The sequence below is a fragment of the Rhinolophus sinicus genome, chromosome 15, assembly GCF_057876585.1.
Source record: "Rhinolophus sinicus isolate RSI-liver-muscle chromosome 15, RSI-T2T, whole genome shotgun sequence".
Taxonomy (NCBI): Eukaryota; Metazoa; Chordata; class Mammalia; order Chiroptera; family Rhinolophidae; genus Rhinolophus; species Rhinolophus sinicus.
In genome coordinates, this window is record NC_142515.1 from 9,423,164 (window position 1) to 9,567,342 (window position 144,179).

At 38.9% G+C, this 144,179-nt stretch overlaps 3 protein-coding genes and 1 pseudogene across 10 annotated transcripts in view; 2 read left to right on the forward strand and 2 right to left on the reverse strand.

Moving 5' to 3' along the window:
* Positions 1 to 4,229: 4,229 nt before the first annotated feature.
* On the reverse strand, positions 4,230 to 44,818 carry SEC23IP (SEC23 interacting protein). Of its 2 annotated transcripts, none has more exons than XM_019725302.3 (19): positions 44,564 to 44,818; positions 39,506 to 40,029; positions 38,471 to 38,693; positions 37,453 to 37,646; positions 35,016 to 35,105; positions 33,578 to 33,698; positions 32,308 to 32,397; positions 31,330 to 31,471; positions 28,862 to 29,070; positions 28,375 to 28,493; positions 27,889 to 28,041; positions 26,182 to 26,277; positions 21,134 to 21,331; positions 16,988 to 17,143; positions 16,506 to 16,608; positions 14,203 to 14,388; positions 13,374 to 13,536; positions 12,771 to 12,872; positions 4,230 to 5,699 (listed from the first exon to the last, which is right to left on the reverse strand). In XM_019725302.3, exons 1-18 carry the CDS (start codon positions 44,724 to 44,726, stop codon positions 12,791 to 12,793), a joined length of 3,012 nt encoding a protein of 1,003 aa, XP_019580861.3. In that variant the 5' UTR covers positions 44,727 to 44,818; the 3' UTR covers positions 4,230 to 5,699; positions 12,771 to 12,790. The 2 variants fall into 2 exon arrangements, with proteins under 2 accessions (XP_019580861.3, XP_019580862.3); XM_019725303.3 differs by having other exon boundaries at positions 5,559 to 5,699; positions 13,374 to 13,533.
* A 2,883-nt stretch (positions 44,819 to 47,701) lies between these two features.
* LOC141572885 (metallothionein-1 pseudogene) lies at positions 47,702 to 48,030 on the forward strand (annotated as a pseudogene).
* Positions 48,031 to 52,175: 4,145 nt separating this feature from the next.
* MCMBP (minichromosome maintenance complex binding protein) lies at positions 52,176 to 90,490 on the forward strand. Of its 2 annotated transcripts, none has more exons than XM_074338973.2 (16): positions 52,176 to 52,540; positions 66,350 to 66,435; positions 67,046 to 67,186; positions 67,317 to 67,358; positions 69,519 to 69,620; positions 72,661 to 72,805; positions 75,043 to 75,194; positions 76,986 to 77,086; positions 79,922 to 80,094; positions 80,415 to 80,538; positions 81,843 to 81,960; positions 82,899 to 83,064; positions 83,995 to 84,128; positions 85,024 to 85,188; positions 88,105 to 88,193; positions 88,676 to 90,490. In XM_074338973.2, the coding sequence occupies exons 1-16, from the start codon at positions 52,483 to 52,485 to the stop codon at positions 88,800 to 88,802; spliced, it is 1,923 nt and encodes a 640-aa protein (XP_074195074.1). In that variant the 5' UTR covers positions 52,176 to 52,482; the 3' UTR covers positions 88,803 to 90,490. The 2 variants fall into 2 exon arrangements, with proteins under 2 accessions (XP_074195074.1, XP_074195075.1); XM_074338974.1 differs by having other exon boundaries at positions 52,182 to 52,540; positions 79,922 to 80,100; positions 88,676 to 89,586.
* Positions 90,491 to 91,424: 934 nt separating this feature from the next.
* INPP5F (inositol polyphosphate-5-phosphatase F) overlaps positions 91,425 to 144,179 on the reverse strand; it is a 75,745-nt gene continuing 22,990 nt past the window's right edge. The window contains exons 1-19 of one of the 6 annotated variants that reach the window (XM_088791830.1): positions 132,066 to 132,197; positions 123,556 to 123,671; positions 123,094 to 123,222; positions 122,703 to 122,870; positions 122,547 to 122,603; positions 120,143 to 120,341; positions 119,418 to 119,597; positions 118,495 to 118,562; positions 113,908 to 114,032; positions 113,033 to 113,110; positions 111,983 to 112,103; positions 110,644 to 110,772; positions 107,525 to 107,642; positions 105,932 to 106,130; positions 97,824 to 97,895; positions 96,515 to 96,588; positions 95,970 to 96,098; positions 95,278 to 95,365; positions 92,407 to 93,694 (exon numbers count right to left, since the gene is read on the reverse strand). In XM_088791830.1, coding sequence (XP_088647956.1) covers positions 92,548 to 93,694; positions 95,278 to 95,365; positions 95,970 to 96,098; positions 96,515 to 96,588; positions 97,824 to 97,895; positions 105,932 to 106,130; positions 107,525 to 107,642; positions 110,644 to 110,772; positions 111,983 to 112,103; positions 113,033 to 113,110; positions 113,908 to 114,032; positions 118,495 to 118,562; positions 119,418 to 119,597; positions 120,143 to 120,341; positions 122,547 to 122,603; positions 122,703 to 122,870; positions 123,094 to 123,222; positions 123,556 to 123,570 — 3,096 coding nt within the window. In that variant the 5' untranslated portion in view covers positions 123,571 to 123,671; positions 132,066 to 132,197 and the 3' untranslated portion in view covers positions 92,407 to 92,547. Of the gene's footprint in view, positions 93,695 to 95,277; positions 95,366 to 95,969; positions 96,099 to 96,514; positions 96,589 to 97,823; positions 97,896 to 99,191; positions 100,030 to 105,931; positions 106,131 to 107,524; positions 107,643 to 110,643; positions 110,773 to 111,982; positions 112,104 to 113,032; positions 113,111 to 113,907; positions 114,033 to 118,494; positions 118,563 to 119,417; positions 119,598 to 120,142; positions 120,342 to 122,546; positions 122,604 to 122,702; positions 122,871 to 123,093; positions 123,223 to 123,555; positions 123,672 to 132,065; positions 132,203 to 144,179 lie in introns of those variants that run through there. The other 5 variants (XM_019725297.3, XM_088791829.1, XM_019725298.3 and 2 more) reach the window with 5 other exon arrangements.

The following is a 144,179-nucleotide window of genomic DNA, read 5'->3' on the forward strand; positions in this document are numbered from 1 at the left end:
CTCTGGCTTTGCCTCCCTTTAAACAAGGAAATCTCATTAGTCAATTTCCCCTGTTGAACTGTGCTTTTTGAATAAGACACCGAAGACCAAACCGGGGGAAATTAATGTCAATTAAATAGCAACTGAGCAGCACTGGTTCAGGGTTTCCGCATGTAGAAGCTTCCAGAAAAGAGCTGGAGGCTCTGCTTTCATAGAGCAGGGAGGGGAAGGCCAAGAAGCTCAGGGGAAGCACAACAAACAAAGAAAAGCAAATTGGGAGAATGATTAACTAGTTTGATTCATACGAAGGGAGTAGAGGCAAGGCTGGAGAGGGGCTGGGGTGGAAGACAGGGGAGGGCGAGACATTCTGAACAAAGGAAAGACCCTCGGAGGGAGGTCGGTGAGCCTGGGCAGGCTGCTGAGGCCTAGCTGGGAGGAAGAGGCTCCAGCACGGACTGCAGAGTCAGCACGGCATCTCAGCTACCCTTCCGGGCTTAAGGAAAACCAGGGTGATGGAAGCGAGAATGGAGAGCAACACCGAGGGGAACAACTACTCTGCCCATGATCACTGAGAAATTCAGCGTGGGCACACAGACTAGCACACTTCCTACACTCAAAAAGGACCAAAGACCATCTTGCGTTTACTTCTCCCTTTTCAGTTCAAAGGGTAGTTATGCAAACATCTAGGTCCTGTTCAGACAAATATTTGGGAATAGCCATTCGCACTAGGTTTTCACCTCCCACCTCAATAAAAAAGAAAGCACTGCAGGAAAAAACACAAAGTAAATTATAATGCACATCTCCTAAAACGTATTCTTTTCTTTTAAAGGTAGCCTTTAAAAACGTTTGAGAGAGAGAGAGAGAGAGAGAGAGAGAGAGATATAACAAAGAAAAAGAAAAGGGGTTTGTGACTGCCTAAAGGGGTTTGTTTCCAAAAGAAGGCAGGCAGTCAATTTGCAAGTATTTGAAAAGACATCTTGCTATAGTAGAGGCTTCCTTTTATTTTCAAAGTTCAAAAGCACTTTTTCTGCCCTGCCATCAACTGTGTGGCCCTGGCAAGACGGTTAACTTCCACAAACCTCAGTTCTCTCATCTGCAAAATGGGGAGAATAGCTACCTCCATTGGGCTTCTGTAAAGATTACATCAAAGAGCTAGAGCTTGCTCTGTTGACACTCAAAACCACGAGCTTCCCTCCCCAGCTTTATTCTAGGGAGTCACATTCAGAGAACTACAACGGCCTCATTCGCCTTGTTTCTCCAGGAGTCAGAAGTGCCCTTGGAAACAGCCATGCAACTCCCCACTAAGAAATATACACTTGAAAGAGAAGCAAATGGGTCTCAGAGAAAAACAGCTGGGCACAGGTTGACAGGCACAGGAAAGGAATGCATCTCAGTTGGTAGCAAGGACTTTCCAATATTCCAAACTGTGCTCCTTTCAACATGAGTGAATGCTATTAGGTGGCTACAAAAAGAAAAGGCACCACTAGAAATGTCTTTAAAACTAGATTTTAATGAAAATCAGAATCACAGTTTTTTGCATTTCATGCATACCACCTTAGTTTCTTGCAGTTGCCCAGATGTGTAATGCTCCTTCCCATCTCACGTCTTTCCACGTGCCGTGAAAGCACGTCCCCACTTCTTACCTGGTTACCACTACTTACCTGTCTTTGAGGTTACGTTCTCAGAGGCTGTTCCTGATCCCACCACGAGGGGAAGGGTACATGGGGATCCGTTACTCCACTCGCCATACTTCTGATTATGTGAAAGTTTCCATAAGAAAGTCTTTTAAAAGTCACTTTTTAATGTAAGAAATGAAAGTGAAATACGGTGGGTATCCCAATTCCACCCGTCCATGAACTTGAACTGCAGCTCGCCCCTTAACAAACATGCCGCACTGGCCTACTTCCTCATGGGTGGATCCTTGATAACCCCTGGTCTGTGTTATATGTGGTCATACGATTTCATATCCTGAACACATACTGTGGCAATGTACACTATCAAATACATCAAGCGCCCACAGTCATTTCACTTGATCTGAGGCTGAGAGGAGGCTGCTGTATTTATGAAGAGGCTGCACTATCTCACCAGCTCGCACTGGTGAGAACATTAAGTCATTTTCAAAGTGTTCTGTGGCGCCAACCCATTTGGGGAAATCTGCAACAGAGCTAACATTTTAAAGCAGGAAAATAAAAATCAAGGAGAAAAGAGGGCAGAATTTAGGAAGGAAAAACATGTTTTCTTGAACCTTATCCCCAAATGAGCTTAGAATAGAGAATCAGGCCAGGTAGAAGTTACTCAAAGGTGCTTTCTAAGAGTCCCACGGACTCATGAAGACAAGCACATAAGCTTTGCCCCTCCCCGGCCCCGGCCCCGGCCCCCCCTCCGCCCACCCCACTGTTTCCGTAGCTCCTCCCTCAGCTTCCACACCCACACCGGCAAACAGCCGGCCTGACGCACAGCCTCTCTGGCTGTTCTCAGCTACAGGAAACCTGGCCTGAGTAGAAGACAGGGAGGACAGGAAGTGGCAGTGACCTGGCAGTGAAGGCCTGGGTCTTCAGAACTTGAGTGCTCTGGGGAAAGGAACAGTAACAGTGATGATATTAGCTAACATTCTGAGTGAGTACTACAAGCCCAGAACCGTTAGGTAGATGCACTTCACTCATATTTTCGTTTAAGTCTCACAATTCTGTGAGGTTGAGGAATTCATGACAGAGGAAACTGACCAGAAACAAAAACCATTTTGCTGATAGGTTAGGGGGAACAAGTCTTGCATAAGGACCCCCAGCTAAGAGGTAGAGCGTGGACACACATGAAGGAGGCCGCACGAGAGCTGGTTATTATGCAATCAAGGTTTTGATAAGCTCAATGGAGAGGTCAAATACCAGGACGAGACTGATTACCTGTTGGGAGTACAGAGCTGACAATCCATCCAGTGCTTCGCAGGGAGATGGACAACAGCAGGAACGCCAGGTCAGCACCTCAGCTCATGGGGACTGAATTCTCTCAACTCCCCTTAGAGGACCCCGCCCTGGGGAACCGAATCAAACTCAGCCAGAATGCCAGCTTCCTAAGTTACAACGAGAACTGCAACTTGAAAGAAAACCAAAACACTCAGTGTCTGCAGAGGGCAAAATCTACATGGAAATAAAGTCACCAGCAGAAGGTTGCTTGGTAAGCACTAAGGTCCAGCGGGCACTGAGGTAGTTAGATGCCCAAGTCATAAAACCTGAGACAATGGTAACATACAGACCAGTCATCCTGGGTTTTCTGGGACAGCGCTGACCACACGCCGGGAGTTAGCACTGGGAACATGAGCATGCCGGCCAGAAAAGGCGTATCTACTCTAACTTCACTTTCAAGGCTCTATGTAGCGCACACCTTTCCAAGAACATACTTACCTCAAAAATCAGTATCATCTGTGTAGTTCCCTTTTATGACAATCACACCCTGGTTTTGAGATTCAAGAAACACACCGGCCTGTCAGACTTGAAAGCAGTTTCTTCTTGTTCCATACCTCGTTAACAAACCAGACTTAGCTTTATAATGACTCCCTGACCTTCCATTTCAGACATGACACTTTACTTTTTGTCCCAAACTCTGAGTATGAAAGAAACCCTTTCAGAATAACTAGAGATTTGATTTGTCTCATCTGGGGAAAATGAGGGCATTAATCCAGGCTAGGGATTGGAGTGGATGGTTTCTAGGAGGGGCTGAGCTGTTCCTGGGGAAAGGGGGTCACTCTTTACTCAGCAGCTCTACCCTCATCTAGTTTATATATTGAAATTTAGGAAATTTTTCATTCAAAAACTTTTACTGCTGCTTTTCTAAAGCTTGCAAACCACTGATCTAAATGGCCTTCCAAAGTCTCTTCAAAGTGTTAAATTACATTTTTAAGTTTTAAAATTCTTTCATTACAAATATTTGGAACGTGCCTTTACTATGTGACACGATTCTGCTAGGCGTGGTTACAAGAGTGAACAGTACGCGAAGAAAGAGACTGCCTTCAGGGGACCTACTAACTGCTTGGGGTTTTTTTTGTTTTTTTAAAGAAACTGAAGAGGGATATAAATATATGTCCACGGACAGTCACCAAAAAAAATTCTAATTTATGTTTCCTCAAGTGTTAAAATCAAATCACAAGATTCCTGGAACTCAGCTGGTGCACGTTTCTTCTACAGACATGGGTTCAAGCATTCGTTCTCCTCTGCCCAACACTCAGAAGACACAGGCTGAATAACAGACAAAACCAGTTGTAAATTGAAAAATCAAAGTGGATTTTATTAAAATATACATAAATAACCCTCGTTTTTCTGAAATTCATCAGTTTGGGAATTTAAGTGAAAATTAAATGAAAAGTAGTAGCACTAGCGTAGAGAAATGAAGGCAAGAAGGGAGTCAGGGAAACTGTGTTCCGGCCCCCACCCGCCACTGAGCAGTCTGAGAAAGGCATTTAGCGTCCTCTCCTCAGCTTTAAAGGTTGTCTGCAGTCAACTGCAGCTCTAAAACTCAACTGTCCTAATTCTATTATTAGGAGTAAATGCTATATGTAGTATCTATATACAGCAGGTATTCACAATGAAAACTTACAGGAATACTTTTAAGGAAGACAAGAGAAATACAGAAATTTGCTGATTAAAAAGAATGCATTGATGTTACTGTTTCATTCACATTAAAATATATACACACAAAAAGGTGTATCATGTTGCTTTCGAAAAACTCGATGTTCTATGAGAACTATTTAAACAGTGTAAAATGTTTCTACTGCATAACAAAAGAAAAATCAGCATTCCCGTGTAGTATTAGGAAAATATTTAAGATAATTTGAAGTTATAGTAAAATGAAGTGAAATATTATAGAAGTCTTTTCATGAAGTAGATTCATAGTCGAGAAAGCAATAAATTTCATACTTTCAAACACTTTGGTATAAGTGAAATTATTACAAAGCAAAAAGACTCTCGTCCGGTTCTCACATTAGCTGAATTTGAACGATGAGGGGCCCACACAGCTAGCTACCTTAGTAACAAAATGGAGACCCTCTCATTTGCTCCCCTCCCAGTGGCGATGGGCGTGTAGGGAGAGAGCATCACAGGACTTCTGTACAGTTGGGAGCATTTCACTTCTTTCCAAAACTACGCTCCCAGTAACAGCTTGAAAGGCTTCAGAGAACCTCAGATTCAAGTTGGAATATAAGGGATCTTGGTTATTTCATCTTAACAAATACAAATGACCCCACATTAAAGCAGCTCAGAACCACAATTCACATTTGAAGTAGAACATAAATTTTTTTTAAAATCATATTACTATAGCTTCTCAAGAAGTCCATACTTGAATAAAAGAACATACTATATTTTTAAAACTGCAAGTTTAATAGCCCACTGACAACAGGCTTTTAAGAAACAGAAACCGTCTATATGCTACAAATACCTTCTCTGACATTATGTTACTCTGACAACTATAAAATTACACTAATCTGAGGAATTTTTAACTGCATCATTTTGATAATTACATTTTCTCATTTATACTGTCCAAATGTGGTGCTGATTGTTTTCACTGTCTCTTTTGTTCTGTACGTTCTCTTTTAAATGAATCCCTACATCTGAAAATCATAACTGAGCAACTGTCGATGCATACTTTTCTGTCATCCGTCGCAGGAGCAAACTGGGAATGTCCTCTGAGGCTTTCCTTGGCAATGTAATTTATTCTGCGCCTTTCTGGAAAGTCTTTGAAAGAAAAACAGAATCTTTGGTGAACTTCACAACTCCCAGTAATAATATAATAATGCATTGCTGTTCTTTTCCGAAGCAAAAGAACACAGTCAAATGCTAAACGTTAGTAACACACACTGTAAAGTGCCTGCAAAGAACAAACACTGGGATCACAAGTCATTAGGCAGGCCGATGGCAGAGAAGGACAAAGTGCAACAGGGAGCATTCTATGAGATTAACTAGCAAGATAATCTTCAAAACAAAACAAGTATAGAAAGTAAAAGAAAATTTTGGTCATGTTATTCTGAGGCTGTTTTAAGAACAATTCTAAAAAGGACTAAATGAGACAAACATAAAAGAATTACCCAGCAAAACTGATCTATGCGCAAATTCTTCTATGTGTAGAAGAATTCTTAATATTATAAATTATTTTATAGTATTAGTACAGTATTAGGAACTTAAGTTCTTGCCTAAATTTTACAACCAAGTATAAAAAAGAAACAAAACAATGAACAGTGAACAAATTAAGTGTGAAATAAAAGGTTCTTAGTTTTTCATACTAGACGATATTAAAATCCTAGGAATATATTATTTGTGTTTTGTTTGTTTTGTGGAGAGAGACTATCACAGAACTTAAATCATTTTGAAATTCGTTTGGAATCATCACCAAGACTATGGTATAATAAGAACTTGCACTGCCGGACAGTAAAATCTATGAACATAGTTACAATGAATAAAACACCATATTTCACGCAACCTAATACACAAACAATTGTAAGGCACACCGTTATTTTCTGTACCATGCAAAGAAAAGATGCCCAGGACAGGGAGCCTACAAGGCGACAGAAAGCCTCACATTTAGTGGGGACAACGAATGGCTAGAACCCTTTCCTCAGAAGGGCCAGCAAAGAAGTTCTGCTTTGACAATGGGAAGGGAAGAGGGAAAAAATTCCTTGGTATTTGAACTGGAACACCCACCCCGTCCTGCCTGCAAGTTTTGTGATCTGAATTCACAATCCCAGCATCGTACAACAAAATCTGAGACATGAGCTTAAGCAGATTTGGGGGGGCAGTGCCCCCCAGTGACTGGAGGAAAGAAATGCCAACTACCTCAGAAAGACACTACCTTGGGAAGACCGCAACTTTCATCTACGCAACAGCTGACTTTAAGATACATTCCAAATTTAAAGATGCTAAAGTATGGAAGATATATAATTTGAAATCAGTGAGACATGGTAGCAGATAAATAAGTCAGTATGTCAGAAAGCCTTGAGAACAAATATTGGGCATACAATAAAAAAAGTCAAACAACAGCGTATTATAAAAACATCAAACCAATGACAAAAGGGTACATTATTCAATATACAGCACAGGCAAAAAAGTTTATTTAAGAAAAAAGTTAAATCTCTCTCTAAACCATATTCTTCTAACTATAAAGTCAAATGAAAAAGAAAACCATTTGAGAACTTAAAAAATAAATGTAATTATCTAAATAATAATTAATCTTAAAAGACTAGCATATGTATTTTTAAAACATGTTCTCAACCCACCCCGCCCCTCAAAAAAAATATCCAAAGCATAAGCAAAAATACAAGTCTAAAGAGACAAACAGGGGTAGGGGTATTGCTATGACAAAAGGTTACTATCCTTAAACATCACACCTCCAGAAAAATGAGCAAAGTCAAGAATAGGCAACTGACAGAAGAAATACAAACAGCCAGTTCAATATACCAAAAAGCTCAATTTCACTAGTAACGGAAATGTACAATAAAACAATGATATAACAATTTCTGGCTGTCAGAGTAGTAAAAGAAAAAAAAAACACACAGTAATACTCAGTGTTGGCAAGGGTACAGGAAAACCAGCACTTATACTGGTGGTAGGTATGAAAGTTGAGCCAACCTTTCTGAAATGTAACTTAGCAATAAGTACAGAAGAAAAGCCGTTTAAAATGTGCAATATTCTTAGATCTAACAATGCTGCTTCTAGGAATTTATCCCAAGCAGTCAGAAACGTAATACAGAAAGTACGCACAACTACATGTCAGAATTACTTATAATCGTGAAAAGTTGGAAATTCACCTAAACACACAATGGTAGATAAATTAAGTACTTTAATAAATAGGACTATAAAATGGAATACAATGCAACTATTAAATATCATGCACCACTGAGCACTGTTTATACTAGTAAAAGATTACAACAACCTAAACAGTTATCAGCAAGGAACTGGTTAAACAAATTAAGGTGTAACAGTCAATGGAAGACTAAACGATCATTAAAAAGAAATGAAGCCGCTCCTCTAAGATAGTCTTCTCTCTGCCTGCAATGATCTTCTTGCCCCAGATTCACCTGGCACTTGTTCAAATGACACTATATCAGTGAGGGCATCCCTGCCATCGTATACACAACAGCAACTTGTTCCCTTCCCTAGCACGCTCCCGGCCCCTTCCCTACTGCTCTACTTTTAACCACCTGACACAGATACACTTCAAGTGTCCCTTCGCTGTCTGTCCTTCCCCAGAGGAAAGAAGCTCTTGGAGGCAGAAACTACGTGTGGCCCCTGCTGTGAAGCCTGGTGCCTAGAACAGTAAGTAACTGGTACTTAGTACTGTGTTCAACAAATACTGAACGTATGGATGACGGACAGGTGGATGGATATGGAAAGATCTCAAAGATACAAAAGTAGTAACAGTTCGTCTCTTTTGCTATCATTTGTCTTTTTAAGAAGAAAAAAGAAATCACATGTGTGTATGTTAGCAGATGTTTGGAAGGATACACCAAACTTGAAACACCGGCTGCTTCTGGGCAGGGCAACTCGGGAAGAGGTGCAGGAGGGAGAGCTACTTCTGTCACTTCTAAAAGCTGAACCAACTCCATGTAACCCATTCAGAAAAAACAATAAAAATTATAAGTTCACATACACACACACATTCCAGGCTGATGTGGGGAAATTAAGCAATATATTCTTAAGTGGAAAAAAACAGGCTACAAAATAACAAATAACATGAAATATGAGACTTACAAAAGCTTAGAAGGATTAACGTCTAACATTTTTAATTGACAAGATTATATGTGATTTCTTCAGGTTCTTTTCTGCATTTCCTAATGTTTCCGTATGAGGCACTATTACTTTACAACTCTCTAAATTGCGTTTTAAGCACACAGAACACTTGACTGGCAGAGTGTAACAGCACCCACACTGGATCCTCTGACACAGCGAGCCCTCAGCGAGCCCCACTTAGGACCCCCCCCCATCCAACCTTCGGGTCACTCGCGAGGGTATCCTCTCCTGAGAGTCTCCGGCCTCCTGCTATCACTGATTTCTCGCTTGTTTCACTCTCCATCACCCCGCCCCCCAACTCCCAGGCTTTCTCCTCCTGTCCTACTTACCTGGCCAAACCCTGACCCTAGTAAACCAAGTGCCTGCGTACTTTGAACCTCCCCCAAGTAGCAGCACGCGGCCAGAGGGCAGTCAGGCAAGTGTGCTCACTGGGCTCACTCCCCATTTCTGCCGCCAAGTACCAAAGCGCACTGCAGCCTGCACCACAAGCCCACCGCGCTGCGGGGCAGTTCCCTCCCCACTGAGATGAGTGCCCTGCTCCTCTCCCCTCGTGTCTCCCACAAGCCCCGGACTCACACACACTCCCGAGGAAGCTGAGGTAACCAGAACACCCCCCTCCTCTTCCCAGCACCAATTTCACTGGTCCATCCCACCCGTACCTGTGCCCACACCTCACCTTCCTCCGGTACCAAGAGAGATGCAGCCCTGCTCCTTTTCTAAGGCTAAACCCTTCACTTTGCCCGGGCCCCATCCCCCACTGCCTTTTCAAGTATTTCCTTCAACAATTATCCCCTTTTGCTCCTGCATGATCAATTTCTCCCTCAATACTGGACCACTGCAACAGCCAACAAACACATCGTAGTATCACAAAATCTCTGTCTTATTCTGTTACCCTTCATGGCAAAGCTCTTTCCTCCCTGATCCTGTCCAGCTCCTCAATCCATTTTCCCTCTGGCCTGACATTAAAACAGCTTTACTCAGTCAAGGTTACCAGTGATGTCCCACGTCCTCCTCAAGCCAAAGGCCAATTCCTGGTGCTCCCCTTACCTGACCTCTCAGCAGCAATTAACAGTGGCGTTCACAAACAGCGTTTAACATGCCTGCTCTCTTCTTGAAGCAATCGTCTCTCAGCTTCCCTGAGATCAGAAGACCATGGATTTTCTTTTACTTCATTGGCTCCTCCTTCTTCACAGACCTTTCCACCTACACATTCCTGGGTGATCTCATCCAGTTGGTGGCTTCAAATGGCCAAGAATATGCTGATGATTCTAACGTAATCTTTAGCTCTGAGCTTTCTTCTGAACTTCAGACCAACATCATCAACGACTGACTCCATAAAGCAGAACTGCAGAATCCCCACCCCCTGCACCCCCCCAAAGTCCTGCTCCCTCCACAAGTCTTCCCCGGAAAAGGTGCCATCTACCCAGTTGCTGACACCAAAATCCCAGCAGTCATCCTTCACCCTTTTTTCGCTTGTATCCCTCAGTGAATCAGTAAGTCCTAAACAACTCTACCCCCGAAACCAAGCTGAATTCAATCATCTTTGACCATCTCTACCACAATACCCCTAATCAGAGTCATAACCAGCCAATAACTATTCTCTCTTCCTCCCCTTGCCCAACAATCTACCCTCCACCCCACACCCAGAACAATCTTTCCAAAGTATAAACCAAATCATGTCACTCCTCTCCTTAAACCACCTCCTGCTCGGTGTTTCCATTTTACTTGGAGTAAAATGCAAATGCCTTACCAGATCCCTCATGCCTCATCAGGCCCTCTCTGACTCACCCCTCCATCTGCCCTTCATTCATTACCCTTCGGCTATATGGGTCTGCTTTCTGTCCCTCAAACATGGCATATCCTTCCCATCTCATGACCTTTGCGGCTGCTCTTATTTCTGCTTGACTTGTTCTTCCCCTTATTTTCAGATGTCCACCTCCTTCTCATCATTCAACTTTCAACTCCAGTGTCATCAACTGAGCAAGGCCTTCCCAGAAGCAACCCTGGTCACTTTCCACGTCTTTGCATCTTACCTTCTCCACAGAACCTATCAGTATCTGAAATTTACCTACGGGTTACAGTACAAGTTTACTGTCAACTTCCTCCCAATGGGATATACAGGTAAGTCCTCACTTCACATTCTTGGATAGGTTCTAGGAACTGCAGCAAAATGACACATCATGAAACCAATTTTACCATAGGCTGATTGACATAAACAAGAGTTAGGTTCCTACATCTCATCAACATTGTAACAAAACGATGTTGAACAAAGCTACATTATTTGAGGCCCTGCTATAATTTTCTTAAAGGTAAAAATGCAATCTTGTTTACCACTTATCACAGCATGAAAATTGGTGCCTGGCACATAGTAGGTACCAAATAAATATTTGTCGATTAATTGAACGACTATTTTATAACTGAAAATCTGGACTGTGGTAGCTTTTGACATTACCTGTAGTTTACTTTAACACTGTAATTATCAGAAATAAGAACTGATAAAACTATATCAAGATCTGATTATAAAATGGCTTTTTACACCTCTTACCTACTCTATTGACAACTAAGATTCCTTTAATATACGTGAGGAAATGATCTAAATGTCCTAACAGGAAACTCACTAAATAAGATGGGATATAGCCATACAACCGATTACTATGTAACCATGAAAGAGAATGATGGACGGCCGGTTTGCTCAATGGTCAGAGCGCAGGGGTCATAACACCAAGGTCACTGGTTCGATTCCCACATGGGCCAGTGAGCTGCGCCCTCCACAACTAGATTGAAAAACTACTACTTGACTTGGAGCTGATGGGTCCTGGAAAAACACACTGTTCCTCAATATTCCCCAATAAAAATTAAAACATAAAAATAAAAAAAGAAAGAGAATGAAAAGGATTTACACCAGCTAATATGGAAAGCTGTGCAAGCAATATGGCTGATAGAAAACATCAAGTTACAGAACAATATATTCCATGAGGTTCCTTTGTTGTAAAGTGTACACATATTTGATGGATATGCACAGGAGTATTTCTCTAAGAAAATCTTACTAAAAGTTGTTACGTCTCCAAAGTAAGAAAATGGAGCCTGAACTTATCATTTATTATTAGGAAACTAAAAAGTACCAAGAACTACTTTTGATTTCAGCTATTTAGAGCTCAACATCTTTGTGTTTTATTCTTTCAAAGGCTTTAAAATTTCTAACTTAAAAGAAAAAACACATGATCTATTTTTTAAAGTGATACACAAGCTAGTAAGGAAAAACTGGTAGGTGTCAGGTGTCTCGGGAGAACAGTCAGGAATACAGAGTGTGGCTGACTTGTAGGTTGGCTCATCCATCACCTTTTTAATCCCCTTCTCTATTCCTCCCCTTTATAAAGACTGGAAATGCTTAAAACATCACTTTTACAATCTTTCATGCAGTTGGGAGTTGAGGGCAGACATGAGACGTGACACAGACTTAGCAATAGGCGTAGGTAAATTTTTGGACACTATTTTGCTTTCCTCATTGAAAGGGACAGATATAAGCAATATGCCCTTTCACCCTTATCCATGCAGTGAATGTAGCTGTGTCTGGAACCATGGGAGCCATCTTATAATTATGAGACAGCCAGAGCCCACACGCAGGTAAAAAGATGCACACAATCTGGGTATCTGCTGAGATCATTCCACAAAAGAGCCCTTCCTGTTACGTAAGAAAAATAAACCTCTCTATTTGTTTAAGGTATCGTGACTGGGTTCTGTTACCTACAACCAAAGAAATTCCTAGCTGATGTTCCTGGGAATCTATTTTTAAAAGAAACTAAAAGAATTCAAATTCTATGCCGAATTAGAAGACTGTAGCAAGTTAGAAATGTGGATTGCACACTAATTCCCTTCCTTTACTGAGTCTATTCTGAACTTTTAAATAAAGGGGAAAAAAACATTCAAAGGAAACAAGAGAAAATTATTGTCAACATCAACTCTATAAACAATACTCCAGAATGAAATATTCAGAATTTATACACACAATAAAGATAAACTCACACAGTGAAACTCAAGTCCAATCAATGCTGGGGTTGTTCTGGACTAACGTTCATTGTTCGATAAATTTCTTTAAGTAATAACAAGGCAGTATCTTCAGATTCCCTATCAAAAAGAAAAGCACGTTTACTTAAGAGACAATGAGCAGAAATTAACCTCTATGCATAAAGGTGGAAAAAGCAGCTTTTGTTGTATTCAACTCTACCTAAGAGCAAATGAAAATAAAGTAGTGTAATCTCAAAACCATCCTTAAAAATTGGATGGATTTCACTCAGCCCCAAAATAGCCACGTTGCAATTCTCCTTAGTGAGAGGGGACATGTGAAAGGGTGCCTTTTCTAAGTCCCTGCCACTCCTATTCTGGGAAAGGCATCTCTACAGAAACAGTTTGCAAATACCAAAGACCTTTGGTCAAAGGCAGATGACATACTGCCATCTTGTGGGTAACGAAACTAAAGGGGGAAAATATTGATTTTAAATATACAGGCATTCAAAACATTCCCTAACAAATGATAAATCAGCAAAAGAAGTCTCACTAAAACTAAAACTGCTCCCAGTGCTAGTACCTAGAGGTCACATGAATGTTACCAGAGATGAGAATACTTACCAGTAGCATAAATGACTCTGAAGAGCGAAAAGGTATTCATTAAAACTCTCTATTGGCTTTTCTTGAAGAACGTAGTCAATTCTGCGGCCTCCGTTTAGCATTCCAACCTTTCCTAAGTAGTCCTCATCCTTGGAAAAATCTGGACTTTCAACAATCTTTTCTGCTAGAATTTAAACCATTTCAATATCAAAGTCAATCACTTAATCATTATCCTTTGACTTTAGCTGACTTTCTGGGCCCAATGAGAACACTGCTTGACACACATAGCAACTTGGGGAGCTACCAGGCTCACTTCCCATTCCTCCAAAGAGCCAGGGGAAGAGGGGCTGGTTACCCCAGAGAGAGGAGAAAGAGCCAACGAGCTGACAGAAGTTTTGAAGAAAGGGGGTGAGAGCATTGTAGAAAGAAAGGAAATAGAATTAAAATCTGAAAAAGTCTAGAACATCACGCACAGCGACCTGACATTGCATGTAAAGACTGTAACAACACAGTTCAACAGCAGCAGCAGGAAGGTAATTCCCAGCGTGCGTCTTTCACATGCCTGAATACAAACTCAGTTCTCAAATCTGATATTCCACTCGGACCTTAGGGAGTGCAATAAAATTTTAACATTGCAGAGTAAAAAGTTCAGCAACTACTGGGCGGAAACCTAGTAAAAAAAAGATGACATGCATTTTGAAGTATAGTGATCATAAAAGATTTTTCTTTATAGGAAGAGCCTCCACATTTTAACAAAAAAGACTAGAATGGAAACGCATCATTAAATAATTCGTAAGTGCTATGTTCACATAATATTTGTCCTGGAAAATCCCTCAAATGTCAAATTTACCTTCAACTACTTGCTTTTCTTCTTCTTCTTTGATTTGATTGGCTACCTTCTCCAATTCTTCTTGCAGCTGAGTTGAAGACGTATGAGCACGGGCAAACTCATTTAATGTCTGCCAAGCATTTTTCAGAGAGCTAATAAAACCCTGCTTCAAATCAGATCCCATGCGAGAGAGACTTTCTTTCAACTCTAAAGAGATTAAAACATGTTATTGTCACTGGGTAAGATTCTGCACCACAAAAATCAAAACAAAAGTTAACACTAGTCTCAGACAGGGTAAGAGCTCTTAGTTCTCTTTTAAATATCATATATATTGAGTATCTCAACCAAAAACCTCGACATGTTAAAATGTTCTGAGGAGTCTTATCCCTGCCACTTTTTTTTTTTTTTTTTTGGAAAAAACCCATTCCCCTACCTCCTTTTAGAGTGTTTCTTTGGAAACAATGAACCAGTCAGTGTCTTTTCTCTAAACTCCTGAATGTAAATAAAACTCTCCAAGGACTAAATAAAACCATTGCAGCTTTACAATCCAGAGATATCTCCAAGCGTCTGGTCTTCATCCCTTTTGTAATATATGGAAACACCCAGAAAAGTAGATCTCCAGGCTTCCTGACACCTTGGATAGCAATGATCCAAGGAAACATGTTAGATACTGGCTATAAACAGTGCAAAAGAATTTTACCTACTTGGATATATAAATAGTGTGAAATTTCATCCTGACTTTCTAATCACTTTTAGTCACCTGTATGCATGTACTTGGCTCTGCTTACTCGATAACACAAGTTTTCCTTCTTTTCTACATTGTTACGGAGAGGACGTTCTTTGTTGGTAAAACTTTTTTTTTAATTTTTACATATTCTTTTTATTATTCTTATTACAAACAGTTATTTAAAAGTTATCATGCACTGATCAGTAGAGATGAGGACTAAGTGCAATTAGAATACATTTTTTTTTTCTTGTTAAGAATTTTTATTTTTTTATTAGTTTCAGGTGCATAAGACAAAGTAATACTTAGACGTTTATCATTTATATCCCTCACACTGTGTGAACCCTTCCCCCATCCACTACCCCTCTGACATCGCACACAGCCATTACATTTCCACTGTCTCTATTCCTGATGCTGTACTCCGCTTCTTGTAAGTATATACATACATATATATACATATATACATATATACATATATACATATATACATACATACATATATACATATAAATAAAATTATAGTTGGCATTCATTATTGTTCAGCTTCAGCCTCAGGTATACAGTGCAGTGATCAGGCATCTACATCATCCAGGAGGTGGTCTCCCAAATGGGACAAGTGTCCATCGGATACCCCCTGCCACTTTTATAGTGACTAAACTCCATCTAGCCAAAACCTGTCAGTTTCCCATCTCCCCCCAAAAAGTTTAAATACCATAACAATGTAAGCAGATTCATGTGCTTTTTCTTACTGTAAGTGAAAAAGTGGGCCCCCAAAATTAAAAAGATGACTTTTTCTAATCTGTGACTGTGAAGTGATTTTAAAAATATGAGACTTTGATATAATCACAATCTAAACTTCTAATTTAAAAATGAAGAAATGCCTGCCCCTCCACCTTTTCTACTTTTGTCTAATAAATCCTATTTGAAATCAAGGTCTTTGAGTATCAAATTTCTCATTTTAACTTCAAAAGAGTTAAATACTTTTAAAAAGCATGATATAAGCAAAAAAAGAAAAGACAGGAAAAACTTTTAAACAAAAGGGCATGATCACTTTTCCTTCTTTTAAACCTGTGAATAAGTAATATACACCATTAACATACATAAGAGAAACTTAAACCCCACTTGGAATTATCATTGATCCATATGTTTAATGATTTTTCTTTTTTTAATAGGAAAAGTTTGTCCATTTAGCAAGGAAATAACAGCTCACATGACTGGGATGGCATCAAACTTATTTCGTAATGGTTTGGGCATTATTAGTTCAGATGTTACGCTGCTGTCCAATTCCAGAAATCGTAACCATCAAAACCCGTGCGCCATGGCGCTGTATCACCATCGTCGCCCCGTTCCCCATCATCTCAACAATTAGAACGTGATCAAGGAGCAGGAACTCAGAATTTCCTTTCTAGCTCCTCCAAATACTTAGTAAACAAGCTCTGAACATAGCAGGCACTTCAATTAACATTAATTCTGTAGAAAAAGGATTTAGTGTTAAAATTTTTGCAATTCATTACAAATGACAGGAAGGACAATTCATTATAAATAACAGATTACAAAAAAGGAGGAAGGAAATAACTTTTTTATGATATTTGCTTTTTACCTAAATGAAGTCTTTTTCTGCCCTTGTGATGTGGAATGAGAACTGCTTTTAGGTCCAAATCTGGAACAATCATAGGTTCTAACCTATATGCCACTGGATCGAGCTGAAAATAGAATTGGAAATTTATAAAAAGCTGTTTTATTTTGAGTTATATACCTTAGTTGGGTGAGAAAGCAACTGACAAACCAGGTATTTTAATTTTTTTTCACACCTATTCACATACTGGTAACTGTAAGAAGACTTTCAAGTTTGTGGATAAAATTCCTTTGTAAGCAAAGCAACAAAATTACTTCCTTGAACAAAGGCTTTTTGGTAGAACATTTTGTTGAAATGTATCAGACTGTATCTAACAGGACAGAGAGCTAAATTGTGCAAAACCCAGATTAGTATTAATTCCTAAGAAATAAGAATCTGAGAACCTACTAGGATAAAGAGCACAGGTTTTTCATTTTCAAAATAGGAAGTCAATTCAATTCACTCACTGGATGGTAAATATTGAAGAATCCTTTACAGGTGGGAAGCCTATAATTCTCATCTATCCGATCCACTCCTCGAATAGTGAGAAACACTCCAATTGGAGATCCCAAGGCAAAGAAAATCTCTGGTTCAAAGTCTAGTGAGTTATAAACAACAGAAACCTAGAAAGACAAAAAACAATAAAAAACGATCATTCCAATGTCACATAATACAAAATGTAAAAGCTTCGAAGTTCCTGGACCTGCACAAATTAAAAAGTGCAGCTTACGGTGCTTAAAATCACTGTCGTGGACAGCTGTTACGAGCTTAAAAGGATTAAAAAACTACTCTTTAAAATCTTTATAAACTATTACATCCTCTGTTATACTTTCACTTATCGTATAGCATAGTATATACTGCATATATATAGTATTATGTTTATTAGTTATAAAGGCAGTTAAAACCACCAACTCTAGAATCAAACTGTCTGGGTTTGGATCCTGGCTCCACTCACTACTGTGTGACCTTGGGTAAGTTTCTTAACCTCACTTGCCTCAGCCTCAGTTTCCTCATCCATAAAATGGGAATCGTAACAATGCCCAACTCACACTGCGGTTGACTAAATAACCTAATCCACATAAAGTGCTTAGCGTAGAGCCTGGCATATTTTAAGCATTCAACGACCCTACTTCTATCATAACTATTTGTTAAAGCAAGTTTCTTTCCATTAGAAAACGATCTGTCCGCAAACAGCCCTTTTGGAGTAGTGTGCACGCAGCCTCTCAGCTCACTGAGAACTGCCTGGAGTAAGAGAAAGCGCCCTCACTCGTGTGGTATGGTGCTCCACCGTTCACAAAGCAACTGCCTTTGTTGCTCAGGGGCGGGATATGTGTCCTCATTGTATCCTGAGAGTGAAGAACAATGAGTGGCATAGTCCCAGTGCTCACCAGACAGAGGTCCACCGAAAGAGGCAGGTCTGGCCAGAATCATCATGCCCATTTCTCTGATGGAGACAGGGAAGCTCAGCGAGGTGACGTCACTTACCCAAGAGCACAGAGCCAGTGAGCGGCAGAATGAGGACTTCTAATTTGAAATCCAATGTTCTTTCTACTACACTAGGCTGCCTGCCCCTTCTAACAAAGTCTAAACTTCACACCCCTTGGCTTGCCCTTATATTTGCACAAAGTTTCTGCATCTAATGAGGGCCACACAGGAGGTGCTCTCAAGATTATGCATTTTCGCCCCGCTTCAGAAAAGGAGAAAAAACAAAGTTAAAAGAAAAATTACAAACTGGAAAAAATATTTACAACATATATGGCAAAGAGCTAATATCCTTAATATACAAAGAATTCTTAAATATCAGTAAACAAAGAGAAACACAATAGAGAAATGCATAAAATCAGCACATCACAAAAGGAAAATGTCTAAACAATAGATGAGAAATTACCTAACCTGTCTAGGGCTCAAGCAAATAACAGTGAGATACCCTTTTCCTTACAAGCTTATCAGAAATATAAATGAAATACTAAAAAGAAAGTAAAAATCTATTCTCACATATCACATAAAAAATTATTTCATTAAAAGTTTAAAAAGTAGGTATACTACATGTTTTCAAAGGAGAATGATACCAGTAACAGATGCCCCTTCACTTATTATCATAAGTGGGGTTCTGTCCCAATACACTCAATCGTAAATTGAAAATGTATTTAATACCAAACATCAAAGCTTAGCCTAGCCCCACCTTAAACGCTCAGAACATTTACATTAACCTACAGTGGGGCAAGCATCTAACACAATGCCTATTTTATAATAAAGTGTTGAAGAGCTCATGTAATTTATACAAAAACACAAAACACGATATACAAACCGCTGGCCACGCAGTACAGTGCAGAGTATCGGCTGTTCACCCTCGTGATCGCCGGGCTTACTGGGAGCGTCACAAGAGTTATCATACCACATATCACTAACGCGGGAAAAGATCAAAATTCTAAATTCGAAATATGGTTTCTACTGAATGCACACGACTTTCGTACCACCATAGTCAAAAAATTCTAAATCGAACCTTCGAAGGTTGAGGACTGTCTGTACCAGTGAGGGAGAGGGGAGAGAGGCAATCTTATCAACTGCCGGTGGGAGTGCAAACTGACACAAGCTTTCAAGCAGCCGCTAGCAACAACTATCAGCATTGTCATGCGCACATCCTTTGGCCCAGCTAACCTACTTCTACTTATTTAACTGAAAGAAAGAATATGCACAGAACATTGGCTTAAAACTGTTCATCACTGGACCACTTAAAAGACTGAAAAACTGGAAAAATCCTACATGTCCAATGTTATGGGTCAAACTGTGTCCCCCCAAAAAAGATATGTTTCAGTACCTGAGACTTTATGTCTTTACAGCAGTAATCAAGTTAAAATAAGACCTTGGGGTGAGCCCTAATCCAAGAAGACTGGTGTTATTATGAAAAGGGAAACTTGGGCAGAGACAGACACGCACCGAGAGCTAGGAAGGGAGGACACCACGTGAAAATGGAGGGCTGCAGTGATGCACCGCTAAGCCCAGGGACAGGTGGGAAACACCGGAAGCTAGAAAGAGGTAAGGAAGGATTCCTCTGCAGGTTCCGGGGGAGCATGGCCCTGAGGACACCTTAGTCTTGGACTTCCAGCTTCCAGAACTATGCGACAATACATTTCTGTTGTTTTAAGCCACTCAGTGTGTGGTACTTTGCCATGGCAGTCCCAGGAAACTAATATATCCAATACTAAGTAAATGACAGAAAAAAATCATTCTCTTTTGAAACAGTAAAATACAGCAGTCATTAAAAATGAAGTTACAGAGAAATATTTATTGACATGGGAATATATTCATAATGTACTATTTGAAAACAGCAATATAATGTTTTAGTAAAACATTTTCTGTAGTATTCCCCATGTTTGTTAAAATACGTATGTAAATATATGCTCAAATAAAAGTCTAATCCAGTTCAAACAGCTAATGGTGGTTAATTCTGGTTAAGGAAATGACGAGATTATTTTTTAATCTTCTTTGGCTTAATCAGTATTTCCTGGCTTCCTGGCAATGAATGCGGCATACTGTTGCTATTGTTTGGATGGCCCAAGAACCCTTTGGGTAATGGATCCAACCTACCCACCTGGGCCACCCCCCAGGGAGGTGGCCTGAGATCTGGGCTGGGTCAGTCAGGCTGAGCCCCATTCCCCAGGCAACAGAATTGGTCCCAAACGAATGTATAACTCAAAAGTAAAATCTCTCCTTGAAATTTTCCTTACTGGACCCACTAGCAAGGTAGATTCCTTATCCTCTGTTGTCATATGGCTGTAAGATGAGCCAGAGCCACCAACACCCCGATTCCAATTTCACAGAGAAGGCCAACTCACAGACCGAGGCACACAGGGAGAGAGTGTATCCTGACGGCATGGAGCCCCTGGGTCCACAAATCTCCTTCTACACTCTTATCATTCACAGTTAGGTGAGGAAATAGCTGCCCTTTATTTGCCAGAGTCTATTCAAATTTGCTCATGTCTTAAAAAAAAAAAATTTTAAATATAATCTTTATGAACAAATTGGGCTTAAAAGCCTGAATAAGCTAGAGCAAACATCTAGTGCCAATGTCTGCCTCATTTGAATCAGTCATGAACTCACTTTGTAATCCTAGAACCTTATATACACAACTATAAATGTACTGAAAGTGACACTGTCTAAAAAGATTTTTAATACTTCTAAGCAATTGAGAAACAAGTATTAAGCCATATTATTAAATGTAACATTATCAACTACTTGGTCGATTTTTGTAGAAATTTTTCCCCAAGGGAAGAACTGTAAATACTAAAAACACGACAGTTGACTGAATGCAGCAAGTTTCTCTCATAGAAACTTAAGTATATTCTGACCATCATTTTCTAATTAATTATCACCACCTCTGCTGCTAGTGGCTATGAGAGACTAATGTTATAAAATTGTGAGTAGTGGAAAACTGAAATAAAGGCAATTTCGAAAGTTAGATGATATGTAAAGCACACATTTTTTATTAAAATCGGTTTCTCCACCCCCCAATAAATGTTGAATAAATATGTAAAGAACTTAAAGCCAACCCAAATAATAAGATATGTGATTCCAAGATAAAATGTGCAGCCCTAGTCACTATGTAAACTTACCTGCCCGGTGCCAACTTCAAAAGACTCATAATCCACATGCACAGAAGAAACGTAAGCACCAACTGGAAGTTTCCTCTTGGACTCATTAGATTCTGAGGGAAGAGAAGCCATTTCTTTAGCTTTCTGAGCACTTTCCTCTTGTTCTTTTGTCAAAGCAGCCATCACTGCCTTCTTTTCCAATGCTGCTTTTTTCTGTTCCTGTAAAATACCAAAAGTTCATAACGTAACCTGAGGGAAAAGTTATCAGTTATCACAATGAAACATGCTATCTCATTATTAAGGAATCCTTAATAATTTCTTAGGCACAATAATGGCATTGTGGTTATAAGAAAAATGTCCTTTTTAGAGACGTATACTAAATGTTTAGGGAAGAAATTCCGTGATGTCTATAATTTACTTTAAAATTCTAAAGATAAAAAAATTAAGAGGCAATGAAAAATGCAGCAAAACAGCCACGATTAAGTCTATACATTGGCTATCACTATACTGTTTGCACTACTTTTCTATATAATTTAAAATTTTAATAATAAAAAGTAAAAAAATACCAATTTCTTCCTTTATGATCTTAACTTTAAATAGTTTAGAAATACTATATAATTTTCAAATACATACTTCCTACAGAGATGTGTAACTTAGGAGAAAGTTCTTCCTTCAACATGTTAATACCCATTATGTCTGTCTGCATGGAGCCAACGACAAGTTTTCCTCAAAAGCATTCTGGAAAGAACGAATAAGCCCAATGTGGTATATTCATACAGTGAAATAACTAGTCGGGAATAAAAAGGAATGAAATGCCAATGATGCAACAATTCGGTGAACCTCAAAAACACTATCTTGAGTTAAAGAAGCCAGATACACAGTGTTCATCCCATTTATACGAACTTCTACAACAGGCAAAACTTTCATTAGCGATAGGAATCAGAAGAGTGGTTACATGGTGGGAGTTCACGAGAAAGCAGCAGGAGGGAACTATCTGAGGAACAGAAATGTTCTCTTTCTGGATTTAGGGGATTACCCAGGTGCAGAAATTGTCAAAACCTATGGCCCCAAACACTTCAGATCTATGCATTTCATAAATAAGTAAGCGAACAAAAGCTTTGGGAGCTTCTATGGAACAGGTGGCCTCTGTAACAATGAGATAAAATCCATTCTCATTAGGTTGTGATCACACCCTGATTCAGGAGCAACAACGTCAGGGGATGTGACAGCTGTCACGGGTGGACTTGTCCACTCCCCACAAGCACGTGTTTCAGGGGTCCTCATTCCCCAGGCTCCAATGACTGTGTAAGTCTCTGTTTAAAACAGCTATTGACAGTGTTTACACAAAACAGCTGGACAAATCAGTCTCATCTATTAATGAACTGCAAATACTAGGAAATCAGGAAACAAGTCCAACTGTTTAATTCAACAGGCAGAATAAAAAAAAGAAAACTCCCCGCCAGCCCGCTTGGAACTGATTCCACCATTAACGTTTTGGAAGGTTTGGTTCTCTCTGCCCTTTGGAGGCGGTACACGATGAAACCTAAACCCCTAACAGCACATGTTCCAGGTTGTTCTGTTTCAATTTGCTCTCTCACTCAGAAGGCCCTCCCACTATATTCATACAACTTAACATTCTGAATTGCTGAGAGCTGTATCAATGGATCATAAACTGTCCTACTGCAAACTGCTGTTTTATTTCCCCTGGACACATACAATGATTTTAAAACAAAGTGAGAAAACATACACATACTTGACTATCAATATTCCCAACACTAGAAACTATTTATTCCCTTTCAAGTGAAAAATCACTAAGATAGTTTTACAAAGGGGGAAAAAGCACACAAATACTTGATCTCCTTATAAAATAATTGGCTAATCTTGGTCCCATTATTTGTTACATTAAATCAATAGGAAACATCATATTATCTTATTATTAATCTGGCAGCACCGTGTTATCTACGAAACATAGAGCTACCAAAGTCATCATGGCTGAGAAAATTTGATGGTTCATCCAAAGGCAATTACTTTTGAATTTGAAAAATAAGATCACTTTATCGATTTTTATTCCTTTCAAAACATTCTTATAATGCCATAATTTATAATTCAAGCAACTACAGTATATAAACCAGGCTCCTTCTAGAAAATTTTCAAGAACAACAGAATACTTTTCTACATTTTTTTCCTTTTATCACAAAATAAAATTGAGGGCATGATGTAGGGCCTGAAAACATACCTTCCTGTTTCCTGTTTGTTTTTATAGGCTTGTGCTTCGCTGATGTCCTTATACGTGGCGTACACACATGTGGAGTACACACACGTGTCCTGGTTTCGGTTTGACCACCGTGCTCATCAGAGATTCATATCTCACAGAGCTGTTGTGAGGCTCACGTGAGATGAACAGCTCTTATAAACTGAAACTATATGATGATTCAATAAACAAGGAAAATGAAATTACACTTAACTGCCAAAACTAGTAACCTTTCTCAACTCTTCATCTTCATCATCCCAATCAAATATGAAAAATACTGTCTGTCTAAAATGTCTTTGGAGTCGCACCCTCCTTTTCCATTTCCTGTTCTACCTCCATCAGCCCTCGCTCAGTCACTACGCAATTCCAAGGGCTGCTCTAAGGACTACTCGACAGCCTACGGCTGCATCCCTTCCAACGCCATCTCCACACTGTAACCAAGTGCACTCTCTAAAACACAAACCCAATCACAGAACTGCCCTCACCGCCCCATCGCCCTACAGCAGTGGTTCTCAATGTCCCCTCAGAAACTGGATCAAGACGGTTAGTACTGCTAAAATGAAATTGTGGCCCGATTCACACACACTCACACACACACACACACACACGCACACACACACACAATAATTTAAAAAATCAAGCTGATAACAGAGTAGATTTCCTCCAATTTTTTTTCCTTTGGTACTCCATTTCAGCCAGGAGGCCCTAGCCAATAGCAAAAAGAAATCAAATGTTAATGGAAAAACCAGGAAGGAGTCAATATGTTCAAAAACTCATTTATTATAGACATATTTGCTCATGGCTAAAATTTTATAATGTGGTTTAGGGAACATATTTTTAAATTTCTAAAATTAAAATTTAGACTAAACAGGGCGGCCGGTTGGCTCAGTTGGTTAGAGTGTAGTGATCGTAACACCCAGGTCACTGGTTCGATTCCCACATGGGCCAGTGAACAGCGCCCTCCACAACTAGAGTGAAAAACAACAGCTTGACTTGGAGCTGATGGGTCCTGGAAAAACACACTGGTCCCCTATATTCCCCAATAAAAACTTTTTTAAAAATTTACACTAAACAGACGATTTGGTGCTAACTCATAATTTGTGATAGAATTAAGCAGCAAGTGAGTATTTCATATTTGCTTAAAAGCACCATGACTTTCAAGGCCGTAAGAACATGCTTGAGAGCCACTCCCTTACAAGAGAAAACCCAAACTTCCACACCTGCCATTTGGGCCATCAGAACCCCCAGCCCTGCCCCTCGGCTCAACTACTGTTTCAGCTGCAAGGAAACATGCCCACTTCCGGAAGGCCATTTCGTTCTAGCTCAAGCACCAACACCCAGGGGAAGGCTTCTTCTCTTACCAACCCCACCCCTTTCTCCCCAGGCCCACTGCCACCCTCATCTGGCTCCGACAGCATGGACAGCACTGTTAGGGGACCAATTTTTATCATCATTTGGGGTCAAATCTCTCTTCTAACTGGACACAATACCCGCAGTTCATCTCCAAATCCCAACACTTGAGCACAGTGCCTGAGCCACAAGATGTATTTATAAAATGGTGAATAACTCAACTGTTTAAGCTAATCACAACAACCAGCCCTGTGACTGTAGTCATATCACATATAAAGACGTGGCATTTGGGGGCCGACCCGGTGGCTCAGGCGGTTAGAGCTCCATGCTCCTAACTCCGAAAGCTGCCGGTTCGATTCCCACACGGGCCAGTGGGCTCTCAACCACAAGGTTGCCAGTTCAATTCCTGGAGTCCCGCAAGGGATGTGGGCTGCGCCCCCTGCAGCTAGCAACGGCAACTGGACCTGGAGCTGAGCTGCGCCCTCCACAACTAAGACTGAAAGGACAACAACTTGAAGCTGAATGGCGGCACCCTCCACAACTAAGATTGAAAGGACAACAACTTGACTTGGAAAAAAGGCCTGGAAGTACACACTGTTCCCCAATAAAATCTTTAAAAAAAAAAAAAAAAAAGACGTGGCATATGCTAAATTCCAAAGTAACACAAGTAAAAGAACCACTGAAGTCCCAAGATAGAGCAACAAAGACCATGTAACAATAAAAATAAAAGAGCCACCCTAAGGGCATTCTAATTTTTCTAATTAAGTATTTAGAAAATCTCTGTAAAATGAACTTAATAAATGAAAATTAAATAAAATGAGTGAGTTTTTCCCAGTTGTTTTCTTTCTTTTTAAATGCTTTTTAGTTATTGCTGTTGGTGCTTTGTCTTATACAGAAGTTTTGCCTTTTGGTTATTATGTAATGAGGTGTGTGTGCGTGTGTGTGTTCCTATCTCAAGAAGGGGAAGAGTGGAGAGAACATAAGCCAACATTTACTGCGTGCGAATCTTCACGTACATTACCTCATTCTCACTCTCATCCTATAAAGAAGGTACTGGCACTCCCGTTTTAGAAATGAAAGAAACCAAGGATCAGAGAAGTTAAGCCAATTGCTGACACATATGTAGTTAATAAGTGGGTGAACTGGGAATTGGGGTGATCAAGTGACCTATGTGTCCAGGACTTGCCTAGTTTTCGCACTAGGAAATTCTCATTTTAAAACTGAAAGTTCTTCGTCCGGGAATCTCTCAGTCCTGAGAAAACCAGGTGGCCAGTTACCCTAACTGGAATTTAAATCCAGTTCTGGCTGACTCCAAAGTCTGGGCTTCCATCACCTCCACTAACGTGTCCGGGGGCAGGGAGTATACAGCTGGCCTCACCATGATGGTATTAATGCAAACTTCCACAATGTTAAGCGGGCTAGTCACAGATGAGTTTTGTTTTCTTTTAGGGGCAGGAATCATCCTTACCAGTTTGACTGCTTTATGTTTAACGAAGTTAGCTATCTTCTTTCTGGGTCCCAGAGGTATCCCCATTTCCTTCAGGTCATCAACAGTACACATAAGCTTTAAAAGAAAACAAACAAGCACATTCATTAATCAGTCACGTGACAGATAAACTTAAATTAAAATAAATTACAAAAAGAAACCATATCATCTAAAGCAATCAAATCAAAGATCCAGTCAATTATTTTCGAGGATAATTGTTTTGTTTTTAAATCATGGACTAATTTAGGCTATAAAATCTTAGGTTTCTACATCCAAATCATTCTATTAACTTTTTAACAGAAAATACATGCACGTTGTACAAAATTCAAAAGCTACAGTCAACCATATAATGAAGTTTCTTCCCTCCACTCCTGTCCCAATCAACTGGTTCTCTCAGCAGCAAATACTGGCAATTTACTCTCCTTCCAGAGAGATCTCTTATGCATACCCAGCATCTACATGTTTTACCTCGCACGCGCACGTGTGTGTGCGTCCTTCTGTGCAGACAGGACTGAACTTTTGGTCTTTTCACATAATGCATCTACCCTGTTTCTTTAAAAATAAGACCTAGCTGGACAATGAGCTCTAATGTGTCTTTTGGAGCAAAAATTAATGTAAGACCCAGTCTTACATTATATATGACCCAGTATTATATTATATTATATTATATATTATATTACATTATATTATACTATAAAGACCCAGTCTTATGTTATAATAAAATGATACCGGGTCTTATACTAATTTTTGCTCCAAAAGACACATTAGAGCTGACTGTCCGGCTAGGTCTTATTTTCGGGCAAACACTGTATGAGATCGTTTCACACCAGTATCTCTGACACTGGCCATTCACTCAACAGCTCCACTGTGTGGCTACACTGAAACTGACTCACTAGTGCCATACTAGTGGACACTAAAGGGGTATCTAAGGCTTTTGCTATTATAAACACTGTGGCAGAGAGTGACCTTCTATATATTGTTGTGTGACTCTTTCTCTACAGAAAATATTCCTGGCAGTGAATATGCTGGGACAAAGGGTATGTATTTTTCATATTTTAAAAGATATTGCCAAACTACCCTCCAGACAGGTTTTATCAATTCACACTCTTACCAACAATATGTAACAGTGCCTATTTCCCCTCATCCTGGCCACACAATATATTATCAAATTCTTTATTTTTGCCAAGTTGACAGGTTAAAAAAAAAACTCATTGCACTTTTAATTTGCATTTCTCTTACGAGTTTTCATATAAGAGGCTGCTTGTTATTTTCTGTACGTCATTTGTTCTTATTCTTTTCCTATTTTCCTATTGTATTGATGGTCTTTGTGTAACTAATTTGTAGAAGGTTTGACTAGTAAGGAAATAAGACCTTTGTCTGTAATGTGTGTTCCACATATTCTTCTTAATTTATTATTGGCCTTTAGATGTTGTTTATGGCATCTCCTGCTATATAATTGTTTTTCTTTTATGGCTTCTGGGTTTTACGTTACATTTAGAAAAGCCTTCCCAGATTATTAAAAAGCAAAAAATTTTCTCCTGTGTTTTTCAATTTTTTAAACATTTAGGTCTCTGCTTTATCTAGAATGTATTATGATGTAAGAATGTTTAAATCATTCTTAATTTTCAATCTATACACAGAAAAAAGAAAACAATTTTAAACAAAAGTAAATCGAACTATCATTAATACCAGAGATTCCATATCAATCTTCTCCTTTTCAAAGGTGCTAACATAGTCAGAGAGGCTAAGCGCTTCCAGAGTTTCTTGCAAAGTTAGGACTTCTTCATTTTCATCATCAAGGTCACAAGACTCGTCCAATGTCAGCTTTGGCTCTTCAGGCATCTTTAAAAAACAGTTGGGGAAACATTACAAAACTCAGAAAAACTCCCATAAAATGTCTCCCGATCTACAGAAAATCCTAAACAATTCTGTTCTATACACAAATCATAATTTTTGGTAATTGTAATTTGTCCTTATTCTTGTCCATAGTTTTATATATTCTGAAAAAGCATATAAATTTAATCACTCACTCATGCTCCCATTTCCTACAATAACAACGAGCTGTATGATTCCATGAAACTTGTAAACCTCAGTGTATTTGATATACAGAAACAGTTCAGATTCTGGAAAACTGTTCAGCTCCAACTCCAAATCTAAACGTTAACTGGGCCATACCTGTTTTTCCTGAAAATGTGGCTGCTTCACAACTCCATTAGCAACAGCAAAAGGCCCAGAAGACTTTGATAAAGTCAAATTTTTCTGATTAGACAGGATGTCAAACAATATTAAAGAACCTAAAAAAAACAAGCATTTTGCTTTATAATGTACTAGGTGCTTTTTATAACACTAAATACATTCATTCTCCTACCTTTTTTTCAAAGTCCCTGGGCAGAAGTCATACAAAAGTTAAATGTTAATCAAAATCTGATAATCAAGATCCTTGTTTTACCAAAGAGCAGAATACATGAAAATGGAAAGCATCCCTACGTAACATGAAAAGTGAAAAGCAAAGGCAGAATCTTAACTCAAAGCTTTCATTTCCACCCTTTATAAAACTTAAAATCTGCACTTGTCAAGCTTGCATCGACAATATTACCCACACTGAAAGCAGTGACGACTCAACAGAAATTGTGTTTAAAATATGGGTATTTGACAGTTTTACCTAAACTGTGACCAGCAACAGAGATCCCTCCTTTGAATTCCGGGTTCCGACTCAGAAAGAGTGCGTGCAGACGGTTTACCTCCATTCTCACTTTTTCCACAATGGTCTGACAGTAGGTGGGGCTATTGTAAAATAAAATATCTAGCAAGGTTTCATTGGTAAAGTGACGAAACCGACCAATACTTGGTAAAGTGATTTTCTTAACATTCCTGTTTAGAAAGGAAAAAAAGATATACTCAGTCAGTAGCCACCTTAAATCTATGGATTTAAAAGTTTAGATTTTGAATGTTGAAAATGCACTGAGTAAAAAACTCCCATAGACTAATTAATTATGAGTTGACTTTGCAGACAGTTGTTATACATAAATCAAGATAAAGCAAAAAAGTTGCTCTTTGTGCCTATAACTGTACTATCAATTTTGGGGTTCTCTGAAGAGTTATCATATAAAGTAAGGCCTATGAAAAGATCTTAATTTTTAAAGAAGAAAGCCTACTCTTCCCTTTTTTTCTTCTAAATTATTGGAAATCAAGATACCTGACAAAAATTGTGGGTAGAAAGGACAGCAGAGAAAGTAGCAAAAGAAAGAAAGGAGCTTCATGGAATGAAAATCTTTCCTGGTATAAGAATGGCCACAGCAAAGCACAAGAACACCCACAAAGAAGGAAAACCCCCTCATACTGGGCCCCGTCTGGACAGAACACTGAAGGTTAGCTTGATTAAACCACGTACCCTGAAACTTTGTGACATTCACTAAAATTCAGATATGTTATTAGCCCTGTGTCCCAGCATAATTACCTAAACTTCAAAAAAAAAAAAATTACCTAAATCTGTGGTTCTCAATAGGGAGCATTCAAAATCGAGTGTGGGCATTTTCAGTTGTCCCAGTACCTGGTGAGTGCTGTGGGCATTTAGTGGCATTTAGACCAAGGATACTAAAATGGCCTACAATACACACGCAATAGTCAGACATGACAAAGAATTGTCCTGTCAAAAGAGTCTCCCTTGGGGCGTCTGCTGGCTCAGTTGCTTAAGAGCACAGCGCTCATAACACCAGGGTTGCCGGTTCGATCCCCACATGTGCCAGTGAGCTGCGCCCTCCACAACTAGATTGGAAACGACGACTTGACTTGGAGCTGCTGGATCCTGGAAAAACACACTGTTTCCCAATATTCCCCAATAAAAATTAACACTCGTTAAGTCAGTGGTTCTCAGCCAGGAGGCGATTTTATGCCCTGGGGACATCTAGCCGTGACCAGAGACATTTTTGGTTTTCACGTTGTGGGGAGGAGCGTGCTACTGTGATCTAGTGGGTAGAGGCCAGGGATGCTGCTAACTACCCCAAAATGTACAGGACAGACCTTTATCTAAGCCACTGTAGATTAATATTTTAAAACCAGCTTAGATTTTCTAGATTCTCTTAAATATTTACAACAGGAATACATACATAACTATGTGTATGCACATGCACACACACACACAGAAAAGCAACACATCAACTTAACAGCCAGTGTTTAATCATGTCAGAGCAAGTATAAAATTAAAGTTAAAAAATACATTTGTTCAATAACCAAGATATGGAAGCAACCTAAATTTCCGTTGATAGATGAATGGATAAAGATGAAGTGGTACGTATACACAATGGGATATTACTCGGCCATAAAAAAGAACAAAGTCTTGCCATTTGCGACAACATGGATGGACCTGGACAGTATTATGCTAAGTGAAATTAATGAGTCAGAGAGAGACAACTACCATATGATCTCACTTATATGTAGAATCTAAATATGTGAACAAACAGAAACAAACTCATAGATACAGAGAATATTTTGACAGTTGCCGGATGCGAGGGGATTTGGGGGAATGGGTGAAAAAATGGAAGGAATTAAGATGTATAAATTGCCATAGGGTTTCTGGTCGGGAATTCCCGCCCGTTCTCGTGAATTTTTTTTCGCTTTCCCGTTCCCAAATCTGAGAAAAGTTGGTCAGGAAATCGGGAAAATTGGGTCCTTGAACCCAGGTGGTTGGTAGTATCGGCCATCACTTTGTGGAAACGATTCATCGTGGAGAATGGAAAACAGTTCATATCTCAGGATTCAGGAATGGGAAAGCGAAAAGAATTCCTGAGAGCGGGCGGGAATTCCCGCCTGGAAACCCTAAATTGCCAGTTATAAGAAGTAAGGGCATGTAAAGTTCAGCATAGAGAATACAGTCCACAATATTGTAGTAACAATGTATGGTGCCAGATGGGTACTAGACTTATTGGGGTGATCACTTTGTAAGTTATATAAATACCTAAGCACTATTTAAATACCTGAAACTAACATAACATTATATGTCAACTGTAATCAAAATATTTTTTAAAGTTTTTAAAATGTATTTGTTGAAGTCATAATAAACTTCATACTATGGCTTAAATTTTCAAACTACGTTTAATTAATATGAAAAACAAGTTAGGAAAATTCACAAACCTGTCAACACCTGTGGCATCCCCACCCAAGGAACTATGCCAATGAACTGGAAGGAACTCCACTCTGCTTATTTTCCGATCATCTAAAGATTTCTTGAAATGTGTCTGCAGCAATTTGAGAGAAACCACCCTAAAATCATCCACTTAAAAAAAAAATAAATAAATCAGGGAAAATGACAAGTTAAATTTTCCTAGCTTGATAAGTAGTTAGCAATTACCTCAACTATGCCAGTATTCTTAATAACACAAACTCTTCAAGAAAAAAAAGTAAGGATTTAGCCCCAAAATAATAAACCTAACATTTAGAAAGTTCTTTTAAACTTTTCATTATTTTAGAGGAACATATAAATGACTGAAAACCATTAGTCTAACTAGCACTGAGGGTACAGACTCTGGACTCCAAGCAACCTGCTCCGACAGACCGCGATATGGGAGAGGCTGACTGTGCCCTCTGGGCCTCACTTGGTTCCTCCCTTAAGGGTGGGGATGACAGTGGCAGCACCTATCCCCCATGGCTTTGTCGTGAGGGTTAAATGACACAATACATGCAAGATACTTGGCACATACCAAGTATTCACTAAGTATCAACTATTACACAGACATAAAAATAAAACTTCAAAAATTTATATAAACCAGGCAGATTCATACTTTCATGAAACAACTTCTCACAGCTATTTCACTGAAATCAGTTCAATATACAGGTGTTCCTAGTTGCTGGAAGTGCTCAGGCAGAGGTTGTCAGAAAGGTTAAATGAGTCCCAAGACCCCATCTAATTCCTCACAGTCTAGAAGTTTATGCGTTCTATATGTCATAAGAACAAATCAAGTAGAAATTACTAATTCCCAGGGATCACTTAAATTTCCTCTTCCAGTCTCTCAGTCAGTGGTATACAGCTGGAAACTATCTTAAAAATGAACATTTTAAAATCTTTCTACTAGTTCTCAAAGCATTCCATGAAATAAAATGACTACCACTTACCACACTCAATAATGCTTCTGAAGCGCAAGTCACACACCGGTCCAATGCCATGTACCATGAACACCAAATGGTCAACCTGAGGCATTTCCCCTACAAAAGAAACACACACACACACATACACACACACACACACACACACACACACACACACACACACGAGTTGGATATCTGCTTGGGTTTTCCTAATTAAATAGCAATAGTCTAGATATCCCTTTTGTTATCCCAAACTTGCCAAAGAAATTCACGACCCTTCCAACCTGATAGGCCTCAGTACCCTCTATGAAAATAGGAGAATAAAGCGCAAAGGCGGTCTTGGCATGGAACAGTGAACAGAGGAGTGGAGGACGCCGGCCGACTCTGATCCCAGAGCCTATCTGAACAGATGCCCGGCAGTCTGGGACCTAGAGAGGGTCCATAACCTTGTGAGTTCTTCAGAACTCCCCAGGGAATTAAACCTCCCATGGAGAAGCAATTTGTCAACATAAAACGTCAAATCTTTTCCCCAAATCCTTCTCTTTGATTTGTAAGATTCACCTATACCATATATAGGAACATCTCCAAGTGAAATCTACTATTCTACTGTGGTTATTTCATTCACATTCATAATATGACGACAATCATTTTGTAATTTCATAAGACAATGAAATAAATGAGGTATGTAATTGTTAAAATAAAATACATACTTTCAAAGTGTAACAGGAGAAAGCAAAGCACAGCCACTGGAGGAAGGGCTAGCACACCACGGCTCATGGGCCAAATCCTGTTCACTGCCTGTTTTTTATAGTTTTACTGAAACACAGCGATGCGCATTCCTTTACATACTGTCTACAGCTGCTTTCACACTACACGGGCAGAGTGAGCAGATGCAACAGAGTCCATAAGCCCACAAGGCCTAAAATATTTACTATTTGGCCTTTACAGAATAAGTTTGCCATTCCTGCACTAGAGTAATACAAACTAGATGAGACATGACAAAACAAGCCCCAAAACACTGACAAATGTCTAGTTTCAACCAGCAGTGTTTCTTTACAACAATATATATTTTAGAATCTATACTACGTGGTTTGTATATCTTCACAGAATTCTAAATTAAAAAATAAACAGGCAAAACAATAATAAAATTTTTAACAAGATATGTGCAAATCGGTCTAATTTCTGCATGTTTTGGCAGGTAATCCTAATAATTGTTTCTTTTTCTCATCATTCTAAAGAATGATGTTAAACTAGGGAAGTCTAGAAACGACCTCGGTCCTAAACAAATTATACACACCATCAGGAATTTCATCAAGGTTGTCATCAATTCCGCGTTTTACAACCCTGGGCCTTGTCTGTCCATCTTGTGTGGTTCCCCATTCATCTGGCACTGACGAAGGCTGGAACTGAACAATGACCTTCAAGACACAACAGGATTAGGACAGAGCTCACCTCCAAATTCATTTCCACTACAGGCCAAATAAAGTATTTCAATAATAACAACTATATCAGAAATAGTGTAACTTGATCTACTGTTACAGAAACGTAACATAAACATCCAAGTTTACACATAAGAAATTAAGGAAACTTACCTGCAACAGTAACAGAGGAGTCTATTTACAAGTTCATTTTCAATGCCTAAAACTGATTGACCCATCACTTTTTAGAAAGATGTGTTCTGTTAAATCAACTGTATTAAATTACACCTGATGTCATATGAAAATTTTTCTTTAAAAAAAAATGAATACATGCAAGATGATATGTACATTTTTTGTTTGTATACAAAACAAAAGGTTAAAAAACAATTAAAACGACAAAAGGATAAGAGTGGTTACCATCAAAAGAGGAGAAACAGGAAATGCAGAGGTAAAAGGATTTTATTTTTTTGATACCTTTTTATGCTGTTTAAATTTTGTTGATGTATAAATGATTTTTACTTATTTTAGTATCAATAACGACTACAGAGGTGGTGAGAATATAGGTCATTTTTGTTTTTATACTTTTCTGTGATAAATAAATAGCTTATATTCTGAGAAACTACTGTATGCCAAGCACTATGCTAGATGCTTTTGCATAAATCATCCCACTTCATTTAAAATATGGCTCTGGGAGGTAAATCTTACTGCAGGTGAGGAACCTGGAGCTTAGAGAGATTAATGATGGTAAATGAAAGTATGCAAATGTCACTAATCAATATCTTAAAAAAAAAAAAGTTTCTGAAAACAATCAAAATAAAAAGAGGAAGAACATATTTTACATTTCAAAGGTTGAAACAAAACAACATCAAGGGCAGCGGGGGCAAACGGCACAGCCTGTAGGCCAAATCGGGCCCCACACTTGATTTGACAAAGTTTTACTGAAAATAGCCAGGCTACAAAGGCAGTGTTTGACAGCTGCAACAAAGACCACATGGCATATAAGGCCTTAAATACTTAACCTCTAACCCTTTTCAGAAAAAGTCAGCTGACCCCTGATCAAGTGCAAAAATTTATCAAGCAACTTATGGTTTATACTAAGCTTCAGCTAACATGATGCCATAAACAGAAACTTCATGAGACAAATTTAAATTTCATTTTTGTTTCTACGATCAATACAAGCTATAGTAAACTTAAAAGCAATGCACTTACTTTTAAACTGTTTAATTACTGCAGAAATTAAACATTTACCAAACATATTCAGCAAAATAATTATCTAAATGAACGTAAACACTTTAATGTCTTAAACAGTGTCATTACCTTTGGATTGTGCATAACGATTGTCTCTCCACTTGGAAACTCTAATCTGCGGTGCCACTGATTCGTGGTTACAGCTCTTTTATATTCAGCCTACAGTAATGGAAACAACATGTAACCCCTTATGACAAAGCTGTACCATGTTATGAGAAAGTGTGGGAGAAAATTGTAACTATCATGGTAATAAAAATAACAGGAATAGCAGCTCTCTTGTACTAATTGGTCACCGTACTTACCACTTTACGTATATGACCTCATTTAATTAATTACTCTCAATCATTCCTAAATAATAATATTATCCCCATTACATAGAGGCAAAAACCAAGAGTTAGACAGTCTTGTCTGTTAGTTTCCCAGAGCTGCCATGACAAAGTACCACAAACTGAGTGGCTGAAAAAACTCAGAAATTTATTTTTTTACTGTTCTGGAGACTAGAAATCTGAAATCAAGGTGTCAGCCAGGCCACGTTCCCTCTGAAACCTATAGGGAACACCTTCCTGGCCTCTTCCTGACTCCTGCTAGTTTGAGGGCAATCTTTAGCGTTCACTGGCTTATGGAGGCACCACGCCAATCCTCTATTTTCACACTGCATTCTCCCTATGGCCGTAAGGACACCAGTCATATTAGATCAGGGCCCCCCCCAACTCTACTATGATCTCATCTTAAATAATTATATCTACAACGACCCTTTTTCCAAACAAAGTCATATTCTGAGCTACTGGATATTAGGACTTCAATGTATTTTTTTTTCAGGGGAGAGGGGAGGGATGGAGTGGGACACAATTCAACCCCTAGCAGACATTTTAAGTTCACAGTTGCACAAGATTATACATGGTAAGTAGCGAAGACTGAACTGCAGTTCACTCCCGCCACAACTTTGACACCAAAGATTTGACTGCTCAACCATTTTCTTACTCTTCCTCCACATACACTATTCTGCTTTCTATAAGGCAAACGTCTGAAGGTCTCTTGAAAAACTCAAGACGAGGTAAGGGGGAACCTCTGGTATACCCACTATCCAAAGACTTTTTTTAATTAGTAACAGAGATTATTTCAGGATCATGTCAAAATAGAAGCATTTCTTTTTGTCTCCAGAACAACAGTAACAATTCCTCTCCATCAGCATCTATCCATCTGCCCCTCTTCTTTACTGTGTTTTAAATTTTTAAAATATATTTATTTATAATTTTTAAAAGGTAACAAACAAAAATGTTTAAAGAAAGAAGTTTCACTATCTTAAGAATTATTTTCACTTCTACATATTCCCTTTCGATTGATAGGTTTAAAATCAATCTTGTCTAGTAGAGCAAGTTTCTACATATCATTCTCCAAAATGGTCTTGGTTATTCTTGACACTTTAACCTTCCACGTAAAATTTAGGGGCAGTTTGCAAATTTCACCTAAAAAACTCTGATGTGATTTTTGATTGGGATTATATAAAATTTATAAAATAATTTGAGAAGGACTGACATCTTTATTATATTGAAACTGCATCTACGAACATAATATTTAGCTCCATTTCCTTGAGATCATCTTTTACGTACTTCAATGCTATTTTGTAGTTTTTCTCCATAAAGTTCATATGTATCTCTTGTTGGACTTTTTTCCTACTTAGCCTGTAGTTTTGGTAGTCCTATAAACATTACCTTCTTTTTTATTATGGTTTCTAATTGGTTGTTCCTATTATAAAGAAATGTTATTAATTTGTACAGTAAGTCCTACTTAGCATCACTGATAGGTTCTTAGAAACTGCGACTTGACTGTGAGCTCCTAAACAGAACATAAGGCCAACTTCTTGCTTGAAGCTACTATGCAAAATATGAATTTAGGGCAAACAAGCATTTTAGAGACCCTCTTTAATGTTAGTATTCGTGTTGTTTTAAAGTTTAATGTTACTGTTGGTTACACACGTTTTGATAACTCCTACATTAAAAAACAGTAACTAAAATGTTCTAAAACTCATGCTGTTGAATTCATTTCAAATATTTAATATTTAACAATCAAGTAAAATTATCTCAAGAAATTAACACAAGTATATAAAACATTAATCACCAGTTTTAATAAGTCTCATCCTATTTGTCCCTATTCTGCTTTGTATTTGTTTTAATAAATCAGAGGATAATTTCACCGCTTTTACCGAAAATTAATTTGAAAAGCATCCATATGCTTGGCATGTGTTGTCGTCAAGAGACCCCAGCAGCCTAAGTTCTTTTGAAGGTTTGATAAAAGTACCTTATTAGATTTGTGATGCACCCCTGAAACATTCTACCGTTAGACACTGCGGCCTTCATAACTGATAGCACCACTTAAATAGCAGAGGATCAAGGCAGGCTCTCCTGTAATGAATCCTACTCCACTGTGACTGGTGTTACATGAAGCTCCAACATGCACAGGGCCTGTGTTTTTTAAAGAAAAGCCTAAAGGAATAAAGCCCACGTACCTCTAGCTTTTCACTGAACTCCTCTGTATAGGGAATAAATCTGCTATCCGTGTCCCCTTTGTAAAACCAAGTGCAGCGTCTCACTTCGGCTGGCTCCTCTTCCCAGTACACGGCTTTCCTTCTTCGGTCGTAGAGGTAAACATCATAGCGACCTCCATCTGTGCCTAGAACCACACTCTCAGGGTCTGGCTGGACTGAAGCACAAAGTCCACATTTTAACCCAACAGTTACAAAGCACATTTAACAGTACTAAGTGAACACAGTGACTGGCTGATCCTGAAAGACAAAGAACTAAGCTCATTTTTGTTTAAAAATAAAAGTTTAAGATTAATCTATACTGATCAAAATTATGATTCTTAAAGTGAAGAAGAAACAGCCATGGGGAAATTTTAAAGCATAATCACAAAATATTCAAATAACTGGTGGATTTTTTTTAAATCAAAGCAACAATGCTCTATGAAGTATATTTCTAAAGAGTATTAAAAGGTAATTTTTAAGTTCCACGATGAGATACCATCAGGATAAACAAAGAAACATATTTCCATACCGCGAGAACTTCTCAGAGCCTTAACACACTCCTGTGCACTGTCTACTCAAAAAGGGGACAGTTACAGCATTTCCAAAACTCACCTGACCACGGAAAACTTTTTTCACAGCATCTTCAGGAATAAGAGTTCCATGGAAAATGCTTTAGAAACGCCCTACAGCTACAAATGAATATATAAACAAGAAAACTGACCACCCCCCAAAAAAAAGAAAATCTGACACCTGGATTATATGAACTACTCTATTTCTCTGATTTAAAATACCTTTAAATTAAACAAGTGACAAAATTACTAAAACACTTCTTCAAGTACCTTGCTCAAACAACTCAGGGCTTATGTTAACATCACCATCTTAAGGTACAGAGTCTGGTGGGACCCACACAGATTAAGAAACCTGACATTTCACAAAAAGTAAGCCATACATAAATACTCTTCCTAAAATCAGATATAAATGATGCATGATCAGTGCTTACCTGAATTATAGACTTCTTCAAGATTCAAAGAGTCAAACACACTGAAAGGCATCCATAGTTGTTTGCATTCTACCTCCTTGCAGTAAAACCAGTGGGGCTGAACAGGCTCATATTGGTTTGGAAACATGAAAGGAGGCTGGCCCTGCACAGAGGGACCCACAGGTCTAGCAAGTGGCTGCTGCTGTGCTGGAGGGGACAAGCCCACCTGCCCTGGAGGAGGAATCTGCAGGGAACAAAAACGTGAAGACCGTCGTTCTTATTGAAAGGAACAGTTTTGTACATGCTTCAGACCCACTACCAAGAGGCTGTGCATTGGTATGACTTAAATTAAATGAAAGGAAGCCCATTCTCTATCCCCAAGAGTCAAGGTAGCTTACACTCTGATTATTATACCGCTCTCTCTGCCACTCCAGATCGGGTTCTTAATTCTTTCTTTTAATCATTTCCGTTTTTGGATTTAGTTGACTTTCCTTTGGAAGTCAGTTGAATAATTAGTTGGGGAAAAAGCATAAAGGAATTTCATAAAATTTACCCAAAGCAAATGTCATTTCATTACTCGCCTGAGACCAACTTTAACTGTCTAGATCCAAACCCCATAAATGTAAATAAAAGAAATTACATTACTGGAGTAATCAACTTTAGTCCCTGTAAGCGAGTGTTTTGATTCAATAGTATAATTTAAAAATGAGCAGCTGTAATCTGTAAGTAATTGCTTCAACTCTCACATGTCTTTAGATCACATTTATTAATGCTGTCTTACACTAAAATCTGGAAACACTGGCATAAGTTAACTCATTAAAATCAATTACTACTTCAGTATATAGATAATATAAACTAAAATGTGAACTATTCAATGAGCCACCTTTAAAAGAATCTTTACTTCAAAGCATATAGCTTACAAAAAATATCCTCTGAAAATAATTTGTCATCATATTAATTATAAAAAGCACAGTGCTTTTAAAAACACAAGTTAAGTGAGTGAGAGAGATTAAAAACTAAAGTGAACAGTTAGGACATAAAAGCATCTCTCCGTACCGTGGGTGGCAAAGGTCCTGGAGGCATCTGGTACGTCTGAACTGGGGGTGCAGAGGGTGAGGGGTGGGCAGGCTGGCCGGGTGCTTGGCACTGCTGCAGCTGTGGTGGTGTAATATACGGATTAGCTCTGCTGCTGACAGGAGTATGGCGGTAGGGATTGTACCCTTGTTGGGGTGGGCTCCCAAAATTCGAAGGAGAGAGACTACTTGGCTGAGAAGGCAGGTAAGTATTTATTCCCATCTGTGAGGAAGGTGGAGCACCATACTGAGCCTTCGAAATGGATGGTGGAAACGCATTCAGAACATCTTGGGATCCGGTTGTAAAGGGGGGAGCAGCTGGGGGCTTGGAGAACGCCGACTGCCCAGCCGATGCAGCTGTAGTTGTTACCGGTGACTGTCCAATAGTCCCAAAAGGGTCACTACTGCTTGATACCTGAGAGAAATAACTAAAGGTCTGTGGGGTGGACGTGTGAGCAGAAGTCTGACCGAGGAAGCTGTCCTCCTCACCAACATCCGTGGAATCCTCTGAAACAGACAGGAGAGCAAAGGGTTGAAAAGGTCCGCTATCGTTCTGTAGCTATGATTCTGCACAGCACGTCTAGCCCTGTGCCTCTTCTGCTGTTGGTCAAACCTACATTTCTGCATTACAGAAAGAAACGAAAAACATTTTTTTTCTTTGAAAAATTTTTTATGAAATGAAAAACTAGAACATATGAATAAGAAACAACGAAAGAAGGAAGAAATTATAATTCATTCATAAGCCCACCTCCCAGAGACAATCCCTGTTAACACTAAAAGTTTGATACATACGTTTCCATACTTTTTAAAATAGTTATGTGTTATTTATTTTGTATATATAAATTATACATTATTTTTAAAGTTTTTAAAAATAGAAAAAAATCTATACCTACTATTTCTACTTACTCTTTTGAATGCTCTTTTTTCCTGGGACAAAATCAAATATTATTCCCCTATCCAAATACACATAATTTTTTTGTACAGTAACGACAAGAAACTAAAGCACAGATATTAACTCTGTTGAGAAGGGATGCGTCAGGGCTCTTACCTACAAAGCACTCATTGTACAAATGACCATGGGGTATTTGTATTCACAAGGCAAAGTGGGTCAACCGTGAATCGCCATGCCTAAAATCACACAGCATCACAACCAGATAATTTGTCATTAAAGAATGCCAAATCACAAGAAAAGTCATTTTCTAAGCAAGGGAAACTCTCCCCCTTCCCTTTGTCCAACTTGATCTTCACTGCAGGTATTATCAGCACCAAACTATTTATCTTCTCTTCTGTTACCAAGTTGTAAAATAAACGCATTTTCCCTCTCCGTGGCCTCAAAAGTCCAGTCTACTTTCCTAACTAAACTTTCACAAGCTCTTAGCTTGTAACTTTCGTTTTCCTCCTCCTAATCTTTTCCTTCTCCAGTCTCATTCCCTTATCTCCTAGTGCTGAAGGCGGGGAGCAGATTGGAGGGTGGACCCATTCCCAGCACACAGGTACACTGTGGTCCCTGCCCTGGAGACCTGCCAAAGAGAGTCTTCTTTCAAGCTCTCGGCTCCATCTTGACCGGCTGAAGGGGGCCGATAGGCTTGCAGAGACTCTGGCTTGCGTTTCTAGGTTGCTCCCGTTATATTTCATCAATTTAACTAAAATAATCCACTATTCAAATTACTCCTCTAAGTTGTTTCTTTGTAACTAAAAACAGAATATCACCTCCTACACAAGGCCCTTTGTCTGCTTGCATCATTCTACTTTGTTTGCACCCTCTCTTTTCAGTCATGTAAACCTCACTCAGACTCATCTGTATTTCTTAGTTCCTCTCTCAACAACTAAAAGCATGGGGAAAAACCTCTGGTATCTTTTATCCTTTAAGACAACTTGGGGACCAACCTGATCCAAGTTTATTTTTTTCTGATTATCATCAATTCCCAATGAAATACTCATCTCAACATGATGCCAGCCTCACCTCAGAGGCCCTTTCTAATCACATGAGGACACATTTGGCATCGAGACACCTACCTGTATACTTGTGACACCCCCAATTCTGTCTCAAACCAAGGCTCTTCTCATCAGTGCCAGTACCCATTTTCCAACCGCTTCCTCAATACTTTTCGCAGGTTCAGTCACATATACCTCCAACTTAGTAAGGGACTTTACCATCTGCTCTGTCCCCCTCCACGTGCTCCTTTTACCACACCTGACTCTCAACAGATGTTTACAACATCCGTCCATCCGCTCAAACCAGAAACCTCACTCCTCAGACTCCTCCCTCTCTCTCATACCCTTCACTTAGTCACTCAGATCTTCCTTCAAGAAACATGTACACAATAAAATACCAAAAAAAAAAAAAAAAAAAGAAATATATACGCAGTACCCATCATATGCCAGGCACAGAGCTAGGTCTTGGGGCTAAAACTGAATGAGGCGAGGGGAACTCTGTGCTGACAGAGCAGAGATAGTCTGGGCTCCAGTGAGTCACTAAGTCCCAACAATTTTATTGCCAAAAAATCTCACATTTGGTCGCTGCTCTTCACGCCCAGCGTAGCTGACTAGGGCTAGAGTGGCAGTCACTCCTGCCTGACTCACAATGGCATCCAGACTGACCGCTCCGGCTACCGTCGGCGTTTACTCCAGTGCGATCTCAGAAAACCCGGGTCTTTCCGAAACACACTTCTAATTTCACTGCCTTGTTTAAAATCCTTCAAAGCCTCCCCCACCCACCATAGGATAACTACAAACTTCTCAGTACGTTATTTGAGGCCCTTGGTGACCTGACCACTCAAGCCACTCCCCTGCACACACTCTGGTCACAATGACCTACTGAGGGAGGGGAGAAGGGGGACAGACAGAGAGAGAAGGGGAGAGGAAGAGAGGGGAGGGGGAATGTGAGCACCTACCACCAAATCTGTAGGTTTCTCAGACCTCAGACTTTTACAGATGCCTATCTCAAGACACCCTAATTTCTGTGTACCCTTCAACACTGAGCTCAAGAATCACCTTCTCTGTGAGGCCCTGAAGGCCAGAGCGACGTCCTCTTCCAGGTCCGCCAGCCTGAAACCCACAGCTTTCACAGCAGCCTATCAATCCGTCTCCCTAGCTTTATAACCCTGCATCACAACTGCTTGCACAGCTGAGTAGTGTGTGTGTGTGTATACTGTGCAGTCATTGAGGGCAACGCTATCTGCTCTTCGGGACTAGGGCCTGGCAAATACAAGCTGCCCAACCCAGGTCAGTTGAATGAATGAAATTGCTTCCTACATGTCTCTTTCACTGAAATGACTAACTATTGCTTCCAGTGAGACAGGCTCTTCTTTTGTCTCTGGAAATTCTCTGAATGGGTTTCAAACGGTCAAATCTTTTCTAGACGCGGAAAAATAATTGTTACAGAATTTTAGCTCTAACACTATTACTTTTCTCGCTAAAAAATAAGCTATCTCCTCGGGATGGCCTGATGGCGCAGTTGGTTAGAGCGTGAGCTGTAAACAACATGGTTGCTGATTCGATTCTCATGTGAGCTGCGCCCTCCACAACTAGATTGAAGGACAACGACTTGGAGCTGATGGGCCCTGGAGAAACACACTGTTCCCCAATATTCCTCAAAAAATTTTAAAAAATAAAATAAAAATAAGAAAGGTATAGTTATCCTGTAGTCAACAATGAAAATGCTTATTAGCATCGACTGACAGTGGCACACACACACCAAATGCTGTATAGCAAGGACGCTGGGCATGCACCAAACATTTGTGAAGCAGGAGGTGACAGGAAAGCTGCATGTGTGACCTTATTTATTCCTGCAACCTCCACAGCACCCTGCTCCAGCCATGTTGGTCCTTCACTACAAATGGCAGTGCTCACTGTCAAAATGAGATACATATTCCTGACTTCATCCTTTCAATTCAGCAAGTATGTACTGAATAACTGGTCTACAGCACGCCAGACACTGTTCTGGGTAGAAGTTCCTGCTCTCATGGAGCTTATATTCTAGTGGGATAAGATAAACAAATATGTGTGTACATGTCAGGTGTACACACCAAAAAACATAACAGAAGGGAAAGGAAGTCTGCACATACAATGGCCTCCAGTTTGCCTTTCTTCACTTCTCTATGAAACTTTCCTTAGTCCTACAAGCAAGAATAAATTATTCAATGGAAAAATATTCAGCATTTACTGAGCAGCTGTGTGCTAGACACTAAAGATCCTAGAAATAAAAAGGTAAATAAGTCACAGCTACCAACCTCAAGAAGCCCACAGTCAAAACAGAGAGGCAGATGTGTTTATTTCATAAACATGTATATAACACTTTGTGCCGTTATATAAAGCACCGTACTGCTTTACAAAAATTAATTCACTTCTCATTACAGCCCTATGAGGCTGCACATATATGGAAACTGAAGCACAGAGAGGTAAAGCAGCATGCTTGAGGTCACACAGCAAGTCGCTGGCAGGACCAGGGCTGGAACACTGTTCCAGATTCTAAACACCATGCTCTGGGTTATGCCACACTATCGTTAAAAAGCAATCGCCCTATAATAACAAATATATGAACAAGGAGCTATGGTGCACATAGGAGTGGGAACCTAAGAGAACAAGGAACAGCTTCTTAGAGGAAACAATGCACCGTCCAAAGATAAGAATTGCATTATGTACCTCTACTTTGCAAATATTACATGTCTATCCTAGGAGAGATCCCATTATATCCTAGGAGACATCCTACTGTGTTTTAGAAGAGGGATCACTGCCTAATTTATCTGCATTCTCTGCAAGTACCTGGAACACCAGTAAGTGTTCAACAAAAACTTGTGGGATGTCCGCGCAGCAGTGTCCAGCACGAGGAACAGAAGGGTCCTTCAACGAAGAGCAAGCCTTATATCCTGGTCCCTGCCTCCAAGATCCCAAAGCACCCAGGCCACTCAAACGTGGCCACAGACCGCTCTAGCAATCTACCCAGAGGGTCGGATCAAGGCAGAAGAAAAACCTGCAGTCCTACCCTCGTCACCCCCGCCCCCCCGCCCGCCTCCCCGCAAACACTGGCCCCACCAACTACCTCCGGGCAGCAGCAAGGAGGCCGAGGCAGCGGCGGCTTGGGTGACTGGGATGAACGGCACATTGAAGCTGAACTCCGTGGCCGAGGATGAGAAGAGTAAATTAGTGCCCGACGAGGAGATGGAGGTGGCACCGCCGCCACCGTTTGGTTTCCTCTCAGCCATGGTTGCGGCCCACCGTCCGTTACACGTCTCGGGGAAGCCGGAGCCGCACCACCTGACGGAAACCAGTCACACTCGGGGCCAGCACACTTCCGCACTTGCGCACAAGGGCCGGAACTCGGGGCAGCCGCTCGGCGGCCCTCTCCCCGTCCCTGTCGGCGCCGCCTGAAATCAACATGGCGGCGCCAGCTTCACGCCCGAGTCCTAGCACGTGACACTCGCAGCCGCTTCCCAGGCACGGCTGGAAGCGGAGTCGGAGGCGGAGGCTCGGGCAGGAACGTGGGAGAGGAAGTCCTCCTGGTTCTGAATCAAGGAACGAGTTGAAAGTCGCGGATTGCGAGGGCGCTCTGGGCTTCCTAACAGTGCGGACAGAGCTTTTACCTGCAAAGATTTTGGTGGACTGGCGGAAGCCCGCAGGAGCGGGTAGCAGAGTGCTGCCCACAGACAGAGGTGTGGGGGCCACATGCAGCCAAAGCCTAGACAAACTCACCCACTCTAGCATCTATATGTCTTTCTGGACTGAATTGAACTCTTGTCGTTGGCCCAGAGAAGAAATGGTAAAACTTTTTAAGCTTTAAAGCCATAAATGAAAAAAAAATTGTTTGAAAGAGAAACCAGGTTAATTGAAATTTAGGGATGTGACGTTTTAAATACCTCTCTATATCTGTCTGCAAGAATCTGACTAGTTCAGTCTCAAAATGCACTGTGGATAATGTGGGTCTAATTGTCATTTTTCATTTAGAGATTATGAAAGAAAAAATAACAGGTAAGCACCTTCTTGCAAAGTGGGAGAGGCAGATATGAGACCTCAAAAGAAGTTTTGAAATTATGACACACACCCCCCACAGCTGTTCACACCCATATAGAACCTGTTTATTACTTAATTCAATAACTATTTAGTGTGCTTACTGTCAGATAATGCCAGGTACTAATTAAAGCATTAAGGATACATTTTGTTCAGTACTATTGCAATAGGAAGAGGATACAACATGAACTAAGCAAAACGAAAGACGAGAAACTTTTTAAAGACTGTGCTAAGGCAAAGGTACGCAAGGGTGCCAACGAGTGTTACCGCATGTGACTAGGCCACCTGAGTTTGTTAACTGGCACTTATCTTAAGGAGCAACAAACTTTTATCTTTATGACAGGCAGTGGTACAAGTCAGAGCAAGGTACCCACCAGCCTGGGAGGAGACAGCTCTCTGGTCCTTGAGAACATAGTTCTGGGTGACAGAAGATGCAGATCTCAGGGGCAGAGAAAGTATTTATAATTGCAAACTTTCTAAAGTAACTGCTTTTAGAAGGGGCTCAGGGGACTATATGCCTATCACCGGGTTTTGGCCGGAACAGTAAATTCTGGCTGTGTAGAGCTTTCTCAGGCAGGCATTTTAAGGGGGAAGGGGTCATCCTAGGCACATGACCTTAAGCTGCTAGAAGCCATACTAGAGTTTGGCCAAGGAGAGAGTCTTTGTCATTACTAAGGGTGGGCAAGGCAATATACTAAACAGTGGGGGTACCATGGTATCTAAGGACACAGGGCCCTTCCTTCTTGGATATTGCCTTGTCTGTCAGAAAGACAGACACCTAAACACATAATAATAAAGTGTGATGGAAGGTATAATGTAGAATTTCCCAAAGTGTGTTATATGGAATATTGATACCATCAGGGGAGGGAGGTATAACCCTTCTATGGGGAGGAATAGCAAATATTTCCAACAATCAGACCATCAACGGAGGACCTACCTAGTAACACAAAAAGCTTCCCTGAAGAAGAAAAATTAAAGTTAATACCTGAAAGACAATTAGTAGAAATTAACGGGAAAAGCTTGGGGAGAAGGGGTTGGAGGAAGTGGTAAGAGACATTTTCAGATAAAGTTACAGTATGTAGGGATACCCCGAGATGCCAACTTTGGGTGTTAAGAGAAACATAGGTCAGGGTACGGCTGGGGCCCAGTGAGCAACCGGGAGAAAGTTGGGAGATGAGATGAAAAGTGGATCAAGGCCAGATGATGCAGGATCTTACAAGTTAAGAACAAAAGGGAGTCAAAGTAGGGTGGAGAAATAATAACATTTGCTCTGTAGAAAGTCCACTCTGACTTCAATGTAATAAAACAGATAAGGAAAGAGCAAGCCGGGAAGTAGGGCGAGCAGTTGGCAGGCTGCTGCAGTGAATCAGCTGAGCAATGATGGTGGCTGAAATTAGAGTGATGACAGGAATAAACAAATAGTAATTTCTGGAGAAAGATGTCAGATCGAATAGATGTAGCTTCATTTTTTTCCTCCTGAAACTGTTGGGGTTCATTTGGTATTTTTAAGCGTAAGTCCATAAGGATGAAGAGAATGGGAGAGGCTACTACGGCAACATTTTGGAAGGCCCCCCAAAAGTGGACAAGTACTAGATGATTTAGAAAACCAGTAATGGGGAAAACTCGAAAGCAACTTTATTGGCACCATAGAATCACCAAAAGTTACAGGACCTGATAACCGCAGTCACCTCTGGAAGTGGCAGTGAAGGGGAAGAGAGAAGTCCTATAATTAGGAGGATTGATTAAAACTTTTTAAGAAGCAGTTAGGTCCCCTTCCCCACTTGAGTAACTGGACTTCTGACCATCCCCCTTCTAGGAAAAAGATTGTAAATTTTCCCTTTTGGGGAGAGTAAAACAAAAGGAAGATTAAGCAAATATGTACATACTGAATAATAAAACAATTTCTCTCACAACCCCAGCCCAATTGCTCCACTCAGCTCCAAGAACACTAACTGCCTGGTCTTCAACATCTAGGCAGGAAATTAGAAGAATCTTGTTTGGGTCTTGTAAACAAAAGATCTGGAGATACTGAAATCAGGGTTTCCCAGTAAGACAGACCAGCCAGATCACCCCATGAGTAAGCTCACAATCAACAAGCCCCAGAACACACCTTCCACTACCCCAAGGACTTCTTCTCCACTTGCTTTGGGCTTCCGGCCTCATTCAGCTCGAAATGAACTCCAACTGCTTCTGCTCCATTGGTGGCTCTTGCACCTGCACTGGCTCCGGCAAATGAAGAGTACAAATGCACTTCCTGCAAGAAGAGTTGCTGTCCCTGTTGGTCCATGTTTTGTGCCAGGTGTGCCCATGGCTGCATCTGCAGAGGGGCATTGGACAAGTGCAGCTGCTGAGCCTGATGTGGGGAAAGCCAGCTTCCTAATGGAAATAAAGCAACATGTACAAACTTACATTTTTAAATTTTTTCCTACTATGATGACCCACTTGATACATTCCTGTTTCTATGAAAGATTTATCTGACAGTGTTTCTGGTCCAAAGTCTGTGTACTCAACGCTTCAAAAGGCCAAAATGCAAAACGTCCGAGTTTGGAGTAAGGAAAGATTTATTGATTGAGAAGGCGCCAAACCAAGTAGGAGACCTAGTGGTACTTCAAGTCCATTGTAAGAAAGTACAGAGTTCAGGTTTCTTTTATGTCAAGGGAAGGGGAAATGGGAGAAGCAAGAGGTGACTGACCACTGCAGACATCTGAGCACCAGCAGGGGCCAAGGAAGATTGTGCTAGTTGATGTGAGTCCAGTCATGAGGTTCCTGCATATCTTTGATAAACAATCTTTTTTTTTTTTTTTTTTTTTTTTTTTTTTTTACCTACTTCCCTTATTTCCTCTGGAGAGGACCTTCTGGTAAGGGACTGTTTTTGTGAAACTCAAGTCACAAGCAGAATTCCTCTATTAGCATGGCTATATGCAAACCTAAGCAGAAGCTATTAGCCTGAAGGGCATGGGAACAAAGCAGCCTTGAACAAGATGGAGTCAGAGAAGACAAGTATTTCACTCTGTTTCAACAATTTAACTCACACAAACACACACACAAAAAGGCCCATTTATATGCTCTGAGCTCCCAATCACCTTCTTAGTCTCCACACTTTAAACATGATCACCACAGTTGAGCAGATCCTTTAACATGAGATCAAAACAAGAGATCAAAACAAGACACACACAAAAGGAATAGGAAATGATAACTTAGAAAAAAACAGCCCACACAGGAAGACAAAAACATTAAAACGTCTATCAATAATATCTTCAGAGGGATAAGAGGATTGGCAACAAAGAAACAAGATCAGGGTGTTAATCAAAAAAAGAAATATTCAGGGAACAAAAATGTCAATTCCCAAAAACTAAAGCAAAAAGACAAACATGGAAGCTAAGAGAGAAACCTAAGAAAATTACAGTGTTAGGCAAGGAAATCCCATATCTGAATATTAAGAGTTCTGTTAAGACAGAGAAATGCAAGGGAGGGAATCATCAAAGAAAAAAAGTATTTTTTTATTCCCAGAAATGAAGGATACAAGTTTCCAGATTAAAAGGATTGAGTAGTCAGCACAATAGTTAAAAACATACACACACCAGAACATGGAGACAGATTCCCCAAAGGTTCCAGAAGGATAAATAAGTCAAATGCAAAGGAATTCAGCTCCCAAAATATTTACCTCTCAATTACACTTTCTGAGAAAGCATAAGGAGGAGATGCTCCACCAAAATAAAGGAATAAGCTAAGAGTCTTTCTATGTGGGAAGCAGAAACATGATATTGTTAAAGAAAAAGAAGCAGGCCCAAGGTGGGGTCACTTGCCCCCAGAACAGCAAACCAAGACTTAATTGCAGCTTCAGCCCCTCCCAGGAAAGTGACATTAAAAAAATCAGTCTGGAATTTCCTGATCAACACTAATGAGGTAACCCGTCTGATAAGACCCCTGCCGTCCTTTCCCCAAAGGTAAGTGACCTTACCTGAAACAATCCTTTTCTTTTGCTAGTAACTTATCCCCCTTCCCATCTATAAAAGCCTTCCATTTTGTACAGCTCCTTGAAGCAGCTATTTACTAAATAGGCTGCTCAATTCATGAATCAATAAAGCTAATTAGATCTTCACATTTACTACTTGGTTGAATTTTTGTTCTTTAACATATTTGGTGGCAGCAGTGGGATCTGAAGCAAGCTTCTGAAGGCATTCAGGGACAACAAGAAACACAAGCATGGTATCCTGCAAATCCTTGGAATTCACTGTCTTTCTCGCCATCTTTGAGGGTTGGGATAAGTTCTTCAAAGTTCTGAATTTTGCTCTCTTTGCATCGAGTTCCCAATCAAATTGGCTTTTCAGTCCAGAGCTTTTCAGCAAGTCAGCTTGAGCTGGCAGATGGTTCCATCCAGAACACAGGTCCCTAACCTGTGGTTCAATCCACAATTCCCCAGTTGTTTGGAATCCATTTCCTCAGTTGCAGTCCGCAGTCTATACATATTTTTGTTTTCTTAGTCTTAAGGCTTGGAACACTTTTCCCTCATTTTTCACCTAGCTAACTCTGATTTATCTTTTAAGTCCTAGTGTAAATGTCACATTTTCAGGAAATCCCTGAAGCACCTTCCCCCTTACCCTACAATCCTCCTTCACTATAATAGCTGGCACTGTTCATTCCTCTCATAGTATTTCACTTTTTCTTGTCTGGCACCTATCAGGGTTGTAAATGAATAACTATTTATTAATAAGTCTCTCACTGGACTATACATTCCATGAGGCAAGGATGGTCTCTTTTTTCACCCCAGTATTTCCAATGCCCTCAGTAATTACTTGTAGACAGGGTTATTTAATGCTCTCCTAAAAAATACCGACTGGGGGTAGAGGCAGAAGTGTGATTACTGGTGGTGGGGGAAAACAAAAATCTTGCCATAAAGATGTACCCTCATGGACCCTCCCCTGGCCTTTAAAATTTTTACAACTATGTATTAACAGTATCAAAATGTCTTGCCCCAGAAATATTAGAGGGTGAAATTATTCGCATTATAAAATAATTGTATTTCATAAGGATCACAGTGTCTCTTTAGGTAAAATCTGAGCAGTAGTTTATTAATCACTAAATACAGAGGAAGAAACCCAAAGCTGAAGTGTTCCTGCTCACTGCTGAATTGGTATCCAGCTGCAATTTCATATAAAGCAAATTTGAAATTATTTAAAAGCATTTTTCATATTGTACATTTATAATTGACCCATGAACAATGCAGGTATTAAGGGTGCCCACCCCCACGCAGTTGAAAATCTGCCAGTAACTTTTGACACCCCTAAACTTGTTATTCCTGGGTATACACAGGGGATTGGTCCCAGGACCCTGCCCAACCCCTATTAAAATCCACATACTCAAGTCCCTTATATAAAATGACATAAAACAATTCATAACAGTTGGCCCTCTGCCTTTGCAGACTCCCAACCAGAATGAAAATGCTGTTTTCAATTGCAGTTGGTTGAACCCGGAGATGCAATACCCTGGGATAGCGAGGGCCGACTACTGAAAAAAAATCTAAGTGTAAGTGAACCTGTGGAAGCAGTTCGAACGCCTGTTGTTCAAAGGTCAATTGTAATATGCATCTTTAGTCACAAAGCTGAGATATGGGATTTCTCCACTTAACACCAAGTACTTGGCAACCCTCTCTGCTAAATGAATGAGCAAAGTGATGGTAATGCCCTGGATTTGCCAGTCAGTTTTCTCAGCTCATCCAAACTTACAACAGTCAGATGTATACTCCAGTATGTCAATGAATGAGTTCACGATGAGAAACACAAATTACACCCCACCCCACCCCTTTGCCCTCAGGAGGGCTTGAGCTCTGAGTTCAGTTCTTGTTTTTCACCTCCCCACTTTCTGGACTCCATTCAGATCATCCTCCTGCTGTTAACAATGCCCTGTATTCAGCTGAGGAGACCAGTTTTCTCAGATACATTCCAAGCCTGGGGAAAACATACTATTTCTTTACTGAACTTAGATATTTTCCAAATTTCCTCATTAAATGGTTAGCACAGGCTTGATGTTTTCTGAGTGCTGATGCCACCATCTTCCTTCTTTCGCAGGAAACTTGCCAAAGCTCCCTAGTTGATTCCAGCTTCCAGGCAGACACAGGTCAGGGTGTTTTCACAGGTATGAGCTTACCTCTCCATTAGGAACTAGTCCCTCCACCACAGTGCTTGATGTGACAGCAAAAGGAGCCTGGGGGGTGGGGGGGACAGGGCGCCGTAGAAAAGTGTTGCAACCGGCAAAGACACACACACACACACACACACACACACACACACACACACACCCCAAGAGGAGGTGGGCGGACACCAAAGGCTGCTTCACACGTTAATTGCCCAGAGATGACTTTGAGGTCTCTTCGGACTTGTGCTTTTGGGCTACTGCGGCTTCCGCACTAGGAGTTGATAAACCGGATTTCGGGAGATTTCCCCTTTCACGTTAGCACAGGGTGTCAAACAGCCACACGTCACCCTCGACCTGCGACAGCCGGTTCCACGCGCGACAGCACCCCGGAGGCCGTGCGCCCATCCTCTTGCCCGTCCCCAAGATGGCGGCGTGTGGCCGCCGCGTCGCGCCCGCCCCGCCCCGGCCCGCTCCGCCCCCGATCGAGCCGGCCCGCCCCTCCTCCCGCCCGCGGGGTCGCGCAGCGCGCTCCCGCCGCCCCTCCCGCGCGAGCTCCACCCAGGTCGCAGGCAGCGCGGTCGGCGGCGCCTATTTCCCGCCATTGTGCGAAGTGGAGCCTGGGGGTCTGCACGCGCGGTCTGTCGGTCTCCCGCAGTTCCTCGGCTGCCGCCCCCACCGCAGCCGCGTTTCCTGAGGCCGGGCGAACAGCTCCGCAAAGCTCGCTCTGCGTGGGAAGGCGCGGGCGAGGAGCTGCCAAGCCCCCGAGGAGGAGCCACGGCGCGGGACGCCGGGCCGCGTTGGCCCCGGCCCGTCGGCGAGATGCCCTGTGGGGAGGATTGGCTCAGCCACCCGCTTGGAATCGTGCAGGGCTTCTTCGGTGAGTGGCGGCGCCGGGGGCGGGCCGGGCGGGCCGCCGAGTTTGCCGAGCCGGGGGCCGGGCCCCGCCGCGCGGCCCCACGCGGGGCTACCTCGGGGGCTCGTGCGGCTGAGACTGCCAGGCAGGCCTGCGCCGATTGGCGCTGAGACCCCCCACTCCCCTTTTCGGGCCGCGCCGCAGGTGCCTCCCACCTGCCCGATTCACGATTCGGGAGCCGCCAAGGTTACGCGGCGAGGAGCCGGCGGCCGGCCGTGATTGACGGCCTGGCTCCCCTGCGTGGCTCCTCCGGGGGCCCGAGCCCCGCGTGCGGCAAGACTCGGAGAGGTCCTTGAACCTTCGGGAGGGCCAGCAGCGATGGGGTGAAGGAAAAGCACTTTGCCTATGGGAAGCCTGCAGGATATTTCAAAACTTCCGGTGTGTCGGGGGAGTGCTCGCTCGCTCGCAGCAGAAGTTGGCTCTAACTACTGTTACACACATCCTCTCTTTTCGAAATAAGATTTAGTGTAACAGCTTAATTTTTCTGTTAGGGTGACTTTAAAACCTGGCTAGTGTACATCTCCTCTTGTGCCACAGCTAGCCAGAAATGTTGAGCTTACTCGGCTCAGTTCCTACATAGAAGGAGCTAAGAATGCTGCAAACAAGCTTAGTAAATTTTAGTTGCAGTTGTTATTGTTATGCTACTTTCCTGCCAAGGGTACACAGAGGAAATTTTAGGTTTGTTTGTGATTAACTGGGCATTTTGACACCTCCCTCACGTCTTTTTGCGATTAGTGGTGGAGGCAAATCCAACCAGAAATCACGGTGTGTGTAAGATCGTGGCACCTGACTTGACTGTAGAGTGGCCTTAGCTCATTTAAAACATCGTGGGATATTAGTAAGAACGCCTAATAAGCTAAATAGTCCCAACAGCCAAAACTGATGGCATAAAATGTATTTCTTATAGGAGGGACTCAGCAACCCTACTCATTTTCCCTATAATTTGAACTAGTTACCTGGTTGCCCAGGCTGAAACTAGAGGCTACCAATTAGAAGGCCCAGACATTCGGATTGCAGCCAGAGAACACTAACAACCTGATCAAGAAGAAATAAACTATGTATATGCTTTAAAAAAAGCCAAAAAAAATCTTTGTATATCCATCAAGAGTGCTTTGAGGAAGGAGCAAATATCCCTCCACTAAATCCTAGTAATTGATGTTCATAATGAATACTGGAACCCATAATTGATGTCCAAAATAATGGCCTCAAAATGTGAAGATTAAATTGTACAGTTTTCAAGGGCGTAGCTGCATAGATACTTGATAGGAAAAATCATTCAAAAGTAAAAAGCTTTGGTGCTTAAAAGGTGAAGTTCCAGGCAGCTGGATGGCTCAGTTGGTTAGAGCACAAGCTCTGAACAACAGGGTTGCTAGTTCGATTCCCACAGGGACCCGTGAGTTTCGCCCTCCACTAGATTGAAGGACGACTTGGAGCTGAAGGGTCCTGGAGAAACACACCCCAGTATTCCCCAATTAAAAAAAAAAGGTGAAGTTCCAGTTACTGATACTTACGAAATTTATTTATGAGAAATACCCCGTACCCTAGTTGTGCTGGATAAATGAGATGATTTTATGTTTGGTATAGATTTGAATGTATTTGTGTCAGATTTTGTTTCCCAAGGGACAAACTCATCATAGTACAGGAAGGGTATAATTTGGATATAAAATACTGGCTTTACAGAAATTTGTAAGTTTTGTGAATTGCGGGGATCTGGACCTCCTGGACTTTGTTGATGTGTCCCGTTCTCTCCCCCCCCCCCCCCAAGAATGTCTTGTTCCCATATCCGTTGGGTCTTATAGAGAAGAAACTAATACTGTATTGTAGTCATGATTTTTTGTAGAAGCTGTTCTGAAGTATGTTATATTTTTTGCTGCATTTTCCTATCACTGAATTTATTGAATACCTTTATAAAGTACCACGGGTATCTTTGCGTGAGGAGTCAGTTAAACTTGTACACTCTTTTTGATTTACTAGGAAATTGTTAATTGTATTTTTTTTTTAACTTTTTATTTAAGTTTGTTTTTCCAGGACCCATCAGCTCCAAGTCAAGTAGTTGTTTCAATCTAGTTGTGGAGGGCGCAGCTCACACTGGCCCATATGGGGATCGAACCGGCAACCTTTTTGTTAAGAGCACAGCACTCTAACCAACTGAGCTAACTGGCCGCCCAGTAGGAAATTGTTTTAAATCCATTTTTCCCCCAGATAGAAAAGTAATACATGTCGGTTGTGGTTTCTGAGGCCTTTCTTGGTTCCCTGCCTAGCTCTCAGACCTCATCACATTTCACCTCTTAAATCCTCTTTCAGTTCTCACTTTGAACCTTATCTCTAGGCCTTCTGCATCAGCTGGTTCCCCCCTCCCATTCCACTTTCACTTACCTGGCTAAGTCTTACTCTTACTTTGGGAACTAACTTGGGTGTTCCTATTCCATGTTACTCCAGGATCCTGTGTGTCCTGGGAATGATGAACGTGTAAAGTGCATTGTTGAAATTCCTTGTTTCTTGGGTTCCTTTGCTGGATTTTGACTGGGAATTCTTCGTCTGCATCTGCCTTATTCATGGTATATCCTCATTGCCTACAATATGCCTTGTGATCAGAAGTGTTCAGTGAACATTTGCTGAACAGAGGCTGTGGAAAAAACGGATTAACCAATCACAAATAGTGTAAAGTGGGATGGGTACTGAGACTACAAATCTCAAACTTAGGACAATCCTGGCAGACTTTACACTGATTCAGAGAATTCATGATCATACCCATATGAGTTATTTTCACATACAAATCCTAATTCTTTCTTCTTGGTTCAGATAAGAAACTTTGAAATTCTGTGAGTGACCAATCATAATTGTACGAGTCATAATTTATCTTTGTGACCCAATCTATATTTTGAATTTGTATCTGCCGTATTACAATTGTTCGTATGTAAATTTTTTCTGCCTTCCTAAAATGCCTTTAAGGTTTCCATTCTAGTTTCCAAAAGATTTTATATACAGGACATTGAGGACCACAGGCCTAAATGAAGGTTTAGGAATACTTTAGTTCCGCAGATCCCTGTTGGGCACTGTTACGTACATAATGCTAATGAGTCAGTCCTCACAGCGAGTGCTCATTGAGTGAGCCGTATCAAATTGCTTCCCTTGAGCAGGAATCTTAAAAAAAAAAAAAAAAGTTTTGTATACTTCTTTAATCATTTTTTTAAAAGAAAATTTCTTTGCTTGAATTGATTAATAACTTGAATTAATAACTGCTGTTAATTTCAGAAGTGGGAATGCTTATCAACTCTTAATTTGCTTTACTATTTTCTCTTTAGATTTTTGGTTGCGTCGTGATCATTATTTTTGGTTATACTCAAGGTACTTAGGTTGTATCAAACAGAACTAGAACCAGAGTATCTCATGCAAAAAAGAGTAGTGGTGTGTAGAGGAGGGCAGGGAGGAGTATTTTCTAGCATTTTAGAGAATTTAAAGCTGTTAAGAAAATTGGCTAAAAGTCAGTCTGCTTTTTTATTGTCACCATGATTCTAAACAGACAATTCAACCCCTTTTGTCTGTGCCCACCTTGGGGACAGACAAGTAGGTCACTGAAAAAAAAAGGAATTTGTTGTAAGGCTATAGAACCCAAAGGCAGGCAAGGTGGCTTGGTATTCTAAGAGACTACTGAGTGGATAAGAAACTTTGGAAAGATAGCAGGAATCCAAGCAACTTCATCTGTCTCTACTCCGCAGCCCCCAAAGTCACTTGTTCTCAGTTCCAGCCCACACCAGTTAGCGACTTCCTCTTAATCCCAAATTCTAGGGTTAGAGAATCTGATTAGCTCAGCATGGAGTCAGGAATCCACTCATGAGCTAGTCAGCTATTGCCAGGGCACAGAGTTATGTAGGACAGTCACCACTACTGAGGCCCACACCTCAACGGTGGGCAGGTGCTCAGAGAAGAGAACTTGGGCAACTGTGGCAAAAGGGATAAAGATGTATGAGTATATATGAATTTTTAAATTATTAAATACTACTTGCACATGGTTAGAAAAAAACAGCATGAAGAGTAAGAGTATGCTCATTTCCCATTGAAGTAACCCCCATTAACCTTTTGCTTCTAGTGTTTTTTTCATTTAAAGTTTTTTCATTGAAATGTAACTTACGTGACATAAAATTCACCATTTTTAAATGAACAATTAATTCATTGGTTTTTAGTATATTCACAATGGTATGCAATCATCACCACTATCATTTCCATCACCCCAAAAAGGAACCTTATATCTATTAGCAGTCACTCCCACTTGCCCCCTACCCCATTTTCTGACCATTACTAATCTACTTCTGTTTATTATTTACCTGTTCTGGACGTTTCATATAAGCGGATTCATACAACATGTGGAGTTTTTTGCCTGGCTTCTTTCACTTAGCCTAATATTTTCAAGGTTTAGCTATGTTGTAGCAGGTATCAGCACTGCATTCCTTTTTGTGACTGAAAATAATATTCCATTGTGTGGATGTACCACATGTTCTTCATTCATTCAACCATGGGTGGATGCATGTTTCTATTTTTTGGCTATTGTAAGGAATGCTGCTGTAAACATTTGTGTACAGTTTTTGTGTGTGAGTGTGTGTGTGTGTGTGTGTGTGTGTGTGTGTTTTCAGTTCTCTTGGGAATATACCTAGGAGTGGGATTGCTGGGTCGTATAATAATTTTATATTTAATTTTTTGAGGACTGCCAAATTGTTTTCCAAAGTGGCTGCACCCATTTACATTTCCACCAGCAATATATGAAGTTTCCAGTTTCTTACATCTTCTCCAACACGTGTTATTTTCTGTTTTATAGTTATAGCCATCCTAGTGGGTGTGAAGTGGTATCTCGAGGTTTTGATTTGCATTTCCTAATTAATGATAATAGCATCTTTTAATATGTATATCGACTGTTTGTATATCTTGGCTGGAGAAATGTCTATTCCAATCTTTTGCAAAATTTTTAATTTGTTTTTTTTGTTGAGTTATAGATTTTTTAAATCATTTTTTTTAATTTTTAAAATTTTATTGGGGACTATTGGGGAACAGTGTGTTTCTCCAGGGCCCATCAGCTCCAAGTCCAAGTCCAGTCACCGTTTTCAATCTTTAGTTGCAGTGGGCACAGCCCACCATCCCGGCAACCTTGTTGTTGAGAGTTCACGCTCTAACCAACAGAGCCATCCGGCCGCCCCTCTGGAAGCTCAGCGGCAGCTCGTTATCTTCAATCTAGTTGTGGTGGGCACAGCTCACTGGCCCATGTGGGAATCGAACCGGCAACCCTGTTGTTGAGCCATCTGGCCACCCCAAGAATTCTTTATATTAATATATTCTGCATACTAGATTAGACCCTTATCAGATATGTGATTTGCAAATATTTTCTCCCATTCTGTGGATTGTCTTTTCACTTTCTTGATAGTGTCTTTTGAAGCAAGTTTTTAATTTTGATTATGTCCAATTCATGTATTTTTCCTTTGCATATGGTGCCATATGGTTGCATATGGTGCCATATTTAAGAACCCCATTGTCTAATGCCAGGTCACAAAGATTTACACTATGTTCTTTCTAAGAGTTTTGTAGTTTTAGGTCTTTGATCCATTTTGAATTAATTTTTCTACGTGATAGGAGGTAAGGATCCAAATTCATTCTTTTGCATGTGGATACTCAGTTGTCCCAGCACCATTTGTTTTTGGTTTGTTTTTCACATTTACCAGTTTGTTATGGAAGATATCAAAAAGTACCTAGATGAACAGCCAGATGAAGAGGGTGAGGTCTGGAAGGGTGCCTCATGCAGGAGCTTCTGTCTCCGGGGAACTACTCCAGGGATGTGCTACCGTTCCAGCCTGTGGGTACATCCACCAACCCAGAAGCTCGCCAGCACCACTTGTTGAAAAGACTATTCTTTCCCCCACTGAATGGTTTTGACACCTTTGTCCAGAAAATCAATTGATCATAGATGTGCATTCCATTGATCTATTTGTTTAACCTTATGCTGGTACCAGGTTCTCTTGAAAACTGTAGCTATGTAATAAGTTTTGAAATCGGGAAATGTGAGTCTTCCAACTTTGTTCCTTTTCAAGATAGTTTTGGTTCTTCATAGTCCCTTGCATTTCCATATGAATTTAGAATCAGATTGTCCATCTCTGGAAAAAAAAGGCAGTTAGCATTTTGATAAAGAGTGCATTGAATCTGTTGTGCTTTTAGTTCTTTTGATAATAGAGAATAGTTAAGATTAGAGACACTAGAGCCAGACTGCTTAACTCCTGGACCATACACTGGGTATTCTGGCTCCCTGGGTGGGTCATTTTTTAACAGCTCCCTTCTTTTTACTACAGAATTGTTTTCAGTAATAATCATGAGTTGAAGCTATACACAACGCTGAGGTTATTACATATTTCAAAATTGATGCAGACATCATTGCTTTCATCACCTTGTCCCTCCTATTTTAGAATTTTTGTTGTTGAGTTCTGCTGTGTTGATGCCGTTTCATGTTGGCATGGGTATCACATCTCAGATTTGGATAATTTTGTTATAATTGTATATAGTTAATTCTTTGAATTAAGAATAACTTCCCAAGTTCCTGCAGGATGAAAATGCTCAATTCTTTACTCAGTAGTATTTATAGCTACTTAATAGTTTGAATTTGGTCTTTTCGAACACCTGCCAAAGATAAGTTAGGCAGTTACCAAATCCTATCACTGATGTTATTAACGCATTTTCTTGATTGATTCTTTAGTTTTAAAGCAAATAACAGTTTAAGAAGAATACATTTCAATATTACAGATAATATTCAAATTCAGTAAAGTAATTCATGTATGAGCTAAAATTTGCACCTACTGCACCGCTCATTTCACACTGTTTCACTATTTTAAGTATCAAAAACAAACTCCACGTTGTCTAAGAAAATAGAATTGAAGTAACGCAACTTCTGTTTCTTCATCGTTACAAGCACTGTGTTGTTTCCTTCAGATCTCGTGTCTCCGAGTTAGAGTACCATGGGGTTAGGGGACACTAACTGTGCCCTAGGCAAGTTTCAACTGCTCTGGACCACTTAGAGCTTTACTGTTCAAATGCACATAGCTGAGTCTGTTGGGAGCTAATGATGTAACGGGATTCTCTGAATTAATTTACACGTAGAATGCAATATTTATTAAAGGGTAAGTAGTAAAAATGTGCTAATTTGACACTTCCATGTATATTAAAACTCAGAAGTAACAACAATTGTTTAGGATTTAGACCAACAAAAGATTTTCCAAGGAAGAGTATTTTTATCACTGATATTGTTTAGAATTGCAAATGAATGGTGACTATAAAAGCAGACTGACTTTTAGTTGGTTTTGTTATTTTTAAGTTCTCTCCTTATTGCTGGCACGGGGTGGGGGGGGTCACACCACTCCTACCATTTTTTTTACTAGACACTGCTTGGCCCCTCTTCCTAACTTTTGAGTGTGAACATGTCAAATTAATTAACCTTTTTTTACCACAATTTCATTACCTATAAAATGGGAATAAGAGATTCCACAGGGATTCTCATAGGGATTAAATGAATACAAAGTACTTAGAATGGTGCCTGACATAGTCTTAAGAGTTCATGAAACTTTAGCTACTATTACTTCGTTATAATTTACAATCATTATTCTAAAAAAATATATTTTACCTCCATTTGAGTCTCTTTTCTCCCATCCTGGTTTTTGAAGACTGTTTTTTTTAGTTCTTTTAGATTGACAGCAAAATTAAGCCAAAGGTATAGTGGTTTCCCAATTACCTCCTCACCCCCAAACATGCATAGCTTCCCCCATTATCAACATCCCCACCAGAATGATACATTTGTCACAGTTGATAAACCTACATTGACACATCATTGTCACCCAAAGTTTATGGTTTACATTAGTTCATTCTTGGTGGTGTACATTTTGTGGCTTTGGACAAGTATATAAAACATGGACCCATCATCATAAGAGAAGCCGTAAATGTAAATGCACCTAACAGCTGAGTTTCAAAATACATGAAGTAAAAACTGACAGAACTGAAAGGAGAAATAAACAAATCTCTAGCCGTAACTGGAGATTTTACTGTTCATCTCTTAGTACTCTGTCTACTAGAGTAGATAGAAAATCAGTTACGATAGAGAAGAACTGTATAGCACCATTACCAAGTGGACCTAACTGACATTTGTGGAACACTCCACCCAACAACAGCAGAGTGGACAGTCTTCAAGTGCACATGGATCATTCAGCAAGATAAACCACCGCCTGGGTATTAAGCTAATATTAACAAACTTAAAAGAATTGAAATCCTCAAGTATGTTCTCTGACCATTATAAAATTAGATTAGAAATAAATAACAGAAAGATGACAAAAAAATTCAAACTTGTGGAAATAACACTTCTAAGCAATCCATGGAACAAAAAAAAGTCTCAGGGAAATTTAAAAATATTTTGAACTATATGAAAATAAAAACACATCAAAATTTGTGGGGTACAGCCAAGATGTGCTAAGTGGCATTAAGTGCATTTATTAGAAGAAAAAGAGGTCTCAAATTAATAATTTAAGTTTCTACCTTATGAACCTAGAAATGAAGAGAAAAACAAACCCAAGTCAAACAGGAGAAAGGAACTAATAAAGAGCAGAAGTAAATCAAACTGAAAACAAAGAAAAACAGAAAAATCAATGAAACCCAAAGCTATTTTTTTTAAACGAAAAAGATCGATAAAATTCATGAGCCTATCGCCAGACTAGCAAGGAAGACACAAATTACCAGTATCAGAAATGAAGGGGGATATCAACATAGAGTGGATGGACATGAAAAGGATAATATAAAACCAGTTCTATGAATATAAATTTAACATCTTAAGTGACACAGACCAATTCCTCAAAAAACAGTATTCATTTCCTATTTCTGGTGTAACAAGTCACAAATTTAGTGGCTTAAAACAAGATAAATTTATTATCTTACATTTTTGGAGGCCAGAATGATGCGTGTCTCACTCGGATAAAATCAATTTGTCAACAGGACAGTGTTCCTTTCTGGAGGTTCTATAGGAGGATCTATTTCCTTGTCATTTTCTAGCTTCTAGAATCCGCCAGCATTTCTTGGCTTGTGGCCCCCTTCCATCTTCAAAGCCAGCAGCAGCAGGTCGAGTTCTTTTCACATCTCACTCTGACTTCTTCTGTCCCCGTCTTCCACAGATAAGGACCCTTGTGATTACATTGGACCCACCCAGATAATCTCCCTGTTTTAAGGTCATGTGATTATCAACTTTAATTCTACTTTCTACCTAAACTTTCCTTTGCCATGTAAGATAATATATTCACAGGTTCTGAGGATTTTGATGTGGACACCTGTGGGGGTGCCATTATTCTGCCTACCACAACCACATACTTTCCAGACTCACCCGCAGCCTCTATTCTAGTTTTTGTTTCTATGACTTTGCCTATTTTAGGTACCTTAGATAAGTGGAATTATATAATATTCTTCTGCGTCTGGATTATTTCCCTTAACATCATGTTTTTAAGGTTCATCTCTGTTGCCCTAATTGTTTTTGACAAAAGTACAAAATGCAATTCAATGGAAAAAGACACTTGAACAAAGATGTTGAAAGAACTAGACATTTATATGCAAAAATAGGAATTTTAACCCATAAATCTCATATCTTATACAAAAATTAACTCAAAATGGGTCTAAGTATAAAAACTAAAACTTTTAGAAGTAAACAGAACTTTGCGACCTAGGATTTCGCAGTGAGTTCTTAGGGATGCACCAAAGACAACACATACAATAAAACTTTGATAATCAAACTGGGCATCATCAAAATTAAAAATTTGTGTTCTACAAAAGATATTAGGAGAATGAAAAAACGAGTTGTAGACTTGGAGAATATATTTGAAAAAATCATAGATCGAGGACTTGTAGCGAGACTTGTAAAGAAAACACAATGGTAATTAAACAACCCAGTTTTTTAAAGGGGCAAAAGTTTTAAATAGACACTTCACCAGTTCAACATCGTTAACCACAAGGGAAGTGCAGACTCAAACTGATGAGATACTACACACGTATTAGAACTAAAATTGAAAAACAATACAAAAATGGTGACAATACCAAGTACTGGCAAGGATGCAAACCAGCTGGATCTCTTAACATTGCTGCTGAAAATGCAAAATGGTACAGCCAATCTGGAAAACAGAATCTTAATCATATACCCAACTGTCCCATTCCTAGGTTTTTACCTAGAGAAATGAAGGCTTATGTTCACACAAAAACTGATACATAAATGTGGGTTGTTTTATTCATAATTATCAAAACCTAGAGATAATCTAAATGTCAACAGATGACTGGAGAAACAGATTGTGGTTCAGCTATACAGTGGAATTCTACTCAGCAATCAAAAAAGATTGGGGTACCCAAGGCCACCCCTGCCCTTAGAGATTCACTAGAAGGACTTGTGTGATTCAGTGTATAGCTGTACTCATGGCCAAGGTTTATTACAGCAGCATAGTGAGGATACACAGCTGGATAATAAAATGGAATCTGGAGCAGTCCATGTGTGGGCTTTCTTATGCTCTCTCCCATGGGAGAGTTCATAGACTCCGTATTGTTAAAATGTCAGTTCTCTTCAGATTAATCTCCAGACTCAACACAATCAAAATTTCAATAGCCTTTACATAGAAGTTGACAGGTCTACTTTCAAAATTATGTAAAAATGTTGATAGAGGATCAGAATAATCAAGACAAACTTGAAGCACTTAACTACCTGATTTTAAGACGTACTATCAAGCTATAGTGATTAAGACAGTATGGTATTGGCATAAGGATAGACAAACAGATCAAAGAAACAAATAGAGAATCTAGAAGTAGACTGACAAAATCAGTGAGTTGGTTTTTGACAAAAGTGCAAAAGCAATTTAGTGCTAGAGAGTCTTTAAATAATGCTGGAACAAGTGCAATCTTTTTGGGGGAGAAAATGATACAGATTACAGACCTAAATATGAAATACAGAAAACATAGGACATATTTATGACATTGGGGTTATTAACCATTAAAGATAAATTAGACTTCATCAAAATGAAAAACTTCTCATCAAAAGACACCATTAAGAATGTGAAGAAGAAAGCTACAGAGAAAATGTTTGCCCTACATGTGTCTGACAAAAGACATACATCTAGAAGACACAAAGAATTAGTACTTCAGTTCTCCTGACCCCTTAAACTAAAGCAAGATTAAGTGCAGTGGTGCTCAAATTCCGATGGCCAAGAATTCATAGGAAATAGAACCGAGAGGTATGTGTGTGCTAAACAGGACCCACGACCCATCTTGGTCCTACTTAAACCTAAAAAGACGAATATGTGTCTCAGCAGCAGAATCCTGAGTGGGCTAGTGTGTTGGCTCAGTTACAGCAAGTAGTTAGACTATGCGGACAGGAGCCTGCCTCACTGCTTCCCCTGGGATGGCTTGGTTTGCAGGCTGCCTTGGTCACAGCGGCCACACGCAGCTTCCAGGCACTTAGTGCCCCAACTTGAAATTCTGGTCGTGCTCTTCACCTAGATCCTCTGCCAGTCCTGTGTACCTCAGCATGTTTCCGTCCTACGTCTCCACCTGGCTTACACTCTCCCTCCTTCGGAGGCCCTCTCGGAGAGTCTCGGACTTGCATTAGTTGTTGCTTTGGGCTGTTATCCTGTCTACTCATAGATTATCTTTGCTTTAAGTTCTTTCAGCTCCAAGTATCCTTGTAGAACCTGGCGTAGTGCTGGGCACACAGCAGTCTTCATAAATAATGGGTAGTTGCGTGCTTGACTTTTCTTTTTGTTGATTTACTACAGCCCTTTAATTGTCCAGCAGGTCCAGGTAGTTGTGAGCCGGCCTTTACGTGAGAACATGTTTGCAGACATGGAAGCCACTTCTAGTCCCTCTGATGAAGCTCCATCGCCTGCTACTCACGTTTCTCACACAAACGCAGTCAGAACAGCGTTGGCGTGGCAGTCACGGCTGCATAGAAGTCTTTTCTTCCAACCATTTAGTCTAGAAACAAAAATACCCATTCTTTTTTTTTTTTTTTTTTTAAATCCAGTAGTTTATTGGCACTCATCTAGTAGACCCGTGGTTCTCAAACTCCAGAGTGCACCAGAATCACTTAGAGGGTGTTTTAAAACACAAATTGCTAGGTGTCACCTCCAGAGTTTCTGATTCCGTAGGTGTGGGATGGGCTGAAAAATCTGCACTTTTAACAACTACTGGGGGGTAAAGGGGGCGGTGCTAATGCTAGTGGTCAGGGCACCAGGCTTTGAAGACCAGTTTACTGGAAGATTTAAACCTCGCTGCACATCAGGATCCCCTAGAATTTCCCCACCCCCTCCTTTTTCAGAACAGGCCTTTGCTCAGTTAAGTAAAAGTGTTTGGAAGCCCTGCTCAAGCATGATGTTAGCAGTATTTTATGACTATTTCGATCAATGGACTCTAACAAATACAGACAAAATTCTTTCACTTCATATCTCCATAGCATCTGTGTGATGAATATAAATGGTGGAAGTATTGGCCAGCTATGTGGTTTGGTGGTTCTAGTTCCCGAAGATAGGTATTCCTGATTCTGTTGATCATTCACCCTGAAGTCTTAGCCAGTTCCCCTAATTTTTCAGAGCCGTAGTTTTGTGGGTTTTTTTTAATACCTTTAACATGACATTAAAACCATCTTTCTCATCACCATCATCATTGCAAGAATCATCAATGGATGCTAAATCTAGATGAGGGGGTAAGTTCCATGACAATTATTTGCATGGTTGTGAAGTGTTTCCCACAGGTAACTTATTAATTGTAAATAACTACAGTGGAGAAACAAAGTCACTTTGACTGGGTTATCAAATTTAACATCTTCAATGAGGGAAGATGAACATCTTGTCTCTAGATGATTCCATTACAAGGACACGGCATCACTTATGTCGTAGTCTGACTGATAACACATAATTGCAACAGATCATAAGGAAACATCAGAGAAACCCGAAATGAGGAGCATCCTATTTTTTTAGGGCCTCTATTCTTAAATACGGTTGTCATAAAAGATAAAGATTGAGGAAGTGTTCCCGATTCACGGAGATTAAAGATACATGATAGCTAAAGCAGTGTGTCGTGCTAGACAGGGTCCTGTACTGAAGGGGGAAAGTGCAATAAAGGATAGTTTTGGGTCAAATGACAAATTGGAATGTGGGTGGTAGATTAGATAAAAAGTATTGTATCAATTTTGAAATTCCTGAGGTTGATATTGTGTGGTCATGTGAGATATTCTCTTTATTCTTAGGAAACATACATTGAACAACTTAAAGGTAGTAAAAATATATGTTGTATGTAACTTAATCGCAAATGGGTCAGAAAAATATATATGAGAGAGAGCAAGTGATGCAGCAAATGGAGCAAATATACAGGTGTTCTTTGTACTATTCATGCGACTCTGGAAAATTTACTCCAAAAAAAAATAGAAATAAATAAACGTCTGCTCAGGGTAGTTGTAAAGATTTAAAAAAATCTATAAAAAACATTTTCAAAAAGCAGTGTGCTTTTCAAATGAGGGTTCGTGTGCTGCTTTGTCTACGGTGCCGCGTCTCCTTCTATGGGCATTGCTAGCCCCTGAGAACCCGGGAGGTCAACATCGCCCTGATTTGTAAGATGCAGCCTGCCAGTGGGCGGCTTCTCGAGTGTTCTGTGCAGTGCTTCACGTGAATGTGTGACTCAGCTGAACACAGTCTATTGTTACATATTGTACCTTTACCTTTGAAAAGTGTATTTGTCTTTCAGCCCAAAATGGAGTTAATCCTGACTGGGAGAAGAAAGTAATCGAATATTTTAAGGAAAAGCTGAAGGAAAATAATGCTCCTAAATGGGTAAGTTTATTGCTGTTTGTGGAGGGAGAGGGTTGGGCCAACTTCCAGTTTCTCAGTAGAGTAGTAATCCACATATAATTTTAAAATACATAAATTAATGTGTACTGCCTTCTGCGTTAAGTGCTGTTAAGTGCATATGTATTCAAAGATTTTGGTCTCGCAAAGTTAAATTCAAGCAATTAAGTGTTTCTGTATTGATGCCTGTAGGTGGCAGTAACTGACCACGCTACTTTTCCAAGACAGAAAAAAAAATCAGTAGTTGCAAGAGCTTTGATTATTACCTTCATTTAAAAAGAATTGGCATGTACTCGTTTTAAGAGAAGAGCTCAACAAAGCAAATGGCCTTTCCCCTACTTGAAAAGTGTTCTGAAGGGAAAGCATCCTCTTACATTATAGTCAAATGTCTTTATACAAATTTGCAAGAACTCAGAAGTACTTTTGTCCAGCAATTATGTTATGTTGACTATTGAGATTATTGGCTTCCTAATAGGGCTGAATTTTGGGCGTGTGTTGCAGTTTGAGTCTGGACAGATAGTCTATGTATGTGTATGAGCTTAATGTTTTATAGACAGAATATCTTTATTAACTTGACTGCTTGCTTTCTTTGCAGGTACCATCACTGAATGAGGTTCCCCTTCATTATTTGAAACCTAACAGTTTTGTGAAGTTTCGATGCATGATTCAGGATATGTTTGACCCTGAGTTTTACATGGCGGTTTATGAAACGGTTAACCGAAACACAAAAGCACGTGTATGTATTACTTTTTTCCATGGAACTTTCTGTTTATAATTAGTGGTTTTCATTTTGTCCTCGTATTGTCTATGGTAGTTTTGATTCAGGTAGACTGATAAAATACTTCTGTCCTTTGTTTGGGTTACAGGTGCTTCATTTTGGAAAATACAGAGATGTAGCAGAGTGTGGGGTATGTATCCTTAAGATATATAAAACATTTTTAACAAGAATTTTTATTACTCTTCTTTGGTTGATCTTAAATTGATCTTGTGTATAAATAAGTTTTAAGAAGTCACATGAAATGTTTTCTTTATTTGCCTTTGTTTCTCTGATATATTTTTGGTCTTCTAAAAATCTCTTAGAAGGAATATTGTAAATAACAAAACTAATTCCTTTATTTTCCCAATGTCTGTATACTTGGTTAAAAAAATTATAGGGTATGATAAATGCTTTAAAAATGAAAGTGGAAGATTAACTTAATTACACTTGCTTAATTAAATTTGATTAAATTCTGCCCTATTTTCCTGGGAGGAAAAAGGTTTTTAATAAGCTTTCTTTGATGAAAGGAAGTAATAGAAGCTCTCTTAAGTATCAATAATGGGAGAGGGAAGAAGGCAGAATACTGGATATAATTCTAGTTGTGAAAGGAATAGTCTTGAGGGAGAAACTTACTAGAAAAGCAGTTATAGAGGAACCACAGTATATCTGCACTTCTTAAAATTGATTTTCTGATAATAGGTGAACAACATGTAGAATTAAATTTAATTTCATTCAGACACCTGTTCAACATGCCAGGCATTATAACTGGGAAAGTTTAAAATTTAATAGTAAAAAAAAAGAAAAAAGATATGTCCAAATAAATATATTAACCGAAAATGTCTCCCATATTTTACTTTTTGTTTTTCATGTGGTTCTGTTGAAACACAGACAATAATTGTCAATTTTTGGAATGAAAACAAGTAGCAGAGGTGAGGATCGACCAGGCAGGTGCTTAGGCAAGCCCTCAGGAGAAAGGGGGGACCTTGGTGGAGTTACCTCCATTCGGGGTCTAGTTCTCTGCTGTGCAGTTCCATAGTCTATTTAATCAGGTTTTCTAGGGCTATTTCCATCCTGGACGTCTGACTCCTGCTTACTCAAATCTCAAGAGGTTGATTTATGAACCCTAATACCAGCCCACTGATTCACAGAAACTTTTCCTCATTGAATAAAATGTTCTAGTTCAGTTGGCCAATCTGGACAGAAGAACAGTCCTAATTTGGAAGGTTGCCGGAAATATTTTATTAAACAAAAGTGTAACTTCCTACAATTCTTGAGCGTAATGGACTCATGAAAGATGGATTTGCTTGATTTTACACATGATGACCTTCAAGTCTCCCAGTGTCTATTTTCCTTTAGAGTGTTTATAAGGTAAAATGTGCCAAGTCTAATGAGTCAACTTGTAAGTGCTCACTGCATTCCTTATTTAAGGAGCCCAAGTCATATTAGGCAAATTTATGAATACACAACTTTTTCTAGTACTCAGTAATACAGTGTCCCTACAGCTCAGTAATCTCAGCATCTGGAAATAGGAAAATAAAACAGATGTGACTGTCTATCTATGACACTACCAAAGAGAAAGACGGTTCGTACTGTGTTGCCAAGAGTCATAAATAAAAGTACCATGCCAGGAAAAGGGGACTTTGGGCCTGGCAAGGAAGAAACAGCAATCTCAGTTTATATTATCTCAGGCTCAAAGTTGATGTCTGTTTTCTGGGTCCTTTTTACCCCCTACAAAATGGAATATACATCTTATTTACTTTTAACAGGATTTTTTTGTACCACAAAATTAATGTGTTTATTAAAGTAATTTTTTCATGTTACACCTTGGGTCCTTTCTACCTCTTAGCATTTTCTAAGCATATATGAAATACAGAATATGCGTTTTTATAAAATAATATCTGAGTCTTAAATCTCATCTTAGCTACCTCGTCATGAGTATTTCATTCAATTCCTATTATATAGGTTAACCCTGGTACTTTTCTACAAAAGAAACAGTGGGATTACCATGTGCTTTGTCTTTGAAAAAAAATAAAACATCCTGTTTATAAAAAAGGATTTAATTCTGTAATGTAGGGTGCCGTGTTCTATGGGCGTGAGGGAAGGTAGTATATTGATTATTACATGTGAGATGCTTTTATGTCAGTTTTCTTTTAAAAAATGATAGTTTGGATTTAGTAGTTGCTTCTTAATTAACTCTTAATGTGAAATATTTACTATGGTTTTATAAATAACATAAAAATGTGGTCGCTAATTTTTTTAAAAATTGTTTTTCTTAATAAAATTTTTAAAATGTTTTTTTTGTACATCACAGCCTCAGCAAGAAGTTGATTTAAACTCTCCACGAACTACCACTTTGGAAAGACAGACTTTCTATTGTGTTCCAGTGCCTGGGGAATCTATGTGGGTAAAAGAAATATCCTTTATCTGAATTTTATGTGTTGAATGGTTCCTGATTATTTTCTTAATTGAAAAGACTAATTTAGAGTGTGAGTTTTTAAAAACTTAGTCTTTTTACGGCAGTGAAGCTAGCAGGGGGGAAAAAACCTATAAAACAACTTAAGTATTCATCAATGAGAAATTATAAAATTATGGTACATTCTCATAGTGAAATTACTGTTAAAAAGATTGAGGTAGATTTAAAGATATTGAAAAAGAGAGTACCGTGATAATTAAGTAAAAAAAGTTTCAAATTAGAACTATTAATAATTCTACTTTTCTTAAGGGAAAACAATATGTTGCTTCATTTAAGAGGAGATTGTGGAAACATCTTTGTCTTTCTTTTAACTTTTTTTAGTTGGTAATTTTTTTAGGCATAATTCACATACACTGAAATGTATAGATTTTAAGGGTGCACTTTAGTGATTTACACTGCAAAATAAACAGTTTGTGCCAGAAAGTTCCCTTCTGCCTTTTTCTAGTCAGCAGCCCTCCTTTGCAGCCACTGTCCTGATTTCTTCGTTTCACCTGTTTTTGAATGTCATACAGATGGAACCCTATGGTAGAGAGTCTTTAGTGTCTGATGTCTTTTGTCTGCCCAGTGCACTTGAGATTCATCTCTGTGTGTGTATTGTAGTTCATTCCTTATATTGCTGATGGTATGTGTTTATATTGTCTCCATTTGATGAGCATTTGGATGGTTTCTAGTTTGGGGCCTGGCATTTTCTTTGTAAGAAGATTTTCAATTCAGTTTTTTAACTGTGTGTGTGTGTGTGTTAAATTGTATCTTTCAAGGAATTGTTTAAAATCATTTACTCTCAGTTGAATCTATGTCAATAACACACAGCTTTTCATGATATTTCCTTATTTTTCTCTTAATGTCCAGGGGATATTTAGCAGTGATATCTTTCATTTTCAATGTTAATTTTTTCTCTCTTATTCTTGATCAGTGTTCTTGGTGATTTGTCAGAGAACCAACTGTTTGCTTGAATTTTTTGTTTTCTATTTCATTGATTCCTGCCCTTATTAGTTTGGTTTTAATTTCCTCCACCTCCTAAAGTAGATGCTCAGATCATTAATTTCAAATCTTTCTTTTTTTCTGATAGCATTTAAGTCTATAAATTTCTCTAATCACTGCTTTAGTTGCATTCCACATATTTTGATTTGTTGTTTTTCTATCATTAAGTTAGAAATATTTTCTAATTTCCCTTATGATTGCTTCTTTGATCTTGATCTTTACAACAATCTACTTCTATTTGTCCCCCTCGTTCTTTGTGCTATTGTTGTCACACACTTCACTTGTACTTATATTGTAGAGCCCAATAAATTGTTACTTTTTGCTTTAAGCAGTTGGTTATCGTCTATGTAAATTAAGAAGTGAGGAAAAAATACATCTTTTATATATTTGTGTACATGTTTATTTCCAGCTCTCTTTGCATTTCATCTGGACTCATTTTACTAAGCCTTTTTGTTAAGTACGGATCTGTTGATGATGAATTCTGTCAGCTTTAACTGAAAATGTCTTTAGTTCACCTTTATTTTCAAAGGATATTTTCATGGGAGATGGAATTCTTGATTGACAGGTATTTTCCCTTTCCAACACTTGAATGGTATTGCTCCATTGTCTTCTGATGAAAGGTTAGCCATCACATCTTTCCTTTGTATGTAATGGCTTTGATTTTTTTCTGGCTGCTTCTAATGTTCTCTGTCTGTGGTTTTCTTCAGTTGATTATGGTGTGCCTAGTTGAGGGGTTTTTTTGTGTTTTTCTTTCTTGGGGTTTTTTTGTTTTGTTTTTTCGAGCTTTTGGATTTGTGGGTTGGTATTTTTTTCAGATTTCAGCCTTTATTTTTTCAAATATTTTTCTGTCCCAGTCTTTCATTGTCTTGTTTTCTAGGACTCCAGTCACATGATCATTAGACTACTTGTACTCCAGGTGGCTGAGACCCTGTTCTTCTTTTTTCTTTTTTCCTTCAGATATTTTATTTTTCAGTTGTAGATTTTTCATTTGGTTCTTTTTCATTGTTTCCATTTCTCTGCTAATATTCCTCATCTGAGTCATACATGTCTTTATTTTAAAATTGTACATTTTATAATTGTGTTTTAATGTCTTTGCTAATTTCAGTATGTAGGTCCTTTCTGGGTTTGCTTCTATTGATACTATTTTTAATCCTGGTTATTGGTCATATTTTCCTGCCTTTTCCTATAACTAATAATATGTTGTTGTATGCTCATATACAACATTGTAAGTTTGGTTTTGTCTTCATTTCAAGAATGTTGCAATTTGTTCGGATGGGCAGGTGATTTAAGTGGATCACTCTATCCTTGTCAAGGCTGGTTTGGGGATTTGTTAAGGTAGGTGTGGAGCAGCCCCTGCTCTGGGGGACACAGTCCCACCTCATGAGATGCGCTGTTTCTGGGTGCCCAGGATGTTTATCAGGGTCCAGTTCTGAGTGTGGCACAACTTCCAGAATCTCCATTTAGCTCCTAGCCAACCAGCAGCTGTTCTCTGTTAGGCCTCAAGGAATCCTGACACAGCTGTATATTTATCCAAAGACCCCATGGAACCAACTCCTTCCCCTCTAGTAAGTACCGCTCTGCAAATTCTAGTGGCTTCAGTAGCTCTGAACCATGTGCTGTGTTTTCTATCCAGCAAGAGCAGGTCCACCGCTTCTTTGTTGCAATTTAGAAAATACCCCAAGAGAGAGCTGGGGCAAAGTGGAGTTTACTCAGTATGTTACTCCTCATTTGAAGAGCATAACCTTATGTGCTCTCTTGCCCAATGACTGAAAACAGTTGCTTCATGTCTTTTGTCCAGTTTCTCAGTTCTTTACAGCTTGGGTTGGGGTGTAAGGTTGAGCTGTTACTCTCATGACCAAAACTGAAGTCCAGCTTTCTTTCAAAAAGACATTTTTATTTTAACCAAAAGGCTAAATTAATAATCTTTCACTGTTCATATAATTAGCATAACAGGCTGTTCCTCAGTTCATGGTAGTCTTTTCTTAACCTTGCATTTAACGCCTATATTAATGCAAACCAAGCTCGAGTCAGTCCTTCAACGTCCTATACTCCCAGTCGGCACAAGAGGAGTTATGAAGATGATGAAGATATGGACCTACAGCCTAACAAACAGAAAGACCAGCACGCAGGCGCCAGACAAACAGGTAGTGTGCGCCAACAGACTTTCTGGAGACCGCGACTCTCTCTGTGGATTTGTTTTCAGAATTTATTGTTGCGTGATACAGCTCTAGTGATTTGATAACTTTGCTTTCGTGGTTATCAAAATTATAGACAGTTCTGGAGTTTTTACAGTACTCTTTGATCAGGCTATGCTCTATAACTGAGCAAACAGGAATCACTTAGTGAGCAGTGGCTGCTCTCCTGTCAAAAGTTTTTAAGGGTTTCAAGGGGTTAGCTGAAAAAGGTCTTTATTTTTCTGTCTGTTCTTAAGTGATACAGGAGCATAGTATTTTAAATGATTACATCCTTATTTTCTTTTTGGAGTAGTGATACTTTAATTTAGTAAGACTGAAAATATTAGGGAAAACATGAAGTTGTGATTCACTAGATACTTACTCCTAAACTTTAAAGTAGATAATCCTTAGAATAGTCACAGTTCTCTTCTATTTACATACGTTTGTAGTGGCTTATTTCTTAAAACACAACTAATTCTGATTAAAACAAGGAGACCAAAAGTTGAATTTTCTAAGAGCATAAGAGAATTTCTGAATTGGCATATATCATTATTGATTTCACCACGGTTTTTATGCGCAGTGAATTTCTTTATTATGGCAGGTAGATAAATGTATCTTTATTTCTCTTTTTATGTTTAGTCACTTTACCATCTTTAATCAGAGGGAGAGGAGGTAAAACAACTTAGTCTAGTTAATTGGTCTCTGGAAGATTGGTTTGAGAGGGCAAATATAACAGTTGGTGGTAAAGAGAAAATTACTAATGAATTTCATTTAACCATATATTAGTCTACTTTATAAGTTCATATTACTGTATTTCCTTAATGCTAAGGCATATTTTAATGTTTTTAAAATTGGAATGTTTTACAGTAAATATATACAAATGTGGCAGTATTCTTTCTTTTTCTCCACCCATCTCAAATGGTTTATTAAAATAATGGTGTATCGTAACAATAAATGACAGAATCCAGGTCATTGTAAATCTTTCTTTTCACTTTAAGCAATTGATGCTCCTTTCTAGTTTTGCCACTTTTGTTTGAATGTCATTCTGCAGGGCTTTTAATTTTTTATTGGCGTGCATTACTTATGTAAAGTTTAACTTGTTTGTTGATTTCTAGGCAATCTTACAGGCTCTAAATATTTTTAAACTTTTTTTTGAGATAAGTACAGATTTCCATGTAGTTGTAAGAAATAACGCAGAGGGATCCTCTGGACTCTTGACCCAGTTTCCCCAGTTGTATAACCAGAAGACTGTCATAACCAGGAAAGGGACATTGATACAATGACTTGTTCAGAATCCACATTTTTTACATGCACCTATTTGTGTGTGTATTTCGTTCTGTGCAGTGTCATCACGTGTAGATTCATGTGATCACTACTGCAGTCAAGATACAGAACAATTCATTACTTGGATTTTTCATGTTGCCCTTTTAGAATCATGCCTGCCTCTCCCCTCCCTTCAAGTCTTTAATCCCTGATAACCACTGATGTCTCCATCTCTATTTTGTTACTTCAAGAATGTTATATAAATGGAATCTTAAAGTATATAAACTTTGTGGCTTGGCATTTTTCATTCAGCAAAATTCCCTTGAGATCCATCCAAGTTGTTGGCATGGGTCAACAGTTTAATCCTTTTTATTGCTGAGCCATATTCTGTGGTATGGCAGGCTATATATTGATTCTAATTAGTTATCAGCCCTAAACTGTGACGACTTAAGGGACAGAGGCTATCTTTTAATCATCTTTGTGTCCCCAACACAAAGTCTGATTCCTGGTACATAGTAGACTTTAATAAATATATGGTAAGTGAATTTATTGCTATGTGGTTTTATGTAGAAAAAAATATGTTCTACCAAGGTGGTTTTGTTGCCACTAGACCATGTATTCCTTAGGTCAAAGATGTGGGAGAAACCGTATTAAATATATTTTCAAAAGTTCTTATAGTTACGATTTGATGGGGGAATTTGTTCCCATTTTATTGTAGAAGGAACAATGATTACATTTTCAGGTCGTCATGATAATAATTGTTCTTTTTTAGGTCAGACAGGAGGCTTTGTTAATATGTGTTACTTCCTTAAAAACCACAACAAATGAAAGTTTGCAAGCTCAGAAGCATCATTTATGTCAACCTTGAAAGGCTCGTTAGGAAGGTTCTGTATCTCCAGAAGACCTTAGAAATGACTAAGTACAATGGTCTCCTTTGAATTTAGGGAGTGTTGGTGGTCTTCAGTGGTGTGGAGAGCCAAAACGTTTAGAAACTGAAGCATCTACTGGGCAACAACTGAACTCCCTGAACCTCTCTTCTCCTTTTGACCTGAATTTCCCACTGCCAGGAGAGAAGGGCCCTGCGTGCCTTGTGAAGGTAATGACCTTTCAGAGACCTGACACGGACACAGATGTTACGTGTCTCAGCAATTAAACTGGAAAAGTCTTAGCGTTTGCATTAGTTTTCTATTGCTGCTGTAACAAATCACCACAAACTTAGTGGCTTAAAACAAAAGTGTATCCTCTTACAGGCTTTGGGTCAGAAGTCTGACATGGAGCTTCCTGTGGGTGAAAGCAAACTGTCAGCAGGGCTGCATTCCTTTCTGAAGATTCTAGGGGAGAATCTGTTTTCTTGCCTTTTCCAACTTTCTTGAGGTGCCCACCTTCCTTGGCTTGTGGACCTTTCCTCCATCTTCATAGCCAGCAACAATGCATCTCTCTGACCACTTTTTCATGGTCACATCTCCCTCTGACCAAAGGTAGAAAAGATTCTCCAATTTTAAGGGCCTATGTGGTTAGATTAGACCCACCCAGATAATCCAGGATAATTTCCCCATCTCAAGACACTTTTGCTTATAAAATAACATATTCTCAGATTTCAGGGATTAGAATGTGGGCATCTTTGGGAAACCATGTTTCTGCCTACATAGCATTCTTCAAGAATATTTCAATCACAGAAGTGGAATAATCTTTAAATTCATCTGTCTATTCTTTTCTATATTACTTCTGAGGTTGTAGTATCTACTTCATTTTCACCATTCTTTCTCTTACCAAATCCATTTCTCATTTGTATTTAAAATAGAAGGAAAAATTCTATTGATAGTTCTTTTATCTGCTTATCCTCATGTGTTTTTTTTTAAGGTTTTTTTTTTAATTCTTTTTAAATTTTTTTTATTGGGGAATATTGGGGAACAGTGTGTTTTTCCAGGACCTATCAGTCATTGTCCTTCAATCTTAGTTGCAGGGGGCACAGCCCACCATCCATGCGGGAATTGAATGGACAACCTTGTTGTTACAGAGTTCAAGCTCTAACCAACTGAGCCAGCGGCCGCCTCTCTAGAAGCTCCGAGGCAGTTCGTTGTCTTCAATCTAGTTGCGGAGGGCGTAGCTCACTGGCCCATGTGGGAATTGAACAGGCAACCCTGTCATTCAGAGCTCGTGCTCTAACCAACTGAGCCATCTGGCCGCCCTCATTTTTGAATCCTAGTAGATGAACAGGTGATACCCGTTTCAGAAATGATCATTGAGAATCTCCATTCTTATTTTTGTGGTTTTAACTTAAGGACACTTCAGTTATGTTACACGGGGACGAGAATTACAATATTTGTCCTGCCATGCTTACATTGGGTCTCAGCAAGAGGAGGCCGCGACAGTTACTGAAGTCCATCATGACAAACAACTTTGAAAGATTTTTTTTGTTGTGACAAACCTCATGGTTTTTCTCAGTTTTGTGTTAACCCTCCTATTGTTGCATAGTTTGTACAGAAGTCCAAACTTATAATCCCTGGATTTTTTTTCCCCCTCTTGGTGTGGTTAATAGATTTTGAGATAATGCATCTTCTAGTTTCAGTTGACCATCATCCTTTAGAAAAAGCGTTTCCTTTGAAGTAGTGTGGTATATTCATAACAGACATTAGTCTGGGAGTCAGGAGTCCTGAGTTTTAGTTGTTAATTTACTTGCTAACTAGCAGAATGACTTCAGGCAAGTACTTGACTTATCTTGGTCTCAATTTATGAAATAAAGGAGCTGTTTTAAGGTCTATTTCCGGATCTAAAATTCTAAGATACTATATCATTATTAGTATTTTACTGCAAGACTAATAATACCTTGTGCTTTTTTGGGTGTTATTTAATCCTAACAACATGGTTTCATGTGGTATCTTGTTAGGTCTATGAAGACTGGGATTGTTTCAAAGTAAATGACGTTCTTGAGTTATATGGCATACTGTCTGTAGATCCTGTGCTAAGTATCCTGAATAATGATGAAAGGTGAGTCTCTTTGCTCTTTGGGGGGGTAAAACTATTTTGATATAATTTCTAACTTTCAGAAAAGTTGGAGGATAGTTATAAAGAAGTCTTTTTCCCTTTACCCAGATTTACCAATTGTTAACACTTATGCTCCATTTGCTTTGTCATTTGTTCTCTCTTATACGCATATACACACATTTTTATACACACATACATTTTTCTGAAACACTTGATAGTAAATTGCATATATCATACCCTGAATACTTGAGTCCATGTTTTCTAAGAACAAAGACTTTATCGTATATAATGACAGTACATAACTTAAAAAAAAATGCATTCTCACAGTTCTGGAGGCTCCGAAGTCCCGGATTAAGGCATTGGCACATCGGGGTCTAGTGAGGGCCCGTTTCCTGGTTTACAGATGGCTGTCCTCTCGTTGTGACCTTGCATGGCAGAAAGCAGAAAGCTCTGACACTCTGGAAGCATAGAAGCCAGTTATTTTGTAGGGTGTCTCTCAGTTTGGGTTTGTCTGATGTTTCCTCACGATTAGATTCAGATTATTCATTTTGAGCAGGAATGTCACATAAGTGATGTATCCTTCTCAGTGTGTTACATCAGGAGACATGTGATGTTACTTTGTCCCATTACTGGTATGCATATTGATCACTCTGTTCCGTGGCATCTTCCAGGTTACTCTCCTGTAAAGTTACTATTTTTCACTTTGTAAATAACAAGTAATTTGGAAGGAGACACTTGGAAAGTATGTAAATATCCAGTTTCTCATTTAACTTTCACCAACTTATTTTAGTATTCATTGGTGATTCTTGCTTAAATCAATTATTACTATTTATTTGTTGGCATTCTACTATAAGAGAGCGAGTTCCCTCCTCCCATTTATTTATTCAAGTAATTTGTTTATATCAGTGTGGATGTTAATCTGTTATTTATTTTGAGATTCAAATATTCCCATATTTGGCACGTGGGAGCCATTTTAAGCAGGATCTTTTTGACAAGATCATATCGTTTTTGCACATACATTTTCTGATACATTAAGCTGTTTCAGCCTCATTTTGTACTTTTCATGCTCCGGCCACAATATCAGCCATTTTTCCAAGGAGTACCAGTTTCTTTTAGTGAGGAATTATATTTAAAAATCAAGATCTGTGTGCTTGTGTACTCATTGGTACTGGATTGGCATTGCTTCTGTGCCCTTTTAGTGGACAGCGCTAGGAAATGTATGTACACATACTGTCACACACACATACATATATTTCTAAGTCTATATATCAAAAGACACGAGTTCACACTGTCTTTCTAATTCTAGTTCAGCATTCTCGTCTTCCTCCTCACTTTATTTCTAATTTCCTTTTCTAATAGAAAGAACTTGAGCCCCATTATCCCTATGTATGTTTGCTCAACTCAACTCTACAGTACAGAGAAAGTAACTTCAGAAGTGGTAACCTGTACATAACACTGCGAAAGACAAGCCTAGTAACCTGAGTACAGTATCTTTTTGGTTTTTATTTTAGAATGAGGGACTGTGGGGTCCTGTGTTCCAAAGTTACTTGGGTGAGGTCTTTTCTCCCGGTTCATTGCAGTTCTGTTGTTCATTATCCATTTTACAAAATTAGGTTAATTGGTTCCCATTTTGTTTCACTTCAGAATTCTTCCTCCATCCTTATTGTTTTGATTTTTTTTTTAAGTATAGAAAACAATAACGTTGCCAGAATCAAAACTATATTGAAAGAATGCAGGGATGTCACTCCCCACTACTCTCATCCCTTCTGCTCCCTTCCCACTCATCCTTTGTATGGAACCAACCTCAGTTTCTGCTCTTATCCTTCCTGGTTTTTTTTTTTTCTTTTTTGCAAAATAGATGCATGTATATTTTATTCTTACAGAATAAGTGGCATGATATACACACTCCTACATTTTTTTACCACCCAGCAATACATCCTGAAGAACCAGCTCTTCCTCACTTTTGTTTGTTATGTTTTGAGGTTGCTGGCCTGGGTTGGAATCCTGGTGTGGCCATTACTAGCTGTGCGGCCTTGGGCTTAACTTCTCCAGTGGCTTTGTTTCCCCGTTGTAAATGAGGGTGGTTGTGAGGCTTTACTGAATTTATGTGTGCGAAGTGAAGAACGTGCCCGGGACATACACCCTACATACAGATTATCATTATCATTCCTGTATTTAAGGAGGATGGTATGAAGTGATGGTTCTGCAGGGTCAGTCTGTGAGGTCTGGAGATCTAAAAACGTTTTAGTCATCTTGTTTCAGTCATCTCACAAACATCTATCACCTGCTCACTTATTTAGCAAGTCTGAAAAACTCAGTTTATTTTCATTGCTTGTCTACTCACCATTCAAGGGAGGTTTCGTGTAAGAATAAAATTTAGGAACAACAGTAGCAAGACAGAGATAATGGACTTTCCACACAATGAATAATAGACACCTGATGGCTTTTGAGAAAAAATACCCGTTTTTGAGACATTCTGTGACCTCTTTGATGTCCCAGCTGATAGCTCAAGAAAGAATTTCTGTGTTTTGAAATAACCTAGTGAGTAGACATACTACTCATATGTCCCATTTAGTGCAGTGACAGTATGGAACCCAAGTAACTTTGGAACACAGGACCCCACATTCCCTAATACTGAGTGAAAACACTGCTCTAGAAGAATGGACTAAATACATTGTATCATAACATCCACTTGCCTGAAATCTGTGTGAGGCAACAAATGAGCCGTTTCTGTTCTTCTAGGAGATGTACAGGTGGAACTGTGCTTGGCTTGAATTCTCACTGTAGTTTTACATGTGTAGACTGACGTCTCAGAACATGCGCTCTCCCCCTCCGCAGGGACGCCTCCTCACTGCTGGATCCGATGGAATGCACGGACACAGCCGAGGAGCAGAGAGTACACAGTCCTCCTGCCTCCTTAGTGCCAAGGATTCATGTGGTTTTAGCCCACAAGTTGCAGCACATCAATCCGTTATTGCCAGCTTGCCTTAACAAAGAGGAGAGCAAAACCTGTAAGTGTAAGTGCTGAAGCCACAGACTTGTCCCCAGTGTGTCGGAGCTGCCCATGACGCACGTGTGCACACGGTGGGACTGAGTCGGGCGGCTCCTGATCACTGTCTCTGCCCATTGTCCTTTGTGGGAATTCTCTTCATTAAAGTGGGGGAGGGGAGAGTACCTAAACTGTCTTATCTTGAAGATTGGCACCTCTTACTGACCTATTGACAAGTCTGTATTAGTCGTGTACTGACTTGTGCTTTTTGTTCCACCTGTTTATTTTTTTAACCTAAGACACTTGTGTTGATTCTGAATCTGGCCTCCCTTTCTTCTCCAGTTGTTTCAAGTTTCATGTCCGAATTGTCTCCAGTCAGAGCAGAACTGCTTGGGTTCCTCACTCATGCCCTTTTGGGAGATAGTTTGGCTGCTGAATACCTTATATTACATCTCATCTCTACAGTGTAAGTGCTCTGTTCCTGGTGGGAATTTAGGGAGTTTGTGCCTTGTTGAAAGGGGAAAGGGCAGCAGAGTTTCTGAGGTAATCTTGTGTTTCACTTTATTAGGCGTCACCATCAAGTGGTTTTTATATGTTCAGTGTAACAAGTGTTACACCACGTCACAGACACATTCCTTTTTTGACCTTCTCTGAGTTACACATTTAGCATTTTGATGATGTCTCTTTAAATTTAAGAGCCAAAGTCAGATAAAGGATCTGGCTGGTGAGTAAAGTGAGCTGTTTTATCCTGTTTGCATTCTGAGTTCTCTGTATACACATTCCAAGGCTCTTTGTCTAAAAACAGTCAATGAGGTCTGTCGTGTGCACATCTAACTTTTATGTGGAGGTGAGCAGCCCTCCCTTTCAGCTCACTACAGTTCTGTTTTCTGGTTTCAAGAGTAACATGCGTGCCTTCAGCAAGTTCCACGAGCATAGAGAAGGAAACACAAATCTGTAGTCTCACAACTTAGCTGATCACCTCAGTTAACACATCTTGGCACATGCTTGTATCACTTCTTTACATACGTGTACATTCCTACATAGATCTCAGCTATACTCTAAACACAGATCTATATCTTGCTCTTACCACTTAATATGTATTAAACATCATCATTCTTGATGAACTTTTTAACAACTGCCAAGTATGTTATTATAGACAGTTGTACCATTTCCCTAAATGTTCGTTTTTCCTACTTTTTCTCTATTCTAAACCACATTGCAGTAAACATCTTTTACAAATCTTTGCTTGAAGAGGGTTTGAGACAGTAGGACATAATGGTTGTGAGTGAGCACAGACTCTGGGACCAAACTACCTGTGTTCAAATCCTAGCTCTGCCACTTCCTGGCTGTGTGAACTTGGTCGTGTTACCTAAAATTTCTGTGCCTCAGCTTTCTCATCTGTCAAACGAAGATAATACCGTGTTTCCCCAAAAATAAGACCTAGCCAGAAAATAACATGATTTTTCAGGATGACATCCCCGGAACATAAGCCCTAATGTGTCTTTTGGAGCAAAAATTAATATAAGACCCAGTCTTATTTTCGGGGAAACACGGTAATACCTACCTCCGAGTGGGGATTCAATGAGAAAGCATTCCAGGACTCAGAACAGTCCCTGGTCATTGGCTGCTATTTTTATTGCTGTTAATTCTGATAAAGTAACTGATCGGCATAATCTATTTTGAATAATACCACTAAGTTGATTTTCCCATGTTTAATTTTTGATGGAAATCACCTGAGTATCTTATTGATTGATACCTTTTTTTTTCTAGATACACAAGAAGAGACATTCTTCCACTAGGAAAATTTACAGTTAACTTGAGTGGTTGCCCGCGGAATAGTACTTTCACTGAACACTTATATCGAATTATTCAACATCTTGTTCCAGCAGTAAGATCAATACAAATTTGTATTATAAATCTAAGCAGACTTTAACAATCCATCTAGTTGTCTTTAATTCAACCCAGTATTTAACTTTGAGATTTTAATAGATGTCATTATGGGGAAACAAACCCTGTCAGGTTCTATAATTTAAAATGTGCTTGCCCCTAAACATTTCACTTTTCTTTTAATGCTTTAGCAGAAATGTCTGTAAATTTAACAATGAACCCAATTGCAATAATTCCCTTAAAATTGCACTCAGTTGATGCCACTTTGCTTGTGCAATTTGGTATCCTTTGTGTGCATCTGAACACTTGCCTCTTTAATATCTTGTGTAGTTTTTGCAGATTAAGTATAATTAACTTGCTTATATACAGCTAGGCCCTGCTCATGGTCATCTTTTGTTTCACAGGCTCTGCTTCTTAGGGGTGGTTTGCTTGTATCTATAATGTGCCTCCCCCCCCCCCCCCCCATTTTCTTTGACTTCAACGGAGCCAAAGTACAAAAAACCTCTTAAGTTTGGAAAATATATCTTATCTCATCCTTGACACCCTTCTCTCACACCCTGGATTTTAGTCCAGGGAGCACAGAGAAAACTCAGGCTTTTCTCTCCCCATCTTGATGAGTAAATAAACATTTTCTGTTTTGATACCCAGTGGTAGGTTAAAGAAGCTAAGCTTCTGGGTAGCTCACTTGTCATTTTTCTGCTTCACTGGTGAAATAAAAATCTTCAAGAATACTGAACAAGATAGTGGAGAATAAAGCAGCTCGTAGAATCAGTGAAATTCTTACTTAGGATATAGATATATTTTTGCTTCTAAGAGCTCAGGACACTACTCCTTTAAAAATTGATTAAGATCTTTCGCATAAAACTGTTTAACCCCAAATATGTTTTCTTAAAACTGGGAAACTTACTTCCTTGCTCATTAAAAAATTTCTCTTTGCAGTCCTTTCGTCTACAAATGACTCTAGAGAACATGAACCATTTGAAACTCATTCCCCACAAAGACTATACAGCCAATCGCTTGGTCAGTGGGCTCCTCCAGCTCCCCAACAATACTTCTCTTGTAATCGATGAAACTCTCCTGGAACAAGGCCAGCTTGACACCCCAGGTACGTACGTGAATATTTTCCTTCCATTTCTAACCTCCCACGAAAGCCAGACCTGATGATGATTTCTTACAAGAATAACTGTGAACAAAGACAAATTCACATTTCATAAGTATTTAGATAAATGCTTGTATAGATTTCATTCAAGTGTATATTATAAATTGTGTATATCAACTATGTTTTGTCATAGTTTTATGAAAATAGTACGATAGGACAAGTTAGTAAGTAGCTTTTTAAAGGCTGAAGAGGGAAGAGGTTTTGCCTTTAGTCATATATTACCTAAAAAAAAAATGTAGAAAAGATCTAGAACATTTTTTTACCACCCAGTGTGAAATTTAAAAATTTTTTTCAAATAATATCTGAAAAAAACAGTACATCAGCTTGTTTGGACTTAGCTCAGTTACGGAACATTATAAAATTACAAGGAAGCAGATTGCTTTTTCTGTGCTCAAATGAGAATTAAGATGACACTATGCTGGTGGTAAGTTCAGGAGGAAAAGGTAGAGTTAAAAACAATGTAAACAGTGTAGATTGGTTACATTTAAGGCAAAAGTGAGTAGCAAGTCAGTAACCTTGTTTCTATGGATAAATAGTTTTAGCTCTACCATGTTATTTTTGCCCTGTTGAACACACCACACAGGAAGTCATCAGACTGACTGGGAGCCCATGTTTTGCCTAGTTGCATATCTGATGCTCCGTATTAGATTTGGGGGGTGGGGGGGTCTTGGCCCCAGAAATACGTTTGTCTAGTTTGACAAATATTGTGTGGGAAGCATAGAAACCTAATGAACACTTAACTTAGTAATTGGACAGTGCCTCATATACTTTTTTAAAGCAGTAGAAACCTCATGTCTTATAATCAGTGTCAGCAAAACCAACTTGTTTAGATGATTAACATCAAATGACTAAAAAATTATTTTCTTGCTTTTTTAGGTGTTCATAATGTGACTGCCCTGAGCAACCTAATAACTTGGCAGAAGGTGGATTATGACTTCAGTTACCACCAGATGGAATTCCCCTGCAATATTAATGTTTTTATTACTTCGGAGGGGCGATCACTCCTACCGGTACAATGAGTCATTTTTAAATGGAGGGAGGTTGCATTGGAATGATACCTATATTTTTGTTTTGGTTCTTGGTACTGTTTACTACTAATAAGTTAAGCTTATTTCAAAATTGTGGCTGCTGATTAAGGGAATTGATTATTTTGTTCCTGCCTTGGGATAGAAACCGTATCTATGAAGAACCAGGTATCAGGAAATCACAAGACAAGCGAAGAAAGCTGTTGGGAGCAATCACTCCCACATTTAAGCATAGAAAGTAGAAGCTGACTGCAACTTGCCTGATTAACAGCCAGACCTTTGTTCTTGCTGTCTCTGCCCATTGTCTGCCAATGTTATGTGAGAAATATTTTCAAGTTCCTTTTCAAGTGGTCTTAATTACCTGGTAATTATTTATATGCTCTGTGGTGAAATGCTTTGGTAAGTAAATCATCAGTGACTGATGGAGAGAGCTCTTAATGATGAGAAATATGCCCAGTCGTTTAAAATGTATGTAGTGTCTCTGTATAAGTGTTCACTTGTGATTTATGAGAAAACTGCCTATGAATGAGAATGAAATGGTCAGTAAGTTTTCTGTGGGAAAGTGTAGATATAGAATACATATTCCATGATTAAGGACACATTGAAAGCAGTTTGATTAGCTGCTTTTTAGAGGCTGGCTACCTTTTTTTTACCTGTTTGCAGACACCATTGAGGAATCACAAGTAACCAAAAGAATAACTTTTCTAGTTATTGCTGAGGTAGTTACAGTTATGTAAATTCATGTTAAAAAGTGACCTCCCCCCAATAATAACATTTTCAAATTCCCCTAGGGGCTGGTTGAGATGATGCATCCATCCTCCTACAGTTTTAGGTTAAGTTAGGGCACTTGGAAAATACTGTGTCCTGTTCCTCTTTTCAGGCAGACTGCCAGATCCACTTACAGCCACAGCTGATCCCACCAAACATGGAGGAGTACATGAGCAGCCTTCTCTCAGCGCTGCTGCCTTCCGTGCTGAATAAATTCCGCATTTATCTGACCCTCTTGAGGTTCCTGGATTATAGCATATCTGATGAAATAACCAAGGTATGTTTGGGTTAAAATAAAGGATATTCCTGTGTTTAATGGGACTATTTAACCAATTTATATTTATTGTAGTTACTGATAGGGTAATTTTGCCATTTGTTTTCTGTGTGTTGTGCCTTTTTGTTCCTCTGTTGCTCCATTATCATCTTTTGAAGTAGATATTTCTAACGTACAATTTTAATTTCCATGTCTTCTCTTCTACAGTTTTTTTTCTTAGTAGTTGCCCTGGGGGCTACAGTTAACATATTAACTATAACCACCCCTTTGGGATTAATGCCTGTTTAATCACAATAGTATAAAACAACTTGGCTTCTTTATCATTTCATTCCTTCTCCCTTACTTGGTACTGTCTTGTCCTACAGATTACATCTTTATACATTGTATGTTCATTAGCACATTTATTGCTTTATACAGCTGTCTTTAAATCAGAGGGGAAAAGTTACAAAGAAAAAGACATTTATTCTGGTGTTCATGTTTACCTGTGTAGTTCCCTTTACCAGTGATCTTTCTGTGGATTCGAGTTATTTTGCTGTGTCCTTTCATTTCAGCCTGGAGAACTCTCTTTAGTATTTCTTGTACGGCAGATCTGCTTGTGACAGATTCTTTCTTAAGGTTTTGCTTATCTGGAAATGTCTTAATTTCTCCTTTATTTTTGAAGACTAGTTTTGCTGGATGTAGAATTCTTGGTTTGTAGATTTTTTTTCTCAGCCGGTTTCAATTACTTAAAAAGCAGTATGTCGTCCAGAGCAGTATATCCCTCCACCAAGTATGTCCTCCAACTGCCTTCTGGCCGCTGCGGTTTCTGATGAGAGGATTCTTTGTACACGAAGTCATTTTTCTCTTTCAAGAGTCTCTCTTTGGCTTTTGACAGTTTAACGTGTCTAGGTGTGGATCTCTTTGCATTTCCTACTTGGAGTTTGTTGAGCTTCTTGGATGTGCATATTAATGCACATTTTGGGGAAGTTTTCAAGATATTTGGTAAGTTTTGACCATTATTTCTGCTCCTTTTTCTCTTCCCTCTGGTACTCCCGTATGTATACAGGACACTTGGTGGCACACTTAATGGTGTCCCAGAAGTCGCTGAGGCTCTGTTCATATTTCCTCATTCTTTTTTGCTTTGTGTTCCACGTCCTGGATAATCTCAGCTGACCTACCCGCAAGTTTGCCGAATCTTTCTTATGCTGGCTCACATCTGCTGTTGATCCTTTCTAATGAATATTTAACTTCAGTTAATTTTTCAACTTCAGAATTTCTATTCGCTTTTTAAATAATTTCTATCTCTATTGATATTTTCTATTTGGCAAGACATCATTCTCATACTTTTAGTTCTTTATACATGGTTTCCTTTAGTTATTTGAACATATTTAACATGATTTGAAGTCTTTGTCTAGTAAGTCCAGTATTTGGGTTTCTTCAAGAACAGTTTCTGTTGACTTCTTTTTCTTCTGATGAATGGGGTCATACATTCTTGTTTCTCTGTATGTCTAATTTTTGTGTGGAAAACAAGACATTTTAAATAATACAATGTGGCAACTCTGCTCTGACAGTTTCTCCCCCTCCCTAGGATTTGTTGTTACTGTTTAATGACTTTTCTGAATTCTATAAAGTCTGTGTTCTGTGTTGTATGTGGACACTGAAGTCTCTGCTCTGTTAGCTTAGTACTCGACGATTGGATAGAAACTGAATTTCCTTAGATGTCTAGAGCAGTATGTCTCCCAATCTCAGCCAAGGGGCTCTGTGTGGGGACAAGCCATCAAAACGTGTAAAAACCATGCAGTTTACATCTCTGCCCTAGCCTTCCTTCACTTTCTGCTTGCATAGAGCCTCAGGGTTATTCAGAAGTGAAAGCTTAGGGCCTGCTCAGATCTGAGCGTGCACACAGACCTGTGCATGCATATGGCTTTCGAAATTCCTGGGTCTTTATAAATACAAAGGGTGCAAAAAAATTATACACATTTTAAGAAAGGAAAAAATGGTATTAAAATTCTAATACTAAACATACCGATAACAAAAGATGAATGCAAGTCGTGTGTATACATTTTTTGGCACCCCCAATATACATACGTACACACACACCTATACACATACAGACAGTTTTCAAAGCCCCCTATGGACATCTCATTCCCTTTTAAGGGTTTTGGTTAGCCTGCCGTTTGCCACAACTCCGATCCAATGCCTGAGGCATCCAAGATGGATTAGTAATTGCTTCTGATTGTTTTTTGAGGAATGCCCTGGGGGAAGAGGCTATTCACACTGGGCAAGCTCCAAGGCAGGAGACACAAGACAACCTTGCAAATGGGCTCTTCCAGGGACCCACCAACACATAATAATTCTCTGGGAACGGTGCTTTGAGAGCTCCAGCCCCACTACCCTCCTCAGTGGTTGCCAGGCTGTCCATTTTCAGGTGGGGTGGGAGTGGGGAATAGGGCAAGGTGAAATACCTCAAAGCTTCATGTTCTTCTTTCCTAAATAAGTGTTCCTCAGACTGCTGCAAGCATATGGTTGCTCTCCAGAGTTCTGAAGGAGCTGATTTTCATCATTTTTACTGGTGTTCTTATTCCCTTTAATGGTGGAATTTTCAGAGGTCCTTATTCTGCCATTTTTGCTGACATCATTCTTCCCTGTGTTTAAAGGCATCACGTTTGCTATGCAAGTTGTCGACTTATATCTGTCTGCCTGGTCTTCTCAAATGAGTCCGAGTTTTGTTTGGAATATCTTCATTGATAGCATTATTTGTATGTAAAAAGTTTGGTTCTCAATACTTTCACCCATATTGTCTCTATTGTCTAAGAGGCAGGGCTGACTTCATTTTTACATCAGTCAAGAGACCACATTACTTTCCTTTTCCCTATTAAATGCAAATGTGATTTCTTCCTGAGGAATGGTGTTAAAAGTCCCTTTACTCTTTTGATAAAGGCAGTGGAAGATGACTTTGTGGAAATGCGCAAGAATGATCCTCAGAGCATCACAGCTGATGACCTCCACCAGTTGCTCATCGTAGCTCGGTGAGTAGTGCATGTCCATAATTGCTTTTGTGCTAAGCTGGGTATAACTCTTGATTCATTCAGTAATAACTGAGGCAGCCTTCTAAAAATAGAAAGGAACTGTTTTCCTTTAAAACCACCTTATGAAGTGGCTCGTGGAAGTGAAATCGCGTTTGGCCAGTGATCACTTCAGTGGAACCAGCCAGATTCCTTGTTCTTTAAGTTTCTAAGAGTGACTCACCCTCCAAATTCGACTTAAAAGATTCCTTTGTATTAGGTTGGTGCAAAAGTAATTGTGTTTTTTGCTTTTTTTTTTCACCTTTTAGACCACAATTACTTTTGCACCAACCTAAGAGAAGTCTCATTTGGCTCTTGACTTATTAGTGTCACTACTACTAGAGCTCTTGTCTCCTAACCCAGTATTCCTCGCGAAGTCTTAAAAATAAAAGAACAACGTATTATCCTAGGTCTTAACTCAAGTTTGTTTCTGTATCTCAAACTAGGTTTCTGTCTCTCAGTGCTGGTCAGACAACACTGTCAAGAGAACGGTGGCTAAGAGCAAAGCAGCTCGAGTCTTTGAGAAGAACCAGGCTCCAACAGCAGAAATGCGTGAATGGAAATGAACTTTAAAGATCTAATACATGTGAAAGAGTAATGGGCAAATTGTAGCCACACTATTGTAAAATTCAAATATCATTTATACCACATTGTTTTGTAGATAATTTGTATTAAAAACCAATGACTTTTCCTGAAATCAAGCCTGGTAACATCTGAAGTTTATATAATATTCAGTAAGGGCTTTTACCTTACTGATTTTATGGAGCTTTTGAAGTTTGTTTTATAATTATATAAATTAGTAACAATGTACAAAAATTTATTTGATATTAAAAGTTTAATATTGATGATGTTGATTATACCATTTCCTTAGCTTCAGCTAAGTGATAGGCCAGACTGTTGAAATGCTAACTTCAACTTCATTTGAAGAAAACTGTTGCAATTCCAAAGTCAGGAATTGTTCACTTAAGATTTTTATGTCTTTACAATTAACAATGGGTCTGTTTAGTGTTCCAAGGTTGGGGAATGGGGCACACTTGCTATTAATTCAATACATGACCATGTCAAATCCTGTAATATCATTTCCCAAACATTGACCACAGCAGCTTGTTTCCACTGAACAGCTGTTAACAACCTGCAAACTACTCTTTAAGGGATCAGTGGTTCCCGGACTTTGGGAGTTCATAGACCAGTAATATTTCCAAACATTTTTGGGATGGACATGGTTGCCAATTTATTTTGCCAAGTTATCTGAAAGAAATCACTGTATTATCACCATTTTTTTTTTTCATAAGAGGGCAATCTCAGAAGAAGAGATAGTCCTTTAAATGGAATAAATGTAGCTTTTTGGAAAAAAACACTCCATTGTCATTTTTCTCATTTCACCCCAGTACATTTGAGAACCACTGTTTTATAGGACTCACTTGTAAATTCTGCCCTATGACGTTTTGCTCAAATATGAAGAACGCAAAATAACACTTTAAAAATGCCTTCTTTAAAAAAATGGTTTTTCTTTCCCTAGTAAATGTCATTTAGTTGCTTTGATGATTGTATTAGATTTTGAACTTTTTATCAATTAAAATGTATTAGATCAACTAACATCTGCTAGTCCAGGAACGCACTGAGAAAACTATAGGTAGGTTTTTCCCAGACCAATTACAGTTGTAACATACAAGTTTTTAAAAGAACAATGTCATCATCCACAACTAGAAAGTAAATCCATGCAGTGTAATTGTGGCATCAAGGCTCTTTGGAAAGGTTAGAACATTACTTAAGCTATCAGTGGTTGTAAATAAAGGTTAATTTCTTTTAGTCAGTCACTCACCTAGTTGGAAACATCAGAGGTCAGTTCAGTGATCCACACTCCCCTAAACTGACATTGCTAACCAAGGAAACAGGGTCAGCCTTGGAAATCAAGGTATTAAGCCTCGTGAACTGAAGTGAAAATTATTAGTTGTTCAACTTTTCCTAAACTCAAAGCTATTTTTATAAACTAATGTAAATAATGTTTATATTTAAAATTCTAACTGGTTTTCACTTTTGTAACTGGTAGACTAGATATTCCTTAAACTTTTATTAGAAGTGAAAGCTCAGCTGGATTTGTGAGAATAAAATTCAGGAGAGTAGATTAGTTACTGTGTGTTTATTGTGCCAATGTGAATTGTAATTTACCAAAGAGAAGTACGTAACTTGCTTAGTCTTGCAGAAAAGTTCCCTTGAAAGGAAAACCCTCTTTCAAAAGAAATAAAACTCACCGCATGTGATCTGTGTTGACGAGATCCTGTGTCCTCTTGGTGGAAAACCATTAGCAGATGTAAACTTAAGTATGGAAGGTGTGCGGCATGGTGTCATCCTCAAGTCCCACGCAGGTAGGAAGAGCTAGAACTCTGGGCTCAGAAAAACCTTTGCTCCCTTGCTACGCACGGGAACAGTTAAGATTTGTCGATGTTAAAACTGAACAGACACTCTGATTGGAACTAAACAATTGCTTTCTCAATTTTAGTTTTCAAAAATGAAACTAATAATTTCTGTGGAATTTAAAACATTTTTTTTAATTTATTGGGGTGACAATTAAAACACATTTTATTATTTTATTACAGGACTTGGTTTATATTTTCTCTCATGTCACGGCACAGTATTTTTCCCCCCCTATTTCGCCTTACCCTCCCCCCCCCTTCAAGCCGATGTTTCTCAGTCTGGTTTGTAGGACACAGCTCCCTGGCCCATGATGGTATTATGAGCCTTGTGCTCCCCCCAGTCATCAGCTGGCACAGCAGCCCAGCTCCAGGGAGAGCTGTTGTTCACAATCTTAGCTGTAGAGGGAGCAGCTCACTGGCCCATGTGGGAAATCGAACCAGCAACCGCAGCATTAAGAGTGGCGTTAAGAGCACGGCACTCCAACCACCTGAGCCACTGGGCCGGCCACAGTATTTTCAAGAAAACTGATAAGAGCAGGATAACACATTTAGTTTCAGTGTTTGGGTTTTAAAATTTGATGTTCTGTGATCCATTTTAACCTTTTTAAAGTCATGAAAACACTTCAAGAGTCAAGTTTTTTTTTTTTTTTTTTTTTTTAGAAGTCTGGGACCAAGTGTTCAGTTACAGAAAACTTACCTTGCTTATTATGAATTCTTCAATTTGATTTAAAAATCAAACCATTATCTTTAAGATATTGAAGGAATTCTCATACATTGTCACTTTAAATTACAATGGTATTTTATTTTTAAATAGTTACAAGATTTGACACTTCACACACACACACAAAAAGATACCACTAATATATAAATAACAAAAGTGGAAATACTTATCAAAGTTACAACAGACATGTTTAGCTGAGAATCACTTCAACAGAGTAAGGCTCTAAAGATACCAAACCAATACTTGTTTGGAATGAAGAATGCAACTTCCTTAATGTATGGGGCTTACAGAAGCCCTGGTTCCATGTGGTCAGGGTTAGTCATAAAACCAATTTTAGCACAATCGTGCTTCAAACTATTTCCAACAGTTGTAATAGTCTATACAAGATGGGAAAGAATGCCCCCTACAAAAAAAATTAAACCTTGAGAGCTTTCAAGAATTACCAATATCCAATTAATGAACATTCTTACCTGAAAACAGCAAGATTAATAGGTGCTGGTATTCACATCTGATGTCTCAGGTTTTATAACTGACAAGTCTTAATCCTCCTAGACTTCAGGGTGTACAAGGTGGCAGAAAATTTTAAAGTTGTTTAAGTAGAATGGGGGGAAATTAGGATCAAATGGGCATATATTTCTTGACTGTACTGCCAATAACTCAACTTTTCATAGGGAACGGTTGAGCCATCAAAATTAAACCAATCATTTTTTATATTCAAATGCTTCTCCATACTAGTAATACTTTAAAATCTCTAAAAACTAAATGTATTTACCTTGTGAGGTAATACCCAGAAATGAACTGACAAAAATTATAAATAACACTAATCCTCTAAATTTATCCATGACCCTCCTTTGTGTGTACTTTACTCAGCCCACTCACCCACTCCAAAAAAGGTTCAGGTTATTATGTCTCAAAGTTAACTATTTCTGAATTACTTTCAAAGAGACAAACCGCTCTGTAGTGTATACGCTACTCAGGTCTACATGTTCTAGGATGACGCACTTCTGTTCTTCTGACACTCAAATTTGGAAATCTCAGGTTTACACTCCCGTTAAAACTTTTCCCAATAAACAGAATTTGTGATCCCTAGATTCAAAGACAGTACAGGTTAAAATAGCCTAATATGTGAATTCATTTTTTTTTTTCGATTAAAAGCCACAGAAGGATTCTTTGTGGCTAAAAACTAAATCTGAATTATTCGTGTCTGGCACTGTGTAAACATATTTTTAAGTTCATTTTGCTGGACTTCATTAACCATTTCAGGTTCTGCAGGGCTCTTCTGAACCTTTGCCACTGCAAAATTTATCCCCTGGGTTAACCCAGCTTGGGTCATGTTAGCAACCTGGACCATGGAACTTCGAATCTTTGCGAAGGGAGAGACGGCTCTGCTGCTGCTGCTCTCTGAAGGAGAAGGAGTTACATGGAGCCCTGTCTCAAGTTCAAGCATGCTGGATCCAGAGTCGGGGGTCTTTTGAGATACAACTGGTTCAACAGACAAAAACTGTGGGCCTGCTGCAGAAGAAGACACATCTAGTTGAGATGGTCGAGAAGGTATCTGTTCCATTGATTCAGATTGAGTTTCTTCATTAGAAGCTTGGTCGGCCATTTGATTGCCTTCCTCACTAACCTGCTGACAAGCAGATCTGGTTTCTGATAGCTGGGTCCTTTTGTCTTGTGCATCTTGGACAAATCTGTGGCAGTACATATCCATAGGCTTGGCAAAGCCACTCAATATGTGTATGTTGTCAGCAGAAGGACTTTTTTTCAAAGGAGACTCATAGCCTTTTCCAAACTCACTTCCATGAGCAACAGTGATCTCTGAAGGAGCATGAATGCTCATGTCGGTGCTACTGACAGACTGGGATCGACTGCCTCGTCGGGGTGCTGACGCAATAATACCACAGCTAGGAAGAACGTAGTCTATCGGCCCGACGTTCTCCAAAGAATTCGCTAGCTTCCTGTCTTCATCAGACTTGGAATTTGTAAGGAATTCATCCGAGTGGTATGAGTCATTATCTGAAGACATTTCTCCATCAGACTCTGCCTGGACTTTATTATCCATCACACCTGCGTTTTCCATGGTTTCAAGACTACTATCTGATTTCCAAAGATTTACTTTTAAGTTTGGCTTTAGAAAGTTAACTTTCATTTCAGGTTTTGTAAAGTTTCCAAGCTTTCGTAGGTTGCCAATATTTACATTGGATTTAGTCTGTTTCACCTTTTGATTTAGAGATGAAAATTTGCTCATTAAAAAGTTTTTCCCCTGGGCCAAAGAGCCTTGGTTTTGAGATCTGATGCCAATGATGTCTTCATGAGGTTTACTGCTCTTCCTACAAATTAGAAGAGAAAAAAGTTAATTCCCCATGGAATTCAACATACCAGTTCCAATTATTAAAGTAAGTGAAAAGTCTTTTTAAAATTGGCCCGTTTCTTGAAAACAGTGCATTGATAACCCCTTGGAGTTGACACTAGAACAGTAGTGTCCAACAGAAATATGTGAGCTGTAGGTGTGATTTAAAATTTTCTAGCAGCCACATTAAAAACATGACATGAACTTACTTAACCCAGTATATACAAAATAGTCATTTCAGGATATAACCAGTATTAAAAGATGAAATATATCTTATTCTTTTTCATACTAAATCCCTTAAACTCAATGCGTAGTATTTTACAAGAGGGAAGTAGCAGAAGCCTCTGTGGACAACACCGATGAGCTGTTCCCAGCAATATGTGGGAGCGGACGGCCTCGTTGCACTGCGTGACTTGAACCCCAAGTCCAGCAAGCAGGCCAGACAGCTCCCGTGTGTCCTCATCCTCCTCAAGCAGGCCGCCAGGTGCGCTGGAGAGCCCCCCTGTGCAAACTACCTTAATCCTGCTCAGTGACTGCTCTTCCTGGTAATTGGATTAATTATGTGTAATTCTTTTCACCCAAACCTTTCGTCTTCAGAGTTGATCACTGTCATTCCAGATTTCCTTCAACTGCATTCTAGACATTCAGAGAGGAAGAAGGGAGGGAAGCCTCCCAACAGGTAGCCTCAGCTTGTGGGTCTGTGTGCATTCTGAGACTAACTTTCTTCCTCAAAGCCAAACACCCCACACCAGAATCCAGGCTAGTCTCATTTCAAAGGCTCCACATCCTTACGTGGTGAGTGGCTACCATGTAAAGTGGCACAGGTCTACCACATCCACAATCTAAACCTCAATAAAGCCGTCTACACACATTCCAACTGCGCGGAGTTCGGGTAGAGGTAGGAGGGGGATGAATTCCGATTCCTTATGTTTCCTGTGGGTTACCTGAATTTAAAAAGGTTTGGGACATTCAACATAACTAAACTTCGTATGTTCTCCTTTGGCATTCTTCAGGACAGCTATACATGTAAAAAGTCCATGCTGTGTACAGTATGTATGGAATATGTCGGTATGTACGGCACTTGGTCATGCATAAAACTACCATGTTAAAGACCTACTGAAAAGATTCTCTCTGATCAAAAGACTGCACGATTTTTCACTAGATGACCAAATGGCTCTCTTTAGTGGAATGTGGACCATGAGTCCTCGTTAGATGAAAAATCCACCAATTTAAATGTAAAATAATGATTACGAGCATTATTTCCCCCAAATTCAAAAACCTAATGTTTAAAATACTATTTTTTTCTACAAAGTTATTTAAATTTGAGTGCTCCCTCCCTTCAGAGTTTATTTAATAAGTTTTAAAATATGTCACTTGTGGCCATAATTTTAACAAAAGGTTTACTTTTTCATCCACAGAAATTTGACACTTCCTCTCTAAACACCAACTCATTACCATAATGTGATTCCCTTCCCACCAATGTCTTGCAAATACTTTTAAAGAAGTAAGACTTTGGGTAATAATACTTTGATTCTTGAGAGAAAATCAAAGTGGTATACTTACCTCTCAAGTTTTTTCTCGATTATAGGCACATCTAATCCCATGGCTTGCTTGGTGATTTGCAGCATCTCTGCAATGCACTGAAGGGTATCTGAAACCCAAACAGAAACCACTTGCCAGTTTCTCCAAAAAAGATGCTGAAAAAACAGCAGTTCTAACTCAGAACCGTAAATGAAATTGGTGGTCTTAAATACAAATATATTTGCTACAATTTACAGAAAACTGCTACTTATTCATTATTCCCCTTTCTCCCCCACTAATTCAGAGTGTTCTAAAACCAATTTTAACAGAAGAGTAAATAAAGAGCAAAAGAACCAAATCAAGTAGAATTGAAAGTTGATTCTAACTCTTGTTTGTCCAAACACTGCTGGATGCCAAGGCAATAGCCATGCACAAGACAGGCATGATCCCTGACTACTAGTACCCACGAGAGGCGTATGTGGCAGGAAAAGCCCTGGCATCCAGATGGCCATACACGAGAATTCCCATTATAGATTCCCTTGCCCCAAACTACACCATCAGTTCCAATAACCTCTCTGCATTGCTGCGAACAAAGTTGCTATTTCAAGGGCTCAAATCACAAAGTTACTTCTCTAGATCATTCAGTTGGTAATGGTATATACTGCCCCCAATTCCATTTGGGCTTATAAAAGCAGATAAAAAGTTATCACTCAGTAATTTCATCTCTTCATTACCTTTTCCATCCTCTTCTGGATTGCGCATTACAGCTCTCAGTGTGTGGAAATAACCACTTGCTTCTTTGTATCTGTAGTGCAATCGCATACAGGAGAATTTTGGCTTACCAAAAAGGGTGGGTTCAGGACCTAAAGAACCAAATGAGTATGTGTAAATCTTTCACATAACATTTACTTTCTTCTATATCTTCAAAAGACCAACACATTCCTCAATTAGGTATTTAGCACATTTTTCGTCATAATCTAAACAAGAGCACATAAAATACAAACATTGTGACAATTTGGATTGATGAGACTAAAAACTTCGTCAGCCTCAAATATTTGAACTTTCTTGATCCCTGGGTTAGTCTGCACAAGGCCTGTTTATTATTAGGTCATATCCATCACTAATATATAAACAACAGAAGCGAGTCCTAAGACATAGACTACTTGTAATATCAATATCCCTTTCTGGTTCTAATAAGATGTTATATCAGTTGCATAAATAACTTGACCACACTTGGAAGAAACTGCTTTCAATGATTTGTTAGTATGTTAAAACTTACCTATTTCTATTTTTTCCAGGTTTTCTAGACTTAGTCGTTGATACTGGCTTACTTTATCAACTTCATCATCATAACTAGATACAGGGAAAAGAAGTAAAAATAGGATTAAAATCAAAAGCATATTTGGTTTGTCAGCTGAGGTATAATAGTAGCAACTACTATGCATTTAAAATCTTCCATATACATAGTTCAATAGCTAAAGGAAAACCAGATTATAGATCTTAAACTGAAATCAATTACAAAGCAAAAATAATTTCATTTTTATAAAAACTTTTACAAAACAAAACCCAACAAACCTGACACTTAACCTAAAAGAAAGGCAAAAAACACAAGAGACATATATACCGAAGTTATGTATTTGTGAATAGCAGAACAGATGAATCTGATAACCAAATCAAGAAGGAAAAAGGCTTGTGATCAATGCCAATAAGCACCTGGGCCTGTGACTAAAAAATGATGGTTCACACAAGGCCAAAAAAAAAGTAAACATTAGAAAAAGAAAACTCAATTCTGGCAAGGCTATGAGGAAGTACTTGCATTTTTGCTAGTGGCATTTTTAATTAGTATTTCTGGAGATAATCTGGCAATAAACCACAAGTCATATAATTCATCATCATAACCAAATGATGTAACCAAAATGATAACCTTGTAACCAAAGAGAAGTGCTTGTGTACACATGCATAATTATCTATATATAGCTGTATCATTCACAATAGGAAAAAAAAAACTGTTTCAATACCTAACAATGGGGAAACATTTAACTACCGTGTTTCCCTGAAAATAAGACCTAGCAGGACCATCAGCTCTGATGCATCTTTTGGAGCAAAAATTAATATATTATATTAATTTATTATATTACCCGGTATTATTATATTATATTATACTATATTATATTACACCCAGTCTTATATTAAAATAAGACCGGGTCTTATATTAATTTTTGCTCCAAAAGACGCATCAGAGCTGATGGTCCGGCTAGGTCTTATTTTCAGGAAAACAGTATGGCATAGTAATAAAAAATGATATATGGTCATTAATAAAAATATGTGGAGTACATCAAAATCTGGGCGATATACAGGAAATAGTACTAAATGCTAAACAAATATAAACTGATAACTAAAATCACATTTTCAAATTGATAAAAGGAAGTCTGAGTGATGTGACAGTTGTGTAAGGTAAAGGGGTTCAATGACATTTCTTAAAATATGTAACAAAACCAGATTTTTAAATTTTTTTGTTATGAATTCTGTAAGAAATTTACTCTGATTTTAAAACAAAATTAAAAGCTTTAAATCAATAAGCAACTTACTAGGCCACGTAGTAGGCAGAGTTAGAAAGCAGTAACAGCACATCCACATCTCTGTGAGTAGCATCAATGAGGCTAATAAACAAACGTGACATAGGCAATTAAATGTTTTTATTTTCATCTACATTTTTGCCAAGCTTATTTTTACAGGACAGACACTTATGATAAAAGATGGCGGGGGTGGGGGGGTGGGGCGCGGGCGGAAATCAATGCATCTTACTAATGAAAAATGTATACAATCTATCCATTTACAAATTTAAAAAGAAAAAGGGATCCAATGTGGGAAGCGGGTATAGGTAGAGGGAAGGATGAGTTGAAGAGCGGTCTCTTCTCAGGGGAGGTAACCAAGGAGGAGGGGGAATGGAAGTCAGGGGAAATGGATAATTGGCAGGGGGTGGGCTGGGGAGTAGACTATGGTAAAGGGGCAGGAATTGGGGAAAAAAGAAAAACGTTTTAAGTTGAGAAGGGAGAAATTGTTTAGATTAGCTCACACGACATAACCTTTGAAGTGACACTGTATATTTAGGGTATTTTTTACACTCATGTAGAATGCATCCTTTGAAAGAATTTTGCATAAATATAACATCTATGTGCAAAAATGGAACCAAGCCCAAGCTACTTTGCATTTTTCTTACTATAATTTTTAAGGCACAAGCAAACGTTTCCTTATTTTAAGTCCATTTTGCCAAATTTTACCTCCATTCTATCAAAATAAACGTTAGAAACTAGATGTGCTGGTGAACCACTAAACCAAAAACTACAGTAAAATACACGTCTTTGTAAGATTACAAATAAGAAAATGGGCAACGTATAAAACATACAAATAGTCAACAGATGACAGAATCTGAATACAAAAAATGTTAATCTAATCTAACATTAAAAGGTGGAAATTAATCTGCATTCTTATATTGGTCTCAAGATTCCATTATAGGAGTGGATAATCCTGCCTTAGACTTTCATACCTATTAGCCAAGACTTAATCAAAATGCTACTGAAAACAAACAGAAGAAGTCATTGGTAGATGGAATTTAAGTCACGTATTTATTTTAGTCTGTGGAAGAATGAGGTGATTGTTTAACCAGTAGAGAAAAATTTACCAAAACATTAAACTGCAGTATTTTACATCAGCACCTTGTTGCAGCATAACCCCAATAGTCTTAATTTAAAATAACAAATTCTCAATTTTCACTTAAAACAATATACCCCAAAATACAAAGAATGAGAGAAGATGCCAGGACCTGATAATACACACCTACTGATCCAAAACATGAGCACGAATCAATGGGAAAAATTCAATTATCCTGGCAGCTTCAGCAAGAATATAGAACAGCACTTGTAGAATGTAATTTAGTTTTGCGTACTGATACTTACATGCACTCTGAAAATTGTTGCTTGAGCCAAGACATAAAAATTACATCACGACACATTTTCATATGAAAAATATCACACTATTAATTAGTGTTACTTAAGCCTAGATCCCTATTTCGGCATTAATATGTACATCAGTCAGATATGATCTTCAGTCAAAAACATTATGCCCTTAAAGAAAGCACTTGGCACGTAACAGGCAGTCGAGAAAAATGTCAGCCCTCCCCGCCCTGCCCCCCGCCCTCATTTTTACTTAAGTTTTAGCTGCAGTAAATGTTTAATTTCCCTCCCCATCCACCCTCCCCCATAAACAAACCAAAAAGGGCACTTTTTTGGTTTTGTTTTTTTCCCCATATACAAGAAAAGCACACCCCTTTAGGTACTTCCCACCCCCTGCATTTGCAGCGCCGAAAGAAAAGTTGCTCTAGTCGTTTTTGTTTTCCCGCCAATCGGGCAAGCCTTCCTTCCACACAACGAAGACAAACACAGACAGGACCACATGCAGCCCGACCACGGCAACAATGGTGGCGTAAAAGCCACTGTCGTCAGGGGACATTAACAGGAGACTCTGGAAAAGGAGTAATTTACAAGAAAAATATAACCCAACAGGAACTTTAACCATGAGTCCGGCAAAAAGGAGAAAAATCTTGAAAGTCGTCGCCAGGCTGCTGCCTTCAGGCTTGGGTTCCGCGGCGCTGCCCGCGGCGTGGGCGGACCGCTGAGCGGTCGGGGGAGGCCTGTGCGAGCGCGGCATCTCGTCAGTCCGTCAGTCTGTCCGTCCGTCGATGAGTCAAAGCTCAAAGAAACCTGCACTCGACTTCACGCCTGCAGCGACTGCACTGACTGCGGCAACTGCAGAGTGGCCGCGCCAAGTCACACCCACGAACACGTCTAGCTTCGGGCCGCCCACTTCCACCGCGGCAGGCGCCCAGCGCGCATGCGCGGCAGGTCCGGGACCCCAGTCCTGCGGGGAGGGGCTCCGAGGTGGCCGCAGGCCCGGGAGACCCCGACGTGTCCTGCGAGAGTTCATAGGCGTCTTAGTGAAGGGCTGACCCCACTGCTAGAGGGGATCCTGGCGGGCGGGCTGCGGCACCATGCCCATCTGTGCCCTGAACCGTCACGTGCCTAAATGAGAATGGGGCAGCCTCGCTGCTCTACTAAAACCGGTAGAGAAGTGGTACTCCACTCTCGGTATAGAAAAAGCGGCTTAAATAGCGTGGGACAAAATAAAGAGTGGGCCTTGTGGACACGCTGAAGGACGCTTGGACAATGCGCGATCTCCGTTCACTTTTAAGATCCTTCCTCCCGCCTGCGGCGTACCACCGGAGCTAATGGGCTGCCATTCAACTCCGAGTTTTTCCTGCAGCAACTGGGGGCGCAAGGGAGTCGAAGGGAAAGGACACAGTAGCTGGAAAGGTTCAGTTTGTAGGTGTCAGAGGCTGTCTAGGGGAAAATAAACCACTCTGCTCAGTGTTTGAAGAGAAGAAGGCCTGGGGCCGGGAGTGGGCACTGGGGAAGCTCCAAGCAGATCCTGGAAGGAAGGCAGAAACCAAGCAACCAGTGCAGAGCTGTGCTGGACAGCTCCGGTTGGAGTGCGGGGAGGTTAAGAAAAAGGGACCAGCAGCCATTCCTGCTGCCCAGAATAAGACTGTTTTCAAACTGCTTGTCCAAACCTATTCTACCAGATATTTAAACAGGGTTGGCACTGCACTGAGGCGAGTGAGGCACTGGTTTCTGGCGCAATGTTTAAGAGGGTGCAAAAAAACTCAGCCATCAATTGTTAGTGCAATATTTTCAAAAATCAAAATTCATGCAAAAATATCATGATGAACAAAACATCAACATTTTAAATAAAGATAGGGTCTGACCCTGCACTTGTACGACACTGTCTCACTTGCTTCATCCTCATCCAAGCCCTGGTTCCTGTAAAACTTGTATTTACAGAAAACATGGCCCAACGCAACAACAAAAAGACAACCCCATTTTTAAAATGGGCAAAGGATTTAAATAGACATTTTTCTAAGGAAGATTTATAAATGACCAACAAAGCACAAGAAAAAATCCTCATCATCATCTGCCACTAGGGAAAGGCAAATCAAAACCACTGTGAGATACCACTTCACACCCACTAGCATGACTACAATTAAAAAATGGAAAATAACAAGTGTTGGTGAGGATATGAAAAAACTGAAACCCACACACATTGCTAGTGGGAATGTAAAATGGTGCAGCCACTGTGAAAAATAGTTTGGTGGTTTCTCAAAAGTTAAACATAGAATTACGCATAGTCTGGCAATTTCCACTCCTAGGTCTATATCCAAAAGAAAAACAGGTGTTCAAACAAAAACTTGTATATAAGTGTTCACAGAATCACTAACTGTTAACAGCCAGAAGGTAGAAACAACCTAAATGCCCATCAACAAAATGTGGCATGTCCATCAACGGAATACGAGTCAGCTGTACAAAGGAATGAAGTTCTTAAACATGCCACAAGCATGAACCATGAAAAAAATGCTAAGTGAATGAAATCAGTCACAAAAGGCCATGTATTACATGATTCCATTTATATGAAAAGTCCACAAGAGGCATATCCAAAGAGACAGAAGTAGATTAGCGGTTGCTGAGGAAAGGAGGTGTGAGTGATAGGGGAGTGACAGCTAAAGAGAATGAGGCTTCTCTTTGTGATGATAAAAATGTTCGAAAATTGACCATGGTGATGGCTGCTCAACTCTGTGATTATTCTAAAAACTACCGCATTGTACATTTTAAATGGGTGAATTGTATGGCATATGAATTATATCTCAATAAAGGTGTTTTTAAAAACTATACGCACAGCCCAGGAGTAGATGGCTGACGCAGGCAGGTGCCAGCTGCTGAAGCCCCCAAGCCTGAGGAGCTGAGCCCATCCATGGCTGGGCCCAGGACCTGAGTCCCCGCAGATATTCCCACAGCTACCTCTTGCTGTCCTCCATCAGGGGCCACCTGCTCTAGGTCCCCATCTCCAGCTCAGTTAATATACTGTACAAAGGTTCTAGAGCAAACTCAGCCCAAGAGCAGGTTTCCAAACATCTCCCTTCAAGAGAAAGAAAAAAAAAACTATCCACCAGGTGGAAAATCTTTAAGCCTTGCAAATGAAGACAATACCAGTGGCAAATTGAAAGAAATCTTAGCAGTATTCGAAAGGATAATACCCACAAGACAAAGTAGAGAGGGGCTGATGAGAAGGGGAGTCCTAAAGAACTGTCTACTCCAGATGGGGATACACAGATAACTTTGGAAATTCAAATGATATCCACCAGCGAACAACCCACCTAAGAGGAAATGAAGTGAAATCTGAAGATGGTAATAATTCTGAATCTGAAAAAGCACTACCTCTAGAAGAAAGGGCACATGAGAAGACTTAAGACCATTGTGAAACACTGGTAGCTCCTATTCCAGTTCCTCCAAAGCCCAACCTAAACCCCCAAGCCACCTATGCCTCTTAAACAGGGCCTACGCTGGGGCCAGCCACAGGGTGATAAGGTGCCTCCCATTAAAACAAAGGTGCCAGGACTCTGGGTAGGCAGGCCATGGCCTGAGAAGTTACTGGTTCCAAAGCCGCAGCTTCACTACCTACTCTATCCATGTCCCTCTATCCCAAAGCTTCAAAGGAAGTCGTTTCTAGTAAAGCAGTAACAGTAGGGACTAGCAAAGGCAAGAGAAAAGCTAGCAAGCAGCCAATGCCTCAACCACTGTCAGACACAACCACCTCTGGTGTGGTCAACTTAGAGGAGGTCCTCTAAGAGCAGAATGGAGAGTCTCAAACCTGGGCAGTCTGCCCCTGTCATCGAGGAGCAGCCACAGACAAATCCCACAAGTCTGTGCTTCCCTGGCCAGCTTCCCCATCTTGACAAGCAATACATCATTCCCTCAGCCACTCCTGTTGTCCTGGTGAGCAATGGACCTCCCTGACCAGCTCTCCTTAGACCCAAGCCAGTGTCTGTCCTGAAGACCTGACACACACAACCATTCTCCACCAGGCACTAGCTTACATGGTGCCACAAACAACACAGGGAAGGCAGCACCTCAGCCAATGAGACCTGGGTTGATGGGCAATCTTCAGAACCTTTCAGTGTCCTGTAGGATGAAGCTCAAAGGGTATCACTGGACAAACGAATCTGACACTGATGGGTCTATTTTGTCCACCAACGACCACAAGGAAGAAGATGAGGATGAGGATGTGGTGAATGTGCTTTGGCGGTAAAATAGGCTGTGGGATACTTTCACAATCCAACTTAGCAATATACCATCTGAGAAAGACAAAAACATCTTGCAGTGACATCTGAAGATGAGAGGCAGGGAATCCAAGAACAAATTGGAAATTAGGAGATTTAGCCGAGGCCCACAACTGAAGAGTTAGAGCAAGGAAATATCCTAAAACAAAAGAATAAAGAATAGAACAAGAACTAAAAATATAACCAAAAGACAAACTCCGCAGAAAACTCGGGCTGAGACCCACAGTGGCAGAGCTACGTGCATGAAGGATCTTGGCGTTTAATGAGTGTGGAGAGGTCACTAATTTGAGTGTGACCACAAGGTACACAAAGCGCTGGGCCAGATTAAGATCTACAAACAAGGCAGCAATAAGTATAGAACTAAATGCACTCACAAGCACAGAAACGGAAGCACACAGTGGTTCCATCGTCCATCATGAAATGTGAAACTATTTGGGAACAGACACTGATCATCTTTAGGGGCAGCACCATTTACTAAAAACCTGACAATACACTGGAAGTTGAAAGCTTAATTTGTGGTGAAGGAAGAGTGGGCTCTGCTTTTTTGTGAAGTGCTCCTCACTTGTACAGCCCCAATGGGGCCAACAAGCAAAGGGAAAGATGCAGTAACAATGGCTGTCTATCATGTGTTATTGCTGTAAGTTATTCTTGATCAGGAGCTTTCACCAAAGAAGATGAGCAGAAGACAATCCTTGGCTCCCTGTTATCTGAAAGTGCGGGATTAAAGAAAACAAAAGAGGGCAAATGCTGGGCACTAGAGAGAGGTGGGGGCCAAAAAATAAAAAAATACAGAGAGAGAGAGAGAGAGAGAGAGAGAAGCATTTCATCATGTTAATGAAGAAAAGTGACAACTGAAGCATGATTGTATTTCTAAGGTAGGCATTTGGTATCTAATATTATGAGATTTGAGAATCTAAGTACCCCACAAGGATTTGTTAAAGACCTGATCCTAGAAGACTAGCTGTTTCAGCATCATTTTGGTGCAATACAGTACCATTAACTTATGTTGTGCCAGTGACTACGGTTGCCAGAAAGAAGTCTCAGTGTTTTCAATCATTTTTTTCTTAAATGCAAGAGACTTCTACTGACTCTTAATACTGTGTTTCCCAGAAAATAAGACCTAACAGAAATAAGCCCTAACATGATTGTTCAGGATGACAGCCCCTGAACATAAGCCCTAATGTGTCTTTTGGAGCAAAAATTAATGTAAGACCTGATCTTATTTTCAGGGAAACACGGTAAGCGAGGGTACACAAGTTTCATTGCAAATTTTAAATAACATAGCTAAATACACTGTACATTTTTTAAAATACTCCCAACCCAGGTTACCAATTTTACCCAAGAATAACAAGACTAGAAATCAATCAGATGTAATGTGACCTTACAAAATGGTAGTCAACTTTAGAAATAAATCTTTTTGGTCTTTCCCTATTTCAATTATCTCCGAAGTAGAAATAAAAGTACCTGATCTAAGGAAGATGATACTGACAATCAGGACACCTTTAAAATAATAAAGTGCAAAGTTAAAGCTCAAGCAAAATGCAGGCATGATAGCTGCAATTATTTCTGAATGGGAATTAAAAGTACTACCTTTTTTGGGGGGGTGCTGGATTAAATTTGACTGCTATTACAAAAGAAACAACTAAGGTACATGAATCAGAAACTTTTTACCAAATGGATTATAAAAGCACAGAAATTTTCTGCTAAGTTGTGTGTGAGAACAACCTCGTCTCTTATTTTAGGAGTCTGCAAATTGCATCCATACATATAATATTGACTACCAAAATGAAATAATCCATGAAATTAATTAAAGTCATGGAAGGTTTCCCTGTGAACCGATAGTCAATATTTTTAAATTCATTTTAACATATGTAAATAATATTTCTCATTCAATTGTCCTTTCAAGCTTGTTTTATGCCCCTTTTATTAAAAACACATGAAACATAAAATAAGACAAAATCTAAATACAGCCTTTTAGTCTCAGAGCTTGGTCTAGAATTTTCTGAAATATTTCTAATTCATAATATTGAAAATTATAATTGGATGATTTTGTTAAAAAATGTTAAGCATTAGTTGGGCTATTTACTTAAAGAAAGGTCAGACCCACTTTGCAACCAGTCAAAGTAACTGGCATCACTGTACCTCTAGCTACACTCAGTTATGCACGTTAACCTAATAAACCTGGACTCAGAGGGGGAAAAACCCATGCTGCCAGCTGCGAACCACAGTTTTACAGTTTGTTTTTTATATCAAATATTGCATTAAAATATTTCTTTTCGTTACTGAGGTTTTCAGTGCCCCCTTCATCATGCACCTAAGTGCCTCAGTTAGCTTGCCTTAGTACCAGTCACGTATTTGAAAACTGCCATGCACCATGCATCCATGCCCACAGCTTTATGGACAATTGCTAGCATCAATTAGGAAAACTTAACATCAGACATTTAAATGTTACCAGACACTCCAACTCACCTGGGGTCACAGTCAATGAGGGCCCAACCCCCATGGAACTTTTCATTATCAGGCAGCAGTAACTTCATGTAACTTTGTAAAAGCTGGCTAATTAGTTCCTGGTGGCTCCTCTGATTTTCCTTATGCAAAGCTTCATGCTCTTTCTCCTTGTTAAATATGGAGTAAAGGTCTTCTGTCACTGGAATACCTTGCATCAAATCTAGAGTAGAAAGTGTTAACATCTATCATCCTTAGTCTACGAATATACTTTCAAAAAACAAAACAGAATGTAAGACCTAAAACCATAAACTGGTATAAGAAAACATAGGCATAAGTCTTTGAGACTCTGGATTAGACAAGTCTTGTTTGGTTTTTGTTTGGTTTTGTGTGTTTTTTTTAAGATAGGACACTAAAATCACAAGTAACAAAAGAAAGACAAACTAGACATCACCAAAATTAAACTTATGTTTCGAAGGGCAATATCCTGAAATTGAAAAGACAATTCACAGAATTGTGGCACGTGGCTCACGCTTGAACAAATCATTATAACCCCATTCCCTACTGTTGTTTGGAACAATGAGACAGGAGAAGGCTTCTGGGAAAGACCTGCCACCATTGACCCTATAGGGGAAGCAATAACCCAGGCTGCTACTGGCCTATCTCTCTTGACCTTGAAGAAGAGATGCAGCTTCAGAATTAGGATGAAGCTGATGCTGTGGATGGTTGACTGCAGAGAGGGACACAACCTGAGTCTTCAAGGACATAATGAATCACTAGATCAACCAGTAGAAAAAAGGTATCTTATTTTCCTTGAATAAAGTGCTGAAATCCAGTTTTTCAGTCAGCATGCACCCTATCTATGGCAAATGAACCAAACTTCTTGACACCAAACTTCTCAAAATCCTCAATGGCCTGTGTCTCGGCCCTACTATTCTACTATTTCATGTATGATAAATAATGTTAAAAAATAGGATGTAAAAAATATTCTCAGAGACCATAAAACAAGCGGTTACATTTGGTTCTAATCCAGAACATTCTATATTTATCTTAATCCCATAAGGTAATATTTTAATGAAAATTAAATTTAAAACATGCCAGGCCATGAATTCCACTGAGTAATCTACCTTCCATCTACTCTTCTAAAAAATGATTAAGAATTCATTAGGATAATCTCTAAATTTGAAACCCTAATATCCTGTTAAATCATGCTTATGGAAAGGATAGTGTATTTGTCCACAGCAAGAATATACGATAAATGTCCTGGAGAAAAAGAAAATCATCTCGTTACATCTCGCAGCCTTGAGTAATGGAAAAACAAATAGAATACGGAGTTTTCAATTGATGAGGTTTTAGGATTCCTTGTTCCATACTCCAGGAGCCTCAGCTCTACTTTCTGTTATATGAAGAGCAAACTGACAGATACGTATGGAAATGAGTGGTTTCTTTTGTTGCTCCAGCCTAAAAAAATTTGTCAAATTCTAAACTTCCAAAAATTTGAACTTGATTTATTGGGTAATAGAAGTATAACTATGTCAATAAAGTTGGTTTCTATAAAACATTAGTCACAGAAGAAATGACAAATTTTAAAGAAAGAAAGGCATTTATGTTCCTTACCTATAACAGCTTGCCTATAAGCATCCTTAAATCGATTCAGGTAATACCTATTTGCCGAGTTAACACCGTCTTTCATAACTCCTGCTAACTTCCTTTCTCCTGTCCTTGTAAAGTCACCCTGTCAAGGAAAAACTCATTTTGACAATTTATTCAAACACAGTCAATGTGGGCTTTCAATTCAAGACTGGAATTCTTTAGGCTTTTATAATTTCCAAATAATGTAGTTAAATTAAAATATCTACTAGTATTTAACTCTAACCCAAGCATGTCAAATAATTAAACATGCTATTTGTAGCAACAAGTCTTCACAGTTATGTGGTGCTTTAAGGTAAACACATACTTGGCAATCTATAGAATTTCTAGAATTTATAGGTCAAAACTTACCATATAACAAACAAAACAAACCAAAGATTTTCAAGCCTTAAACTGGTATGAGAGTCAAAACCCACAAATTTCTGAAGTGGGAGAATGTGGACAGCTCCCTAGAGTTTATTACAATGGGATCTGACCTTCGTATGTGGATATGTGCATATGAAGAGTAAGTGTTTCCATACTTCGCTGCATGTTACAACCCCTATCGAATGAGCCAGTGAAGATTTCTGTATGTTGATTGTGTATCCTGCAACTTTATCGAATCCATTTATTAGTTCTAACAGTTTTCTGGTGGACTGTTTTTAGGATTTTCTACATATAAGATCATGTCATCTGCAAACAGACTTTACTTCTTTCTTTCCAATTGGGATGCTTTCTCTTTCCTTTTCTTTCCTGATTGCTCTGGCTAGAACTTCCAGCACGACAAATAGGAGGAGTGAGGGTGGACATCCTGATCTTGTTCCTGCTCTTAGAGGAACAGCTTTGAGCTTTTCACCTTTGACCATGTTAGCTGTGGGTTTGTCATATATGGCCTTTCTTGTGTGGAGGTACATTCCTTCTATACCCTTTTGGATTTGGTGGACCTGTTGATGTTGAGCATAAGGGGTCTTCCAAATCTGATTTTGTGTTTTTTAGTAAAACCAACACAGAATAGATGAAGCAAGTCACCATCGGTCGTCATGAAATCAACATGAGCTTCGGTCATGGTTGGCCATTTTTTGACCATGGGGCACATTTTGTCACAGGTAAGATCCAGGTCATGGACATGAGTCAGGCAGTGTTTGCCCTGAACATCCTCAGTAATTAGCTCGAATTTTCTAAATGCAACTTCATCATTCTGCAGATCAGCTGGGCTCCCTTCAAAAACACAACCCTTGAAACCATTAGATGAGATTTTGGTTGCTTGAGTTCTTGTGACTTGTGGTTTCCCAAAGTCTTATATTGAACATAGCTGGTGCTTTCACATCATACCAATCTTTCTTAGAAAACAAGTCAGTCACTTTCTCCTTGGCTGCCTGTCATAAGGCACTTACTTGTTCTTGCCACCTGCTATGGTGCTGCTCTGAGAGCCAAAAGACGATCATATGATTTTTTACCTTTCATTCTATTAATGCAGTCTGTCACATTTATTGATTTGCATATGTTGACCTATCATTGCATCCCAGAGATAAATCTCACTTGATCATGGTGTGTGATCATGTTAAATTTGGTTAGTATTTTGTTGAGAATTTTTGCATCCATATTTATCAGGGACACTGGCCTCTAGTTTTTTTTCCTTACAGTGTCTGTATCTGGCATTGGTATCAGGGCCTCAAAAAACGAGTTTGGGAGTGTTCTCTCCTCTTATTTTTTGGAAGAATTTGAGAAGGACTGTCATTAATTCTTCTTGAAATGTTTGGTTGAATTCACTAGTGAAACCATCCAGTCCTGGGCTTTTCTTTGTTGGGAGGTTTCTACTTACTGAGTCAATCTCCTTACTCACTGGTTTGCTCAGACTTTCTATTTCTTCATGACTCAGTCTTGGTAAGTTGTACGTTTCTAGGAATTTATCCCTTTCTTCTAAATATCCACTTGTTGGCAGGTAATTGTTCCGAGTAGTCGCTTTATGATCCTATACATTTCTGTGTTATTAGCTATAATGTCTCTTTCATTTATAATTTTGAGTCCTCTGTTTTTTTCTTGGTTAGTCTAGCTTAAGATTTGTCAATTTTGTTTATTACTTCAAAAACATCAACTCTTAGTTTTGTTGATCTTCGTTTTGTTTTCCTATTCCCTATTTCATATATTTTTGCTCTAATCTTTATTATTTCCTTCCTTCTGCTAACTTGGAGCTTAGTTTATTCTTCTTTCTCTAGTTCTTTGAGGTGTAATGTTAGGTTGTTTGAGTTCTTTTTTTCTTAATATAGGTATTTATAGATATAAACTTTCCTCTTAGGACTGCTTTTGCTTCATTTCATAAGTTTTGGTATGTTATGTTTCCATTTTCATTTGTTTCAAGATATTTTTTATTACCCTTTTGATTTCTTCTTTGACCCTTTGATTATTCAGGAGTGCTGTTTAATGCCATGTATTTGTGAATTTTCCAATTTCCTCCTGTTATTGATTTCTAATTTCATATCACTGAGGTAAAAAAAAAAAATACCTGATATAATTTCCATCTTCTTGAACTTGTTGAGATTTGTTTTATGGCCTAACATATAAATCTATACTGGAGAGTGTTCTGTGTGCACTTCTGAAGAATGTGCATTCTGCTGTTGTTGAGAAAGAGGTTAAGTGACTTGCCCTAGGTCACAAAGCTAGTAAGAGGCAGGGCTGGGATTCAAATTTAGAGGAGGCAAATTATCACATTAGGCACCAAATCCCATCAGCAGACATGTTTTATTTTGTCTACATAAAATTTTAAAAATCAACTATTTCACATAAAATTCCTGATTTCCAAATGGGAAGATCTAGCACTGGGCCTCCATCCCCGTGAGGAAGCAGCGTAACAGCATAACCCTCCTAAGACAACATAAGCTCCTCCTTAGGTCCACACAGCCCCATCTCTCCCTTCGACCTACTGGGTCACCTGAGTAACATTACCTGGCAGGAATATGAATGTGTGACCCTTGCCTTAGCCAAACATTCCAAAAAGGAGTCAACTACATGGACCTGTCACCCACATACCTTTCTCTCAAAAACAAAGATGGTTCTAAACCACTCTGTGTCCCACAGAATGATCCACAAATGCTTCTGCAGGTATTTACCTTCAGAGCAGCTGTCCCAGCGTACTGCCTGCTAATGGAGTCACCGTTATTGGCCCACATGATCTGATAGATCCGATTGCATTTCACTGGTAGTGGCTGCTCCGGGGGCATCACACCTAATTTTTTCAGCTAAAATTAACACATTGGTGGATTAACTACATATAAGCCAGGAAACCGCAGCATAAAATGTACACTTAGCAGAAAAAGGAATTGTGTTCATATACAATTTAGGATGCCTAAATAAAAGAAATGGTGTTTTCAGACTTTTTCAAAATAAACCACTACCTTGAGAGATAATTTTATGAATTGCTACAGGAGACAGAATCAAATGAAATATTTACCCTGTTTTGGTGTAATTTTTAATGTGTAGGCTAATGTTATATTTTGTCTGTTTTAAATTTGCATATGAAGTGAAACTACCAAAAATGCACATCAAAACAACAATAACATTAATAGTAACAGAGCAATAATTGCCTAAAAAATGTTAAATCTGGGCTAGGGCTAGAGTTCCAAGAGCTTTTAAAATTAATTATCTCATAACAACCCTATGCAATCAATTCTCTTTTTACCTCCATTTTAAAGATAAGGAGATGGAAGTTTGGAGAGCTTGCATTCTTCCCTGGGGTCAACACCTACCATGTGGTAGAGCCAGAGCTGGCCCTCAAAACCCTGGCTGTTTCACTCACATCCTCAAAGGACATTCACAGGTTCTGTCAAAAAAACCTAGAAACCACTTGAGGAATTTCTACCTTGGGAATTTGTTAGTCAGGTGTTGGAAGGCTGAAAGATCTAAAAGGGGACACTGAGTAACAGATGTAATGACTGCAGGAAGCAGTTGTCACCAACTGGGACATAAAAGCAAGAGGCTGGTTCTTGGTGCCAAAGGAACCGGCAGCCCCAGAGATGGCACTGATGACAGGCATATAACACAGGTAAAGAAGCTGGTCCCTTTTTAATCCTCAAGCCTCATGGTCTTCCACTAGTGCCGCTACTGGCAGAGCCGACATGGAGTCAGCTGGCCGAGCAGAAATGTAATGTACAGACTCCCAGTTCCAAATACAGAAGGGAAGGTTTTAGAGATGAGAGGGAAAAAGGAAATGACCATACAGTGCCACCCAATAAATTTTAAAATGGCAAGCCTCACATTTTTGAGATGAGTACTTAAGAAAATGCCACTTGATTCAACTTATTTCTAGTGGAGGTTGTGCTTTCCAGGTTTTAATGCAACAAGGATGTTTGTATGCTATAAAAGTTCTATAGAACAAAGAGTTTACTTATTTCTTCACACAAGAAAAATAATTAAAAATGAGTATTTACAATCCGATGGACTCCAAATTACCTGCTGTTCCATGACCACTCGTGCGATGGCAGCTTGGACCACGTTGGTGCGATCCAAGCAGTCCATGCAATTAACTCGAAAAATCCCTTCTTGTTTACATATTACCCCAGCTTGATCAACCCTTGTCAAAAACAGTATGGGATTATTTTACAATATGAAATACTTTAATACATTTTCAAAAACCATAATTTTTTACAGTATCACAAGAAGAACAACACTGGTTATCAGTTTGCTTGGAAAACTATTATATGGCATATATTACTGAGTCCTTTGTAGACACTGTTGTTAATTTACACATAACTCAACAAGGAAAATATTATTCCTATTTTGAAAAAACAAACAAAACTGAGGTGCAAAAAGAGTGACTTATGCCAAGTCATACAACTACCAGGCAGACCTGACACAACCCCAAGTTATGCTTTTCTATACATTTAAAACCAGAAGGCACTTTCAGAGGCCATCCTATCCCTCTTTTTTGACTCCAAGTAGAAATGCATCTAAACCAGCCTGGACTGACCAGTTCACTTTACCACCCAGTGAGGAGTCGTGCAACATGCCTTGCTCATCTACTTTTTCTGGCCACTTGGGGCCTTAAAGTCTAATCGCAAGTCCTCTCCTGTCCTTTAAGCCAATTTCTTCTTCCTATATCTCCCTCCTGCAGTGTGAGAATCATCGTCCTTCTTTGATAATTTTGAAATGCCTGGAAACTGACACCAAGTATTCTCAGTCTTCCTTCCCGTGTTAGGGACAATGAGGAAAAGAACAAAGAGTAAATGTATACCACGAAGCATTAGAAGGAAGAATAGTCATACAGCATTTCTTTCTACTTTACCTGACTATCTGACACCTTTTCCCTGTTCAAAGCTAACATTACCTAATGACTAACATTCTCTTGAAACACAGAATAAGAATTGGGAAGCAAAACAAGAAAAACAAAAATGTTTTCTCAGCTTGCTGCTATTATTTTAATGCTTAGTGATACTAAACAAATACACATTATTTCACAGACCAAGAGTTTGTCAAACTGACTTCTTAGGAAATAATACCTACCAACACCACTTCATGTCAAGAATAATGTCATAAATGGCATCTGTTAGTGTTTGAACATTCTCAAACTTCATTCCTCGGCTAAAATACAAGCCAAAAAAAAAAGAAAAAGAAAAAAATCTTTAATAATAGTTCTTTTTTAAAATTTAAGATATGCCATTTAAGGTAGCATCTAAAAATTAAAGAAAATTATAAGTACATGCGGTTAACACTACTATAAATTCTATAGGCAATTATATAAGTGTTTATAGCTAATCTGCATTGTGGAAGAAAATATACTTAAGAATATACTAAAACGTATCAAAGGTATCAAAAGCTTCTCTCCCCACCAAAATTTCAATACCTAGGTAAATGAACCCACATTAGAGCCACAAGGATTGTGACAAGAGAACCTTGCTTTCAGAATACACAGAAGTTAAAGTTACCATCAAAATGATTAACCAATTGTCTTTCCAGAACAAACTCTAGTGAAATTTATCCACAGGGAAAGAAGTATTATTAACAGAGTACAAAAACAAGCCTGTAGGATGATTTTTAAGGAAAGGAACACTATTATTTCTGCTAGGCTTAGTTAGACTCCAGCAGAAAGGAAAAGTTCCAGAAATTTTTCAACTGAATAATAAAAGGAAAAATGGACCTCTAAGTCTTCAAGTCATTTTGCATCAGAGAAACTAAATATTTTAGGAACAATTAACTTAAATTTTTGGCTAAAATAAAACCCATAAGAAAATTAAAACTAAGTAAACAAATGATATTCCTTCCCTTTCTAACAATGAGAAGAAAATTTTCTTCCCAATGAAGAGAAACTAATATGCCCGTGGCAGCATCCGCCACAGACATTGGAACTGATCAAAACTCATCTCAGGAAGCCATCTTACCAGTGCTCATGGAAGTCAAATGAAACGTAAGTGAGGTGTGAGTTGTTAAAGAGCAACACCTGCTTCAGGTAAGCGTCACCAATAATTTTCTCTCTTCCTGCCTGGTCTACCAAGTTAATAATAACCTGTGAGAGGAAATAAAAAAAATTCAGTTTAATCTGATGTTAGAATCATAATCTGATTTATTTGGGATTATATTTTAGAAATATTTTATAGCCATGCTTAGAAATTAATCCACTCAAGCATCAATTTTTTCCCATAAAATTAGATTTTCATTTGTTACATTTAGGTTTATGAGAACTGCTACATCAATGAAATTAATAGCTTTTTTATACATTATACATTTACAATAACTAGAATACATAATGAAAACAAGGTCCTTTAGAATAGCAAATATTTAAAATATCCTGAATACTTTTTAAAGAAATATACAAGACCTACATAGTGGACACTATAAAATTTGCTGAAATACATAAAAGAAAATCTGAATAAATGGAGACATACTCTGGTGCTAGATAGCAAGATTCAATATTGTAAAGATGTCAGGACTCCCCAGATTCATCTATATATTCAACAATCCCAATCAAAAATTGATCAGGACCTTTCTACAGACTTGACAAGTTAATTCTAAAGTTCATCTGGAAGAGTAAACATGTGGAAAAAAATCTGAAAGCTAATAATAATACAGGAGGACTTTTCCCACTGGAGAGCAAAACATATTCAAATCTATAGCAATTAAAACTGTGGTACCAGTGTAGAAATAGATGAATGATTCAACACAACAGGACAGGTGGCCTAGAGACAGGCCTATGTACATCAAGAAATGTAAGACATGATAATATAACCCTGGGAGAAACATGGACTATTCTGTAAACAGTATTGGGAAACTATCTTCATAGGGAGGACAAAAACTTACTATAGCTCCCTACATCTTATTATACACAAAATAAATTCTAGATGCAGTAATTTAAATAATTTTTTCTTCAAGTTATATAAGAGCTAGGACAAAATCTGGGATGATGTTTCCATAATTGTAAGATGGGGCATGACTTTCTGACCATACATAAAAAAACAGAGGACATAAAGACAAAGATGGACAAATGTGACAACGTAAAAATTTAAAACCTCTGTGCACCAAATGACAGTATAAGCAACAACAAAAGTTAGCAACAACAAAAAAAGAACTCCCTAGGGGAATATGTCTGCAGCATAAAAAAAAATAATAATATAAATTCAGTAAGAAAAAAATGGGTAAACGATACAGAGGATAGTTACAAGAGAAAATCCATAAATAGCCAATAAACATGAGACTACAACTTTGTTAATCAAAGAAATACAAATTTTAAAACAGAAAACTAGTTTTCACCTAAACAAGGCAAAAACTGACTACTAACTATCGACAGTACTCGTGAGTCTGTGGGAAATGGGCACTGGCTCTCATGGTTGCTGACAGTGTGAACTGGTGTGATGTTTTGGGGAGCAAGAGAGTGGTAGATATCAACTTTGAATACATACAGTGTATGATCCAGCCATTTCACTTCTAGAAATGTATGCTCTAAAGCATAAAGGATATATAAAAGCTGTTTTCTGGAGAATTTTTCTAATAGCAAAAACTATATCCTAAAGATCCACCAATGGAGAAATGGTTAAAAAAACAGCTATGAGATATTACGTGAAAACAGTTGTAGAATAGTATATATGGTATAGCCCTCTTTTGACTTAAATTTTGAATGTGTATATATGTATGTGTCAAGATGTATTTTGCTGCAAATGACAAATCACTGACTCAAATCTCAGAACAAAAGTCTGGAGGTTGCATGGTTCCAGAATTGCTTAATTCAGTGGTTATTGGTACAAATTATTTTCCATCCTCAGTATATGGGTCAATCCTCAGGCTGGTTCACTTATGGTCTTGACATAACTACAGCAGTTCCACATCAAATACAGACACAGCAACCACAGAGTTGGTTCCTGTATATCTTTTAATTAGAGCAGGAAATCTTCCCAGAAGACATCCCTTCACATCAGACCTCATTGGCCAAATTGTCAATGAACATACACCAGCCCACGTCTAAACCAATCACTGGCAAATGCAACAGTGGTGCCACTGTGACTGAGTCAGAGGGCAATTACCCAGGGGATGAGGGAGGATAAGCAGACATTGGGGGGTGCTGTTAGCAACGAGGAAGTCTGCTCAATACATATGCCTATAAAGTTGATGCGCACCAACAGGTCTCGAAAGTCCACAGAAAGTAGGGCTGAGGGTGAGGAGGAAGTTATTGCTTCTGCTTCCTTCTTCAGTTTTTACACTGATTATGTGTTACGTTTAAATTGTGGTTTGTTCTCTGTAATGCTACTTATAATTGTGCACATTGCTAATACATGAATTTACTGAAATTGTAAAAAACTAAAATGTAGATAAAAGTCAAATCCTTCCAAGCATAACCAGTCCCACAGCCTTTCCGGGAAGTAACCCCTGGTAACAGTTTGATGTGTGTCCTTTCAGTCCACATAAATGTATTCCCATATCGACGTGCAGGCCATATACGTGTGAGAACACACATACATGGAAGAGAACCACATACGCGCGCGTGTGTATTTATACATGACACGACTCTGCTTTGTGGGTTTTTAGAGGTAACATGTCACACACTATTCCAGTTTCCTCCCTCCATTATGTGATTTTAAGCTCCTGCCATGTGAGCACACACAGATTTATCTGCCTTATCAATTTGAAGCATTTGTATTTAACACTGTAGATGTGCTGTACTTCATCTACCCAGTGGCCTCCTGATGAACAGTTAGGGTGTTTCTATGCTGCAATGTTCTTGAACATGACTCCTTGAATAAACATGTGTCTCTCAGGGAGATTTAGAAAGTTTTATATTAGAGTCCAGTTGCCCCACATCTTTGACAAAATTGGGTAGTTCTCATCTTTTTATTTTAGCCATTCTGGCGTGTGTGTGTGTGTGTGTGTGTGTGTGTGTGTGTGTGTGTGTTGGCTTTAGTTTGCATTTTCCTGATGATTAATGAAGTGGAGCAGCTTTTCACATGTTTATTGGCCTTTTGGATATCCTCTTTTATGAAGAGTATGCTCAAGTCTGCTCAAGTTTTCTTTTGGGATGTACATCTTTTTTTATGGATTTATAAGAGTTTTTTTTATATACTTTAAATATGAGTCCTTTGTCATACATATCTTCTCCCAGTTTGGGAATTGCCTTTCCATTCTCTTAACAGTACCTTTTAATAATCAGAAGTTATTTTAGTAAAGTCAAATTTTATCAATTTTATCAAATTTGTTATCAATTTTTCATTATAGTTGGTGCTTTTAAAGTCCTATTTCATTTTCATAGTTTTAATAAATACTATCTAAAACGTGTAATATTTTAATAATTATGATAAAGTTTTTATAAATAAATGATAAAGATTTAATGAAAATAAAAAATTTTCTAAAGTCAATTTTATGAACTTTTTTCATTATGGTTAGTGCTTTTTAAGCCCTGTTTAAGACCCACGATCAAAAAGATGTTCTATATGTTCCTCTAAAAGGTTTTTGTTTAACTTTACATATTTAGAGCCATACCCATCTGGAACTAATTTTTTTATGTGGTATGTAGGACAGATATCAAAAAGCAAAATTACTGGGTTAACAGTATGAGCATATTTTATTTTGATTGACAATACCATTCAAAATGGTGTACCAACTTATGCTCCCTCTAGCAGTGTGTAAGGGTTCTCATTTTCCCACATACCTACCTTTATCTCTCCTTATCAAATTTTATAGTTTTTATTCAATCTTAGGGTTTATTTTTTATTTCCCTGCTGGGATTTTCTTTGGGATTGCACAAAATTTATATATTAATTTTGGATGTACTGAAATGTATTCAATATTGAATCTTTTCTTTCAGGAACATGGCTTTTTCTCTCCATTTATTCAGATTTTCTTTTACATTCTTCATTAATTCTCACCCCTGCCCTGCCTCCCCGGTATCTTTTTTTGTGTATTTCTTAGATTTTAGGTTATTTCTTCCTATTTTATTTTTGCTGCTGTTAAAAAAATGCATCCCATGGCATTCCACATTCATGGGATGGATAAGAGAGTTACTGACTATATTAATCTTGTATATGAAATCCAGTCATCTTATTGAACTTGTATTTCACCGAACAATTTTCAATTGATTTTGGCTTATATGATCACATTCTTACCTGAGTATAAGAATACATACGAAAGGTGGGCAGAGAAAAAAAGATATTGAAAAATACATATCAAATTGTGATCTGCAAGAGGTGGAGTATATGGTGGTACTGAGAGATGCCTTTCATTTCTTACTCTAGAAACTTCTCAGATTGCAATAATTGACAGTAAACTAGTCTCTTCTCTAAAAATGGAGTAAAGTAGCTGACAACGACATTTCTTTAAAAATATTAAGAATATTCGTAGCTTATATGAGTTCTTTAACTTCATGACAAATGCAATTTTGCTTAATTATGAATAGCACATTGTTATTTTCATGAAATTTAAAGAAACAGATATACAATCATTTCTAAATATGAAAGAACATTTTACTACCACAGATCAAAGCCCACCTGTTTTTTGTAAATTTTCAGTTGTTCTTCGAAATGGGCACTGAAATAGGCAACAGTTTCCTTTTCACCTACAAAGAAGTGATACAAAATCTATTTTTCCTTCCCATGTTTAACACAGAAATTAGTGTCTATTCCATCGTTACTCTTATTTTTAAGTAATTTACTGAAAGCCCAAATATAACTAAGATTTTCTAAAACCAGTATTTTAAAATGAAATGCTAAGCCAAAGATCTCTGATTTTTTTTCCCCAGTAAGACTAAATTGAAACAAAGTGCAAATTGTGAAATTATAACATTTATTATTTGTATAGCCAGCCTACTATCAGGAACGGTTTCATGTGGTTAATATCAAGCATATTAAAAACAAGTTGTACTGAATCCTCAAAAATACAAATTAAGTTTTGAGAAAAAAAGTGTTCTGTAAACAATTTTTAAAATCAACCTCATTCAGTAATCTAAGTAGACTGACATGACTTAGCTTTTCCAGTGCTAAAGTTAAAATACTGGAAGAAATTAAATCCTCAATATTTAAAACAACAACAAACCCTTTGCAGTGAGATATTTTCTTGTAGACACCATCTTGTTAAGATACTTCCTGCTTTTACAAATATTGGCTACATTTGCCCGTTTCCAAAATTAAACATCCAATAAAGTATTCTTCAAAGAAACAGTAATTAAAAATCTGAAATAAGCTGTTTTGCTGTATTGTTGGGGAATTTTTTTATTGCTAAATTACTTAAATTGTCAATAACCATCATTACTCTTGTGTTTATTATGCCACTGTCCATTAAATTTCACTGTATGGGTTATTGTTTTGAATGAAGTATCTGGCAAAGCAAATCCAAATCTACAAAGTATCTCATATTTAAAGAAAACATTCTGTCTGAAATCATCATTTGCAAACCAAATAACTGACATGCTTACTTTTGTCCAGTCGAGGTCTTGGATTATATCGATACCCAACCTGGCTCCAAAAGACAGGCACAGAGCCTCGAGTTTGAATAAATGACAAGGTATGATTATGAACATGAATTAACTGCTCAGTCTCCACATAATTTGCAACATTTCCATTTTTATCCACCCCTCTTCGTTTATACCGCATCCCTAAAAGAAAATTAAAACAGAAAACAGCAACACTTTAGAAAAATTATTTAGTGTGATTAGATTATGCTTCTTAACCAAGTCTATGTCTTTCAGGATTGCCTTGGGCATCTAATGTGCAACTACCAGGCAGAACTGTATCAACTTACCCAAAATCATAACTGTATGCATCATTGTTTTGTAAAAGTTGAAGTTAAGATAGCTCCTGTGAACTGAAAGAGAAGGGTTTTCCCGAAGGTGCTAGCACTCAGAAAGGATTTATTACTGTGATACAGGCTGTCAGTGGTAATGATGGCATTTTGAAAGCACATCCCAAGTGACTTTCTTGTCTTCTCCATATATATACACCATGTTCCTTTCTCCTTTTGTTAACTCTCCCCCATTTGCCTCTCTCCAGTAATTGGTCTTCAATCACATCACAGAGTCACTGAGCACTTTGAATCCAACTGTGTTTCCAAATCCATATGGTCATCAGCATTTCAACACTCCTGCCGATTTTCCATTCTCACCTGGATTTGATTTGCAGGCTAGTACAGCCCTCTACTCACCTGCTCTGTGCCTACTGCGGCGTGAAATGAGAGCCACTAAAAACCGTGGGTGAATGTCATCTACACAGGTGGACTCCTGAGGCGGGGTCTCTGGGCTGCTTTTCTCATCATCAGATGATTCGTTATAATTCACCACAAGTTCTTCAATCTGCACAAAACCTTGGATAATGGGAATAATCCAGAAGTCCACATCCGGGGTCTGAAAACAACAGGAACCTCATGTTGTTTCTATCTGTACAGCACTGCTACTTTCTTAAACCCAAACAGTAGTTAGCGTGTATTTGTCAGTTTATCAGAAGCAGAAACCTTCCATTCTTTAATTAAATTTTATTGGGGTGACAATGGTTAGGAAAGTTACATAGATTTCAGGTGTACAATTCTGTATTACATCATCTATATCTCACACTGTGTGTTCACCACCACGTCAGTTCTCCATCCGTCACCACATATATGATCCGAAACCTTCCATTCATTAACCATATTTTCTGCTTTCTGGAGAACACTAAGGAATAGAGGAAAGAAGAGGGGTGGAGCAGAGAGCCTTTCCTTTTCTTTATAAAGGTCATTCAAAAAAGAACTGTCTGAGAGGGACCAGAGAACAAGAGCCAGACATCCGGGGTACAAATTCAAGCCCCACCACTTACTAACTCACCTGGGTGAATCAATGAACCTGACTCACCAAGGCCTGCATGTTCTGCTTCAAGAAATAGGAAAAATTACTACCACCTAGGTTGTTGTGAAGATTAAATGAGTAAAATGCACAAAGTGTTTAGCACAGTGCCTGCCTTATAGTAACTATTTAATAGACGTAGTGATTATGATTATACCTGTTGGTATAGAAAAAAAACCTTAAAGTCTGATTTTCAATTCCCAATTGTATTGATCATTTAATAAGATATAGTAACTCTGATCACTTCATTATGAAACCGAGGTCGACTCTATATTCTAGAAAAATTTGCCTTACCAAGCTAAAATCCAAGTAGTAAATGAAGCAAAAAAAAAAAAAAAATCCTTTCCATAAATATCTTATTTTAAAAAGTCATCTAACATGATTAAGAGAGTATTGATTAAAGTTAGAGATTTCCTCTTCTGTGTCTTCAGACTAAGAATACTCAGTTTTCTCAGATGACTGTACACAGAGGCAGTACAGGATAAAAAGCACTGCAGACAGTTGTTCTGTCCCCCATTTCTCTTCTATTTCCAGAACTTTCTGTAGTCCTAATATCAGCATCAACTTTATATCCTTCTTCCTCCATAACCATATACTCCAGATCCCGTCACACAGACTTGTCTTATATTATCAAGCCTGCAGATAGGATCTTAGGGAGGTGGGTCGAGCTGTAAATAGGAAGGGATCTACCTGCATTACTCTTATTACTATTCCCGTTATTTGTATTTTGTTCTAGCAATGAAGGCAAAACTCTTGACAGGAACAGAGAAATGTATGTTGCCAAATGCCACCTTTATTGCAAGTCATCAGTTTTCAATGGTAATGCAAAGTGTCTGACAAAAACTCTGCAAAAACATATTAGAACGCAACATGTCAGCAGACAGGACAAATATTTATTATATTCATAGACGGCCTTATTGTTATCCCCAATCAAGAGATTTGGTGGTCACAGTTTCAGCATCATAAAGAGAGGTGAGAACATTTTCATGCTTCATTCTCGATAGAGGCACGATAGATATCTAGTGGTAGGCACCACTACATAATCAAAATCACCTATATTAACCACCACCAAGGGGGAGAAATAGAAAGTAGAAAAGTTTGAAATTTGTGAAAGGTTAAGAAAAAGATAGTATGTGACCCTATTCAGCCATTCACTCACTTTGTATCCAAAACAGTACCTGGCACACAGCAGGCCTTCCACAAACATTTGTTGATAGACTAAATTAATAAATTAATTGTTCTTGGACACTCATAACTCTATGACATATGTGACAGAGTAAAGAAGACAGTAACCATCAAAACAAAACGAATCTCATGCAATAGTCTCATCATATTCCACCTTTCCTGATTCAAACCCTGGCAGTACTGGAATGTCCTTAGAGCTTTCTCGACTCCAATCCCAGGCGAGGAAACAGGAAAGATAAATGACGGTATCCTTAAGGGAAAACTGCTTCAGCATCTCCAGTGGGCAAACAAAACCCCTCTCGGATAGGAACTCTGTGGACATTACTTCCCCAGCCTTAGATCACTACTGTCGGAGGGGAACCGGCTGAAAAGATGGCCTGTGGCTATGCAGTGGAATGGTTACCTGCCTTAAAACAATGCCCAGGCTTTCCCTAGCTAAACAATTCCCATGCTATAGGGGAAAGCATTCCAGTAAGATTTTACATTTATTTTAAAATATTTGCTTAACAACTATAACTACCTTAGGATATTTTAGAAACAACTACTCACACCAATCTCAGTAAGATCTTGTATCATATATTTATTCCAAAAAAATCGGTCATCAACCTAGAAAAGGTAGAGAACAGACAGTTCAGAAACAGGTGGTTTCCATTGTCTTGTAAAGCCCAAAGCGTCCAGAAATCCTGCTCCGAGCCGTGAGAGTACCTTCTGCCAGAGGGGCCGGGGGTCGCTCTCCCCAGTGCTTTGCCTCTGCACCGAATTCGTCAGGTCATAGGTCAAGCTATAGTAAAAGGATTCCGAGTCCATAAACATCTTCAATAACTCCTCAAGTAATCTCCTCTCCAACTTCTCCTTTTCTTTACTTTCCTTAACCTGCAAGAAATGAATCTACTATCACTGCAGGAATTAAATGCAAAGCATTATGTGGCTCAGACACACCTTCCTAGGAAAGGAAGGAAAATCATCCCAAAGACAGGCAGAGACAGTGCTGCAGTGTATGACGAGTGGTTTGAAAATAAGTTTACTGGCAGCAAAATGACCCCTCAATTGAAGACTTATCAAAGGGATGCCCGGCCCGTATCAGTCAAACTCTTACTTTCTTTTTATTAGGAGCAGACACATTGGATTTAATATGTGTAAAGGTCTTCAGCAGAAACTTGGAGTCATCAGGAGATGGTATAATCTTCTCTGGTTTGTTAATTCCAAAGTGATGCTTCTTACAAAGCTAAATGATTAGGGAGAGAAAGAGAATTCATTATTATTAATATCTGCTTGTTAAATGTTCACACACGAGTGCAGAAGTGAACGCCACCATTCATGCACTGTGGTTAAAAGTAAACCTCAAGAGTCAGTAAAATGACCAAGTAGACAACTGATATTGGGAAACACAGCTGTGCATTCAGTGATTTGAAAGCTACAGTAGAGGAAAAGCAAAGAATACAGGCCAGGATATTCTTAGGATTTAGGGGTGGAAAATTCAGATTAGGATTGTAATTAAAGCAAATTCTGATCTAATATAGCTGAAGAGTAAAATGTTCCAGTTGAGGTTTATTAATACCTTAAAAATTGGCATCTAGGGGCGGCCGGATGGCTCAGTTGGTTAGAGCGCGAGCTCTCAACAACAGGGCTGCCGGTTCAATTCCCGCATGGGATGGTGGGCTGTGCCCCCTGCAACTAAAGATTGAAAACGGCAACTGGACTTGGAGCTGAGTTGCACCCTCCACAACTAGACTGAAGGACCACGACTTGGAGCTGATGGGCCTGGAGAAACACACTGTCCCCCAATATTCCCCAATAAAAATTAAAAAAAAAATTGGCATCTAAAGTTAAAAATATTGCAAAATATACCCTTGCTATGCGTCAGGGGCATTACTTCACAGCTATGTGAGCTAAATATTCATTCATGCTAGTTAATTGAGTGTTTTGGTTTAGAAGATGTCAAGATTCTATTGGGAATCTTAAAAACCACTCCCTCTCCTCCTACCCTCACACACACTAATGAAATCAACATAAAAACACACTGTTTGGGTCCAGAGATTAAATTTGAAGAAGCAGTAAGTAGAGGCTGCAGGAAATGTGCGGTCCAACTGACCAAGGTGAGGATGAGGATGGGAATATGTCAAGACCAGAGACAGGCACAGAGGCTCTGACGACAACTATCCAGTTAACGTCAAGGGTTTTACCTATAATTTCATGTGACTTAACACACAAAGCGAATATTCAGAAAGGCACACAGAATTCTACGAACCAGATGCAGCCTGTTCCATTTTTTCAGCACACCAGTTTTATTCCTACACCAAGTGGTAGACTTTTGTTAAGAGCTAATAGTGATAAATGCTTATTAAAGTATTACAAAATAACTACTAGTAGAGATAAAGGATGAAAAAAAAACACAATGAAGAGAACAAAAGTTAGTTCAAGCTCCGATTATAAATTTTTTTTAAAAGGGGAGACCACACCTATTTTATCAAATTTGAAAATGAACAATTTTATTTGTCAATTATACCTCAAAAAAACTGGAAGAAAAATTAGAAGTGGAGACGATAACTGGACCAAGACTTCAGATGTAATGGAATCTTATGAATTTTATGCCTTTTCAAAATTAAAGCTATCAAAAACTCCCTTCGCATGGGTTTCACAACAGGATCACAGCTTTACACTGCTCCTGCCTCAGCATTAAGACGAGGTAATGAATGATGAGGTAGAAAAGACTGATAGTCCTACTGCCACACTGAGCTAACTTCTCCTCCAATAAGCAAAACGAACAAGTCCTTGAGTCGATGGGGAAGGAGAGACGCACCAAGTTCTCCTCGCCCCTCTTTTCTGCTCGATCATTCCATCAACGCACAAACATACTGATCTGTCTCTCTTCTAACAACTCCACTTGCAGTCTCCTCCCCTGCCAGCTACGGTCCTACTTCTTTGCACTCCTCACTGCCTCCCACGCTTCTTCTCCCATCTCTTCCCACGGCCCACTCCAATGTGGCTTTGGTCCCACACCACTCCACCTAAACTGCATCTTCACATGACCAGTGACCCCCACTTGACAAAGCCCCATGGAATTCTTGGTCCTTATCTTACCCGCTCAGTCACTTTGACACTTCACCACTCCCTCACCCTCTTTGATACCCTGTCTTCTCTTGGCTTCCACTAGTTGCTCTTTATCTTTTACTGGTTCCTTTGCAGCCGTTTGACTTAATGTCTCAACACCCCAAGGGTCAGTCGTTGACCCCCTTCTCTATTCTGCATTCATTCCTTCAGTGATTTCATCCAGTCTCATGGATTCAAATACCATCTATCTCCCAAATGTGTATTTCCAGCCGAGCTCTCTCCCAAAATTCTAGCCTCACAAATCCCAACATTAACACTGGGACTTCCACCAGGAATCTCAAACTCAGCATGTCCAGAACGACCCCTCGTCTTGCGTCCACTGCCTTCACTTCCTGCTACTCTCTTCCCCTTCCTCCCCTCCATCCACAGCTGCCTCTTTGCTGTTCCTTGATCTGTCAGGAACGCTTCCATCCCAGGGCTCTGCTCCAGTTGTCCTCTCTGCCCAGATGTCTTACCACAAGCTCCACCCGGGTATCCCCCAACCCTTACTGTGCTCATTTCCCAGGGCATTTATTACCTTCTGACACACAACCTAATTATTATGTTGATGCTTATTGCCTCCCTCTCCTGCCGCCCCCCACACACATTATAATAAAAGCTCCATAATAGCAGGCACCTTTGTTCTGTTGACTCATATCTCCAGTGTCTTACCAGTATCAGGCATACGAGGTCTCAATAAATATTTGTTAAGTAAATGAACGGGCTTTGATACTACAAACATAAGCGGTAACCTCCAGATATACACATGGGGCATGTACGTAGTCCTGGGAAAATCACCACTCCTCGTCTTCTGTGAACATACAACACACACACACCCTCCTTGGTGTAAAATCACTGAGGCAGCAGAGAAACTGTTTTTAAAACATAACCTCCCTGTTCATCCCCTGTTGCCGCATCTGCTGCTTGTGGCACTGAGCAATTGTTGGTTAGCAATTTTTAATAGAATGTTAGTAATTATCTAGTCAAATTAATAATACTTTCTTTAAAAACATCTGAAAACATGCCCCAAACCTAGTCACAGATCGCTGCAACTTTAATATTCAACACAGGATATTATGCGTCCGTCAGACACAGTTATCCTTAAGAGCCTTCAGGCCAGCAACTTTCCCCCCAGGAATACATCAGAGAGGATTCTAAAGATCTAGCTATTTAAAACCATCTTGTAGCAGCACACCACGTCCACACCCACACTTTCCTCGCTCTCAGAAGGACGGGAGTTGGGAGTCGTTCTTTCCCATCAAGGCCAGTTTCCTGCTGCGTCTTCCCTGGGATCAGGCTTTGCCCTGTCGTGCACCCCCCCCCACCCCCCTCCCTGTTCAATTCAGATCCTCTCTCTCTTTCCTACCACCTTTTAACATTGTTCAAGTTTACCAGGATCTTTTTTAAATCCATTCCTCAACTGTGGAATCCCCTCTGTGAGCCAGCAGGGTACAAACAGTGTCAGTCACTCAAACTGTGAGGACACAGCCTTTCTGGGGTAGGTCAGAGTAAAGGTCCCCTGAAACCGCTCAGGCAGAGTGAAACAAGGACCTCCTCACTCTGAAAAGGACAACCCTTCTCTCTGTCTAAGAATGTGACACTAATGATCACTTCCTGCCATCTCTTGCCCATGACACCAATCTCTCGGGGGTTTTCCCCACCTCTGACTGTTCCTTCTCAGTCTCCTTTGTTGGCGCCTCTTTTTGTTTCTAAAGAGTATGGTGGTTCCCAATGTTCTAGCCTTAGCTCTCTTCCCGTTCCAGCTCTGTCTAGAAAGTTCCATCTGCTTTCCTCCTTTCAGCTGCCCCTGTTTAACACCACATTTCTAACTCCGCTCTTTTGCTCTGAGCTCAAGAACCAAAAATATAACATCTTCCTGCGATTGACACACCAGTCCCTCAAATTCAGCATCTGAAAACTGATCAACATCTGTTTCCCAAGTCTTGCTCCTTCCTGTCGCAGGCAATGATTACGCCACCCACTGGATCACTTACGCCAAAACCTAGGCGTCATCTTCCATCTTTCTCCTTCCTAAAGTCCCTCCTTCATGCTGATTTCTATTCTGTTCATTCAGAGCCTCACCTTTTGCCCAGACCAGTTTTCTCAACAGAAGTGCTACTGGCTTCACAGACAGGAGAATTCTTTATGCACAATTATCCCGTTTAGTGCCAACGACCTAACAGCCTCCTGTCATCGCCCACCAGCGCCAGGCTTCACGTGGGCGTGGCTCCAGGCTCCATCTCCCTCCCAAGCAGCCCTTTAATTTTCCTTTACTGAGTCGGGGCCAAATCGCCTCCAGCTTCTGGATCCAGAGCCCAGGAGGCCTACGGCCCCAGTTTGAACTACTGTTCTGTATATGGTCCACGAAGATGCTACTTCTCTCTAAGCCTAGCAATGTCATCTTTGCTTTGCTTTTCCTTTTTAATCTATCCTCTTCCTGGTATTGAAACAGAGTTGATATAGGCCCAGTATCCCTTAGCTTCCTTATCAACAACTCCAAAATCCAAACAATTCTGAAACCTGAAAGTTTATTTTTTAAGTTTGTTACAACTCATTTAAAATACGCCAAAATATACCCTGAACTGATATGAGGCTATTGATGTCATTGTTTACCTTCCTTAATATGAATATTCATATGATTCTTTAAGAAACATTAATAATGTGTTGTATTGTAGACTACTGCCCCACAGAATACATGGAATAACCTTTTGAATAAACCCCCTCAAAAACTTGAATTCTAAAACAAATATGGCCCCAAAGGATTCAGATAAGCATTGTGATCTGTACAGCAAAGCACAAACTCACTACACCATCTTCTCCAGAAGTCTAGCTCTACCTCTTAAAACTGATTTATCTAAATAGAAATTTAAAATTACTTTGAACATAAACATTTTCAATGAGTATTTTAGAGTCTTCCATATAATTACTTTTAGAAAAGAAAGTGTGGACCACTATCTTTTTTAAGAAGTTAAATTTAGTCCTACCACAAAATAGGCACGGAGAAAACTACTTCTTGGGACGCCTTCCAGTCCTAAAATGCTTTGTTTAATCAGAGCCCTTGCGATTACAACACAGAGCGCTGAGAGAGGGATCACCTTCCCTTTTCCAGAGGCCCAGCCAGTCCTGTGCTATCTGTGCTTAGGCCTTTATCACACACTGATACGCTCAGCCTCCAAAAGAAAACCACCACAAGCCCCACAGTGCTTCCCCACTTTTTCTATTCTTCTAGCAACTTACATTTCACAATCAAGATTAAGGGCTGATGTTGCTGTTGCTGTTTAAGAAAATAAATGATTTTACTTGAAAGGTTGGTATCTATCTATGTCCATCTGGAGCTAAAACTTTAAACAGATGTCTAATGAGAAACTAAATATGGAAAATGATGCAGTTATCTATTAAGGCAATGAGATACAGCAAATACGATATGCAGACATGGAACATAAGCCCATAAAACTTTAAAGGATGTTTTTTCAAAAGAAAGAATATCTATGTTCTAGTTTATTTGAAACCCCTCCCCACACACATGATTCTTCATATCCTTGTAAAGATCATTTTTTTAAAATGGCACACTGCTTTGGAAAACAGTCTGGTAGTTCTTCAAAAGGTTAAACATAGATTTACTATTAATATAATGACCCAGCAATTCCACTGCTAGGTACACACCCAAGAGAAAAAGAAATGTCCACCAAAAATTTGTATACAAATGTTCATAGCAATATTATTCATAACAGCCAAAAGGTGAAAACAATCCAAATGTCCATCAGTTGATGAACGGATAAAATGTGATTTATCCATACATTTTTTGCATTCATATCCATGCAACGGAATGAAAAGGAACTAAGTACTGACACACATTACAACAGGCATGAACCTTAAAAACATTGTGCTTACTAAAAAGAAGCCAGTCACAAAAGGCCATGCATTGTATGATTCTATTTATGAGCAATGTTGAGAATAGGCAAATTTATAGAGACAGAATAAATTAGTGGCTGCCTAGGACTGACAGAGCTGGAGTTTGGAGGAAAATGACTGCTAATGAGTACAGGGTTTCTTTGTGTGGTGAGGAAAATGTTCTAAAATTGATTGTGTGATGGTCACAGAACTCTATGAATATACCAAAAACCACTGAATTATATACTGTTAATGGGTGAACTGTATAGTGTGTGAATTACAAAAAAAAAAAAAAAAAAAGGCAGACAAATAAGCCATATACTTGAGATAAAAGGCTCAAAACTAGAAATTCTATTACTTTCAGACTCTGAAATAAAATTGTTTCTACTCCAATTACAGAAGACAGACTAAACCTTAGCAAATTTGAGAACAGAGACCATACTAAATAACCAGAGGGGCCTGCTGGGAAAAGATGAGAGCAGTGGATATTCAAAGCAATACACAGGTATCCAAACTAGAAAGACATGCTAAGAAGATACAAGAATCGATTTTATTTTAAAAGTCTTTTTATGTGCATAAAATTGTATATTCATGAAAAGTAATAAGAGCTAAGCAGGAAAAAATATGTAAAAATGAATAAAAACTATTCTGAAAATGTGAAAGTAATATTGCTCCTTCAAAGAAAGCAAATGAAAACAACATTGGAGCAAATGAAAACAACCATTAAAACCCATCAGAATATTGACAATGATTATTTCTAACTGGTAGGTTTTTTGTGTGTTTTTTTAAATCCTCCTCACTAGAATTTACTGTATAAGCAAAAATAAAATTATTAAGCTTTTAAAAGCTACTTTTAAATATAGTTATATGGAAATTGAAAAGAGAATACCAAAGGTTTAAATTAACATGTCAGAAAATAAGCAAGCAATTTGTGATTTTCAACATAGTTGTTTCTTTGTCCTTTCTCCTACTGTTCCCTGTTGTAAAGTTTCTTTACCATAAAATAGGATTCAAAAGAAGGGGGAAAAGGCTTAAGTGCAAATATCTAAAATTATATTCTCTTGAGAGAAAGGTATACCTAACTATTCACTAAAATAGGATCTGGAAATACTTTCTTCATAAAATCACTTTTACCCCTAATTCACAAGGGTCTTTACATATTTTCAGCTCTTAACTTTAATGAGCCACAACTTTAATGCTCCTTTAAGCACTGTAGCTTATATGATCCAACAGCACTGTAAAAATACTCAAATATCTCATGTGGAGGGAATCTCATTTTCATTTTTATTTGAAGATAATCTCTTTCACTTGAAAGTATCAAGAAAGAGAAAAAGAAGGCTAAAGAATAAAAACCATTCTTAAAACTTCATAATATTCACATTTTTGTGTTTAAAAATTCCACGTAAATGTTATTTCCTAAACTCCCCCACACGCACACCCACACCCATTTATACAACAGTCAGCTACTAGTCTCAAAACTTTTACAGATTGGTGGCCACAAAGAGCTTCAGAAAACCTCCCTGTCAAGTCCAACAAGGGCCCCAAGCTTCTCAGGACGAGGAGTGGCAGTTCGTCTCCCCAGGGCTAGGAGAGCGGAAGGTACAAACTGAGGACTGACAGCCGGTCCCCAGTTCTAACTGCCAGGCCCCCAGGCTTCCTGCTCAAACCAGAATGCCAGCCCAGGGGCTGCTCACCCTCAAGGCCGAGGTCAGTGACAGAAAGCCATGCTGACTTTGATTTGTCAGCAAAGACATCCAAGTGCCCAAAAGTCACTGAGGACAAATTTATTAGCTTAATACAATTTTTCCTAGTCTGGCTGCTCTTCCTTAAAATCAAGTACAAACAAAAACTGCAAATACTTGATATGAATGGGCCTAACTGCCAACTAAGTTATTTGTCTCTGGATCAGCATTCGTAAATAGTGTTGTAGCTCTAGTAAGAATGAAGGAGAAAAAAAAGTACTCTCATTTGTTTTTGATTCCTGTAACAAATAGAATATCAGGGTCCTCTCAAATTTATTTTAACGTTGGTTTGTTAAAATTAGATTGTCAAACTCCAGTAAAATCTGAAGCATAAAAATGATTAGATTTTCCCTAAACTTCCTCTCCAAGAACACAGCCTGGAAAAACATATAGTGAGTTGTGGGTGGTGGGTGCTATGCTACCTGCTGTTCAGGTAACAGGGAGGCATCTCAACAGAGTGATACAGGCCCCAAAGGCCAAAGTCAAGCTGCAGACCCCATCACGTACCAGCTCTATGACTTAACCCTTGCCAAGCCCCCCTTTCTTCCTCTATACAACATGGATCATAACGGTGCCCACCTTATAGGGTGATCCCAGGGAGTAAATATAATAATCCAAGTAGCCCTGCAGGCCTGCCTGGCATACCGTATGGTGACGACAATAGGCCAGGACTATGGCAGAGTGGTGACATCCCTACATGCCATAGCCCCACACTGATAGCAGACATGATACAAATGCTTTCAAGGGTGACTTCTACCAGGAGCAGCACCATGTGGGAAAACACTGGCCCTGGGCCAATTATTTTGGCCTTAAGTCACTCTATTATGGACTTGATTTCCACATGGAAAATGTAAAGATTGTATTAGATCAATAGTTTTCTTTCTTTAAAAACAAAAAAAAAACCTTTAAAAAAATTATAAAAGAAATATATGCTTAGAAAAATTCCAAGAAATATAGACAAAAGAGGATACAGTAAAAGTCAAATCTCGCCTTCTTGACTTCCCTCTCCCCCCCAAATCAGGAGTTTCAAACTGTGCTGTGCAGAGTCCTAGGGCTCCCTGGAAGCAGAAGGTGACCTTCCAGTAGAAGCCCAGTGGGGAGGTGTCCCCCCATCACCATCTCAACCAAAGCAGCTCTGCTTTTACGTGTCTCATATACCAGGTTTCACAGATTTTGAAACAAAGTTCCACTACTAAAATGAAGTTTAAAAATCACAAGATTAAATTATTTCAAAGATATTATCCAGCTCTAAAATTGTATGCTTTTGATCTATTAAACCAAATCCTCATAATTGCTATCATATTTATATCAAATTTCCATTAAATTTCCTGAGATGGCACCTTACCTCTAGGTCAAGATCCTGAGGTTCCATTTCAGAAAGTGATAGCACAGCAATTTTGGTAACTTTACAGACCTCATGATCTCCTGGAAGTTTGCCCACCAGTGCTTTCTGCCGAATTAAAATAAGCCACCATGGAAGATCTGAAAGAGAAAAGTCATTTACTGTCTAGTATCTGTAAGTGCTACTGTCCTGGCAAACTGAAGGTGAATAATATAACAACAACAAATGTGCATGAGATATAACCTTTTAAAGGAAAGCACACAACAAAGATATAAAAAGGGCCCTTAAACATGTGAAAAGACGTTTAATCTCGCTCATAATTAGAGCGATACCATTCTCACCCATCAGATTGGGGAAAATAAAGTGTGACAGCGCATTCACTGGCAAGGCTGTGGGGAAACAGGCACTCTCATACAGTGCTGGTGGAACTGCAAACACATACGACTTTTCTGGAGGGAAACTTAATGATACCTAACAGCAAAACGTATATACTTACCTTTTAACCTAGCAATCCCACCCTGGTGAATCTACCCTGAAGATACACAAGAACACACAAGAACACGCACTCAAGTCTATTCAGTGTAGTGGTTTGTAACTGTAAAATACCGGGAATGACAGCCCAGATATAGGAGAATGGTTGAATAAACTACCACACATATACTCAATGGAATACTATGCAGTTGTACAGAAGAATTAGAAGTGTGCTATGAACTGATAAGGAGTGATTCCTGGATATATTAAGTGGATAAACTGGATAAATTATTAATATATATAATAAGGATATAATATAATCATAGAGGAAGATATATTATTATACCAAAGTCCAAAAGAGTATGGAGAGTGTGCCACTCTTTATATAAGAGAAAATATGCATTTATCTCTGCTCTGTACATAAAAAGGAGAGGCAAGGTAAATTAGAAATTAATGAGCTTGGTCATCTACAGGGGATAGGCGGAAATAGGATGGAAGAGGGCAGAAATGGGAATGATAAAATGGATCAAGGAAATGGCAGTCCTCTGAGTATACCCTTTTGTATAGTTTTGACTCTTAGAACCATGGTAATGTTTCACGTTTCTTCAAAAATAAATAGTTCAAATCAAGCAGAATGTGGGGGAAACCCAAAACAAGAAGCAAATAGTAACCCAACTCTGCTACAAATAGAAAATATAACCACACTGTAGATAGGGAACAAAAACCTAACTTTGGAAAACAGTGTTTTGTAAGGATAAAGACACAAAGGATGATACACAACACTGTATTCTCGTTAGTGAATTTGTTTTTCAGGAGGTTATGGGTTAGCAATTCCAAAACTACTTCATGTGCCTCTAAAACTGAGAAAATTAGTAAATATATTGAGAAGAGGGAGGATGGAAAGAAGACGGTAAAACAAATGAAAGAAATCTTAAATACATGAAAGAAAGACGAAAACACCGAGAGGCCCAAAAGTTATCTTTCCAATCCAATTTTTTATTTCAGAAGATTTTTAATTAAATGAGAAATAGTCTAGGGAAGACAGCATGCAAAAGCACTTTTTCAGTTTTAAAAAAATACTGTAATACTTAATTAGAACCAAAAATAAAAATAATTGAAATAGTGTTTTAGGAACGTATTATTATAGAAACATAACATAATAGGTATATATTTACCATATCAAAAAAATTGTAAGAGCTATATATAGTATTTCAATTTTCCCCACTTCCCCCCCAAAAAAGATTTAATCAATTCTCATCTTAGAGATAGTGTTTTGAAGATGTGCTTTAAGCATTTCATAAATGCAAGAGTTTGGGAACATTTTGTAATTCTCTATAAAGTAGGGTGGAAATTTACTCCAAAGTTTCAAGGCTTTTACAGGCCATTTCATTATTCATTATCATTAAACATTAACAGAAGACCTACCAAATGCTGGGAAGTGTGTCATGCATGGATCAAGGTTACCAAGCACCCAACACATAACAAACCTACCACATAATAAAGCACATAATGCATAATACACTGTTGAATGTCCATAGATTTTGTTGAATAAAAAGAAATCCTTCCTACAGGTCTCTTAACCTCACAGGAGTAACTTCTGTGAGGTTAAGAACAATTTAGAGTGTTGGCAGATGACCAGACAAGCCAGCATCAGGGAGCTCTCTTCCAAGTTTGTGCCTTTTTGCTGCAGTTTACTTTGGATTCATTTTACATTAACATTGTGAATTGTGATCTTAATAAATTACAGCAATGACAAACACAATTTGTATAATTAAATGTAGTAAAGGTCTTTCCAATAAATCATCTAATGGAATAATGCCAAAACATAAAATATTAACTTTCAAACACAGAGGTTTTACTCTATACATAAACGCACTTGGGAAAACAAAAGGCATCCCTTTTTTCACAAAAACAGTTATTGCCAATATTCAAATTCAACTTATGAACTCAAGTACATTTTAAAATAAAATATGTATATTTTTAGAGTTTAGCTATTCATATAGCACGAATCTGAAAAACTGAGGTGCTTCTTTTAAAAAACTATTACAAATTGAAGTTCACTATACCTAGGGAGTTACGATAGAGATTAAATATGATATCAATGATTTCAGGCAATTGAGAAGGAATTTTGTAAACAGTAGCCTTCCCTTTTCAGGGAGGCAACCACATTCCGGATTATGAAGTTAGAACTCAGGCTCAAATTTTAGCTCCACCACTTATCTGCCCATGGACTTCGCAGCACAATACTTAACTGCTCCAATTCCTCATTTTCTCATCTGCAGAATGGGGTATAACAGCTTACTTCAGAAAGTAGTTATGAGGATTTAATCACAATTTTTATAATTCATGTTATTACTAAGAGCTAATGTTACCAGATAGCAAAGCACTGTAAAGCTATGGTAAGTAAAACAATGTGGTAATGGTATAGGAATGGACAAATGAATATTAGAATATACACAGAACCATGTAAATAAAGGCATATAGCAAGTGGTGATAAAGAGGGGGAAAGATGGTGTGTCAATAAATAATATTGAAATACATACTTGAGTATTTGCGGATAAATATGTTATCTGGAATCTGCTTTGAAATAATTTAGCAGCTGGGAGTACGGGGCCCATGGATTAAAAAAATGTCTTTTTACGTAGTTGACTTCCAATCAGATCAACAAATTGCATTGAGCTAATATGTCTCTTGAGTCTTAATCTATAGTTTCCTATCTTACTGTTTTCAGGCTCACACATTTATCAAAAATAAAAACAAAAAAAACAAACTTAGGAGTAAATTAATAAGGAAACAGATACCTACTAATTACAACCTAAGTAAGCTGGGATGAGGAAAATGTTCTGGAATTAGATAGTGGTGATGGTTGTACAACCTTGTGAATATACTGAAAACCACTGAATTGTGCATTTTGAAAAGGTGAATTTATGGTATGCAAATTATATCTCACTAAATAAAAAGCCCCTTCTAAAGAACAAAATAACTTCTTAGGAATCTTACCAACCAGAACAGAGAATGAAAAACTAAAAAGTATATTTTCTCCCAAAGACAGAGATTAAGCTAGGATGACCTATTAATTCCTGAAATGCATCAACATTAGTGACAGGATGCAGCTGTTTGTATTAGTGTTCAAGGAATAATTTAAATGATCACGATGGAAAGACTACGAAAAATATGAATTGGACACAGATATTCCCAGGTAAAATCACTGATCCTAAAAACCAAAGCAAAACAAACAAAAAACCTTGTGGGAAATAACAGCAATCTCTTTCTGTAATTATTTTGCCTTAGGTGAAATAAAACATAACAACACCCAGAAGGAAGTCTGGAAAGTCCAGCAACAATGAGCATGTTAGTCACAGGGCTAAATAACCTAAATACATTTTTTACAGTTTGCGTTATTAAGACAAGAAAAATGTAGAAGTACAGCATCACTGTTGTTCAACAATCACAGTATCCATCAGGCATAATTTCGCAATAAAAAATCTTAAAGCACCAATGCAGGCTATTGTGTTCGTTTATACCACCCACCAGGAAAAGAAACTTGGTTCAGTTAAAGCTGACACCCTGAGATCCGGATGTACAGTGTAACCAAGAACAAAGGGAATTTAGTCTAGCAAGGTCCTTTGACATGAAATATTTTTTCCAACTTTTTAAACATACTGCAATGGGGAAAATATCAATTTTGCAACCCTGGCTCCTCCTCCAGGAAAAGAGAGACAAGGAAATCTGACTTCCTCAGCAACATAAAAAACCTGATCAGGAAGTAATTATTTTGAAAAGCATAACCAGTAGCAAACTGAAACAATAGTCCTGGAAGATTCAATTGCTTGCCCTATACAATAATTTACTCACTTAAAGGGAATAAGCAATTGTGGGATAGAGATTATTTTTCAGAAAAAGATTTTCATCCAATTTTAGAAAAAAAAAGTTTTCTCTCTACTGATGACCTCACCTCTAGGAAGTATTGCAACTATTAATACATATTTCTTGATACAGCTATCCCTCTTACTGACATAAAAAAGCTAAGCATTTGATCTAACAATAAGTGTCCAGCTATCTTTTTATTTTTATTATGTCAGTTGTTCCATTTATTTAAAAATGTACACATTACAGATAAAACTAACGTTCCCTTTGACCATTATTCCCCACTCGGAAATTCCTTACATCTAATCCAAACCTCACTTTGTGAGTTTGTCTCCTGTGAGGAGACAAGCAGAGATGGAGAAAAATTCATTACCATTCTTGGCATCAGTCCTTTTAATCTTACTTGCAAGCTTAAAAATGAATTAAAAAATTTTATTTTAATTTTTCATATGAAACATTCAAATGTACATTGATTTTCTAGGAACTTTTTGTTGTAAATGAGCCACTGATGGGTATTTGGTGTTGTCTATTCTTTTTTTAATGTAACACAGCTTTATCTAGTTTTTCCAAAGCATTTAATTTAGCTTTCATAGAAACAAGAAGTCTTTCTTTTTGCACCTATAATTGATGGGTTTATGTAATACTTAATTAAATTATGTAATTCCAATATGGAGTAAAGCAGGTAGAAAGAGGTTTGGGAACAAATACAGCCCACAATCCACGATCCACAGGAACAGAGAAGGTTCCTACCAATCCCCGCCAGCCCTCCGAGCACCCAGTACATCCACCAATAGGTTTGCAGAGGCAGTGGGGCGCACCCAGTACATCCACCAATAGGTTTGCAGAGGCAGTGGGGCATGCTAACCCATCTGGGAAATAGGTTAAGTGAGATTCAACTAAAAGAGCTCCTAGGATAGAAATACATATGCAGTGGATGCTCTTATGTGCCAGACACTTGAAGTGAGTGAAATATTTACGCAGAAATGATTTTGCTTTCCTGATTTTTTTTTTCTGGCTCACCTTTTCCAAAGACTTGTTCTAATTTGAACTGGTTCAGTAGAATTTTTTAAAGACTTTTTTAGAGGAAAAAAACAAAAGACTTATTTTTATAGCTACAGCCATAACTTATTTTGTAGGTTCTGTTTTTACTGCTTTTTTGGACAATTTCCAGTTTCTGTGTCTGTCTCTATATAATATAAACATTCATGTTATGACCAAAGGTAAAAATAAAAAGTGGGTATGCTAACGACTCTCATACGTTTCCCCCACCCTGCAGACGAGTTCCTGAGAACAAAGCACTCCCTTCCCCTCTCCGAGGCCCACTGGTCCTGGAGTGTCCACGGAGAGGCTGGGGCATGGAGAAGCAGCCGGCACGTGCTGCCTGCACACTCACCAGCACAGAATTCATTACATCCACATGCCAATCAATACCAACCCAGGTGGCTACCGAATACTCCAATGTCGTTTGTAACATAATATTCAAATGTAAATATTTAAATTCCTGAAGGGCTTCCCGCAGAGTTTGAATTTACACAAGGTACGTCAGAGGATGGAGATGGGTTGGCAAAGGAAAAAGAACGAGGAAAGGGGTTATAGTTAGCTCCCTTTCCTTTCTTTTCTGTCAAGCTGACAATAAGAATACTATGCTTCTCTGTCATTTCAAAATGACAGTCTGAACCAATAAATGTAAGCCAAATGACTCACTGGTATTTATGTATTTTGAGGTTAGGAAGTATAAGGTATATACAAGTTTAACATTGTTATTTCTTTTTGGTGCCTTAAACCTTTTGTTATTTTTGAAATATATCTCTCTCTATGCTTCTTGCCTTAAAATCAGCTTTGATATTAGCATAGCTGCATCAGTTTTCAGTAGGTTAGCGCTGGCGTGCTTCATCTTTTTTCTACCCTTTTACTGTTGACCGTTCTGTATACATATACCTAAGGTGTCTGTCTTGAAAGCAGCTTGTAGACGGATTTTATTGTTTTTCCAGCATGAAAAGCTTTGCCTCATTAAGTCCATTCATGTGAAATGTAAGTACTGATATATTTAGCAATCAACCTACCATCTTACTATTTGTCCTACCTGTTCTGTATACCTTTCTTTTCTTGCCTTCTTTTGGATTCAGTTCTTAAATTATTATTCCATTTCCCCCCACCCCCTTATTAACTTTGTACAATCTTTCCTTCTGTGCACTGGACGGGTACATCGTAGGGGATGACAACATGAGCCCTCACGTATGAAAGCCTAATGTAAATTAGCACTTTTACCAGCTACTGGACAGTACGAGGACAGAAAAGACCTTAGAACACCGACCTCTTTTAACTCCCATTGTTACTATTTTGTTGTGTGTTTTAGTTCTACATTAGTTTTAAACCATATATAAAGCCAAATTCATTTAAATGTACCAACATATTTATCCTTTCTGGTGATCGTCATTCCTTCTTACATCTCTGCACTTCCGTTTTCTTTTTGCCTGAGGAACTTTAGTATTTCTCTTGGTGCAGATACTGCTGGTGATGAATTCTCCATTTCTATTTGTCTCAAAATTAGTATTTCCCTAATTTCTGAAGGTATAAAATGTTAGTGGGCACTTTGAAGACACCATCCTATTGTCTCCGGCTTACTTCATGCCTTTACATTTAATGGGTATTTTTTTCTTTGGCTGCTTTAGGATGTTTTCTGTCTTTAGTTTTCATAAGGTTTACTATGAGGTACCTAAGTGTGATTTTCTTTAAATTTGTTTCCCTTGTGGTTCAAAATACTACTTGAAACTGTGACTTGTATTTATAGTTGGTTTTGGAAAATTCTTGGCTATTATTTCTTCAAATACTGTGAATCTGTTGCTGTCAGGAACAAAATCTGACTAGTTTCTCTTGACTCCTTTTTTCTAAATATATGAAGTATCTTTAAATGATCCATAATATATTAACACACTATGCATTCTAAGAGATTCTAATAATTGGGATAATATCTTAATGACATCTCAAGGTAAATTATGTTCCAATTAAAAGAATTCTGGGGTTTTTTTTTTCAAGAAAACAAATCTTTGGTAGGAATTTAAATTCAGTCCAATATGTGCATAAAACCTACTACAGTGATACCCATTGCATAATCTATTAATTGACCATTTAATACTTTTAAATGAATATGAGCCTAAATCTATAAAGCAGGCTGCATGCAAACTTATGCCTAAATTTAAATTTCTACTCAAGATGTTAATTCATGGTATTTAAAATTTTTGGTTTTATATTTAAAGCCATTTCTATTTTTTTTAAACAAATTAAGAGAAACGTGTGTTTTTTCCTACTGGAAATAGAGCACTACACTTCCCTGAATATATTTCAGGGAGCATCATATATCAAGTGGAATTACAGGTAATACTGTCGCCACACCAACGCTGGTATTTTCACTGCAGGAACCTGTGGTTCCATCACACGGGCCTTCCTGTCAGCGGAGGCCTCCAGTAAGCACCTTTCAAGTGTCGTCTCCCGCGGGTGTCACGTCTAAGTCCGTCTCCTACAGAAGCTCTTCATTGGAGGTTTGAGCTTTGGAACCACCAATGAGAGTCTGAGGAGCCGCTCTGAGCAATGGGGAACCTCACACACTGAGGTGATGAGAAACCCAAACACCATGCGCTACAAGGCTTTGGATTTGTCACCAATGCAATCATGGAGGAGGTGGATGCGGCCGCGAAGGCAAAGCCACACAAGGGGGAGGGAAGAGCTGTGGAACCAGAGGGCTGTCTCAAAAGAAGGTTCTCAAAGACCTGGTGTCCACTTTACTGCGGAAAAGATTTTTGTGGGTGGTATTAAAGACGACACTGGAGAACATCACCTAAGAGGTGATTTTGAACAGTGGAGGGAAAACTGAAGTGATTGAAATCACGACTGACCAAGGCAGTGACAAGAAGAGAGACTCTGCTTTTGTCACCTTTGATGACCGTGACCCTGTAGACAAGATTGTCATTCACAAACACCACACTGTGAGTGGCCACAACTGTAAAGAAAGGAAAGCCCTATCTAAGCAAGAGATGGCTAGTGCCTCATCCAGCCTAAGAGGTCAAAGTGGTTCTGGAAACTTCCATGTTGGTCGAGGAGGTGGTTTTGGTGGGAATGGCAATTTTGGTCATGGAGGAAACGTCAGTGGTCAAGGTGGCTTTGGCGGCAGTCATGGTGGTGAGGACAGGGTGGCAGTGGGCATGGATATAATGGTTTTGGTGATGAGGGAAGCAATTGTGGAGGTGGCGGAAGCTACAGTGATTTGGCAATTACAACAATCAATCTTCAAATTTTGGCCCCATGAAAGGAGGGAACTTTGGAGGCAGAAGCTCTGGCCCCTATGGTGGTGGAGGCCAATCCTTTGCCAAACCACGAAGTCAAGGTGGCTCTGGTGCTCCAGCAGCAGCAGTGGCTATGGCAGTGGCAGAAGGTTTTAATTATTGCCAGGAAACAAAGCACAGCAGGAGAGGAGAGCCAGAGAAGTGACAGGGAAGCTCCAGGTTACAGCAGATTTGTGAGCTCAGCCGAGCACAGCGCTGGCAGGGCTGAGCTGCTACGAAGAAGATGTGTTCTTTGTATGGGCAAAAAACTCAAGGGCTGTATTTGTGACTAATTGTATAACACGTTATTTTAGTTTTTGTTCTGTGGAAAGTGGCAAGTATTCCAACAAAGGGTCTTAATGTAGGTTTTGATTTTTTTTTGCACCCATGCTGTTGATTGCTAAATGTAATCATCTGATCATGACACTGAATAAATGTGTCTAAAAGAAAAAAAGCACATCATATGAAGCTTCTAATATTCTCAGGGACTAAAGAGCCAATTATTAATTTGTTCATCTTCCAAACAGTAATTATTCAATGTTTCTTGACTGTGGCCTACTAAGGTTTCCTAAATCTGGGTTTATAGAAAACTGACAATGACTCATAAGGAGAGCATCGAAGGCAAGAGGATCTTAAAAGGCTACATTTCAAAAGTACCAATGGTGGAATCAGGAGCATATTCAGCTTAGCCTATGAAGCTTAGGATAAAGTTAAATTCATCATAATAGTAAAATCCCTAATACGACCTGCCATAAACTGAAATAATCTATTATGTTCTCTAAAAATATAAGGTCTTTTCTATCTATAATGGTCTTAAACTAGAAAAGGTCTTAAGCATTAAGTATAAAGCATCAAGTATGAATGGGCAAAATAAATTTCTATATAAAAGTACATTTTCCAGATAATTATAGTTTATCCTCCTGAAGTGCTAAGATGTTTGCTTACATGTTTATTTTAAAACTTTAATATATTACATACCATCCTACCTATTAAACCTCCGCATACTAAAGAATTGGGATTTTTATGCATGATAGAGGTTGCTCATCATGAAGACAAATTACTGCTTTGAGAGGTGACATAAGTATGCTTCGAGGTCGGAGGCAACTGACCCCTGCATAAAGGGACCCAAGCCCACAGGCTGTGACAAACCTGAGAGACAAATCAGTTAAATGCATAACCTTCATTTTCTGCTCTGGATGGCCGATACTGACTGGCCACATCTAAGTACGTGAGAACTCACTATATTTATCAAGAATCTCCTTTTTAAAAAAATACAATTTGACCTATTAATAATTTGATTGTAATCAAATTGTTCAAAATGTTCAATAAGATGAAAAGTTCGAGGACATAAATGAAATAAATATAGAAAGCACCTTTATAGGTGGCCCATACATATACGCTTAACAATCCTCTTTCTGGAGCTAAGAACTTTTAATATCACTACCATAGGAATCACTGAGGAAAACTAAAATTTAAGAACAAATGGGTTTATGACTAGAAAATGGAATGATAGTGGAATAGCCTAACAGTCAAGCTGGCCTCCCTCTAAGTATCTCTCTGACCGAAAATATAAATATCTGTCAGTTAAAGATGTGCTCAGAAAAAGCAGCATGTTCATCTGACCACCTTGGGAGAGCTCAGAATTGTGGGTCACGTTCGTGTGTCTAGTTCAAGCATCGCTCCTCCCAGGGCGGTGGGACCATCTGCGCCAAGGGTGTCCTCCGGAAGAAGATATTTAAACGGAAGCAATATCGAGTGTCATGTCCCAAGAGCCAGGTCTCTAGCACAGGCTGAGAGCTCTGCAGGGGCCCTGCCAGGCTCCTCTTCCCTTTTCTCCAGCGCCCTGGAGGACTGTGGCTTTCTAATGGCTTCTTAGGAAAGTACTAAAGCAATCTTAGTGACACTCCATTCCTTCATCACTAAAATATATAAAATATTTCATGTGGTTAGTGTCATAGCAAGACAATCTCCATAGACAGCAGTGGACTGAAATCACACACTTAAAATCCTACACATAATACATTTTGCCATTTTAATGATTGAGACATCGTCACAACTTCAAAAGTAGAGAAACGGCAGATGGCAAAGTGCTATTTTAATGGAGGAGAGCTGCTTAAGGCAACTGTGGCTATTCAATACTACGAGTAGCAACTCACTTAATTACTAAACTAGGAGCCTCTATTGCCAAGTTAATCAAGACTCCTGACAATTTTCTCTTCAGGCTCTTTCTGAATATATCATGGAGAATATACTTTTGCTTTTTATATTCATATATTTCTTACCCTGACTGAGCTTATCCTCTTCTCAATCTTCAAAATGATTTCAATTTAAAGAGCTCTTGTGATCCATTTAAAGTCTCCAGCCTAAAGCAATCTTTTCAGGGATAGTAGCTGTGTAAAGATCCAGCTATCTCCCTGACATTACACAGAAAATAAAGAGAGGAAACACAGCAATCATGTGGCCCTGGCACAGCTGCTGACTCTGCCAAGAACCATCTCTCCTCTCACTTCCCCACCCCCACCCTGGCCCTGTTCACATTATCTGACTCGTGTTGGGGGCCTCAGCGCAGACATCACCTCCTCAGGGAAGCCTTCCATCCAGGAGCCCCAGCCCCAGCAGCCAGGCCCCTCTGCCATGGGCTTCCCAACAGCCTCCCACGTTTTGCTTCAGAAGCTTAACTCGAACGATCAAGCTGTGTGGTCGGTGATTCCCATCCACCTCTAGCATTCAAGTCTATGCTCCAGGAAGTCTGACTCTGCTCACCACGCAGCCCAAGCACTGGATGCAGGCCTTGGCACACAGTAGGCACTCCATAAATACGTATGAAATGAACGGTTTTGAATAGCCCTGCTCAGGGGGAGATGACACTGAGCAAAACAGGCACAGCCCGTCTTGGAGCTTATCCTCCAGAAGAGGCATAGACAAAAAAGAAAACAAAAATTAATGTGTAATTACAATTGTGCTAAGAATTCGACTATGATTCTTCCTTCCTCCTAGACACAAGGAATAAATGTTGATTTTTCTCACGAAGTTTTACTTTTCTTTCATCTATTTAGCATATTGCATGTCCCTTCTACTTTCCGTTCCTCATATTAATAAATCCCAACTGATCAAACCAAAGTCAGACTCATTCAAGTTGTCAGAGATTACACTACACACTGGCTGAAAGTCCACCTGCCTGCAAATGTCTAGGGAAGCAGCCTTACAAACCAGCCTTGAAAACCACAGAAAGGCTAGCGATTCTAAATAGGTATTTTCTAGAGACCAAGGTTAACAGAGCAATTTTTTGGCAGAGCTTGCTAAAAGGAAAGGCAGTTAGCAAAGGATACCGCAACCAAATAACACTTTAAAATTCTTCCACCACATAATTTTTCAAAAGGAGCACATGGATTATGAAATGACCTTCACTCATGCTACTAACATTTTACTACTGAAAACTACTTTTTATAATTTCTACCAT

What these genes read in the sequence shown, in the direction of transcription:
- SEC23IP (XM_019725302.3), bottom strand. Translation starts at nt 44,726, where the DNA reads ATGGCTGAGAGGAAACCAAACGGTGGCGGCGGTGCCACCTCCATCTCC. An exon ending in TGAAGAAGTCTATAATTCAG is followed by an intron (nt 37,647 to 38,470) that starts GTAAGCACTGAT and finishes TTTGTGCTTCAG; the next exon opens with TCCAGCCAGACCCTGAGAGT. An exon ending in TTGAAGTTGGCACCGGGCAG is followed by an intron (nt 17,144 to 21,133) that starts GTAAGTTTACAT and finishes TTGTCTTTCTAG; the next exon opens with GTTTCTGTTGTTTATAACTC.
- MCMBP (XM_074338974.1), top strand. Translation starts at nt 52,483, where the DNA reads ATGCCCTGTGGGGAGGATTGGCTCAGCCACCCGCTTGGAATCGTGCAG. An exon ending in AAAATAATGCTCCTAAATGG is followed by an intron (nt 66,436 to 67,045) that starts GTAAGTTTATTG and finishes CTTTCTTTGCAG; the next exon opens with GTACCATCACTGAATGAGGT. An exon ending in GAGATGTAGCAGAGTGTGGG is followed by an intron (nt 67,359 to 69,518) that starts GTATGTATCCTT and finishes TGTACATCACAG; the next exon opens with CCTCAGCAAGAAGTTGATTT.